General features: G+C 35.7%; 1 protein-coding gene across 1 annotated transcript; it reads left to right on the top strand.

Moving 5' to 3' along the window:
* Nucleotides 1–54,130: 54,130 nt before the first annotated feature.
* Nucleotides 54,131–113,625, top strand: LOC149546898 (putative glutathione S-transferase parA). Its single transcript, XM_089794066.1, has 3 exons — nt 54,131–54,442; nt 54,688–54,978; nt 113,428–113,625. Exons 1-3 carry the CDS (start codon nt 54,131–54,133, stop codon nt 113,623–113,625), a joined length of 801 nt encoding a protein of 266 aa, XP_089650192.1.
* Nucleotides 113,626–144,179: the final 30,554 nt, after the last annotated feature.

Genomic DNA, 144,179 nt, shown 5'->3' with positions numbered 1-144,179 from the left:
AAATCTTGGAGGGAAACCAACCACATTGGAAATTTTGGAGGGAAATGACCCATATTAGAGGGAAACGAAAATTTGGAAAGTGTGTGCATTATTATTATATGATTATATATTATTATATATAGTAATATATATGATAATAATAATTATTAAATATTTTTCATAATATTATATGATTATTATTATTATATAATCTAGTAATATATTATTATTATATTAAAATATACAGTATTATATTATTATTAAATATAATATTGTCATGAAATGCATTGAAAGGGATCATAGGTTAACCTATGACCCCTTTCGACACATTTGAACCAACCAAATTCATCCCTAGGGGCCCTAGGGACATATGTTGTCATAAAATGTGTTGAAAGGGGTCATAGGTTAACTTATGACCCCTTTTGATGCATTTGAACCAACCAAAACTGCCCCTAGGAAAATATATTGTCATGAAATGCATTGAAAGAGGTCATAGGTTAACCTATGACCCCTTTCAATGAATTAGAACCAACAAAATTGGTCCCTAAGGGTTGTAGGGCCCATAGGCACATATGTCAAAAGTAGTCATAGCTTAACCTATCACCCTTTTCGAAGCATTGCATGTTGTCATGAAATGCATTGAAGGGGGTCATACATTAACCTCTGACCCCTTGCAATGCACTAGAACCAAAAAAGTTTATCCCTAGGGCCCCAAGGGAAATATTTTGTCATGAAATGCATCAAAAGTGATAATAGTTAAACATATTACCCCTTTTGATGCATTGGAACCAACCAAATCAGTCTATAGGGGTCCTAGGGCTCCTAAGGAAATATGTTTTCATGAAATGTATCAAAAGGGGTCATAGGTTAATCTATGGCCTCTTTTGACACATTGGAACGAACCAAATGGGTCCCTAGGGGTCCTAGGTTCCCTAGGGACATATGTTATCATAAAATGTGTCAAAAGGTGTCATAGGTTAAACTATGACCTCTTTCAACGCATTTGAACCAAGCAAATGGCTCCTTAGGGGCTCTGGGGCACCTAGGAACATGTGATGTCATGAAATGCATTAAAAGGGGTCATTGGTTAACATATGACTCCTTTTGACGTATTGGAACCAACCAAATTGGTCAGTACGGGTCCTAAGGCCCCTAAGAACATATGTTGTCATGAAATGCATCAAAAGGGGTCATAGGTTAACCTATGACCCCTTTCGACACATTTGAAGCAACCAAATTGGTCGCTAGTGTCACTAGGGCCCCTAGGGACATATGTTATCATGAAATGAGTCAAAAGGAGTCATAAGTTATAATATGACCCCTTTTAATACATTATAATGAACCAAACCTATCCCTAGGGCCCCTAGGGACATATGTTCTCATGAAATGCATCAAAATTGGTTATAGGTTAATGTATGACCCCTTTTGATACATTGAAACCAACCAAATCCATTCTTAGGGCCCTTAGGGCCCCTAGCAATATATGTTGTCATGAAATGTGTCGAGAGGAGTCAATGGTTAACCTATGACCATTTTCAATGCATTTAAACCAACCAAATGGGTCCCTAGGGACCCTAGGGCCCCTAGGGACATATGTTGTCATACAATGCATCAAAAGGGGTCATAGGTTAACTCTTTACCCCATTCAACACATTAGAACCAACCAAATTGGTCCCTAGGGGTCCTAGTGCCCCTGGGGACATATGTTGTTATGAAATGCATTGAAAGGGGTCATAGGTTAACCTATGACCCCTTTTGACACATTGGAACCAACCAAACCACTACCTAGGGGTCCTAGCACCCTTAGGGATATATTTTGTCATGAAATGCATCAAGAGGGGTCATAAGTTAAAATATGACACCTTTTGATGCATTCAAACCAACCAAATTGGTCCTTAGGAAATTATTTTGTCATGAAATTCATTGACATGGATCATAGGTTAACCTACAACCTCCTTTCGACAAATTCAAGCCAATCAAGTGGGTCCCTAGGGGTTCTATGGCCCCTAGGGACATATCTTGTCATGAAATGCATCGAAAGGGGTCATAAGTTAACCTATGACGACTTTTGAAGCATTTGTAGTAACCAAATTGGTCCATAGTGGGCCTAGGGCTCCTATGGACATATGTTGTCATGAAATTTGTTAGAAGGAGTCATAATTTGACATAGGACCCGTTGGCTCCTGATTTAATAGAATTTTAACAACCAAGTATGCAAGGCAAGAATGCATCTATGGGCAACTACCTTCAATAATGGACACAGTTTACCAAGAACCTAGGCCAACTATAAGGCTACACTTCTTCTACACTCTAGGCTCTGCAAAACCTAGGCAGGTGAATCTCTTAGGATCCAATTATGTGACCAGTGCAATAAGCATAATTAGAATCCAAAAAAGCAGATGAAAACCCCTAAATCTTCTATACTTAACCAGTACTTCATAAGCATGAAATAGCTAATGACCTGACTCATGAAACCAATAAGCTAAGTGAGGGTTAAGCTTTGAATAACTTTCAACATGAAAGGGAAAATGTTTGATTAATGATGTTGATTCAACACAACCTCAAATATGGAGTAGTATAACAAGTGATCCTATAACTGATCGGTGCCTAATCCATTTGGCAATTTCATGAATTCAAAACATACATCTGTGACATCAAGACATATTTTGTATACCCAGATATCAGATCTATCTAATCACCTTGTGATTCAGACATCAGTGTTCATTCAGATCTCATTCTCACAAAATATCATTCTCAAGTAACGAGTAACCTTGTTAAACATATCAAGCATTTACTTGGCCCTTTGGTCCAACAGAAAAATATATCAAACATACAACCTGAAGGGGATGCAAATGGATCTTAGATCTTTGTTCCAAGACCACATAAGACTTATAGATTGCTGAGACAGGAGACAAGAACCATAATGAAACTAGTGAAATTATTGCTCATATGTATTGATTTCCTTGAAACTATACATTCAGATGCACAAAATTAAAACATGAAAACACCTAACACATCAAAACTTGCTGTATTATCTATAGTACTACTGTTCACATGAAAGAATTATGCTGAAGAATGGTGTCTCAGTATTTGGAATCCATCAAAACTGGAACCAAAATATGGTCTCTCAGAAGTGAGTGGTTTTTCTTCCCAGAAATTGGAACCTTGCCATGCCCGTAAGGGGCATGCATCCCCAAATAGGGCCACTGTTGGCGCTCAAAAGTGTAGCCTTGATTTTGAGCACCGTTGCGAAATTTAAACTCCATATATGTACATGTACCTGGCTATCAAGTTGAGGCCTAAGAGGTGTTCAATGCTTCTAGCACCTTCCATTCAGCTTCTCTAAGTGTTCCATGAAGTTAAATTATCATTTTGAGTCATTCAGTGAAGTCTCGTTTTGAGGAAGTGTCAATTCTGCATTTTCACTTTAGTGTCAGACAGCGATAGCAGGCTATGTTTGCCATTGAATATCTTGCACCCAAAAATGTTTCATGACTTACTACTTTGAGAATGTCTAGTGTCCATACCTGAGAGCCTATGTTTCAAATTTTGATCTGTTTTGAGTTTGTTTGACTAGGTTTTGAACCCTCAAAGTTGGTAGTTTACTGTTTTCACACATTTGCAAATTGCACACATTTATGGGAAGCGCTATTTGACGTATTATAACTTTTGATCAGTTGACCTGAATGCTAAAATTCCTTTTTTGTTGCATTGTATATGTTAGATACTTGTTATGTTTCAAGTTTCAGCTTATGAAAAATCCATTTGATCAATTTCTAAAGGCAATTCCAAATCCAATTTCTATCTTTTCATTGGTGTCAGCATTTGCAGATTTTTTCAGGACCCTTGTTCAAGAAGTTATAACTTGAGATCCGTGATTGTCTAGATCCAATGGATTGTACCTTTGTGTTTTCCTCCAAAAATACTTTAAGTGTGCCAAGTTTCAAGTCTTGATGAATCTGTTTGCATACTTTGTCAAATCAATTCCATTTGCAAAATTCACTTTTCTGCCATTGTTTCCAGTCTGCAAATTTAAGTATCCCACTTTGACCACTTTTCATTTGCATCCAATTATTAATCATGAGTCCAAATTGTAGATCCATAATTTCCTCATAACAGAGAACTAGTTCCTCAATTTTTTTTCTCTCAAGTGTCCGCTTACCTAGTTTTCATGGCTAAATCCAAACCTAGTTTGTTGTTTTTTGACGTGTTTTCTTCCAGGCAGTTTTGAGAGGTCAACTTTGATAGAAAATATATTTTGACCCCAAATTTTTCATGAGATGATATTTGATAGGGTGAGAGTATGTGGAACAAAGATTTAGTGGGCCAGTTCTTAGAGCTTGGTCAGATGTTCAAGTCAGCTTTTAATGGTAGTTGACAGACCCTGTTAGCTGAAAATCACAAGTTTGCAGATTAATGATAAAATCAATTTTAATGGCATAACACTAATCGAATTTGAATCCAATCAATGTGGGATGTTCAGTAGGGCATTTTAAGAAGTTAGTTGTTTGAAATGCAAATGTTTTTTTAGCCAGACCCATTTTTGGGCCCGACTAATTTTGCCAGAGATATAAGGTGAAAAGTAAATTGATAAATAATGGATCCTAAAAAAGAGGAAGCTTCTTTCAAAAGAATTCTAAATGAACTTGATAATAGAGTAGATGTAAACTGATTCTCTATGAAACACAACTTCTATGCCACATGGATCAGTTGAACATCTCAGAAGAAATTTTAATGAGGGTTATGCTATATATGGACTCATGGATACCATTTTCTACCAACTAATATGTTCCCATTAACTCTTGACAAAGGATTATTAGCAATGTTTTCTTGCATCAATTATTGAGAGGGCTCAAATTTGGTATTGTTTCCATGATGAAATTTGACTGTGTTTTGAAGCAAGATGATATGTGCCAAGGTGAATTGTTTAGTTATGGTAAATTATTAGTTGTTAAAAAAACTTTAGGTATTGTTGATGTTGTCACATCTATGTCAGGAAGTGGGTATGGGCCATATCTTAGCAGTGGTGAAATAGATAGCATATGGCATGTTCTAGGGGTAAGTAGATTCTATTGATTTGACCAGTAAGCAGCCAAATGAACATTTTCTTGACAAGAAATGGATGAGAAACTAATGGGAAATTGCAAGATGAGAAGCTACTTCATGGGTATGTGATAAAGTGGACACGAAATGCATGTCCTCATGGGTTGCTTATGTACACCAGATGTTAGAATGTAGAAAGTGGACACAGTGTTCAACAAACATCCAAACCAAACTCATGTTAAGCATATATAGGAAACCACATAGGAGACCAAGATGCCAAGTCAAGAAAGAAGCTGTATATTAACACGTTGCCAAAATGAGAGGAAACTAGTATTTTTAGGAGGAAGCTAGTTGAAACAACCAAGAACAAAGCAATGCTAAGCAAAACAAGGGGACCATATGCATTATAAAGGAGAGCCATAGTTTTTAGAAGGAGAAGTCCATGCCTTAGAGAAGGATTTCATAGGCAAGTTAAATAGAGAAAAGACCACACTCGCAGAAAAAATAAGCATCCACACAGTCAACACTTGCATAATAGAAAGAGTAGCTAGGGCCAATATAAAAGGAACCCCATGCCAAAGAAGAAACTTGCATGTTTAAATGAAGAAGACCACCACCAAAAGTAGGAAATCCACACATGCAAAGAAAAGAAGAGAAGGGGTAATTCACACAAGAGGATCTTTTATGAGATTTTTGCAAATTTGTGACAATTAGTCCAATTAGGTGAGTTTAAATATGTTTTCCACCTATTTGGTGTTTAATAGCAACGAATGAAGGTAGCTGTAGTTCAGTCAAAGTAACTAAAATGGTAAAGAAAACAATGGAAACGTCATAGTGATTAGCAAGAGTTTCTTACCTGAGACAGATGGAGTCTATGATCACATAAGCAGAGAAAAAGAAAGCCACAAGCTGATAAGAACAACCATTTTTAAAGATGCTAAGAGGGTTGAATCTTCCACGCAGCTGATGAACACTTGAACCGCCAGTCTAAGGAAATACACCCAAGTTTTTTAAAAGGGAAAGGCACCCATGCTAAGAAGGTCAAAGCCATTTTAGGAGCAATCCTAGTGACACATAAGGAGAAATGATGCAGAGAAATTATCCCACATTGAGTGGGCGGGGATCTTCATAAGTGTTTTTATATGTTTCAACTTAGCAGTTATAATGTCTTAAGAGGTAGCACTCCTTTGGAAGGGCAGCGGTCATGTGCTATGGGCCCCTATAGCCAACCTACTTGACTATGATATCTAAAAGCAACTTGTAAACAATTTTGAACATGCATACAAATTGAGGAGGTGATGTCAGCAGATAGAGGGCAACTAGAAAACACAAAAATCTAGTGCTTCACTACTTCGCTAGCTAGAAAATGCAAGGTTTTTCAGCTAGGGAGGTAGTGAGTTGTCGAAAAGCCTCCAAAATTTGGTGAAAGTCAAATAAGCTTGTGGGTCCCACATGTAGTTGCAGTCAAAAAATCATTGAATGACAAGTGGCAGTAGGATAGTGTATAGTGCCTAAGATGCTGACATGGATTCTGGGGTATGAGATGGTGCCACACGGACGATTTGATGGTCATTGCTATCTCACTAAGTGAAGATGCTCACCAATTAACCATAGTGAGGTAGCAATGTTGATCTGGTGGGGATGATGTGGTAGAGATATGGAGTTCCTAACCAAACACAAGGTGCCACATGGAATGAATTTCAAGGTAGGATGATGTGGTGATTAGTTTCCAATGATGCACCAGATCATGCCATGTGGCAGATCCAACAGATGTTGCTACATCATCAAAGGAAAGCTGCAAGGAAGATAACATGGTGAAATAGTGAGAAGATGACATGTGTCACTGACATGGTGGCAAGGTAGATGAATCAAAGGATGCCATGTGACACTCGTTGTACAAGATTGAACCAATTAGAATGTGCCATGTGTCACCAGTGGTCAAACCAATTTTGTCCTAAATGAAAGATTGAAGGGAATTTCAAGGTTATAAAAATATTTTTTCTTTTTTCTTTTGTGCACTTACTTGCCTTTTTAAATAAATTTTGAACTTATATCATAGTTTAGACTTTATATTATGTCAAATAATCAAAAAAGTTGTAAAATGCTATGGAAGCTAAGAATGGAGACCTAATTTTTAGAAGGCCATAACCTGGGCAATTTTTGTCAAAAAATGGTAGTTCAATATACCACCAAAACCAAGAGAGTCCAAATTTTCCATTTTTAAGGTCAATTTTTGCATAGGTGTTCACCAATTCCTGTTATAGGTCAGTTTATGATTTTTAAGGCATTGGCAATAGAACAGACAAATTTGATGATCAAGCATTAGAGTTTGTTAGAGGGCAGATTAGAAAACCTTTTGAAGCCTTGAATGTGGAGAAAAACAATCTAAAAAGGTTGTATTGGCTTCTTGAAGTCACTTTGTAACTAGTTTTTCACCTTTTATTGTGAACTCATCTTTAACATCATAAATTATTTACAATGATGAATAAAATATCTTAGATATTTTTGCCTTGTAGAGGCCAAATGATGGGATTTGATTTTTAGTTACAAAGAGAAGGTAGAGAGAGGTTTTTTCTACTTCTTGGGAAGGAATTTCAAGTGGACACATGTTAGTTACAGAGAAGATCTAGGAATTCTCTTTTCCTATAGCTTTCTCATTCTTTCTCATTATACAGGTTCCAATTTCTGGGAAGAAAAAACCACTCATTGCCGAGAGACCAAATTTTGGTTCTAGTTTTGATGGATTCCAAATACCGAGACACCATTCTTCAACATAATTCTTTCATGTGAACAACAATACTATAGATAATATAGCAAGTTCTGATGTGTTAGGTGTTTTTTGTGCATCTGAATGTATAGTTTCAAGGAAAACATTCAGGTTCTTGTCTCATGTCTCAACAATTTGTAAGTCTTATGTGGTCTTGGAAAAAAGATCCAAGATCCATTTGCATCCCCTTCAGGTTGTATGTTTGATGTATTTTGCTATTGGACCAAAGGGCCAAGTAAATGCTTGATATGTTTAACAAGGTTACTTGTTACTTGAGAAGGATATTTTGTGAGAATGAGATTTGAATGAACATTGATGTCTAAATCACAAGGTGATTAGATAGATCTGATGTCTGGGTATACGAAATATGTCGTAATGTCACAGATGTATGTTTTGAACTCATGAAATTGCCCAATGGATTAGGTACTGATCAGTTATAGGATCACTTGTTATGCTGCTGCATATTTGAGGTTGTGTTGAATTAACATCATTAATCAAACATTTTCCCTTTCATGTTGAAAGTTATTCAAAGCTTAACCCTCACTTAGCTTACCAGTTTCATGAGTCAGGTCATTAGCTATTTCATGCTTATGAAGTACTAGTTAAGTATAAAAGATTTAGGGGTTTTCATCTACTTTTCTAGATTCTCATTATGCTTATTGCATTGGTCACATAATTGGATCCTAAGAGGTTCACCCACCTAGGTTTTGAAGAGCCTGAAGTGTAGAAGGAGTGTAGCCTTATAGTTTTCCCAAGTTCTTGGTAAACTGTGTCCATTATTGGAGGTAGCTACCCATAGACGCATTCTTGCCTTACATACTTGGTTGTTCAAATTCTGTTAAATCAAGAGCCAACATGACCCCTTTTGATGCATTGTAACCAACCAAATTGGTCCCTAGGGGCTATAGAACCCCTAGGGACATATGTTGTCATGAAATTTAGCAAGAGGGGTCATAGGTTCACCTATGACCTGTTTTGATGAATTTGAAACAACCAAATGGGTCACTAGGAGTCCTAGGGTCCCTTGGGAAATATGTTGTCATGAAATGCATCAAAAGGGGTATTAGGTTAACCTATGACCCCTTTCAATGCATTGAAACCAACCAAATTGGTCGACATATGTTGTCATGAAATACATCGAAAGGGGTCATAGGTTATCATATGACCCCTTTTGACACATTGGAACCATCCAAATGGGTCTCTAGGGTTCCTAAGGCCCCTAGGGACATATGTTATCTTGAAATTCATTAAAAGGGATCATAGGTTAACTTATGACCCCTTTTGTTGCATTAGAACCAACTAAATTATTCCCTAGGCATCCTAGGGCCCCTAGCGACAAATGTTGTTCTAAAATGCATGAAAAGGGGTCATAGGTTAATCTATGACACCTTTCTACACATTGTAACCAACCAAATCCGTCCCTAGTTGCCCTACGGCCACTAGGGACATATGTTGCCATGAAATATGTCGAGAGGATTCATAGGTTGACCTATGACACCTTTTGACACATTCAAACTAACCAAATGGCTCCCTAGGGGTCTTAGGGCCCCTAGGGACATATATTATCATGAAATACATCAAAAGGGGTCATAGGTTAACCTATAACTCATTTTGATGCATTTGAACCAACCAAATGGGTCCCTAGGGGGTCTAAGGCTGCTAAGAACATATATTGTCATGAAATGTGTCGAAAGGGGTCATAGGTTAACCTATGACCCCTTTTGACACATTCAAACTAACCAAATTCGTCCCTAGGTGTGCTAGGACCCCTAGGGACCTATATTGTAATGAAATGCATCAAAAGGGGTGTTAGATTAATGTATGAGCCCTTTCTATGCATTAGAACCAACCAAATCCATCCTTGGGGGCCCTAGGGCCCTGACGGACATACGAATTCATGAAATGTGTCAAAAGCGGTCATAGGTTTGTTACAAATTCTTTTAGAATAATTGAGAGTGGGGGTGAATCAGTTATTCAAGGTCCAAATGTCCTAATAAAATTTTTTCACCAAGTAAAGTGAGCACATTAAACTATTCATCCATCTAAGCTTAAATTTTCCTAATTTAGCAAGTTATTGTAAAATCATCGTGCAAGCATAACACATGAATAATCAACATGTGACATAGTAATTTACGTGGAAACCCAATTTGGGAAAAATGACCAGTAACATGCTAATCAATTCTCACTCTTCTGAAGTGATGCCCTATGAAAGGTCTACCCTATTAAAGGCTACAACAAACTATTAGATGTGACTTGGTTAAAGGATTTAACCACCCTATTAGAAGTGGGCCTAGTTAGAAGACTTTAGAACATTCACTTGGAATGCCACCCTGTTAAATGATTTACAAATGGTTGTTCAACCAACTTAAGTTCATAGGATTTTACCGTAATTGATACTATTTTTATAGAGTAAAAACAAGGGCATCTTGACCTGATACAACTCACAACTTAACTTGCAGATTTTAGATCTATGTTCAACTCACAACATTGCTTGGTTTTCAATCACTACATCTCTGGTAGCTTATCCTCCATTCAAGCTTTATCTTCTTGAGTCCCCATGCTCAATGTACTAGTGTAATTTCCTATATGGCCACTTATCGAGGCAGAGCCTCTATGCTCTATTCTTCCTTCTTCTCTATGCCTTCTTCTTAACACCCTTCAACTACTTCAACCCAACAACTCTAGCTTATTGGCCTATGACTACTTAAATAGAAGTCTTAATCCTTTTCCCACTTGAATCTTCCCACTTTTAATTTAAAATTGAATGAAATAGGTAGGATTTAACAAACTTAACCCATATGTTTTTCCTTCTAGAGACATCATGAAGAATCCTTTTGAGTTCGCCTAAAAATGGTTTACCTAAAATTCTATGCCTCTAGCTCATCATCTGTATCCTTCATCTAGTTAACAAAATTCAAGATAAAAAACTTGTTGGCTCAGGTTTGGCGAGTCTTTGACTTTTCAAATAATGCAGCAACTTAGCACTATTGAAATTTTGGTGCTTGGCACATACTATGCTACTTGGCACCAAGTACATTTTACTAATGCTCGGCACCTACTATGGATTCACTCAACATCTACTAAGTTTTTTGATGCACGACACCTATTACTTTGCTCGGCTCCTAAACTCACTTGGCTCCTTCTATTTCACTTGGCCCCACTTCTAATGTATCTAAGTGTGGCCAACCTCTATATCTACAATTATATTATTAGTACATCATTTTACCATTGTCTTAAATGATCCTTGTACTCCATTACAAAACCATAACTCAAACTTTTCCTTAGGTGCTTTTGTAATATCTTGTTGATTAAATTCTCTTCATCAATCAACTATTTGATAGTACTTGGATCTTATAAGAAATTGTCATTCTAGAAAATAATAGGTTTGACATCAATGATAAAACAATTATTGAAAAAATTCTTTTATCAACAATATCCCTCTTTGCAAACAATATGATCTTTTCAATCAGATTTCCAACAATCTCCCTATTTGGCATTGATGGAAAACTAAACTGATCAACCAAGTTATCAAAATGCTAATATTTTAAAATAGTAAATTGAAAGCCAAAAATAAATTTTGTTACCATCATTTTTCTCATTTCTCTCTCTAATTTGCTATCCTAATTTCTTTACTTCTATTTCTCTCTCTTGGTTGTTGTTTCCTTTCTCTTTCCTTTCTGTAATTTCTTCTCCCTCTACTTGTCTGATCAGTTCATGTATGACCCCCTCTTTTCTATAGTTTACCACTTTGATCAATTCTACTCTAATTATTTTTCCTTTTGTAAGCATTGATTAGTTTCTACTATTATGGTATTAGCTACTTCTCCCCTTTTTCATTTGATTCTGTAGATTTGATCAGTTTCATCTATTTCTCCCTCTTTGACAATAATGCCAAAGACATATTATTTGACAATCTTACTATGTAGGTGTAACATTTGTAGGAACTCCAATTTCTCCCTCTGTCACCTTGCTTGTGACTTGTTTGGAGTTTCAACACTTTAATTACTTTAGGCAAAATCCTAAAGTAAGTATCCTCTACATTAATTTGTATCATTTCATCATTCAATTCATTTGATGTAGGGCAATCTTGTTGTTGCTCACACAACCTTGGATAGGAGTATCACCCATACCTTACCTCTAAGATACTCAAATGCATCTTTAGGTAGAGCATCTTGTAGTACATCTTTTACTATTTTAGGTTCAATCTTTCTAAGAAAACATGATTCATTCCTTAGTATGTTCCTTATCATTTTTCTAGCTTCCTTGTCACCAAATTTTTTCTGTAGGGTGATATCTTCTTACATAGTTGGATAGTCTTGGTTTTTTCCTTCTTTCCATGTTTGATCTTTCACCTTTAGAGTCACTATGCACATCTCTTTCTAGTATTTCATCATCTCTCCCATGTGTACTAATTTCAGAGTCAGAATGTGCATTGTCTTCATGTTGTAACTTGGCTTCTAAATGCAGCTCAATATTCACTAGTTGTGACTCGGCTCATACTGAAACTTTTTGTTGATTCACAACTTGATTGGCAACTTCTTCTTCAATAGGCATTCCTTCATAGAGATATATAAAGGATCTATACTCTTCTAGTTTCTTGGTTTCATCATCCTAAACTTCTACATGCTCATCAAAATTTACATTTGCACTTTCCACTATCTTGTTTGTGTTAGTATTCAAACACTTATATGTCTTGCTTCTAGTAGAGTAACCAAGGAATATGCCTTCACCACTCTTTGAATCAAACTTGTCATTCCTAGAATTTTTAAGAATATAGCATTTACAACTAAATACTTTGAAATGTTTTACATTGGGTAAGTGACCATACCATAATTTAGAAGGTGTTTCATGTGTACCTTTCTTGACCTGAACTTGATTCAGAGTGTAAACAATAGTGTTAACAGCTTCTCTCCAGTACTTTAGTGAAATATTATTTTCTATCATTAATGTTGTAGCACAGTCTATCATTGATCTATTCCTTCTCTCTACAATACCATTCTAAGGTGGAGTTCTTGGTGCTGATGTTTATCTTTTAATTCCTTTGTCATTGCAAAATGTCTCAAATTATTTTGATGTGAAATCACCTCCTCTATCTGATCTTAGCCACTTCAGACTCTTTCTTGTTTCTTTCTCAACCTTAGCCAAATACCACTTAAACATTTGAAATGTATCAAATTTTTTCTTTAAGAATGTGGTAGTCATCATCGTAGAGAAATCATCAACAAACAACATTATGTATATGTCTTCATTGTAGCTTTGTACTTATATTGGGCCACATAAATATATATGGACCAGCTCTAATACTTCTTTGGAGGTGTAGGTTTTTCTTTTGAAACTTGACTTGGTCATCTTTCCTAGTTGACATTGTTTGCATATTATATTTTCAAGCTTCTTCAATTTTGGCAAACCTCTGACTTTCTTCAACTTACTGATACTAATTATATTATCAAAGCTAACATGATATAGCCTTTTATGCCATAGCCACACATCATCAATTTTTACAATAAGATAGGTTGCATCTTCCATATCTAGGTAAAATAAATTACTCCTAGTTTGGTCTCCTTTTTCTATCGGATTTCCATCAATGTCATAGATTTTGGTAGTTTTGTTCTCAAATTCTACTTTGCAACCTATATTGCCTAATTGTGACATACTCAATAGATTGTAGTTTAATGGTTCAACATAATATGCATTATCACATGAAATTTTCTCTGTAAGTTTAATAGAACCTTTTCCTTTGATTTGACATGGAGCATCATTTCCAAATCTAACACTATTTCCATCATATTTAATAAAGGTAATAAACTTACTTTCGTCTCTTGTCATATGATGCGAGCATCCACTATCTATGACCCACCTATCATTTTTGTTCACACATGTTACCAATTTTATTGCCTCATCTTCATCTACTTCATAGCTACATAGACTAGCTCATAATCATTTTTATCAGAATCCTCTTCTTTAGCAATATAGCACTTTTTACCTTTGTCTTTGTAATCTCTACTATCATCCTCTCTTTTGTTCTTGTTCTTTTTTCCTTCTTTGTAATTCTTTTTATGTGTGCATCTTGTAGCAATATGTCCTACTTCATTGTAATTAAAACTTATGATAGGCAACTTACCTTTGAATTTACCTTTTCGTTTGTGAAATATTTTGGTCAGTAGTGCTTCCAATTGTTTCACATCTTCTTCATCTGTATTATTGTCACTGGTTGCATATCTCATCTTTTTCTTCTTCTTTGGTTTCATTTCCTCAATGTCTTTTAATGATAGCTTGGCCTTGAAAGTAGATTCAAGATTCTTAGGTCTGTAGTTATCAAAGTTGGACAACTCAAATGCAATATGTCTTCCTACTATTCCTTCAAAAGTTAGTGTGTTTCCTCGTAGACATCTTAACTCTTGTATGGCTGAAACTCTAATAGCATATATGGGGAGAAATGTTCTTAAAAATTTGCTATTAATAGTGTCATCCTCTAAATTACCACCCCAAATTCTTATTGCACTTACTACTTCTTTCATTCTAGAGGCATATTGAGTAGCATTATCACCTTCCTCCATTTTCATGTCATCAAACTTTCCTTTGAGGCTTTCTCTTTTTACTCTCTAAACATTCTGATCCCCTCCATAGGTATCAGTCACGGATTTTTGCATTTTGAATGTAGAGTCACATCCCTTGATGTCATCAAATTCAGTATAGTCTATGGCAGAGGCAATCTCCAGCATTTCCTAACTATGCTCCTTCTTTTCTTCATATTTTATGTAGTGGGTACAATTGGATCAACATGTTCAAATTCAATTGAAGTTTGTGCATGATCACTAATTGATCCAAGGTGCATCTTTATTAGAATTTTCCATGTAGTAAAGCTATCTTTGTTAAGCTTGTGAACTTCTCTGTTGCACATCTTGATCTTCCAACTTCTAGTAGTTTTAAACTAAAATAGCAAATGGCTCTAATACCAATGGTTAGAAATGTTTTTAGAATATCTAAGAGGGGGGGTGAATAAGTTACTCAAGGTCCAAATGTCCTAATAAAACTTTTTCACCAAGTACACTAATCACATTAAACTATTCATCCATCCAAGCTTAAATTTTCTAATTTAGCAAATTACTGTAAAATTAGCATGCAAGCATAACACATGAAGAATCAACACATGACACAGTGATTTGTGTGGAAACCCAATTTGGGAAAAACCACCAATAAGATGTTATTCAAATCTCACTCTTCTAAAGTGACGCCCTATGCTAAAGGCTACAACACATTGTTAGATGTGACCTAGTTAAAGGATTTAACCACCCTATTAGAGTGGGCCTAGTTAGAGGAATTTAAAACATTCACTTGGAATTCCACCCTATTAAAGGATTTTAAAATGGTTGTTAAACCAAACTAAGTCTATAGGATTTTACCCTAACTACTATAATTGTTAGAGAGTAACAACAAGGGATTTTTGACTTGATACAACTCACAAATTAACTTGTAGATTTTAGATCACTGTTCAAATCACAAGATTTCCTAGCTTTTAGTCTTTGCAGCTCTAACAGTTTGTCCTCCTTTCAATCTTTTTCTTCTTGAGTATCCATACTCAATGTACCAGTACAATTTCCTATATGGCCACTTATCGAAGCAGATTCTTTGTGCTTTGTTCTTCCTTCTTCTCTATGCCTTCTCCTTGACACCCTTCAACTACTTCAACCCAACAACTCTATCTTCTTAGCCTATGTTTCATTAAATAGAAGTATGTAATCCTTTCTCTACTCAAATATTCCTACTTTTAATTTAAATTCAAATGAATTAGGTAGGATTCAATGAATCTAACCTATATCTTGTTCCTTCTAGAAACATCATGAAGAATCCTTCTAAATTCACCTAAAAGCGGGTTACATAAAATTATGCACCTCTAGCTCATCATCCTTATCCTCATATGGTTCACAAAATTCAAGATAAAAAACTTCTTAGCTAAGATTTGGTGAATCTTTGACTTTTCAAATAATGCAGTAGCTCGGCACTATTGAAAGTTTGGTGCTCGACACATATTGTGTTACTTGGCACCAACTGCATTTTACTAATTCTCGGCACCTACTATGGATTCACTTAGCATCCACTAAGTTTTCTAATTCTTGGCACCTATTACTTATCTTGTCTCCTAAACTTGCTTTTCTCCTTATATTTCACTCGGCACACACTAAAATTTTTATTTGCTTGACACTAACAGAAAATTTGCTCGGCATGGACTAACTTTCTTGGCACTCACTAATGAACTTAGTCAAGCTTTGCAAACAACCTTATTACAACCTATACTTCTAATATATATAAGTGTGGCCAAACTTTGTATCTTCAATTATATTATCAATACATCATTTTTCCATTGTCCTAGTTGATCCTTGCACTCCATTACAAAACCATAACTCAACCTCTCCCTTAGGTGCTTTTGTTTTATCTTGTTGAATAAATCATCTTCATTAATAAACTAATTGATATTACTTGGATCTTATAAGCAATTATCATTTCAGCAAATAGCAAGTTTGAAATCAGTGACAAAACAATGATTGAAAATATTCTTTTATCAACAATCTTCCTCTTTGCAAACAATATGATCTTTTCAATCAGATTTCCAACAAGGTTAACATATGACAACTTTCGATGCATTTGAACCAACCAAATTGGTCCCTAGGGGCACTTGGACCCCAAGGGACGTATGTTGTTATGAAATATTGGAGCCCACATAATCCACCCCTAGCTGTGCTAGGGTTGTAAGGACACATGTTGTTATAAAATATGTCGAAAGGGGTCATAAGTTAACCTATGACCCCTTTTGATGTATTGGGATCAACCAAATTGGTCCCTATGGGTCCTAGGGACACTAGGGACAAATGTTGTCATGAAATGCATCAAGAGGGGTCACAAGTTAACCTATGAACAATTTCAATACATTTAAACCAACCAAATCATGTCCCTAGTGATAGATGTTGTCATGAAATGCATCGAGAGGGGTCTAAGGTTAACCTATGATCCCTTTCGATGTATTTGAACCAACCAAATCAGTTCCTAGGGCTCGTAGGGCCCCTAGGGACATCTTTTTTCATGAAATGCATTGAAAGGTGTCATAGGTTAACCTATGACCCCTTTCAATGAATTTGAAGCAACCAAATTGGTCCCTAGGTGCGCTAACACCCCTAAGGACATGAGATATCATGAAATGCATAAAAAAGGGTCATAATTTAATTTAGGACCACTTTTGATGCACTAGAACACACCAAATTGGTCCCTAGGGCCCCTAGGGCCCCTAGGGACATATGTTTTCATGAAATTCATGCATTTAAACCAACCAAATGGCCCTTGTGGACATATGTTGTCATGAAATACATTGAAAGGGATCATAGGTTAACCAATGACCATGTTCAATGTATTAGAACCAACCAAATTGGTCCCTAGGTGTCCTAGGGCCCCTAGGGACATATGATGTCATGAAATGCATTGAAAAGGGTCATAGGTTATCGATAAATTAGAACCAACTAAATGGGTCCCTAGGGGTCTTAAGGCCCTAAGGGATATATGTTTTCATGAAATGCATTGGGAGGGGTCATAGGTTAACCAATGACCTCTTTTGATGCATTTTATAATGGATTGAATGCATCAAAAGGGTCATACGTTAACCTATGACCCCTTTCAACACATTGGAACCAACCAAATTGGTCCCTAGGGGTCCTAAGGCCCCCGGGGACATATATTGTCACCAAATGCATCAAATGGGGTCATAGGTTAACCTATGACCTCTTTTGACACATTCGAACTAAACAAATTGGTCCCTAGTTGCCCTAGGGTCCCTAGGGATATATGTTGTCATGAAATGCATTGAAAGGAGTCATAGATTAATGTATGACCCCTTTTTATGCATTGGAACCAATTAAATCCATCCCCAAGATATATTTTATCATGAAATGTGTTGAAAGGGGTCATGAGTTAATCTATGACCCCTTTCAACGTATTGAAACTAACCAAATTGGTCCCTACTGAGGGACATATGTTGTTATGAAGTGCATTGAGTGAGGTCATAAGTTATCCTATGACCGCTTTCAACACATTCAAACCAATCAAATTGGTTCCCAGGAGCCCTAGGGCCCTTAGGGACATATGATAGCATGAAATACATTGAGAGGGGTCTTAGGTTATCCTATGAACCCTTTCAACACATTCGAATGAACCAAATCAATCCCTAGGGGTCCTAGGGCCCCTAGGGAGAGATTTTTTAATGGAATAAATTGAAAGGTGTCATAGGTTAATCTATGACCCCCTTTCGATGCATTCAAAGCAATCAAATTGGTTCTTAGGGGCCTTAGTGCATCTAAGGACATGCATTATAATGAAATGCATCGAAAGGTGTCATAAGTTAACCTATGACCCCTTTTAACACATTCAAACTAACCAAATGGCTCCTTAGGGGTCTTAGGGCCCCTATAGACATATGTTGTCATGAAATGCATTAGGAGGGGTCGTAGGTTAACCTATAACCCATTTTGATGCATTTGAATCAACCAAATGAGTCCCTAGGGGATCTAGGGCCCCTAGGCACATATTTTTTCATGAAATGCATCGAAAGGTGTCATAAGTTAACCTGTGATGCCTTTTAACCCATTCAAACCAACCAAATTGGTCCCTAGGGCACTTGGGCCCATAGGGACATATGTTGTCATGAAATGCATCGAAATGAGTGTTAGACTAACCTATGGCCCCTTCTATGCATCGCAACCAACCAAATATATCCCTAGGGCCCCTAGTGCCCCTAGGGACATATGTTCTCATGAAATGCATAAAAAGGGGTCATAGCTTAACCTATGACCACTTTTGATGTATTTGAACCACAAAATCAGTCATATGTTGTCATAAAATATTGGAGGCAACCAAATTAGTCCCTAGGGGTGTTAGAATTGTAGGCATGTATGTTGTTATGAAATATGTCCAAAGTGGTCATAAGTTAACCTATGACACCTTTCCACGCATTGGAACCAACCAAATCAGTCCCTATGTGTCCTAGGGATGCTAGGGACATATGTGTAGACACCTAAAAACCTTTAGAAAATAAAGTATTTTTATTTTCTGAAAAAGTCCTGATGACATCATCATTAATTAATTAATTAATTAATTAATTAATTAATTAATTAATTAATTAATTAATTAATTAATTAATTAATTAATTATTTATTTAATTAATTAATTAATTTTTATGCCATTAAATCCCTTTATCTTAATTAAAAAATATTTAATTAAGGAATCCCTCCCAAAAATGTTTAAATCTTATTTAAACATTATTTCCTTATTTATTAATTATTTAATTAATAAATTGACCAAAAATCCTAAAATAAATAAAAAATTTATTTTTTGCCCAAAACTTGGCCAATTTCCTTATGACCAATAACCTCTTCCAAAATCTTCTAATCCTTCTTTAATTTCGATTAAAGGCTAATCTCATCATTTCCTACCCCTAACCCCAACTCAAAATATTTAATTATGATTAAATATTAATCCTCATGTTTATTATAAAAGTTTTAATAAATATCTCCTCAACCCAAACCCTTGAAATAAATAAATCTTTATTTATTTCCTAAAAAGCTAATTTATCCTCATCCTAAGAAGTTCTAGACTCTTCTAGAAAGTCTTCATCCTCATGCTAGGAAATTCTAGACTATTCTAGAAAGTCTTTATCCTCATCCAAAATCTAGACTCCTCTAGAAGATGTCTTTAAACCTAATCCTAATCCCCTCCTAACCTTGTCACATTCCATAAATATGGGTTAAAACTTACTAACCCAAGCCAAAGTTAACAAATATCTCCTCCTTCACCCACCCTCATTAAATGCCATCCACTTGCCTATCCCTAAGCTAATCCTAAACCATCCTAATCCATCCTCTAATCATTTGCACAAGCCTAAAAAAGCTTAAAACCTTCCTAATCAAGTCCAAGTCGAAATTGCTCTCATCACCCTCAAAATATCTCAACCATAAAACTTTATGAAGTCCACTAGGTCATAAATGACTCTTACAAGCCCTTTTTATTGCTCTTACAAGTCATTATGAGGGTCTTTATGAAGATTTTATCCCTTGAGCCTCCTTTGTTGACTCATCCTTCCCCTTTCCTCCATCCTCTCACCATGTGACATGTGTCACTCCTTGATTGGCTATAAGGAAGCACAATCCATGTGCTCTCCTCTCATGCAATCTGAGCCCTCCATAAGCTTTTTCCCATCCTTGCATCTTAGCCCTCAAACCCTCAAGCCTCTTGCCTATAAATTGGATCCTTCCCCTTTGCAAAATAACACAATCCATGAAGTAAAGTTATAATGCTATTTTGAGAGCCAAATCCATACTAAAGCCATCTATCCACACCAAAAAATCCACAATCATCCATTGAAGCCTTTGGAAGCATATTGAACATACATCCTATCCATTTAGATAAAGCTACTCAACAAGAGAGCTTCTTATTGAGAGAGTCCATTAATGGCTCATATTCTCAATTGAGAGCTCATCTTAGTCTATCTTGAAGTTTATGAATTTTGTTTAGTTTTTAGAAGCTTTATTTAAATTTGGTTTCTATTACCATACTAACATTGCTCATATACATTTTGGCACGCCCGGTGGGACCCCGCATGGGTCATCTTCATTAGCTTTTTTAGTCAAATTTTGTATGTTATTTGCTGATTTTGGCTAATTTTTCTTGTTTTTGTGATTGGTAGGATTGTATAAATTGGTTTTGTAGGTCCACATGAGCATGAAGAAGACAAAGGAACTCATAATCTATCTTATAGTGTTTGCAGATTTTTCAAGCTTATAGGTGGACAAAGAACTTGAAATTCTTCTTCCTCTTCTTGTCTATATTCTTCTTATTCCATCTACTTCTTCTTCTTCTTCTTGTGGGAGATCTTGGCCATTTTTTTTTAAGGAAGCCAAATCATACACACTTCTTTTTAGTGCTTAAAATGAACCCCCAAATCATACTTAAATCCATTGAAAAATCAAAAATTTGCAAGAAAGAAAAAATCTTTTAACAAGTGAAACTAAACCAATCTAATCATTTTCATCCTTGCAACATCAAGGTTTTAGATGAATTCATGCAAAATTAGGAACACTTCATTTTTGAGAATTTAAAAAGAACTTCAAGTTTCCATTTCAAAAGGTTCAAAATCAACACTAAGTGCACACTAAAGTTCTTTTAAAAAATCTCATGAAAACTAAAAGTCCTAAATGGTTGCCAAAAATTTTCCTAAAAGCTTTGTTATTTGTTCCAAACAAATGTCTTATTGCAAAATCTTGAATGTTTCTTAGGATTTTCATGCATCAAAACAATCTAGGAATATCATTTTTGGGCTTAAAATATGCAAACTAGAACACAAAATCTTGAATGAAAACCAAAGTCCAAAGAGTCATTTTCACTTTTGAGTCCAAAAAAATCCTTAATGATCTAAGGTTAAAACAAAGCACTTCAAAGTTCTTAAAACAACACACAAAATCTCAATCTTGAATACTCAAAAGAAAACACTTGAATGTTTAACCACTTTTCTTTGAATGCATGTTGCTAAAATCACTCTTGAATGCCATGGATTAAAATCAAATTTTCCTTGAATGCATGATTAAAACAAAAAATCCAATCTTGAATTCTAAGGATCAATTAACCATTGCAATATCAAACACTTCATTTGGAGCTTCTAAAAATTGAACAAAACAAATCTCTTTTCCACATGCAATCTAGGTAAAGTTTGATTTTTGGACATTTAAGAAACCTTGTTAAGTTAAAATACAAATTTGCAAAAATCAATTTGATTAGTTCCTTGGACTCACCTCTTTTCTAATCACCCATCAAATATTAACCATTGGTTGAAATCTCAACGCCATTTATGGGGATGGGTCTACTTGAAAAAGGTGTTAAATATTTCACAATCTAACTCACTCACTTGGTCTTTGAATGTTTGCTTTAACTTTATCAAAATTCTTAAATGATCAAAAATCTAGATTAAATCGATCACACTTCAAGTTTGGGCACTAAAATTGAACAACAACTGGCGTGGAGAGCCTCCGGGCGCGCGCTTGAAATCGAATCTCACACACTTTTGTTTTGGGCTTAAAACAAACTCACACTCAATCTTGAATGCCTTAAAGAAAATTAATCGATACTTGACGTGGAGGGCCTCTGGGCGCGCGAGTTTTCTTTTGTTGACCCTAACTCTTCTTATTGTTTGCATTCTTCGATTGATTTACTTTTGTTGGTGCTTCAAGTTGGAATTGAACATTGTCTCTTAAACATGAGTGCTTGCAAAGTCTAGATTAGCACACATAAGAGTCAGTTTGTAAAAGAACAAGCGTGTTTTTTAGCCCAAGGTCATCCAAGTCTTCTCTGCCCTTGTCGTCTTTCGAGGCCATCTTGGGTGCATAAGATTAGGATCCAAAAACTTGTTTCCTTTTAGGAGGCCTGCTTGGGGATTTCATCACCCCTTGGACGACCTCAACTCCAGTGTTCTGGCGGAGTATAAGAATTGGGAGGTGAATCGAAAGACACCTCTCTTGGGATCAAGATTTTGTCACTCGGGCTAAGCATCAAGGAACTTTATACCCTTGAGAAGTGAAAGAGGAGAAGTGGGTTATGGCTCCTCTCGGCTGTGGGACATCTTTTTGGTCTCATCTACGGATTTGGGCCTCACGTACCTTGGGTATATCGAGGACTCCTTAGCTAAACCAACTATCAACCTTGTAGACAACCATCTAGGATGTTAATGTGTTTGAGGTGACTGATCCAAACATTTGTAGAACATACACACTCCTTGGCATAAGTATCACTTTCTGAGAATCAAAAACTTCTATCTGGTTGTTTCTATCTATTGCTTGATCTTTTATTTGTTGAATGAATGTTTGCCAAACTTGGTCAATCCTAGCTTAGGGCATACTTAGCGTAGTCACTGCCTATTCCAGAAGTTGAACGAGTTGAAGCAAAACAACCAAGATCTCTCAAAGCCAAGCAGATTCAGGAATTGATGTCAGAGCAACCCAAACCCAAACAGAAGTTCCACAAAGTTAAACTCAAACCATCTCTAGCATACCAAGAACTTTCAGCCAAGAGAAAAGAAATAACACCAAGCCCACGAATTGCCAAACTCCACAAAGCAGAGGACAAAGCTATCGATGAAGCACTTCAAGAGGCCTGGTTAGAGCGCACCATCAAATTTAGCCAACATCCAGGAGTTAATCCTACTTATGCCTTACCAACTAGGCATGATTTCTATGATTAGACACCCTTGTTTCTCCACATCTTCTTGGATTAGTTTCACTTTAGAGTCATCTTTGTAGAAAAGCCAGCCATCTTAGGGTATCCCCTTAAGCATTATTAGCTCATCCATCTCATTTAGAATCAAACTATCTAGCCAGCAATCAAAACCTCGCATCCAAGCCTTCAAAATTGTTGTCACTTTTGCCAAAAGTTTGCCACTCCTAAAATCTTCCAAATCCATCAATCTCACCAAGGTTATCCCTTTGACAGAGCTTTGTCTAGGGTAATCCAGCTTTGTCACTTGTTATCCCTCATCACCTTGAGCTAAAGGTTGGGATCCACAAGTGGTCAATCTCATGTTCTTCCTAAAGAATCATCAATCTATCCTTAAGTTGACACAATCACCACCAAGCTTGCACATAGGAAAGCAGACCTTTCGTGCTTTGGCAACATATCTTTGAAGTTAGAATCTCCAACCCAATCCTCCTTAGGTTTTGTCATATAGCTTTGCCTTAACCTTGGAAATCATTTGCATAGAGAAGCCTTCCCCCTTTTGCATCCATCAGCATTATTGCATCTCATCCCTAGGAGCATTTTTTATTCCACCCGTCACTCGCTTAGCCAAGAAGAAAGAAACAATGGAGCCCTATCATTTGGATCGAACAACCTCACCCCCCTTGAGCACTCAGCCATCCTTCAGCCCAGAGAAAGCTATGCCATCATGTATAGACATTGAAGCTTTCATGAACCAACCAGGAAATGCAGTATTGGTAAATGCCATTATAGACAAGAACAAAGAGACAATCATGGCTAATTTTCGAAGGGAAAATGTAGGAACCTTTGACTTTGGAAGACCCCCTCCATTATCAGATCCATCTCACCCATTGTTTGGGTAGCTACCACCACCCATAGGCTCTTATGATCCAAATTATCGTCAATATATGCCAAAAGAAGAGCCTCCAGCCAATCCATATGATCCAACAGACCCAAACATACCATCATCCACCCAAGTTGAAATCTCCATGCCGCAAGCCAACCCATCCACCACCACTCCATCCTTGGTTCATACCTCTCCGCTCCAAACCCCCTTTACCCAAAACAACTCACCGTTCAGCCCCTTCACTATTGCTGCTGCTGCTCCCCAACCCAGCCTTCCAAATCCACCCATCTCCCAAATCAGTGCTAGCATCTTTGGCCAACCTCAACAATATACAACGGGGATGCCACCCATGGGGCCAAGTAATCAACCTTTCATCACCCCCAGCTTGTTCACTGCAGCCCAAAGCACAATCCCATCATTTCCATTAGGTCTTGGGAGCTCAATACCATTAGCCACAAATCTACAAGCTACTACCCTCACTCCACAAAGCTATCAAATCCCACAAGCTACTACCAATTTTCTACCAAACTCCCAAGTGACCCCAGCCCCTGCCACCACTCTACCAAGCTTCCAAATCCAACCACAAAGCTATCAAACCCCATCAGTTCCATTCCCAAGCTTTCAATTCCCACCACCTCCACCACCAACTAATCCATTACCTCCAATTACCAACTACTTTTCAATGTCACTTCTAGGAGGTAATCCACCACCCCAGCCAACCACCAATTATTTGCAAATACCATACCAAATGGGGGCACAACCCACATATATTGGTCAAACCCCACAAGCCCCCCGATCCTTTCCCCAAGCCTCTCAACCATGTTATACCTTACCTCCACAAAGAAATCCATTTATCCCACAGCCAGCTTATGTTCCTCAATCCCAACCTCAAATCCCATATCAACAGCAAGCCTTGCAGCACATGCAACAATATGCGCCACCTCCCCCTCAGCAACCTGTCATCCACCATGCAGCTGCCCAAACAATGTACAATCTCTATCAGAAAATCCCTCATAGCCATCCATATTCAGTGGCCCCATCCAGCACATACCTACCTCAAGGCACTCCTACATTGGGGGCACCCCAGCCATCACCTATCAATTCAAAATGGGAGCAAATGAAGATAGCTCTGAAAGCCATCCAGGAAGGGAATGATCCGAAGACATTCAAGTTTGAGAATGTGTGTCCTTACCCATTTGATAGAGCCATTACCATGACACCATTTCTCAAACACTTTGAGGTACCCAAATTTGACAAATTCAGCGAAAAAGGAGACCCTGTCACACATATCAAAGAATTTTACATGCACTGCCAGGACGTAGCATACAATGATGTCTTCCTCCTGCACCTTTTTCCCAAAAGCTTAGTTAGACCAGCTCTTGAATGGTTTTATAGAATCCCCTATGGCACAATTAAAAACTTTGCTGAATTATCTGAGGCATTTGTAGCCCAATATGCCCATCTTGTTGAAACAGAGCTATCAATAGTTGATCTTGTCCACACCAAGCAAAAAGGTGGAGAAAGCCTTGACGAATACCTGCAAAGATGGCAAACCCTTACCACCCGCATATCTTGCACCTTGCCAGAATGCCATGTGGTGAAAATTTTTATTGATAACGCCCATCCTAGCTTGGCTCACCACATGACCATGAACTGTTTGCAAACCTACAAAGATATCAAAGAGAAAGGAATGATCCTTGAGCAAGGACTCATTAAAGATGGTGTGCTCAAGCTTTACAAGGAAGCCAACCAAAAACAATCACATTCCAATGACAAGTCTAGGTATTGGAACAAAAACAAGCACGTTGCAACAGATGGCGTCACTGACACCAGACATGTGAATATTGTTGGTCCTTCTCACAACTAGTCCAACCCACCATATCAACCAAAAAATAAACAAGCTATCAACTACCAACAAAAAAATAACCAAAGCTATCAAAACCACAATCCAAGACCCAACTTTCAAGGGTCTAGCAATCAAGCTAATGCCATCAATGTAGCTGCAGGACAAAAGCCTAGATTCCAACCTACACCTAGAAACTATACACCCCTTGGTGAGCCATTGGATGTCATTTTTGAGAAATTAGTCAAGGAAAACCTCATCAAATTTCCTCCTACCCAGCAAATTGACCCAAGCCAATCCAAAGCTACATGGTACAAAGATAATGAGTACTGCAAATTTCATAGGGTAAAAGGTCACACTATCCTCAGATGCATGAAACTGAAAGACTATGTGCAGGACCTCATTGATCGAAAGGAAATCACTGTTGGTACCCAAACCTCTCCCAATGCAGGCTTACAGATCTATCAAAATGCTTTTCCTCCACACCATAACCAAAATCCTAGAAAAGAACCTATCCAAACCAACAACAACAACACTAACAACTGTCAGCCAAACCAACAGCATGGGAAGAACAATGACCACACTTCATCCTATATAGACTATGGTAGCCTTATAGGTTGTATATCCGAGAAAGAGCCTTCCGTCAATGTTATCAATATCCAAGGACCAAACAATGAGTGTGCAGTAACCACTCAAAGAGCACGATTTAACATCGCAGGCCCACCTATTACACCAACACCATCAGCTCCATCAAAAAGCCAGTACAATATCTTGGAACACCTTGGGAACATGCTAGCCCAAATCTCCATTTTAGACCTTCTTCGCACTAGCCCTGTGTATAAGAACATCCTTGATAGTGCTCTCATAGAATCTCATGTCCCTTCTGATATCAATGCTACTGATTTTCATAATCTTGTTGGACACCTCTCATCCTCATGTGCCCTATCGTTCAAACCCACCGACATACCTGTGGTCGAGCCAGATCACACCCTTCCGCTTCGCATAGCCATCATGGTATCCAACTTTGCTGTAAAAAGAGTAATGATAGATAATGGATCAGCCTTTAATATTTGCACCCTAAAATTCATAAAACAAGCTGGGTATACTGAGGCAGATATCATCAGTGAGGTTATCACCATCAAAGCTTATGACAACTTGGAAAGAACCACAGAAGGAACTATTTTGCTGCCAATCAAGGTTGGGCCAGTCATCCAAGAGACACTCTTCCATGTTATTGATCTAAACCTACCATTTAACATCCTCCTCGGTCACCCATGGATTCATGCCATGAAAGCCGTTCCATCCACTTACCATCAGTGCATCAAATTTCTGCATCAAGGCACTGAGGTATCCACCCATGCCGATCCAGAACCCTTTTCTTACTACAATGTGGTTGAAGCTTCATATACAAACCATTGCCTTGGAATTGATATCGGCACATCCATCGCCAGCTCATCCCACACTTATAATGACCCAGAAACCATCCTCGCCTCTACCCTGTCTACCGTGAAGATCAATAACAAAGGTTGTGGAGAGTATAGTCTGTCAGATGCATTTGCTATCGAGGTACTCCCACTTGATCCACATGCCCATGGACGACCAACATATCACAAAGCTAAGGAGGTTCCACCTCCTCGATACAAACAGTTTGGCCCAACAACCTTTGTATCCTAAAAAATCCCTCTTCATGAGGAGCTCACTCCAGATATCAACAAATGGTTACATAAGGATGCACCTCAAAGAAATCAAGCACACCTTGATCACTTCAGCCAAAAGTATCCCCAAGAACATAAGCTCATCACTGACAAATGGAACTATCAAGGTGGTGGTCTAGGACCAGAAGAAAGAGGCATGCAGTGCCCCATCGACGCACACAAGTGGGAATCGAAGTCAGGTCTTGGCTTTGGCATACCCACAATTGGGGGCACCAATGAGAACGGTCACGCTTTTTTAAACATTCACTACAACCTTGTCGAAATCGAAGACATTCCTGAGGAAGTTGAAAAGAGAGCCTACGATGATATCCTAGACCAAATCTCCCTCGGAGACTCTGTTCTCCAAGAACTATCCATCCACCTCATTGACCTACCACTCGCCCATCCACAACTCATAGATTGGGACCAACCAAGTGTCATACACATCGATGAGTTCACATCAGAGGAGGCACTTCTAAGATTCATGGGAGCTGAAACTCCTCACAAGAAAACAAAGCCAGATTCTGCCTATATCTACAAGCTAGATCCCAAGGGGTATTTTGGAGAAAATCCCCAACCTAGTTCCGATACACCCAAAACTGGAACTAAGGTGAATCTAAGACTAGCTAAGGCAACGAAGAGAACCCCTCAGCAAGAAAATCTAGAAGAACATGAGGATTTAGCATTGCCTCCTCAAGATAATCGACCAGAGGTGTCTTCTATTCTAATTGAGGATACTCAAGAAGTCAACATTGGTTCATCAGAGATCCCTAGACTTGTTCACATTGCTGCATCCCTATCACAAGACCAAGCTGACCTCCTCTTTGAGGTCTTAAGAGAGAACATTGGCCGATTTGCATGGTCATATCAGGACATGCCAGGACTTGATCCAAAGCTTGTAGTTCATCATCTTGTAGTTGATCCAAAGATCAAGCCCGTCAGACAAAAGCTTAGAAAAATGCACCCCAAGGTGGCATTATTGGTCAAAGCTGAATTAGAAAGAATGTTAGCTGCTAAGGTTATCTGACCTATCGACTACTCAGAGTGGATATCCAACATGGTCCCTGTCACTAAACCTTCTGGTGACATCAGAATCTGCACTGATTTTAGAGATCTTAACAAAGCTTGTCCAAAAGATGATTTTCCCTTGCCCAACATAGATATGATTGTAGATCTTACAGCTGGACATGAAATTTTGTCCCTCATGGATGGATTTTCTGGGTATAATCAAATCAAGATTGCAGAAGAGGATCAACATAAGACAACATTCACTACCCCTTGGGGAACCTTTTGCTACAACATGATGCCTTTTGGCCTAAAGAATGCTGGGGCTACCTATCAAAGAGCTATGACAGCCATTTTTCATGATCTCATCCATAGCATTTTGGAGGATTATGTGGATGATATCTTGGTCAAGTCTCATACCTTCATGGATCATCTTGCTGACTTGGAGAAAGTCTTTGATAGGTTAGCCAAATATCATCTCATACTGAATCCCAAGAAATGTGTCTTTGGGGTCACATCTGGCAAGCTTCTAGGTTTCATAGTTTCTAAATGAGGTATAGAGATCGACCCCAAGAAGGTCAAGGCTATCTTAGACATGCCTCCTCCCCAGACACTGCGACAGCTTCACTCTCTTCAAGGAAAGCTCCAATCTGTTTGGTGCTTCATCTCCCAGCTTGCAGATAAGTGTACACCATTTTCACATTTATTGAAGAAGGATGAGAACTTCAAGTGGGATCCTTTATGTCAGCGCAGCTTCGACCATCTCAAGCAGTATCTCATCAATCCCCCTATCTTGGTTCCACTAGTTCCTGGTGTAGACACCTAAATTTGATTACACTATTTTAGTAATCCTATTTAGTTATCTAAAAAGGCATTATTAATTAAATTTCTATTTAATTAATCCTTTGTCATCCCCTAGTTGATTAATTTAATTAATCATCTATAGTCCTAATTGATAAATCAAATAATCTATTATTTATCAATTAAATCCTATTCTTCTATCTAATTCCAAAAATCCCCATTTATTAAATAAATCTATTTGATAAATGAAATCCTCAAATTCAAAAACCCCTAACCTATCTCTAATCCTCCATTTAGCCTAATCCACCCCATCCACCCATACTAACCAAGCTTAGCCACTAACTCACCCACCCTCATTAATGCCATCCACTTGCACATCTCTAACATCCCTAATCTAATCCTAAACCCAAGCCTAATCCACCCCCTAATGTTGTCACATTACTTAAACAAGTTTAAGACTTTCCTAATCCAAACCAAAGTCTCCCCTCAAAAAAACCCAACCACTAAGTCATGAGTGCTCTTACAAAACATAAAGACTCTTACAAGCCCACTCATGACTCTTACACCCATCTTCCACACTCTTCCCTCTTCCACACTCATTCCTCTTACATCCCTCTTACATACTCAACCCCACTCATCATGACTTTAACCAACCCTTAAACCTACCCTCTCACACTCATCCTCCTTCTGACAAGTGTCACCTTCCCATTGGTGCTAAACAAGCACAATCCATGTGCTCCCCTTTGAGTGCATCTTAGCCCTCCTTAAGCCTTCATCCATCCTTGCATCTAAGCCCTCCATCCCTCTACCCCTTAGCCTATAAATTGAATCCCATCCCAAGCCATTTCATCAACAATCTTTGAGCTAAAGTTACCATGCTATTTTGAGAACCAAATCCATCAACCATACCCTTATAATGCCAAATTGAGAGCTCACAAAGCTACCAATTTGCCATTACCCATCTCCATTGAAGCAGCTTTTGAGCATCTTGAGCATACATCCACAACAAAAGGACACATCTACAGAATCAAGAAAGCATGGAGTCTTTTTTCTTGTGAGGTTTGCACTTCTTGTTTTCTTCCTTTGTCTAAGCATATATGTGAATTTAGTTTTTGGTTTGTGAATGTTTACTTTATTTGTTAATGTTCTTTGCATTATTGATTCTAGTTCTACACCTGGTCGTCCCTTGATTTTGTACATATCAGCAACACCTACTGCTCTAGGGGCACTTCTAGCACAGCTTCATGACTACAACAGAGAAAGAGCCATCTACTACATTAGTAGAACCCTAGTTGGTTATGAACTCAATTACACTCCTATGGAAAAATCTTGTTTGGCAGTTGTTTTCTCAACCCAAAAGCTTCGCCATTACATGCTAAGTCATACCATCCAACTAGTCTCCAAGATTGACCCTCTCAAGTATATGCTCTCTAGAACAGCACTTACACGCCATTTGGCCAAATGGGTTATGCTCCTTAGTGAATTTGACATCCAGTATGTGGATAGAAAGGCAATCAAAGGGCAAGCTATAGCAGATCACCTAGCTGATGCACCTCTAATAGATGCTTATCCATTGATCACAGAATTTCCAGATGAGCATATCTGTCTAATTGAAGAACAACCCCCATGGAAACTTTATTTTGATGGCTCATACACATCTCATGGATCAGGGGCAGGAATATTGTTGGTCACACCTCAAGGAGATTACATTCCAAAAGCCTTCAAGCTACAATTCCCTAGCACCAACAATATAGCTGAATATGAGGCCCTCATAGCAGGATTAAAGATAGCTATAGAATGGAACATTGTTGAGCTACAAATCTTTGGCGATTCTCAGCTCATCATCAAGCAAGCCCTAAATGAATATCAAACCAAAGATGAAAAGCTATTACCCTACAAAGAGCTGGTTGATCAGCTAACCCAACATTTTACAAAGCTTCAGTTTACACAAGTGCCTCGAATACAGAACAAAGCAACAGATGCTATGGCTATTATAGGCTCGCTCTTGGAAATTCCCCAAGCAGCTACACAGTATGAGTTTTTAGTGGAGCAGCTCCTCACACCCGCCTATGCGAATGAGGATTCAAACCGTGTTTGTATCTTGGTTGGTCCCCAATCCCCTTGGTACCATGAGATTCATGCTTACCTTAACGATGGTATCATATCCCCTCACCTCACACGTACCCAATGCCAGAACCTCATCCAAAAATCATCCTGCTATGTTATCATAGCCAATACCCTATATCGTCAGGGTTATCACGATACTCTCTCTCAATGTTTAGACCAAAATGAGGCCGCGATTGTGTTAAAGGAAGTACACTCTGGACTTTGCGGTGCCCACACGAGTGGTATTGTCCTAGCGCGACAAATCCTTAGAGCAGGCTACTATTGGCCTACCATTGAAGAAGACTCCTGTGACTTTGTCAGAAAGTGTCTCCCATGTTAGTAGCATGCAAATCTTGTGCACGCTCCGGCACAGGATCTACAGCCTATTGCACCACCTTAGCCTTTCACTTGTTGGGGCCTTGATCTAGTTGGAACTATCACACCCCTCTCATCTGATGGACATAAATGGATAATAACAGCTATAGACTATTTCACTAAATGGGTGGAAGCAGTCCCCCTAGTCTCAGCTACAGGAGTTCAGGTCTCCAAGTTCATCTTGTACCACATTATTTGCCACTTCGGCATCCCATCCACCATCTTCACCGACCACAGAGGTAACTTTGAAAATCTCAACATGGAAGAATTATGCACTTCCCTCCGCATCCATCACTGCTTTTCTAGCCCATATTTCCCACAAGGTAATTGCCAGGCAGAGGCAACTAACAAAACCCTCCTCAAAATTCTAAAGAAAGTTGTCAATGATTCCGGCCGTGATTGGCACCTACAAATAAATCCAGCCCTATGGGCCTATCGAACTTCCTTCCGTACATCCACAGGCACAACTCCATACTCCCTAGTCTATGGTGCCGAAGCGGTACTACCTATAGAGGTTGAACTTCCCTCCTTGCGCATATCTTTGCAAGGGAAAATATCAGATGAAGAATATAGAGTAGCTCGACTCACCCAGCTAGATCTCTTAGACGAGAAGTGGCAACAAGCCTATGATCATCTCACAGTCTATCAAACCCGTCTCAAAAGAAATTTCAACAAGAAGGTGCTTCCACGACACTTTCAGCCAGGTGACATGGTCCTCAAAGAAAACATGAAAGTCCAAGTAGATCGAGAAAAGAAAGGCAAGTTTTAACCTACATGGCTTGGTCCTTATGTTGTCACTACCTCCTTTGGCTCTGGAGCTTATCAGCTATCTACACCAGAAGGAGAACTCTTGAATGATCCTACTAACATCATTCATCTCAAGAAGTTCTATGCTTGAAGATCCTTGGTATACCAGGCTTTTGAAAAATACAAAAGAAAAAAATAGTAAAGAGAAATAAGCGTCCAATGGTGAAAACTTGGCAATTCGAGCACCTTGGATAGGTACCTTGGTGAAAACCTGGTAATTCAAGTGCCTTGTGTACTAAAGACTAATCCATTATCTATCACTATCCTATCCCTCATCCATTTACCCACCATCCCATAAGACACACTTGCTTGTTCCCTTGGTGTTCCAACCAAATATCCAAAATCTGATGAAGCTTGTAAATACCTCCTATACAGCTTGTAAATCTTGTACCATACCTTGTCTATCCGAATCTTGTCCAAGGTTTGTACCATATTCCAGCCTATAAATAATCTTGTATCCTAGCTTGTATACTATCACGTGCACACACAAAACCCCATTTTCACTTAATCTTTTCACAAACCATCTACCTATCCACCTATCACCTATTATAGACATCCCATCCTTCACAAAAATTTCCATCTCACAAAAACCAAAACATGAAAAAACTTGTACATTTGTAACATATCTTGGTCCATCAGCTTGTACATCCTCTTTAGCTTAGTACCATTCTATCTATCCAGCGTTCGTGTCAGTTCATCCTTGGTCAACATCTTGCACACATCGCACACTTTGGTTAGATATTCCAATGCATCCTTTAGCTAGATTTCCTATCACCAAAGTGTTATCTTTCTTAGTTCAGCTTGCCAAACGCATCACTCATCCAAATCCACTAGCTTAGGTGCTCTCTGATAGGTCCTTGCAGGATATAGCTTTCCTCATGTCTGATCTTGGTCCGTTAGTACCTCGTCCTACCCATCTCGTTGGCAAATGGTTCTCTTTTGGATTTTCACTTTCTTTTGATTTGGCATCTTCCCTTTTGGGTCTTGAAGTATCTTTTCCAAGCAATCTCCTTGTTCCCTCCTCAAGGTTGCCACGATCTTCCATATCATGGTATGCTGCAAATGGGGCAATTAGAGTGTAAGGTCTTGATTAGGTCTTTCGTTTGTTTTTATTTTCTACTTGTGGGTTCTCCAATGTCGTTTCCATGCTGCTTCCTCTAAGATTCATGTGTGATGTTGGACAATCCTTGCGTGTTTGTTTTGAGTTAGTTTGTCAATCCTTTGGACAGTTGGTGAAAAGGCCTTGATGTTCTTGGTAACCTTGGCAATTAACCAACATTCCTATAGCAAATCTAGTGCTCAACTACATGGTGGTACTTCTCTTTGAAGTATCCCCCCGCTCAAAAGCTTCAATGGTTTTCCTTCATCTCCATTATCCCCCATGCATATCCAGCATCCATCTCTCCTACCCCAGCTTATGCATCAGTATCTCTTTTAATCACTCATCACTCTTAGCTTTAGGGATCCACAATCCTAGTCTTAGGGATCCACCAATCCAAATCAATCCACCAAGCCTCATCTTTTGAGATCCACAATCCTAGTCCTAGGGATCTCCGAAACCCATCTTCCGCCAATCTGACCCTTTGAAACCCTATTGCATCAGCTTTATAATCCCCTCATCCATCTCCCTATCCTAGATTCCTTTTTATAGCACTCTGCTCCTTCATCCTCCACCTTCCCTAAGGTCCTAAGCTTGCTTCCTCTTGTGCATCTGATTCTCCTTTATCATTCTCCCATAGTGAGAGTTTGAGCTAATTCAGCCCCTTCTCTTTGCCAATCTGAGTCTCCTTGCTCATCTCGAATTCTTGTACTTTTCAAGAAGCCATTGAGCCTCGCTTTCTCTCCTCGCTACCTTCTTGAGGGGGCATCTCATAGTCCATTCTCTCCTCTTCTGCTCTAGCCTTGGGCATCTTATTTTCTTATCTTTGATGCCATGCCACTTGCGGCATCACATCAAAGAGGGGCAAAATGTAGACACCTAAAAACCTTTAGAAAATAAAGTATTTTTATTTTCTGAAAAAGTCCTAATGACATCATCATTTATTAATTAATTAATTAATTTTTATGCCATTAAATCTCTTTATCTTAATTTAAAATATTTAATTAAGGAATCCCTCCCAAAAATGTTTAAATCTTATTTAAACATTATTTCCTTATTTATTAATTATTTAATTAATAAATTGACCAAAAATCTTAAAATAAATAAAAAATTTATTTTTTGCCCAAAACTTGGCCAATTTCCTTATGACCAATAACCTCTTCCAAAATCTTCTAATCCTTCTTTAATTTTGATTAAAGGCTAATCTCATCATTTCCTACCCCTAACCCCAACTCAAAATATTTAATTAAGATTAAATATTAATCCTCATGTTTATTAAAAAAGTTTTAATAAATATCTCCTCAACCCAAACCCTTGAAATAAATAAATCTTTATTTATTTCCTAAAAAATTAATTTATCCTCATCCTAAGAAGTTCTAGACTCTTCTAGAAAGTCTTCATCCTCATGCTAGGAAATTCTAGACTATTCTAGAAAGTCTTTATCCTCATCCAAAATCTAGACTCTTCTAGAAGATGTCTTTAAACCTAATCCTAATCCCTTCCTAACCTTGTCACATTCCCTAAACATGGGTTAAAACTTACTAACTCAAGCCAAAGTTAACAAATATCTCCTCCTTCACCCACCCTCATTAAATGCCATCCACTTGCCTATCCCTAAGCTAATCCTAAACCATCCTAATCCATCCTCTAATCATTTGCACAAGCCTAAACAAGCTTAAAACCTTCCTAATCAAGTCCAAGTCAAAATTTCTCTCATCACCCTCAAAATATCTCAACCATAAAACTTTATGAAGTCCACTAGGTCATAAATGACTCTTACAAGCCCTTTTTATTGCTCTTACAAGTCATTATGAGGGTCTTTATGAAGATTTTATCCCTTGAGCCTCCTTTGTTGACTCATCCTTCCCCTTTCCTCCATCCTCTCACCATGTGACATGTGTCACTCCTTGATTGGCTATAAGGAAGCACAATCCATGTGCTCTCCTCTCATGCAATCTGAGCCCTCCATAAGCTTTTTCCCATCCTTGCATCTTAGCCCTCAAACCCTCAAGCCTCTTGCCTATAAATTGGATCCTTCCCCTTTGCAAAATAACACAATCCATGAAGTAAAGTTATAATGCTATTTTGAGAGCCAAATCCATACTAAAGCCATATATCCACACCAAAAAATCCACAATCATCCATTAAAGCCTTTGGAAGCATATTGAGCATACATCCTATCCATTTAGATAAAGCTACTCAACAAGAGAGCTTCTTATTGAGAAAGTCCATTAATGGCTCATATTCTCAATTGAGAGCTCATCGTAGTCTATCTTGAAGTTTATGAATTTTTTTTAGTTTGTAGAAGCTTTATTTAAATTTGGTTTCTATTAGCATACTAACATTGCTCATATACAATATGTTGTCATGAAATATGTTGAGAAGGGTCATAAGTTAACCTATGACCCCTTTCAACACATTTGAACTAACCAAATTAGTCCTTATGGGCCCTAAGGCCCCTAGTGATAGATGTTCTCATCAAATCCATCAAGAGGGGTCTTAGGTTAACCCCTTTTGATCCATTCGAACCAACCAAATCGGTCCCTAGGGGCCCTAGGTCCCCTAGGGACATATGTTGCCATGAAATGCATTGGAAAGTGCCATAGGTTAATCTATGACCCCTTTTGATACATTTAAAGCAACCAAATCGGTCCCTAGGGGCCCTAGCACCCCTATGGATATACATTATGCTAAAATCCATCAAAAAGGGTCATAAGTTAACCTAGGACCCTTTCAACACATTGAAACCAACCAAATCAGTCCTTAGGGGCACTAGGGCCCCTAAGGACATAAGTTGTCATGAAATGCATCAAAAGGGGTCATAGGTTAACCTATGAAAACTTTCGATGCATTTGAACCAACCAGATTAGTCCCTATGGGCCTTAGGGCCCCAAGGGAAATATGTTGTCATGAAATACGCTGAAAGTGGTCATAGGTTGACCCCTTTTGACATATTGGAGACAACCAAATCAGTCCTTAGGGGTCTTATGGTTGTAGGGACATATATTGTTATGAAATGTGTTGAAATGGGCCATAAGGTAACCTATGACCCCTTTCGACACGTTAGAACAAACCAAATTGGTCCTTACTAGTCCTACAGACCCTACGGACATATATTGTCATGAAATGCATCGAGAGGGGCCATAAGTTAACCTATGACCCCTTTCAACATATTTGAACCAACCAAATCAGTCTCTAGGGGCCCTAGAGCTCCTAGGGATAGAAGTTGTCATGAAATACATTAAGAGGGATCTTAGGTTAACCTATGACCCATTTCAACACATTGGAACCAAGCAAATGGGTCCCTAAGGGTCCAAAGGCTCCAAGGGACATATGTTATAATGAAATCTATCAAAAGGGGTCATAGGTTAACCTATGAACTTTTAAAACATTACAACCAACCAAATTGGTCCCTAGGGGTCTTAGGGTTCCTAGGGACATATGTTGTCATGAAATGCATTATAAGGGGTTCATAGGTTCGACACATTAGAACCAACAAAATCTATCTTTAGTGGCCGTTGGGACGCTAGAGACATATGTTGTCGTGAAATACATTGAAAAGGTTCATAGGTTAACCAAATCAGTCCCTAGGTGTCCTAGGGCACTTATGTACATATGTTGTCATCAAATGCATCTAAATAGGTCATAAGTTAAATTATTACCACTTTTGATAAATTAGAACCAACCAAATCAGTCCCTATGAGTCCAAGGGCCCCTAGGGACATATGTTGGTATGAAATGCATCATAATGGGTCATAGGTTAACCTATGACCCCTTTCGATGCATTCAAACCAACCAAGTTTATCCCTAGGGACCCTAGAGCCCCTAGGGACATATGTTGCATGAAATTCTTTGAAAGGAGTCATAGGTTAACATATGACCCCTTCTAATGCATTAGAACCAACAAAATCTGTCCCTAGGGGTCCTTGGGCCCCTAGGGATATATGTTGTCATGAAATGCGCCAAAAGGGGTCATAGGTTAACCTAAGACCTCTATTGACACATTTGAACCAACCAAATAGATCTCTAGGATCTTAGGGGCCCTAGGGGCATATGTTGTCACAAAATTCATAGAAAGGGGTCATAGGTTAACCTATGACCCCTTTTGCTGCATTGGAACCAACTAAATCGATCCCTAGGGGTCCTAGGGGCCCTAGGGACATATGTTGTCATGCAATGCATCAAAAGTGGTCATAGGTTAACCTGTCACCGCTTTCGACACATTCAAATCAACCAAATTAGTCCCTAGGGTTCTTATGGCATGTAGTTATATATGTTGCAATCAAATGCATAGAAAGGTGTCATAGGTTAACCTATGATCCCTTTCAGCACATTAGAACCAACAAAATTGATCCCTAGGGGCCCTAGGGCCAATAGCGAATTATCTTGTTGTGAAATGCCGCAAAAGAGGACATAGGATAACCTATGACCCCTTTCAACGCATTGGAGCCAACCAAATCTGTCCCTAAGACCTCTAAGGACATATGTTGTCATGAAATGCATTAAAATAGATCAGAGGTTAACCTAGGGGCCCTTTCGATTCATTGGAACTAACTGAATCGATCCCTAGAGACCCTAGTGTCCCTAGGGGCATATGTTGTCATTAAATACATTGAGCATGGTCATAGGTTAATCTATGACCCCTTTTGATGCATTCGAACAAACAAAATGGGTCATAGGGCCCTTAGGGACATATGTTATCATGAAATACATCAAAAATAGTTATAGGTTAACCTGTGACACATTTCGATGCATTGGAACCAACCAAATGGGTGCCTAGGTGTCTTCAGGCCCTTAGGGACATATGTTATCATGAAATGCTTCAAAAGGCGTCATAGGTCCCTTTCAACACATTAGAACCAACCAAATGGGTCCTTAGGGGTCCTAAGGACCCTCGGGACATGTGTTCTCATGAAATGCATCAAACTTATGACACCTTTCGATGCATTAGAACCAATGAAATTAGTTTGTAGGGGTCCTAGGGTCCATAGGGACATATATTGTCATGAAATGTTTTGAAAGGGGTCATGGGTTAATCTATTACCCCTTTCGACACATTGGAATTAACCAAATCCATCCCTAAGGACCCTAGGGTCCCTAAGGACATATGTTTTCATGAAATACATCGGAAGGTGTCATTGGTTAACTTATGACCCCTTTTAATGCATTTCATGACAACATATGTCGCTAGGCCTTTAAGACCCCTCGAGACCAATTTGGTTGGTACCAAAGGCATCAAAAGAGGTCATAGGTTAACTTATGACCCCTTTTGATGCATTTGAACCAAACTAATCAGTCCTTATGGATATATGTTGTCATGAAATGTGTCAAAAGGGGTCATAGGTTAACCTATGACGCCTTTCAATGCATTGGAACCAACCAAATCGATTTTGGATATATGTTGACATGAAATATGTTGAAAGGTGTCATAGGTTAACAGTTGACCTCTTTTGATGCATTCGAACCAACCCAATGGGTCCCTAGGGGACTTAGGGGACTATTATTGTCATGAAATGCATCAAATGGTTTCATAGGTTAAGCCATGAACTGTTTCAATGCATTGGAACCAAGTAAATCGGTCGCTAAGGGTCCTAGGGCTCTTAGGGACATATGTTGTCATGAAATGCGTTGATGCACTCAAACCAAGAAAATTGGTCCCTAAGGATCCTAGGGCCCTTAGGGACATATGTTGTCATGAAATAAATAAAAAAGGAGTCATAGGTTAACCTATGACCCCTTTCAATGCATTAAAACCAACCAAATTGGTCCCTAGGGGCCCTAGGGGCCCTACAGACATATGTTGTCATGAAATGCATTCAAAGAGGTCATAGGTTAACCTATGACTACTTTCAAATAATTGGAACCAACCAAATCGATTCTTAGGGACCTGGATATATGTTCTCATGAAAATTATTGAAAGGGGTTGTAGGTTAACCTAGGACACTTTTCGATGCATTCAAACCAACCAAATGGGTTCGTAGGGTTCCTAGGGCCCCTAGCGGCATATGTTGTCATAAAATGCATCAAAAGGTGTCATAGGTTAACCTATGACCCCTTTTGACACATTGGAACCAACTAAATCTATCCTTGGTGGTCATAGGGCCCCTACAGACATATGTTGTCATTAACTATGTTGAGAAGGATCATATGTTAACCTATGACCCCTTTCAACACATTCAAACCAACCAAATTAGTCTCTAGGGGTCTTAGGGCCCCTAGGGACATATATTGTCATGAAATGCATCAAAAGGTGTCATAGGTTAACCTATGACCCCTTTCGATGCATTGGAACCACCCAAATCCATCCAGTCATGAAATGCATCAAAAGGAGTCAGAGGTTAACCTGTGACCCTTTCAACGCATTTGAACCAACCACATCCATCCCTACGGCCCCTAGGGACATATGTTGTCATGAAATGCATTGAAAGGTGTCATAAGTGAACCTATGACCCCTTTCAATACATTGGAACCAACCAAATCAATCCCTAGGGGTCCTATGGCCCCTAGGGACATATGTTGTGATAAAATGTGTCGCAAGATGTTATAAGTTAGCATGTGATCCCTTTCGATGTACTTGAACCAACCAAATGGGTCCCTAGAGGTATTAGGGTCCCTAGGGACATATGTTTTCATGAAATGCATTGAAAGGAGTTATAGGTTAACCTATGACCCCTTTCGACGCAACTGAACCAACTAAATTAGTCCCTTGGGGTCCTAGGTCCCCTAGGGACATACGTTGTCATGAAAGTGGTGAGAGGGGTTATAGGTTAACCTATGACTCCTTTTGATGCAAATTGAACCAACCAAATGGGTCCCTATCATTCATATGGCCCCTAGGGACATATGTTTTTATGAAATGTGTTGAGAGGGGTCATGGGTTTACCTATGACCTCTTTTGACACATTAGAACCAACCAAATGGGTCTATAGGGTTCCTAGGTAGCTAGGGACATATGTTGTCATGAAATGTATCAAGAGGGGTCATAGGTTAATCTATGAACCCTCTCGACGCATTGGAAAAAACCAAATGGGTCTGTAGGGTTCCTAGGGCCCCTAGGGACACATGTTGTCATAAAATCACTATATTATGTTTAATAATAATTGTAAAACAATAATAATATAATATAATAATCATATATATATTAATATATTATATTTATAGGTCATATTAACAATAATAATAATAGCAATAATAATATATATTATTATATTATAATTAATAATTATAGTATAAATCACAATAATATAATATGATATTCATATATCTAAACATATTAACATATGATATTTATAGGTCATAGTAATAATGACAATAATAATATATATTACTATATCATTATTAATAATTTAATAGTAAAAAATCATAATAATATAATATAATAACCAAATTTGTTCACATTGCCCACAAAATTTGTTAACTTCCCTCCAAAATTTGGGCATTTGACATGCTTTTCCCAACATATTCCCTTCCACTGCAGACCTGACAATCACGTTTTTTGTGGGCCATTTTCACAGATTTGGAGAAAATTGATTTTTTCGGGCCCATACGATCGAAAAAAGTTCTATAATATATGATTAGGTGTTTGACATTTTTTCTGAATGGGGAGCAATAGTTTTCAAAATGCTAAATGCAAAAGGAAGGTATCGAATGAAGACATTACAACATATAGGAAAAGGGACAAGCTAAATCACCAAAGGAAGAGACAAGGTATCTTAAATGTGAGTCAGGTTGATGATGTACTGATCAAAGGTGAAATCATAGAGTCAGATGATGAAAATGCGCAGTTGGGGAATGAAAATGTATCAACTGATAATGATAATTTCGGGATTGAAAATTTAGAGAATGAGAATTTAAAGAATGAAATGCTACCGGGTCATAATGTAAATTGCATGAATGACCATGTCCAAAATGACAATGCACAACAACGTTACATATCTCCTAATTATAATCGACATGTAGGTTCTAGAACACCAAAATAGATAATTGAAATTGATGAAATGATTATTACCAATTTGGAAGGGGAAAAATTAGAAAGAACCATTCAGTTATGGGCTACAAGACTATATAAGATGTTTTTCGACAACAAGACAATGGTGGAGAAATGTCAACTTTTTATGCACTTATTAAAGATGCAAAAGATGAGACCTATGCTTTCCAAATTGAAAATTCATGTTAACATAAAATTGGAAAGAAGTGTTATTATTGTGAAGAACCTTTTTAGTGCTCTCAATAGCATTGAGAAAAATAACAAGGAGAAGCATAAGAGAGTTGCTCGAAGGGTTATAACAACCTCTTTGGTAAGTCATCATTTGAGAAAGGGTAGATATATGAGACAAACTTGTATTGACTTGAATGTAAATCATACTACTTTGAGAAGAGCACTTAGTAGACAAGAGAGAAGTAATGATCTTCCACAAAATGAAACATGAACTTTTGGTGGGAGACTTCCACATTTTGATAAGAAGCTATCTGATGATGTGAAGGAACAAATTACACAATTTTGGCACTCTAGCTCAAGAGTATCACCCAATGCTAGAGACATGTTTAAGTTGAGAATTGGCATTAGAGACCGCACACCACATCCTAAACATTATCTGGAGGTAAGTTAAACTATGTTGTTCAAATAATTTAGAGATAGTCATCCAATATTTCATATATTAAAAAGTGACCGCACACCGCACACCACACCACTCTATCTGATGATGTGAAGGAACAAATTACACAATTTTGGCACTCTAGCTCAAGAGTATCACCCAATGCTAGAGACATGTTTAAGTTGAGAATTGGCATTAGAGACCGCACACCACATCCTAAACATTATCTGGAGGTAAGTCAAACTATGTTGTTCAAATAATTTAGAGATAGTCATCCAATATTTCATATATTAAAAAGTGAGTTTGAATCTTTGAAGAAATTTTATTGTTTGCCACTTAAAATTTGAGATACATGTTGTTCCAAATATCATGTTGAGTTTTCTATGCACCATGAACTATTACACTCTATTTGTTCTACTTTGCATAGTAAAGAAATGTTGGAGAATTGTGGTGTTACTGGCCTTCCAAAATCATCAAGAGACTTACTAGATTAATTTTTATGTCGTAGAGTTGATGGTTTTTTTTTTTATAGAAATGCTTGCTTAAATGAGAAGTGTTCAGAATGTGGCGGCTTATCCAAGTTTAACACATATTTCCATAAGGGGTGCAAACAAGATCTTGGGAAGACAATAGTAAAAAAAAATGGTATATGAAATAGTGAAATACACATTGAAGAGTGGGGGTGAGGGCTCTAGATGTGAATTGGTTGCAAAAGAAATCAGTGTGAGTAGTTTTATTTTAGATTTCAAGACAAATCTTTTCTACAAGTATGCAAGACATAGTCACAGGTCTTAGTGGTTGGTTCAACAATTTAGAATCTGTAAGGAGACTTTTTACATTGGTACTATTATATCAATTATTGATTTTTCTAAGAACTACACATTGCAACCTCAAAATGAGACACAATCTTAGTATTACAACTCTTCTTAGATTGCTATTTTTGTCCATATAACATATAGACATGCTCTTGATAGTGTAGAATATAATCAAAAGATTATTAGAGAGTACCATTTTTATATGAGTGATGATAGATCTCACTCTCATGAGTTTGTGCAACATTGTTTCGAGAATTATTTTGATTTCTTATAGGAGCATGCAATTGCTATAGATAGATATATCATTTGGTCAGATAATTGTACAGGTCAACTCAAGAATGCTCCCATGTTTTATTGGTTGTGTAAGATGCACATAGAGAGGGAGGTGCCTAATATTTAGAGTTTTTTGAGTTTGGCCATGGGAAAGGGGAACATGATGGAGCAGGGGCATGTGTGAAAGAGAGCTCTCATTAAGGAGCAATTGAAGATTTCAAGCGTAGAGCTTCTTGTTGCTTGTAGCATTGTTGATTGGTGTAGCTTAGCATTATCACAGGGGGGGGGGGGGGGGGGGGGTCACTTGATTAAATAATATGCAGGTTATTTTGGTTGGTTGAGGAAGGATCCATAGGTGATAGATCTGATTGTGCTACAATGAGAGACTCATCAAAAATGCATTCATTCTGGAGTTCTGATTCTAGTACATAGACCATTTGGACACGACAACTAGCTTGCTTTTGTCCTAGTTGTTTTTAGTGTGATTGGGATCACTGTGAGTCGGGTGAGTGGGTGGACACATGGGTTGTACATTATCTTACTCCATTGTCTATCATACCTTCTATGAGAAATGATGATATGGAAAGTTCACTTAAGCATAACCATCTATTAGATCTTCTTCAGCTAGGACATGTCTTTGCATTCGTTGCACCATAGGGAAATAATGAGAAATTAGATTACTGGTTAGCATATTTTGTAAGAGATAAAAAAGCGCTTTCACAACCAATCACAGATGATGATAGATTCACATATCCTACTAGTTCAGTACTTGTTGCTAGAACATCGCTCTAGACATACATGTTTAAAAGGAATAAAATTCCTGCATTCAAAGACTATTAGAAGCACAAAACAATTCTCATATATTCATATCTTATTATAGCAACAAATGTAAAATTGTTGAAGCATCAAGGAAGACCAAAAGTAAAAGAACTTTTTACTATTACTAATGTTGATCATGAAGCCTTATTGGAGACCATAAAACAAAGAGAGGACCCTGCTAGAACAATCAACTAGGTATATTTACTTTCGATGTTATTTTTTTCATAATGATTTGGTCAACCAATGATTATCTTGTTTAATAAAATAAGTTAGTAATATTTTTTATGAAATTGGAATGTAGGTACATCATGAAGAGTAACCATGCATGAAGATAAAAAACTAAATAAGAAGCAAAATGAAGAAAAATCTCTACTATTTTTGACACTATGATTTTTAACACTACAATTTTTGACACTACTATTTTTGACACTACGATTTTTGGTAGTTGTGTATTTATGTAATAATGATGGAACAATTGAGATATTGTAAATGTATACTTTTTGGTTTAATGTAAGAAACAAAGATGATTTTACTTTATGCAATTTATGTGGAGGGACATAAAAAATGATGATTTAATACATACAAAAAACAAACTTGCACTGTGCCCAATGCCAAAAACTTGTGAGAGGTAGATTTTTATTTTTTTTTACTTAATATTAACCCTAGTGACACCCTTGTTCCAACCATGGAGGGCCTCCATCATCTACAGCCACCTCATACGGAAGAGTTTGCAAGGTGCTCTAAGTGTGTGTCGAGATTGATCTTCTGAGGGTCTTAGCTCAAAGCTCATGCAGATTATCAATGAAATGTTGAATGCTATAGGATAGTCATGCCAAGGACTAAAATAACCAATCTCATTTTTAAGAGATCACATTCTTTTTGGTTTGGCACAACATTCTTGCTCGATGCCAAAACTCGTAGTGTGCCTTAGTTGATAGGAGCATCACAACGTAACTTTGAAACCATTGATCTTGTAATCAAATGATTAGTGCCATTAGCTCTGAATGGGCTAGTTAACCCTAGTGACACCCTTATTCTAGGTGTGGAGTGCCTCTAGCATCCATGGCCACCTCGTACTAAAGAGTCTCCAAGGTGTTTTAAGTGCATATCGAGATTGATGTTCCAAGGGTCTTAACTTAGAGCTCATGGGGGCTATCAATGAAACATTGAATGCTACAAGATGGTCAAGTCGAGGCCTAAAATAACCTATCTCATTTTTGAGAGATCACATTCCATTTGGATTAGATGCAGCAATCTTGCTCAATGCCAAAACTCGTAGTGTGCCTCAGTTCATAGGTGCATCACAACATAATTTTGAAACCGCTGATCTTGTCATCAAAGTGTCAATGCCATTAGCTTTGGATGGAAGGGTGAACCCTAGTGATACCCTTTTTTTGACCGCAGAGAACTTCCATCATCCACAGCCGCCCCATACCTAAGAGTCTCTAAGGTACTGTAAGAGCATGTCAAGGTTAATCTTCCGAGGGTCTTAACTCAAAGCTCATGGGGGCTATTGATGAAACATTAAATGCTACAAGATGGTCATGTCAAGGCCTAAAATAACCTATCTCATTTTTGAGAGATCACAATCTATTTGGATTCGGCACAACAATTTCGCTCGATGCCAAAACTCACAGTGTGCCTTAGTTCATAGGTGTATTACAGTGTAGCTTTGAGGCACCTAATCTTGGCATCAAATTGTCAATTCCATTAGCTTTGAATGGGTAGGTGAATGCTAGTGACACCCTTGTTCTAGCTCCAGAGAGCCTCAATCATCTGCGACCACCCCGTACCAAAGAGTCTCCAAGGTGCTCTAAGTGCATGTCAAGTTTGACCTTTTAAGAGTCTTAACTTAGAGCTCACGAGGCCTATTGATGAAACATCAAATTCTATAGGAAGGTTATCCTAAGGCCTAAAATAATCTATCTCATTTTTGAGACATCACAATACATTTGGATTTGGCATAGTGATCTCACTCGATGCCAAAACTTGCAGTGTGCCTTAGTTCATAGGTGCATCAGAGTGTAACTTTGAAACCACTGATCTTGGCATCAAATCGTCAGTTCCATTAGCTTTGGATGGGTAGGTGAACCCTAGTGACACCTTGTTTCAGCCACAAAGAGCATCCATTGTCTGTAACCACCCCATACTAAAGAGTCTCCAAGGTGCTCTAAGTGCATGTTGAGGTCAATCTTTCGAGTGTCTTAACATAGAGCTCGTGGGGGCTACCAATGAAAATTTGAATGCTATAAGACAGTCATGCTGAGGACTAAAATAACCCATCTCTTTTTTTAGAGATCACATTCTATTTGGATTCGGCACAACAATCTTGCTCGATGCAAAAACTCGTAGTGTGGCTCAGTTCATAGGTGCATCATATCGTAACTTTGAAATCGCTGATCTTGGCATCAAATAATCAGTGCCATTAGCTTTGGATGGTTGGGTGAACCCTAGTGACACGCTTGTTCTTGCTGCAGAGAACCTCCATTGTCCATGACCACCCCATATTGAAGAGTCTCTAAGGTGCTCTAAGTGTGTGTTGAGGTCAATCTTTTGAGGGTTTTTCAAAGCTCATGAGGGCTATCAATGAAATTTTGAATGCTATATGATGGCCATGATGAGCCCTTAAATAACCTATCTCATTTTTGAGAGATCATATTCCATTTGGATTTGGCATAGTGATCTCACACAATGCCAAAACTTGCAGTGTGCCTTAGTTCATAGGTGCATCATAGCGTAAATTTGAAACCACTAATCTTGGCATCGAATCATTAATGCCATTAGCTATAGATGGGTGAGTGAACCCTAGTGAAACCCTTTTTCTAGTCATAGAGAGCCTCAATCATTCGTGGCTACCCTATATTGAAGAGTCTCCAAGGTACTCTAAGTGTGTGTCAAGTTCAATCTTTTGAGGGTCGGAACTCAGAGCTCGTGGGGGCTATCAATGAAATGTTGAATGTTATAGGATAGTCATGTCAAGGCCTAAAATAACCTATCTCATTTTCTAGAGATCACATTTCATTTGGATTCAGCACATTGATCTCGCTTGATGCCAAAACTCGCAGTGTGTCTCAGTTTATAGGTGCATCACAATGTAACTTTGAAACCACTAATCTTGGCATCGAATAGTCAATGTTGTTAACTCCAGATGAGTGAGTGAACCCTAGTGACACCCTTTTTTTGGTTGCAAAGAGCTTCCATCATTCGTGACCACCCTATACAAAAGAGTCTCCAAGGTGCTCTAGGTGCATTTCAAGGTTGATCTTCCAAGGGTTGTAACTCAAAGCTTATGGGGGCTATTGATGAAATGTTGAATGCTACAAGACGGTCATGCTAAGGCTGAAAATAACCTATCTCATTTTTGATAGATTGTATTCTATTTGGATTTGACACAATGGTCTCGCTTTGATGCCAAAATTTTTAGTGTGCCTTGGTTCATAGATAAATCAAACCATAACTCTGAAACCTCTAATCTTGGCATCAAATTGTCAACACCATTATCTCTAGATGGGTAGGTGAACCCTACTAACACCTTTATTTTGGCTGCGGAGAGCCTCCATCATCCGTGACCACCCTAGTGCAGGAGCACCTAAGTAGTCTAGTATGCACCTAGTGCTTCTTTCTTATCATTTTGGCTTTTAGTTATGCTAGCCACTTTACTAGTAGTTTAATAAGATTTATTAGGTCCTTGGGTAAGGTTAACTTAGTTGCTAAGTGGGTTTTTGCTCCTAGATTACTATTATGCATATAAGTTGCTCATTAGGGGTTAGGTTGACCAAAGTAAAAGTTGACCAAGGGTCAAAAACCATCTTGGAATGTCTAAATAAAGCTAATAGGACCCCTTACCAAGTTTGGTGAACTCATCTAATTAAGAATTTTAAGTTATAGCAAAAAATGCTCAAATTTGCAACTTTTGCAACTTTTTCTTGCAAAGTTGAAAATGAGTAGAAAGAGTTAGTTAGGGGCTTGAGCATGACCATACAAGGTTGGAAACACCTATATAAGGTGTGAAATGACCTTGCTATGACTATGATTTTAATTTTCTAACAAAAACATCTAGTTGAAATTTGTTTGAGATATTGATTTATAGTTATTGTAGAGTTGTTGGTTGATCAAAACTCATACATGTCAATGCCATGATGCTAATGGAAGCCTTCAATCTTTCTTGCATTGCCAAAATGTCATGTGAGCTTGGTAAGCAAAATGTGTAGTAAAGTCACATAATAGCACGCGTTCTCATTTTTCTTTGTAAAGTTGATGTACCAAGATGAAGGAGGTGGATTGTAGAGATTATTTACATTGCATAAAAAATTGATAATAAAGGTTTTTAAAATGTTATTCACAAATTATTGCATTTGAATCAAGTATAGCAAACATGATCAAAATGAATAATATTCTGTAAACATGTACAATACACATGATCCATGATAAAGTGAACAATAATATACTAAATTAGTATGTATATCATTGTGGACATAAATGAAAAAAATCAAAATCAAAATACATATATCCATCGACAAATTACACAAATATATATCAAAATACATAGATTCATGTACAAAATGTGGCTGATCATGCCATTAGAATGTGTATAATATCAATATTTCTATAAACAATGTGGCATATGCCATCTAAAAATGTGTCATGATGCATCCTATGACAACTATACTATCCTAGGTTACTGGTGGATGATCAAAATGTAGCCTCTTCACTGTACTAGGTGGATTAGATGCCTCCCACATAAACAAAAAAGGAAAACCCAAAGTTAGACTACTAAATTTATATGATTCTATGTATCTAACATTGAATTACTCAAACACATATTGATGTTTTTTTTAATGAAGATTTATAGTATTAAACTTTCATCATAAATACCTCTCTCATCGACCTCCTACATTGGTCAAGAGTCCCCTCATATGTCCTCGATAATGCTTGAACCTCGTTGATTGTGGCCTATGTACATGTTCAAGAATATTTGTTAGACATGAATCTAAAACATAAACTATAACATTATAATTCATAGCATGCTAAATTTATAACATATAATCAAGAATTCAAACTACAACTTACTTGTGTTGACCCCTCCTCTGGATATAATGGTTGCGTCAACAAAGATACAAAACTCTACCATCCAACCTCTTATGCACTAGGTGTTTCCTATGAGATACAAAATATTAATTGTTAATATCATGGAATTTAGCTGTGAATTTATTTATGAAAATAAGGAAAATAAAAAATAAATGATACTTATACATACGATGGGGCTCTTAGTGTGAATGGAAATGCCAAAGCGTCTGTGACGTGGAACCTGCCTAAACCCATCACCAATAGCCACACCCTATACAATAAAGAATTTAATTAAATTTCATTACCACAAAAATTTTACAAGAATGCATCAATATTTAATCAAATAGAAAGCACCTAATTACCTTTCCCTTGTCAATGAGTCCTACCTTATCCCCCGCACTATTTCCCCCACTAATAGGTGATACCTGCAAGAAAAAAGAAAGATTAGAAACCATATATGCTACAATATCAAATAGGAAAAATAATGAGAACACAACATAATGTATTGTAGATGTCTCAAGGCCAAATGAAATAGCGGAGAGTGTGACATTATCAACCTGTCTGAGCTTTCCTTAGTCATCAACTAAACATTAATGAAGATCACATACATGTATAAGTCAGTATGGGTTAAAAATTAAAATTATTCTATTATAAAAATTAACTTTAAATCGCATATGTTGTAACAGAAAAATGTATACACATACTAACACAGAAGGATTCCATGCCTTTGCATGCCCCTCCTCTCTCATGTCAAGGTATTTAGCTTCTGTATGTGCATCTGGTGCATCCTTGTCAAATACAAACTGATACTTAGAAAGATCACCTATGGGACCTAGAAAAATATTCTTGCATGTTATGCAAGTATGGGGCACACAAACATGTGATGAGCTCGTCAATGATGTACTCGTGCCAGTATCATCAACATGGGGAGGCAACACTAACCTAGCCTGGGATATCAATAGGCTACTCAATCTATGGATGGGTTTAATAGTCTAAGAGCTAGTCTCTACTATGATATCAGGATGCTACACTCGAGGAGGGGGGGGAGACATCAGTAGGGGGGAGAAAAGTGTCAACATTCTTCCACTAGGAAAAGGGTCTATCTTGAGGAGCTCCTACTCCTACACCCATGTTGGGCTTCATGCTCCAATAGTTCACCTTGAGGCCCAACACAAAGTCTACATACAATTTTCTAAGGAAATAAAATGGCACCTCTAAATTGTTGTGTGGAGGGATGTCAAAAACCATCCACCAATAAACCAAAAATTTCACACACATAGCCTCATTTGTGCACCATTTAATTGATAGTTTGGGCTTTGTGCATTCAACTTGTTTACTAGTTTTTGGGTCTGCAAAAAGGCTAGCCAAATCATCTTTAGTTATATTTCGGACCGCAACCTCATCATAGTCCAACCCATCATCAAACATGGCATGCATTTGGTCACGCCAACGAAGAGTAGCATTTTGTTCATTCGTAAGTGTTTCAATATAATCCACTATGGTGTTTAACATGGATAAAATAGGAGCCAATGTAGGTATAGTATTATATGTGGTTCACAAAACCCTCAATTCTGCAAGATTTTCAAATGTCAAATCTTTGATTCAAGGAGGGTTTTGAGGGGGTAGGGGATCGTTTGGTGGACGATTTTGAGGGGGCACTGGATCATTTGGTGGAGGGTTATGAGGAACATTATTTCTTGCCTCAACATCATCATTTTGGTCAGCTATACCTATTAATTTGCAAAACATAATTTCTAATAAAAACATCCTAAATTTCAACAATTTTTATTTAAAAATGTAATTTTTAAAAAATTCAATTAAAAATAACTAATTTATAATAAGATTCATTCAAAGCATTAAAAAAAAAAAAAAAAAACTTACTAATATCATATACCCATCCTGAGATCCGATATCAGAATAGAGGGAACTCTCAAACACAATAAAAATGCAATGTGAAAAGAGCCCTCAAGTTTTAAAAAAAAAATCAATGTTACAAGTATCAAGTATTTGATTTCATATTGGATACCCGATATTATTAGGTATCTAATTTCATATCGAATACCCAATAAGGCTTGGTCCTAACTTTTTAGGTTTGGTATCAGGCTGGGTGGAAAAAAGTTAGAGTGGGTTTTAAAATGCTTTTAGACATTTTCAAACTCTATTTTTTTCACACTGCCACTTTTTGGCACACTGTGATCCTGCACATACGCAACACCAAGTGGATATTATTTTGTAGATCTTTTTTTTTTGTATGGGGTTTTGGGTCCCTTCAAAACGTATTTTTACTATAGTCCACAAAAAATGTTGGCAGAAATATTTCCCTTTTATTAAAGATAGCCATAGTTTTATATTGAGACTCTGGGATGTGTCTATTTAACATATTTAATAGGAAGGCAATGAAGTGGTAGATGCACTAGCTATGATTGGGCATGCTACCCTTGACATGCATAGCTAGGGGAGTATGAATGAGCTTCCAGCTCATATTCAAGAATTAATTGTTAAAGATACCAAATGATGACAAAATCGTATATAAGGGGTTTTTTTTAGTCTTTTGGTGTGCAATTATTAATGTGAAGGATTCATCAAAGAGTGATTGTATAAGTATTAGTTATGAGAACATTATGATTGGTTGGCGAAAGGGTGAAAATGATGATGAAACTTGCCAAAGTTGGTGCATTGATTTTTGGGAGATTTGGTGGGATCATGTTAGAAGCAAAAGGATGAAGTTAAAAAGAATTAAAAATAGTCATTTTAGAAATAGCACAAGTGGAGTTTTAAATGAGGTCGAGAGTATCATGGGTAATAATGAGATTTCATGGATCGAGCCTTTGGAGTTGTATTATTCCCTTATGCCTTTACATTTGGGTATTCTTCATTTCATTTGCTTAATCCAAAAAAAATTGGTGATTCTCTCTGGGTTTTTTAGTCCCTATCTAGCTTGGGATGTGGTTATGTTAGATACTTCTGAAGAGTTCATTGAGGATTTGGGCGAGAGTGGAGAGATGGGTGGAAACCCTATCTATATTGAGCCAACACCTATCAATAATTACAAGGAGGCGGCATGGACATATTTGAGAGAAGGTGGGTTAGTGTGGTTTACATATTGCATTAAAGGATATGATGAGGTTGTTTCTATGTAGTTCATGAGCTTTTGGAATAAAAGGAGGGTGGCCATGAATAGGATCTCATTTGAGATCGACATAGAGGTCATAGATAAAGTTGGTGAGCTGTCTTTGGAAGGAAGAAAATGGAGAAAAAAACTTGTGTTGTTGATGAAGTTTGTATATTGTTCGTAGTTTGCTTTATCATAGTTGGGACAGTTAATATGGGGTTTTTTGAAATTGAAAAGAAAGGTTGGTTAATTATGGACATCCCTGTTAATTAGTTATATTTCAATACTTCGGGCCAACCCCCATTATGGTTGCTTTCAATTTCAAAAACAAAATGTATTTTAAATTTTAAATTGAATTATATCTATATTGACAAATGAATTATTTTTTTAAAAAAACCACACAAAATGATAGAAGTTTAATTCTCAGAATAAAGTTGAATATGATGCTAAAATTATTTTCTTAAAAACTGTTTTAATTCTTTTAAATAAATTAATTAATCAATATGTACTAGCATTCTCAGCAATCATATTTAATCAATTGAACACCTTGATATTTATATAAGTAAAATATTTTTAATTTAATTTAAGTTTTAATTTTAATTTTTAAAAATTTAAAAATAGTAATATTAGATTTACAAATATAAATAAATCTATTATTAAACGGAGAAAATTTTGCCGGTTACCGTTTTTAGATTATTGAAAGCTCAACTGAAATTCAAAATAGACAATTGCAAGTAAGACGAGCAAGATAACATATTATAACTTAAATATATCAAGATAACCAATCATTTTAGATGTCAAGGCCAGTAAGGAAACGGACAAAGTACTTCAATTGGCATCTGGCTACTTTAATCACCAGATACTCTAATTGCCACAAAAAAGATTGAAGAGCTAAAATAACTTCTAGAAGATCCGGTGTCAACCTATCCGACTAAAGTAACGGTGGACAAATTTACGTTTATCCATTCTATGAAGAGAAAACAGTATAAATTTGTCACTGCATGTCCTTATTTTAACCTTGAGTTCACTTAATACCTTTACAGCTGCTCTTGCAAAGTATCCTACGAACACATTGACTAATTTTGATTCTGTATTGTTTTTACAGTAATATAGAAATAGTCAATCCGTAGTTATTTCAAGAATTACAATCGGGGATAAAATATGCCAGAATATAATTACATGCACATATTTAAGTCATACGCACCTACCCTGGAAAGGCCATATTGCTTGTCAGAATATTTTGTAGAAGAGCCCTGGAAGACGATGTAAAATACCAGATTATAAAAAGTTATCACCTGTTATATAGCTGCACTTATATATTATTTAAGAGATATAAACAAAACAAACATAAAAATAAATTAATAAAAATATGGAAAGGAATCTAGTCATTTTTAAGAAGTCGAGTCTTACGAGGAAGTGGACAAAATAATCTAATTGGCATCAATATAACAAAACTAATCACTTGATCCTCCTGTTTAAAACAGAAACTAAGGATTGGAAAAAGCTCTACAAATATTTGAGAGGGCCCACCTATGAACATGTTTACATGGGCGTCTATCAGAACATGAAATGCAACAATTAATTGATTATTTTCAATTGGATTCAATCAATGCAATTAAATACTTCGTTGCCAATTAGCCTACGAATCTGTTGACTTGCCCTCTTGATCTAATTTATGATGAGACAGCCAAGAGAAAATATTTAATTCATGGTCCCTAATCCCCAAAGGCTATATTACTTGCCAATTGCCATGAACATAAGCATTACTAAGAAGAAGGTAGATAGATAAGTTGAGAAAGAGTGCAATGGAGGAAGTGAAGGTATTGAGCTACAGAGAGAAAGGATTTGTAATGAGAATAGAATTGGCTCTCCAAGCGAAAGGGATTGAGTACACAGTTATAGTGGAAGACTTAACAAATAAGAGTGAGCTATTACTTAGCAGCAATCCCTTGTACCAGACGGTCCCTGTTCTAATTCATAATGGCAAATCCATTTGTGAATCTCACATGATCATGGAATACATAGACGAAATTTGGACTGCACCGACTCGCCTTCTTCCTAGCGACCCCTATGAACGTTATCTTGTACGCTTCTGGGCAGACTTCATTGATAAAAAGGTATAAAAGCTAACAGAGTTTCGTTTAATTGAATTCGTTGCTTTGAATATTAATAGAACGATGCCTGGTTATCGAAGATAAAAGGCATATTAGATCTTTTCTAAAGCTTATCTTATACATCTTTACTTCTGTTTATTCAAGCTCACGTGAAGTGAAAGCCTTTCCAATGGCTTTGCCCTGATAGAAGAAACCGCAGGTCTAAAACATAAAGAAAATCGATTCTAATTTATTCTATGAATTTGCAGTTGTTTGAGATTCTGGGGGGACTTTTTGGCCTTGGCAAGAAAAGCCCAGAGGAGAGGATTATGTTTTTGGATGAAATACGTAAGAAATATAGAGAACTGGGAATAACTATTGAAGGAGGACTGATAGAGCTTAAGGAAAGAGGATGCCTCTATGATGGGAAAAGTCTGAAATACATGGACATCATTATCGCCCCTACCGTGTCCTGGTCTGGTCCGATGGATAAGCTGCTAGATTTAAGGTTGGGTGACAAAGAAAAATGCCCAGTCTTGAACATCTGGCTGGAGAGTCTGGTTACTAATGAGATGTTGACCTCAACTCTAACAGAGAGTACCATAATAGAGGAATATTGCAAACAATTATGGTTCTAGAAAACCCTGCATTCCTGAAATGTCCTCGAATGAAATAGAGGAGAGTAATGAAATGGTCTGAAGTCTACATTAATTAATTATTGTCTATTAATTGCTGTAGTTAATTATTATTGTGTGTTAAATTTGAGTAGATTCAATTCAAGATTTCTTATGTTGAAGGTTCATTAATTATCATTGTATTACAGATTTTTGTTGATGGTATATTATTATTATTATTGTTAATTTTAATGTTTGAAAAAAATAGTTATGATATATTTTGAAAATGTCATTTCTACATTCAAAGATAGACTTTTTATATTTTAAAAGGTTTTATTTATTTTATGTTTAGAGAGCAATAATATGGATATACTTTTAGTTAGATATTAATATTTAAAGATTTTTTAAAAATATATTTGAATTGATTTTAAATTAATTAATATACAGACATAACTATACTTGGTATGTAATAGATGTACTGAAAGTATTGTCTACTTGTTGGTTTGAAGTGTTATCACCAATGTCAACTGTATTGTGATAGGCATATGTGCAAATAATGGTTGATGCAATTAGAATCAAAGGGTTTGACAATAAAAGATTTATACCATTTTACCATGGAAGATAATATTGTACAACTATAAAAATGACTGAAATATATTACCATTGACTATAAAGATGATCATCATGATAGCAAGTACACAATTAAAAGATTTTTCATATCTATGATAGAAATAGATTTACCTTGAAAAGATAATGAAATTAAAGTCAAAAACTATGACAACATATTGACCAATTTTTGAGGATTGAACAATTTATTTTTTAAAGAAATGGCTAACCACATGATTGGCTAGTTATATAAATTGATGTATTTTGTCATCAAAAAACATATGATTTGACTAATCATGGAATTAAGTTGACAACACCTACAAATGGAGAAATGTCTAATAAATAATAAGAAATAAATATTTCGACTTTATTAAAGGAAATGAGATACATCTTAACAAAAACATTATGAGATTTAAGAGGGAGAAATATAGTATTTCACTATAATAGGTCATTTAGAGGGAGAATAGAAAAAACTTCAATAAATAATAGACCAAAAAGCTCCAATTAGTAATGAAATGTAAAAGGGAGATCGCAATCAATGTCTTCAAATCAAATTTGTCTAAGAGGCCAAAGCTTTAATATATTTGGACATTATTTACCTAAGTATAACATTGTTTTAACAAAAAGAAAGTTTGATCTCTTTGACCTAGTTCAACCTTAAGCTTCTCTTATGGTTATTTATTTATTTAAATCTTTAACAATAGAGATAAAAAAGTTACCTTTTGTTCAGATTTAATATCTTTTGGGGGATTTGAGTGTATCTTATGCTCTTATAAAATAAATTCAGCTTTTGTGTTTTGGAAAGATTAGCTATGCACACCTTTGACACTTCTAAATTAAATATTATTTTGAAAGATGAGATTAAGGCATACTAAGGAATTTAATATTATGAGCACTCAAGAAGAAAATATCCAAATAATAATTTATTAATGTACATCATCTGTGCCATAAATATTAGTAACTTGTGCCTTTTCATAATAACATTTGATATAATTGTAGTGTTTGGTGCTACATTAATGGATTTTTTAAAAAGTTTAAAATATTTAAAGAAATGTCTATATATGTCAATAAGATAAATTTTTAATTAAATTATAAGATTTAAAAATAAAATAAACTGGATTAGAAATTTTAGTTAAATTACTTAATTTCAAAAACTATGTTATCAATATTCTTTTGATGTCTTTGTAGATGCTTCCTATTTTTTGCACTAGTATCAAACATTATTAGTTTTCTATTTTCATACATGATGATTTAATATCATTAAACCTTGGCTAAATGATGTTACATGTATTACTAAACAATACACATTACATAATTTTTCTTTAATGATGAAACACTTCAGATCAACTATGATATTTATTTTGTATGTCTTAGTTCATGGTATTTAATGATTAATTTATTGATGACCAAATTAACATCTACTTGAATTTTTCTCAACAAAAATACCTATTTCAATATGGTTTTTATTGTAATAGTGAAGTATGTATATGTATATATAGATACATACATACATACATACATACATACATACATACATATACAACTAAAAAAACTAAGAAAATGTATCAAAGCTCCAACTCTAGGGCATAAGAATCTAGAGAATAAAAAAACCCTTAGCCTCAAAATTGATAAAAAATAGTAACTATTTTCAGAACTTTATTTCTGGAATTTGATTGTGTTTAAATTTTTTTTATTCTCTTGCTCTTCATCGTACGGATCATTGTGTGTGATCCAAAACGTTAATGCTAAAAATTTAGACACAATCAAATTCCAGAAATAAAATTATGATATTACTAATGGATTGTGGAAATCAGATAACTATAATAGTAACTATTATTTTCAAATAGAAACCTACCACTATATATACTAACAATATTTTAATAGCATAGTTATTCATCAAAATGTACCTTAAAGAGTTTTTTTTAGAGTAATAAGAATAGAAACACATTTATTTCTCAGGAACTTCCAATAGTTCAAAAAATGGCAACTATGGTGTAATAAAAAAAAAATCAAATTTTTAAACTATCATACAAACAACCAAAAAATTATCACAATGTAAAATGAAAGTAACTAACTTAGCTATCATTAGACTTAAAATACATGTTATCTTAGTTTCTAGAAAGGTTATTGAAATTGCTTTCTTAGTCTCTAGTATCTTCTTCTTGTTCTTGTTCTTTGCTTTTCTACTCCTTCCTTTTCATTGCTCCTTTCTAAATCCTAATTTTCTAAGAGAGTGCTCCAAATAGAGATTTTTCATAAAACCATAAAATAATATACATAAAGAATAAATAACATTGGTTAATTTGTTTTGGCAATCATAGACATTATAGTAAAACACTTTAAATTAATTATTCTCTTCTACAAATCAATATTCTCGTTTTCAAGATTAGAGGTACCAAGATTCTCATTAGGGATAGGAGAAGGTGGTATATTATGCATAGAGTCATTAGCAACATGATAAATGGAGTTAGACACCATGTTGAATGGATCTTCAAATTTATTAAGACTCACTATGATTTTTATAGATTTTTTCTTCTCTACTTCCTCAATCTCTTCAACCTGGTTAGCAACGTACTCTCTATGAATCCATTATCTTCTTCTAATTCATACTCAAAATCCATCTCAATGACCAATTCGTCTATAATATACATATTCTTTATTTTCTTATTGACAATATGAATTGACTATATCTCCCTCGTGATGCTTTCATGTTTAGATTCCCTAGAGTACAAAAATTATTTTATTCACATAGTCCTCATTATTACTATCAATAAAATAGATCATTTAGTCAAAATTTTTTGCTAGTATGTGTATCTTTTGCAATACTAGGTTTTCTAATATGGTAATTTTCTTTTTTTGGGGGTGGTGTTAAGAAATGTATGTCTCTACAAGGTGAATACATTCAATAGTGGTTTCAAGAGTTGTTGGCCATTTTCTTTGCATAAGGTTTGTGATTCTTTTCCTATTAGGATTGGGTTTTTGAGGATGTGGATGGTTTCAATTATTTCAACTTTGATAGAGATTTTTGATGTTTGACATTTTGGCTTTCTTCATAATCAGAATATGCAAGAAATTATAAATATGTGTTGAAGATGCTTTAATTTTTTAGTGATACACAATGTACACTAGACCTTGGTAAAGTGGAGTCAACAACCCCTTAGCTCTACCACTATTAATGAAGGAGATTAACAACAAAAAAACATATTTATACTATAGTTGTTTCTTATAGGATTCAAGATAGGAAAAATGTATGATGGAAGGTGATATATCAAATTTCTATGGTAAGATACTTTATTAAATTATAGTAAACAAGATCATAAGGAGGGTTTAAAGGAAACCTATGACACTCATTCTCATTGGTAGCCACAAGAATTTTTAGCCCTTTCTTAAAAACCTTCTCTATGTAAAAGTTGTAATATCTTGAGTTTTCCTTCTAAAATATTTCATCTTGACATTTTAAGCTTACAATTTTTGCAATCAATTCTAGTATAAAAAAGAATTACATATACTTCTATTAATGACATAACCATGGTGCCAGTAGGTGTAAAAATTGATGGAAAAGGTTAGGGTATAACACCTCATCTATTGTAAGTATGTTATAAGAACATCGGTGCTAAGAATATCCCAAATATTGTTGTTGTGTAAGAGTCATTTGTACTATTTAGGTTTCAACCACTTAAGAGTATCTCACATTATTCATAGCCTCTAATAGATTTAATTACTCACCCAAATTAGACTTTAGAGGATTAAAATTATTATAATTTATAGAAAATAAAATGTCATTTTAATTCTTCTTGCCATACAAAAAGTGCAATTTTTTAAACATTGTGCACATTTTCCTTTAGAAAAAAATGAAAAGGCTTGACATCATAACTTGTAATAATGAAATGGGATTTTTTTCTATGAAACTGTACCATGGCATGATAGTTATTACCCATTGATTATGAAGAAAACAAAGTTCTTAGTCCCCATTTTAGTGAGATCCTAGAACATTAATGTGTTTATGAGCAATTGGTTGCATTTTTATTAACTATAGCCCAATAATAAGTGTTTCCTTTCTAGTCTCAAGAATTCAAAGATTATTTCGATGAAAAGTATCTACAAGGTAGGTTGAGGGAAACCTATAAATAATATTGGTTTAAGTCAACCTAATAAAAGATAGGTTTTTTTGTAGGGTTTGAAGCCCATTTTTACGGATTTTTATTTTATTTTTGTGTAGTGTATTAGATTTTTTTAATTTTTCCTTACAATAAGTATAAAAGTAGTCTTAATAAATTCACTTTATTATCCATCTATCTTGTAATAAATCCATATTTAATTCCATCAATTTACATTTTAATGAGAAATCACACATTCCAATCAATTGTGCACAATTTTAGAAAGGCAAAGTGGAGGAGTTCAAGACAAATAAGAAAGGATTCATTGAATTTCACTATTCCATTCAATGAACCATGAATCTTCTTCATAGATCTACCTTAATTAATCATTAGAAATAGTAGAATTGTTTATCAAAAAAGGACATATATATATATATATTTAGAAATGTTGCACAAGCACACAAGCATTCAATAATTAAAGTATTTGAAGATACTTACATCAATGCATCTATGCTTTGGAACATACATATCAATTGAATTCATTAAGGTATCATACATGATAGATACATATATAGACATGTATTCATAAATATTTTTGGATAGAGAATTCAAATGATTCCTAGGAATTTTGACTACTGAGGTTGAATATTTATATTGGTGTTGCTTTTTCATACTTTTTCATGTTATGATTAATTCCTAAATTAGGTATTGACCAAGGAAAACCCCTTCTTCCCATCCCATAAACAATTTCCATCTTTCTCATGCATAAGAGTAGATCTTCAAACTTTTGAATCTACAATATAAGGAATTGAGGATTTATGGGGTTTAATCTTTGTCATAACTTTAGATTCTCACACTTTTGAATCTATAAAATAAATAATTGAAGATAAGGGGTTTATTATTTGTCAAAATTTTAGATTAATAAACTTTTTTAAAGTACAAGTGTAGCTAACTTCAACATGTATTTGGGCTGATCTACATAATAGAAATAATATATTTCCTAGGACTTAAAGACTTTCATAGTTAGTAAACTCCATCTTGCAAATTCCAAATACTACCAAGGTTCTATTTTTAAAATAATTTTTAACTTTTTCTTTAGATTTGATCTTATTTCCTCTACCATATCTTATGTGGACATTTATTTCATTTTTCTAGTTTCATCAGATTTATTTTTTCTTATAAAATTAGATGTACTTAATTATCTTGTGTAGTTATTTTTTACTATATTATATTTAATCAATCAACCTACATTAGTTAATTATATTCAATTAATCAATATCATTAAGATGAATGAACAACTATTGAAAGATATCCTTTAGTATTCATATTTTAAACAAATTGGGTTTAGCATTTTTCCCCATACATAATTTTTTGCTTTTGCATGTCTAATTTAGGTTCTATTAAAGGATATGTTTGACTCCCACAATTTTTCTTTCCAAAATTTGCATAAAAGGGAAGATTACACCCCAAATATTTATGATGCTAGAATATTTTGCGATATATACTTTTTAACCTAATCTATTATATTTTCTCTTTTTATGTGGTTATTATACATGCATTTTAGTTCTATCACACCTTACATATTTTGTATCTCGCTTATGTAGTATTTATTTGAATATTCACAATGTATGCATTATTCACACATTTTTTAAATTTAGATACCTTTCATATTTAATTCTTCACATTCATTGTGATGTACTTTGATTTTATGTTACTCTATCACTACATTGTTAGCTTCTTTTAGATCACATATTTCATTATTTTATATATTTATACTTGGGGTTTTTCACTTAGAGTCCAACATATATAATTTTTGTAAAAATTCATAGACTCAAGTGTTCTTTAAGTCTCATGCTCTCCTTTCCTATGAATATTTCTAAGAAAAAAATGCTCCCTTATGAACTTAATCTTATCACAGGGAACATATTTTCTATTTTTTCCCATTATCAAGATGAATAATTAAAATTTCATCCTTCAAAGATTCAAAAGATCATTTACATATTTAATAAATGAAAATATTTGTTAGCTCCAAAATATTATAATCTCAATATTGTCTCCATTGTAGAAGGGTTAAGATAACTCCTTCATAATGATGAAATGATAGTGTTTTATTGTATACCAATTTTTCTATTGATTATCACTTATAAAAAGTGAGTTACAATTGAGTTTCACTATAAAAAAAAAAAAAGCAAGTCCTAACATTACATCTAAGTGTTTCAACAAAATATAATAATAGATAGGGTTTTGTAATTATTACTACCTCTCTTACATTTAACTAGATAGAATTCAACTCATGGACTCCACATCCCCATTTACGAGGACTAACCAACTAGAAGTTAATGTCATCCTTCTAGAATTTGATAAAAACAAACCAAATAATTTATTTGGGTTTAGACAATTGAAGAAGTAACTTTCAAGTTCAAGAATCTATTATCCCTATGTTGGTGTTTTAAAATGCACAAAAAACTACTAAGCGACAAAATGCTTAATACCAAGATAACAGTACATACACAATCTAAAGACTAGCCAATTCTTATTAACAATTTCATATGCAAAGTACTTGGAACCAACTTCAACAAAACCACAGATGGTTTTCTGCTCTTTTGGCTCTACAAAACCAGGGCGGGTATACCTAGGGATGATTCAAAACTGGAATAACTGTATGAGGTTTATTCTTAGTTTCATTCTGATTCTCATTTCAAAATCCTCAAAACATAGACATAATTCCTACTAACTTGATAAAAACATCCCATAAAACAGACATGGCCAAGAAATCTTCTATAGATCTGTAGATGTTCTTAACAATAGCGACTAATTGAAGCTAAAACATTCCATGCAGACAAGTGCTGGCCAAATTTGAAGATCTATAGGAAATAAAAGTAAAATTTGATTTGATTATGCATTTGAATAACCATTTATGATATATTTCTCCTTCACCTGAATCAATTTGATCAGTGCCTAATCCATTGGGGTTGAGAGTCTATAGTAATTTCCTAGATCTAATTTGTTGCCTTACAAAAAATTATATCAGCAAGTCTTATCAAAATTTATCATTCAAAATCCTTTTTAATACGAAAAAAAATCTCATCACATTCATCAAAGCTTTTATTTAATCCATTGAATTAACAGCAATGATAAATGGATATACAACCTAACTAGATTGCATTCAATTGCACAAGCCTTTACTCATACAATATCAAGGTAGCCAAGTACTTAAAAGGAGACAAAATTTAGAAAGAACTGATATGGGGATAGTTTACAATTGTATTTATTTTCTTTGAAAATTTCATACCATTTACAATAGACTCAGAATGACCTTCAAAAAAGAGACACAGTTCATTCTATATTCATGTATTCTAAGAGAATTGATAGAGAAAATACATCATGGATTTGCTTTCAAAATTTTGGACCAAACACAAACTAAGAAAAACTACTTAGAAGAATAGAATTTAGACCATTCTTTAGCCTTGGAATCTCACTTAAATAGTGTGAGATGCAACAAGCTTCAGCCTAAAGAAAATGACATGTGTCTTCTGAAAGATACTTGACAAATGTCTATCATAAAAGAAAAAAGCAAATAACAAAAAAGCTATTATATAGAAAATTCCTTGGTGGGTCCCTTTCTGTTATGCTTCTCAGTTGTTGAAACAAGAAGATATGATCTGATTCATCAATTATTCTTCATCCTTGGAGTAAATAGCCATGAGGTTTGAAAGTGATGTATCATCTTCAGTTACCTGCAAACTTATTTTAACCTGGGGATTTTCCATGTCCTCATTACTAACTACGAGGGTAACTTTTACTTTTACATCTTCCTCCTCATCATCTTCTGACATTTGTTCTATAAACTAATTTTTCCATTTATTATAAGCATCATCATCTGGCCAATCAAAACTTGGAGCTTATCTTTGTATCATCATTAAAGAATTTGCACTTTCTTCTAAATCATCAAGTTCTTTTCTCATGGCAGTATAAAATATATGTATCTTTACTAACTCTTCATTTGTCTTTGTAGTATAAGGCTGCTTAGGGATTAAAAGGATTATCAAATGAATTCCTAAATCTTAGCCAATAATTCATGTCTGCTACAGGATCTAGCCTTGATGAAGCAACTCCTACAATGGACACATCCTTATCCTGGAAAAATATCTCATCAGGTAACGGGGTACTGAAAATTCCTCCTAAGAGTCTTGTGGTTTTGGATTCAGAACCAAGTGAAGAAGACTCCCTTCCTACTACTGGTTGATAATGGGAATTGACGGATGCATTACCTCTAGGTTTCCAAGTGGGGTTCAGATCTATCTTTTTCTTATTTTGGTTTTTTCTACCACCTTGGAGTAGATCAGTATACATTGATACATTAGGATTGGTTCTCATGTAAGCTCTTGTGTTCTTTCTCTTGTCAGCCATATTCACCTTCTGTTACAACAAGCACTAGATTCAAAACCTTGACTGAGTCGCCACCCTATCTCAAGAAAAATATGTAATGACACTTTTTGCTAACTCAAAGAAAACAATACACAAGTAGAAACAAAAGTATCTGGCATAGACAGACCAATCACCGATGTCATAAGACTGCAACTCTTGCTTTTTAATTAAGACACTTGGACAAGCTGGATACGTCAGTGTGTAGCTATGGTACTTGGGCTTTATCTTCTTTAAATTCTCAAGGTTTTTCACTAAAAAGTTCCCTTATAACCACGGGTAAAACTTAGATAACATGACACACACGTACACAGCAGGACCAAAGAAACTGCACTACTTTCTCATAGATGTGTTGGACAACTCCCCAACAGAGTCACCATTTTGTTGGTGTTTTAAAATGCACAAAAAACTACTAAGCGAAAAAATGCTTAATACCAAGATAACAGTACATACACAATCTAAAGACAATCCAATTCTTATTAACAATTGCATATGCAAAGTACTTGGACCCAACTTCAACAAAACCACAAATGGTTTGCTGCTCTTTTGGCTCTGCAAAACCAGGGCAGGTATACCCAAGGATGATTCAAAACTGGAATAACTATATGAGGTTTATTCTTAGTTTCATTTTGATTCTCATTTCAAAATCCACAAAGCATATACATAATTCCTACTAACTTGATAAACACATCCCATAAAATAGATATGGCCAAGAAATCTTCTATAGATCTGCAGATGTTCTTAACAATAGTGGCTAATTGAAGCTGAAATATTCCATGCAGACAAGTGCTAGCGAACTTTGAAGATCTATAGGAAATAAAAGTAAAATTTGATTTGATGATGCATTTGAATAACCATTTATGATATATTTCTCCTCCACCTAAATCAATTTGATCAGTGCCTAATCCATTGGGGTTCAGAGTCTATAGAAATTTCTTAGATCTAATTTGTTGCCTTACAACAAATTCTATCAACAAATCTTATCAGAATTTATCATTCAAAATCCTTTTTAATACTAAAGAAATCTCATCACATTCATCAAAGCTTTTATTTAATCCATTGAATTAACAACAATGATAAATGGATATACAACCTAACTAGATTGCATTCAATTGCACAAGCCTTTACTCATACAATATCAAGGTAGCCAAGTACTTAAAAGGAGAAAAAATTCAAAAAGAACTAATATGGGGACAGTTCACAATTGTATTTATTTTCTTTGAAAATTTCATACCATTTACAATAGACTTAGAATGACCTTCAGAAAAGAGACACAGTTCATTCTATATTCATGTATTCTAAGAGAATTGATAGAGAAAATACATCATGGATTTGCTTTCAAAATTTTGGACCAATGACAAACTAAGCAAAACTACTTAGAAGAATAGAATTCGGACCATTCTTTAGCCTTGGAATCTCACTTAAATAGTGTGAGATGCAACAAGCTTCAGGCTAAAGAAAATGACATGTGTCTTCTAAAAGATACTTGAAAAATGTCTGTCATAAAAGAGAAAAGAAAATAACAGAAAGCTATTATATCGAATATTCCTTGGTGGGTCCCTTTCTGTTATGCTTCTCAGTTGTTGAAACAAGAAGATATGATCTAATTCATCAATTATTCTTCATCCTTGGAGTAAATAGCCATGAGGTTTGAAAGTGATGTATCATCTTCAGTTACCTGCAAACTTATTTTAACCTAGGGATTTTCCATGTCCTAATTACTAACTAAGAGGGTAACTTTTACTTTTACATCTTCCTCCTCATCATCTTCTGACATTTGTTCTATAAACTGATTTTTCCATTTATTATAAGCATCATCATCTGGCCAATCAAAACTTAGAGCTTCTCTTTGTATGATCATTAAAGAATTTGCACTTTCTTCTAAATCATCAAATTCTTTTCTCATGATAGTATAAAATAATTGTATATTTACTAAATCTTCATTTGTCTTTGCCCAGAACCAGTGGCTAGTTTCACTCATGATGTTTTCTATTCTTTCATAAAATAACTCATCCAACTCCCTTTTCCACTTTTGCTTTTCCTTTATTGTATCAACAGATTCTAAAGCACAAGGAAATAAAGTGAATTTTTTAGCAATATATCGGGAAAAATAGAGTGTTAATATTTTCTGTAAAGAATCCCTTTTATCATCAAAATTTTCTAGTTTATTTAAAAAATCAAAAATTTTCTCAACTTGATGATAAGGCATTTGGATTGCAGATGTGCATATGATTGTAATATCATTATTCCTCTCCCTCCACTTCTGTGCCAGAGGAGTCGATTTATCCTTATCTCTATTAAACTCATCCATGAGCGTTGCAATTCTTGTCAACTGATCAAAGAAGGTTGACCATTGTATTTTATCCCTCAAATACATCACACCCTACTTTAATTTTCCTTCATATTGATTTCTTAATTCTATCTGTAACTCATATAATTTGGTTTTTTCTTCTTCAAAGTCCTTTACATTATAGAATTGGGGCGTTTTAGGGGTGTTAGGTATTTCAATAATAGGGGTTGCTCCAACCAATGACTGTGAAGGGTATTCAATTCTAGGTGCACTGGATTCTCCCACCTTTCTTTTTCCAAGTATCCTCTCCATTTGAGACACTTTGTTTTCTAGTGACTGTATCTGTATACCCCTTTCCTCATATGATTTTAAAACTTCTTCAAACCTAGCATTGAGTTGGGTAAACTTATCTTCTTCCTAGCCAGATACAACACCACCTAGTTTCAGCACTTCTGAGGCCATTCCCATTATTTGTTTACTACTTACCTCACCAGCCCTATATACTATCAATGTACCAGTATGTTCTATAGTGGCAAACTCATGCATCCTGGTATCTTCTCTCTTATTTATGGATCATATAACAAGGGCTTGGTGGTCATCACTAAATTTGACTCTTCTATGAGCTTGTAGTACTTCTTCAACAGTTGTTAGTTGAAAATCCTTCTGCTTCCTTACTAAATCAAAAACAATAGCATTTGCTATATCCCATTTTGGCAGAAGGAGGACTCCTGATTGTCTAACTATTTGCCTCCCAACTTCAGGAGTAAACTGGGAAAAATCACTCAAAAACTTTGATTTTACCTCTCCCTTAATAACCAGGTCAGGTTTATCTGGTTGCTCAACCTTGGTCTTCTCACAGGCTTTCTCAAAATTCTTTATATTTAATCTCCACAAAAACTGAGCAAAGGCCTTAGACCTTACAAAATTTTCATCATTAATAAATCTTTTAGAAGCCTGGGCAACAATTGGGTCAATTTCCTTACCTTGGTAATCAGCAATGGTCAGGTCCAAGGAAGGTGTAGGAGGTTCTTGTGGCTCTCCAACATCCAGGCCTGTAGAAGTGACAATCACATCCCCTTCTCCACCCATTTTTCTAAGCTATTCCCTTAGAGATGCCTCATCATCTATTTGGATTGGAGACTGGCTTGGGGAGTATTGTTCCTTTTGAGAAGAAGAAGACCCTTGCTCTAATTTTTGTCTTTTTGGAGAGCTGGCTACAGATGGACTTCTAGACCTTGATTTCTTATGAGGGGGTGCCTGTTGCACATTTTGAATCATTACATAACCTACCCTTTTGTGCAACATGTATTGGCCAGGAGCTACCACACTTCTACTACTTATTCTTCTTTGTATTTCTGCTACCTTGTCTGGGTGTGCCTCAACAAACATAGCTTTCTTTTCATTCATGGTTTGAATTATTATGGAAAAATTATTCATTAATGCCTGTATTTTAGCTCCCCAATATTTCTTATCTTTCAATGGGTCATATTGGGGGTCAAAAGCATTAATGAATTCCAAGTTTTTATTGAAAACTATCCATTTCTCTTTCCTTAATTCTTGCTCCTGCAATGTGAAGATATTTCTTATTATATCTTCTAGATAGTAAAACTAATGTACCACATGGGAAGCTCTCACCCTTTCTTTTAATAGGTCGTAGAATCCTTCAGGGTCAATGAATCTGGCGTGAGATTCTGCCATGTTATATCTATTCAAAAAAAAATTTAAGTGTTTCCACCCCTTTTTAACAAAGACAAAATCATGCACTACAGTAACCATTGGAAAGAAAGTACCCTTCTTGACCAATTCCCTCTCATCTATAGTGCCTATCTTCCATAAGAGCTCATCAATCCCTATCTTGAAAGGCACATGAAATGGTAGCACATGAGGTTTTCCTAAGAAACCATAAACTCTTATCACTATTGAAACATTGTAGGGAATTATATCCCCCTAATTATGACTGACAAGTAGCCCTTTAGCATGGTCCTTGGGTCTGACCAATTCTAATAATGCTTGTGGGATTCTAGGGCTATCTCCTCTTAAAAGCAGTCTAAGCTTTGATGCAAAATACCTATCAAATCTTACATAACTAGCATCTGTGACTTCTGAAGTCATATCCACACTCCACAACTGCACTGGATTCCTCTCTCCATCCTTTTTTGTTTCCAACTCCATACCCTTGGAGAAGAAAGTATATCCTTTGTATAAGCATACATGCATCATCAATGAATACCAACTGAATGGTTTGTTTACTTTTCCCTTTGCTATTCCAACTAGACCATTGTGAATCTCTTTTGCTAGAAAAGTGGCAAAATCCAGAATGGTACTCATTCCAAATTGAAGGGTTTGAGCAATTATAAGGACCATAGAACCTAGAATTTGATCACCTTCGTCTATCCCTAAGATCTTGCAAAGAGGAAAATACAGTGCTTGAGCTCTCAAATTGAAATGTCTTCTCAAAAATGGCTCTGGGGTACTGGCTGTGATCACAAGGAAATTACCAACCTTGGCAGCCTGCTCCTGTAGTGGCCTTGTTCTTAAGTACATTTGTTGTGCATCATATCTAGCTTGCAAATCATCCATATCAATAATTTCATGAACATCGTGGTTAGGGTTTAGGTTGAAAACCTCACTGAACAGCTCATGGCAAACCCTAAAAAGGTTGACCCCAGAATGATTTTTTACCCATCCCGTGATAGGATCATACTTCTTTGCCAGGTCCATCAATAAATCACTATCAAAGAAAATAGTGGGGACTATTAATTTTCCAATATCAAATTCCCAAACATTGCTCATAGGAGTGTCCAGTTTTCACTCTGAAAACCATTTCTTAAACAACTCCAGACCTCCAATGGAAACTTGGGCATCTCTTATCCAATTAGCTTTGTCATAAAAGCCTTCTGCCACAACTAATCTAGGGTTTTTCAGAATGAGCTCCCTCCCCTTAGTTATTTCATGCACTGATAAGGGGAATTGTTCAAGAAAATCATCATGCACAGAATGTTTTAAATAATCCTTTTGTCTAGTAAACTCTTTTCGGGGAAGCATTTTGAATGAACTTTAAGAAATTCACAACAGCAGATGTTTCCAATTTACTCAAAAAGTCACAGAGCACTTACCCTCTAGAATTTGCACTTCTGCACTATATGATGTCTTCTACAATTTTACTGGAGTATTAACCAAGAATTTTTGTGCCCTAGCTCTGAAATCTTGAATTCCCTGATGTTCTTTCTGCGCTTCGGTGATTCATTAATGGTGAAATCGTGGGTTCTTTTCATAAATTAAAACTGCATGCATAAGGTCTGAATCACATTTACTCTCAGTAACTGTTGCCTACAATTTGTACTGAAATTTGAATCCCATCTGTAGATTCTATCAGATCAGATGTTTCTGATTTAAAAATAACAAGCTTTACGACCTTTTAGAAAAAAGCTATGTGTCACCAATGTGCTTCCCCGCATTACTTAAAAACCTACAACTTCATAATGCGGGGATGCAGAAACTGTTGATCAAGACAAGATCAACGATCAGACTAATCCACTTTTTATTAACAACTATCTAGTTGAACTGACCAATAAGAAACCACCATATGAGCTCATACTGTCTGATAACATTCCACACTAGCAGATCCCGTATCTTCTTCTAAGCAAGCAAGTATTTGACGTCATCTGGTCCCACTATGACATGCGTCACAAATGCGCTTCCCCGCATTAGTTAAATTCCTTCATCTTTATAATGCGGAGATGCGCCAATCGTTGATTTACAAAAGATCAACGATGATGTTGATTCTACCCTACCGGGCATCTAAGCAAAAATTGGACGTCACCATGGACACGTGTTTGCAGGGCGCATCCCCACTTTGTTTAAACTTCACTCAAATGCAAAATGCGGGGATGCGTCGTTCATTGATCAAAGCAAGATCGATGATGGGTATGTCCAGGATCATGGTGTGCCAAAAAGTGGTGTTGTGAAAAAAAAAGAGTTTGAAGACGCCTAAAAGCGCTTCAAAATTCGCTCTAAACTTTTTTTTACCTATCCAGGAACCAAACCTGGAAGGTTAAGCCGAGCCTTATTGGATATTCGATATCATATCGGATATCCGATATCATATCAGATATCCGATTTGATATCGGATATCAGATTTTAAATCCAATATCCGACTAATAATTAAAATCATATAATAGTATGATATATTATTTAATATTATTATTATTGATATAAAATAATAATAATAATATTAAATAATATATCATACTATTATATTATAATAATATTATTATTATTTAATATTATTATTATAATAATTATTATACTATAATATAATAATAATAATATTATTATATTATAATCGTATAATATTATACTATAATAATAATATTATAATAACATATTATATTATAATAATATAATATAATATTTCATATATTATAATATATAGTAACGTAATATAATATATATATAATATAATATAATAATAAAAAGTAATATCTTATAATATAATATATAATAAAAAAGTATAATATATTATAAATTATAATAATATACTATAATAATAATATTTTATATTATAATATATAGTAAATTAATATAATAAATATAAAATATAATATAAAAATATATAAAATGTAATATATATGTTATATTATATATATTATAATATCGGATATCCGATACCTGTGCATGGATTAAACACAAAATCACAGACCTACGACCCTTATTTTCACGCGAATTTGGCCAGTCAGATCGGATATTAGATAATAAATCGGATATCAGATAGCAAATCGGATATCATATATCATGTATGTTTCCCCCCCCCCCGACTCATTTTTAACCTAAATTTAATAGATTTTAACAAGATTTTGTTTGTTTTAGTTGAATCTAGGGTTTTTTTGACAAAAATGGTTAAAATTTAGATTTTTTTTTTAATATATATTACGTTTTGCAATTCAATAGGAATGGCTGATCAAAATGATGACACTGAGGCAGGGAATAATATTCCTCACAACCCACCACCAAACGATCCAATATCCCCACAAAACCGTCCACCAAATGATCCTCTACCTCCTCAAAACCCTCCTCAAATTGAGGATTTGATAAATGAAAATCTCACTGAGTTGAGAGGTTTGCATAGAACACACAATAATGTACCTACACTGGCTCCTATGTTATCCACGTTAAACACCATAGTGGATAACATTAAAACTCTTACAAACCAACAAAATGCCGCTCTTCGTTGGCATGATGAAATGCACCAGATGTTTGATGATGGTTTGGATTATGATGAGGTTGCGGGCCTCAACATAACCAAAGATTATTTGGCAAGCCTTTTTGCTAACCCAAAAATGGGTATACCAGTTGACCCAAAAAAAACCAAACTATCGATTAAATGGTGTAAAAATGATGCCATACGTGCAAATTTTTGGGACCGTTGGTGGATGGTCTTTGATATCCCTCCACATGGAAATTTAGACATACCATTTTATTTCCTTAAAAAATTATATGTAGAATTTGTGTTGAAACTTAAAGTGAACTATTGGAGCATGAAGCCCAACATGGGCTTAGGACTAGGAGCTCCTCAGGATAGACCCTCTTCCTAGCAGAAGAAACTTGGCACTTTTGTCCCCCCCCCTCCTCGAGTGCAGCATCCAGATATTATGGCAGAGGCTAGCTCTCAGATCATCAGAGCCATTCATAGGCTGAGTAGCCTAATGATATCTTAGGCTAGGTCAGTCTTGCCTCCTCGTTTTGATGATGTTGGTGCCAGTTCATCATCGGCTAGCTCATCACACGTTTGTGTGCCTCACACTTGCATTACATGCAAGAATATTTTCCTACATCCCATAGGTGATCTTCCTGAGTATCATTTTGTATTAGACGAGGATACACCAGACGCACGTGCAGAGGCTACAGACCCTGATGCGAGAGAGGAGGGGAATGTAGAGGCATGGACTCCTTCGGTGTTGGTACGTGTATACATTTTTTTTTTATGACATATGTGATTTAAAGTTAATTTTTATAATAGAGTAATTTTAATTTTTAAGCCATACTGACTTTTACATGTATGTGATCTTCATTCATGTTTAGTTGATGACCGAGGAGGAGCTCAGACAGATAGATGATGCTACACTCTCGGCCATTTCATTTGTCCTTGATACATCTACGGTACATTATGTTGTGTTCGCATTTCTTTTTTCTATTTGATATTGTAGAATATATGGTTGCTAATCTTTCTTTTATCTTGCAGATACCACCTGCCCCGGGGGGACAAAGTGCGGGGGGTGAGCCAGTATGCATTGACAAAGGAAAGATAATTAGATTTTTTCTAATTGATTAAATATTGATGCATTCTTGTAAAATGTTTGTGGTAATCTCATTTAATTACATTATTTAACATGCATATACAACCTTATCAATATTTTCTTCTACACGTACATTAGGTAACAATGATACAATCTCCTTCCATCACAATGGGGCAACATAAGGGACTTTTCAAAATCATAAGGAACATGGACACTAAAAGATATGGACAATGAGTAGCATGAACATTGTCCAACATGATCGTTGAGAACATGAACAAGCTGGTGAATCCTCCTTCACAAATGAGGGCACAATGTCAAGTTTTCTCATCCAACATCAATCTGCAAGATGATCATTCCAAGCCATTTCCATTGCTCCCTTGGACACAAATTTGCATATGAAACACAACAAAATAACAAGGACCATGGGTGCTTTCCACCCAACCATAGGCCTCAAAGAGACCACCCCCGCGCTAGGGAACAAGGCTCAAACTGGGATACACATACAATCTTTCAATGCATAAACATTACAATTCAAACTTGAAAAATTCCCCCCCAAGACTATTTCACAATGGCTTCACAGATGGAACCATAAACATAGGGTGAAGGTGTGTTCTAAAATGGATACTTGCCATACCAAACCATATTTGCAATAAACAATTGTCATGCCCTCTCGGGGCTATCATAATTCACCAAATTTCATGCCCTCTCGGGGCTATCATAAATGAACCATTTAATGCCCTCTCGGGGCCTCCACATTTCCTCCTCCAAATCCACTACCATCAGCTGTAACTCCTCAAACTTCCTTTCTACACCATACTTTCCTCATCACCCCCAGCAAGATATGAAATGTTATGGCATACAATGGAGCCCATACTCCAAGGTTCTCAATACATTTTTTGAACCCAACTTAAGCCTTTCACCCTAGACTTCTCTTCCCTTCCCACAAGGGTGAGTGTAAGTCCCAATCCCATAACAATACTCAAGCACAAAACAAGAAAACAAAACCAAGTAGAAATAAAACAAGAAATTTTGGCAAACACCCGACTAGTTTGGCCAAGACCCTCTAATAAAGCCTTCCCACTAACTTATTTTAGCAAAAACACTAAGCCAATCCATCCTTACGAACTTGTCTCCTCTAACGGTTCATCGATAGAGGAGACAAGTTATGACCCTCGAAGGATCGACCTCAAAATGTATCCTTGTGTAAGAAATAAAAAAAAATCTCGAAACAATGTTGCACAAACTCATGAGAGTGAGATCTATCATCACTCATATAAAAATGATACTCTCTAATAATCTTTCGATTATCTTCCGCACTATCAGGGGCATGTCTATATGTTATGTGAACAAAAATTGCAATCTGAATAGAGTTGTAATACTGAGATTGTGTCTCATTTTGAGGTTGCAATGTGTAGTTCTCAGCAAAATCAACAACTGATATAATAGTGCCAATGGAAAAAGTCTCCTTACACGTTCTAAATTGTTGATCCAACCACTGAAACCTGTGACTATGTCTTGCATAATTGTAAAAAAGATTTGCCTTGAAATCTGAAATAAAATTAGCCACATTGATATCTTTTCCAACCAATTCACATCTAGAGCTCTCACTCCCACTCTTCAATGTGTATTTCACCATTTCATAGACTTTTTTTTTCACTATTGTCTTTCCAAGATCTTGTTCACACCCCTCATGGAAACATGTGTCAAACTTGGATAAGCCACCACATTCTGAACACTTCTCATTTAAGCAAGCATTTTTATAAAAGGAACAACCATCAACTCTACGACATAAGAGTTGATCTAACAAGTCTCTTGATGATTTTGGAAGCCCACTAGCCCCACAATCCTCCAACATTTCTTTACTATGCAAAGTAGAACGGATGGAGCATAATAGTTCATGGTGCATAGAAAACTCAACATGATATTTGCAACAACATGTATTTCGAATTTTGAGTGGCACACAATAAAATGGCTTCAAAGATTCAAAAGCCCTTTGTGATATATGAACACTTGGATGACTCTCTCTAAATTGTTTGAACAACATAGTTTGACTTACCTCCAAATAGTGTTTAGGATGTGGCGTGCGGTCTCTGATGCCAATTCTCAACTTTAAGACATCTTTAGCATTGGGTGATACTCGTGAGTTAGAGTGCCAAAATTGTATAATTTCTTCCTTCACATCGTCAAATAGCTTCTTATCAAAATGTGGAAGTCTCCCACCAAATGCCCATGTTTCATTTTGAAGAGGATCATCAATTTTCTCTCGTCAACTAAGTGCTCTTCTCAAAGTAGTATGATTTAGATTCAAATCAATAGAAGTTTGTCTCATATATCTACCCTTTCTCAAATGATGACTTATCAAAAGAGGTTGTAATAACCCTTTGAGCAGCTCTATTATCCTTCTCTCTGCTATTTTTCCCAACGCTATTGAGAGCACTGAAAATATTCTTCACAATAATGGCATTTCTTTCCAACTTTTTATTGACACGAATTTTCAAATTGGAAAGCATAGGTCTCATCTTTTGCATCTTTAATAAGTGCATGAAAAGCTGACATTGCTCTACCACTATCTTGTTGCCGAAAAACATCTGATATAGTCTTGAAGCCCATAACTGAATGGTTCTTTCTAATTTTTTTCCTTCCAAACTAGTCATAATCCTTTCATCAATTTCAATTATCCATTTTGGTGTTTTAGAACCTTCATGTCGATTATAATTAGGAGATATGTAAGGGTCTTGTGCATTAAGTTCTTGTGCATTGTCATCTTCGACATGGTCAATTATGCAATTTGGATTATGACTTGGTGGCATTTCTTCTTCAAAATTTTCAATCTCTACATTTTCAATTTCCGCATTATCATTTTCAATAGGTACATTTTCATTCCCCAACTATACATTTTCATTATCTGACTCTATGATTTCACCTTCTATTAATTCATCGTCAACTTGATTGATATTTAGCATACCTTGTCTTTTTTTTCGGTGTTTCATTTTGTCCTTTTCCCTATATGTTGCAATGTCTTCATTAGATATCTTCCTTTTGCGTTTATTCTTTCGACGACTGCTGCTCCCCATTCAGATGACAAATTCAAACACCTAAGGTTATATTTTTGAATTTTTTTTGATTGGTTGGGCCCCAAAACACGACTTTTTACAAATCCTGTGAAAAAAGAGGTAAAAAAGTAATGTTGTCGGGTCTGTAGGGACAGTCAAATATTTGAAATTGATGCCAGTATAATCGAATATCCGATAATAGATCGGATATCCAATCCAGGATTGGATATCCGATATAGGAAAATGACTTTTGGGGGGAAAACTTGCTAAGGTTTCCCTCCTTTGCCACAATAATATTAATATTATCAAAATATTTGGAAGAAAACAACTTTAATTTATAACTAAGTTAATAGTATATTTGTATTAGTATAAAATATCAATAATATTAATATAAAATAGTATTAATATACCTATAGTATCAATATTATTATTATACCTATAATAGTATTAATATTATTAATATAGATATAATAGTGCAAATATATTGTGTTTATTTATATTAAGCTACAATATATAGTATTAATATATATTATTATTATAGCTATAATAGTATTATTATTATTACTATACATATAATAATATTAATATTTAGTGTTTATTTATATTATAATTATTATCCTAAAATAGTATAAATAGTATATCCTAAAATATTACGTTATTATATAGATATATTAATATAATAATATTTATAATATATATTATATTTAATAAAAATATTATGTTGTTATATATATATTATATTATTATACATATTAATATAATAATATATAATACAAAGAGGGTTGTCATTTAATGGGTCAAAGGGGGTCATAGGTCACCCTATGACCCCCTTTGACCCATATGAATGACTCGACTATGTCCCTAGGGGTCCTAGGACCCCTAGGGACATACGTCGTCGTTTAATGGATCAAAGGGGGTCATAGGGTGCCCTATGACCCCCTTTGACTCATATGAATGATTCAAATATGTCCCTAGGCGTCCTAGGACCCCTAGGGACATATGTCGTCATTTAATGGGTCAAAGAGGGTCATAGGTCACCCTATGACCCCCTTTGACCCATATTACCCATTCGAATATGTCCCTTGGGGTCCAAGGACCCCTAGGGACATATGTTGTCGTTTAATAGATCAAAGAGCGTCATAGGTCACCCTATGACCCCCTTTGACCCATATTACCCATTCGAATATGTCCCTAGGGGTCCTAGGACCCCTAGAGACATATATCGTTGTTTAATGACCTATGACCCCCTTTGACCCATATGTACGATTCGAATATGTCACTAGTGGTCCTAGGACCCCTAGAGACATATGTCGTCATTTAAAGGGTCAAAGAGGGTCATAAGTTACCGAATGACACCATTTGACCCATATTACCTATTCGAATATGTCCCTAGGGGTCCTAGGACCCCTAGGAACATATGTCATCGTTTAATGCATCAAAGGGGGTCATACGTCACCCTATGACCCCCTTTGACTCATATGAACAATTCAAATATGTCCCTAGGGGTCCTACGACCCCTAGGGACATATGTTGTCATTTAATGGGTCAAAGGGAGTCATAGGTCACCCTATGACCCCCTTTGACCCATATGAACGATAGCAATATGTCCCTAGGGTCCTAGGATCCCTAGGGACATATGTCGTCATTTAATGGGTCAAAGAGGGTCATAGGTCACCCTATGATCTCATTTGACCCATTTTACCCATTCGAATATGTCCCTTGTGGTCCGAGGACCCATAGAGACATATGTTATCGTTTAATGGGTCAAAGAGGGTCATAGGTCACCCTATGACCCCCTTTGACCCATAATACCCATTCAAATATATCCCTAGGGGTCCTAGGACCCCTAGAGACATATGTCGTCATTTAATGGGTCAAAGGGGATCTTAAGTCACCCTATGACCCCCTTTGACCCATATTACCCATTCGAATATGTCCCTAGGGGTCCTAGGACCCCTAGTGACATATCTCGTCGTTTAATGGGTCAGAGAGGGTCATAGGTCACTCTATGACCCCGTTTGATCCATAATACCCATTCGAATATGTCCCTAGGGGTCCTAGGACTCCTACAGACATATATCATCGTTTAATAGGTCAAAGAGGCTCATAGGTCACCCTACGACCACTTTTGACTCATATAAATGATTCAAATATGTCCCTAGGGGTCCTAGGACCGCTAGGGACATATGTCGTCGTTTAATGAGTCAAAGGGGGTCATAGGTCACCCTATGACCCCATTTGACCCATATGAACAATTCGAATATGTCCCTAGGGTCCTAGGACCCATAGGGACATATGTCATCATTTAATGGGTCAAAGAGGACCTATGACTCCATTTGACCCATATTACCCATTAGAATATTACCCTTAGGGTCCGAGGACCCCTAGGGACATATGTCGTCGTTTAATGGGTCAAAGAGTGTCACAGGTCACCCTATGACCCCCTTTGACCCATATTACCCATTCGAATATGTCCCTAGGGGTCCTAGGACCCCTAGAGACATATATCGACGTTTAATAGGTCAAGAGGGTCATAGGTCACAGTATGACCCCCTTTGACCCATATGAACGATTCGAATATGTCCCTTGGGGTCCTAGGACCTCTAGAGACAAATGTCATCGTTTAATGGGTCAAAGAGAGTCATAGGTTATCCTATGACCCTATTTGACCCATATTACCCATTCGAATATGTCCCTAGGGGTCCCAGGACCCCTAGGGCCATATGTCGTCATTTAAAGGGTCAAGTGACCTATGACCCCCTTTGACCCATATGAACAATTCGAATATGTCCCTAGGGTCCTACGACCCCTAGGGACATATGTCGTTATTTAGTGGGTCAGAGAGGGTCATAGGTCACCCTATGACCGCCTTTGACCCATATTACCCATTCGAATATGTCTCTTGGGGTCCAAAGACCCCTAGGGACATATGTCATCGTTTAATGGGTCAAAGAGGGTCATAGGTCACCCTATGACACCCTTTGACCCATATTACCCATTCGAATATGTTCCTAGGGGTCCTAAGACCCCTAGAAATATATATCGTCATTTAATGGGTCAAGAGGGTCATAGGTCACCCTATGACCCCCTTTGACCCATATAAATAATTCAAATATGTCCCTAGGGTCCTAGGACCACTAGGGACATATGTCATCGTTTAATGGGTCAAAGAGGGTCATAGGTCACCCTATGAACTCCTTTGACCCATATTACCCATTCGAATATGTCTCTTGGGGTCCAAGGACCCCTAGGGACATATGTCATCATTTAATAGGACAAAGAGGGTCATAGGTCACCTTATGACCTCCTTTGACCGATATTACCCATTCGAATATGTCCCTAGGGGTCCTAGCACCCCTAGAGACATATATCGTCGTTTAATGGGTCAAGAGGGTCATAGGTCACCCGATGACTCTCTTTTACCCATATGTACGACTCGAATATGTCCCTAGGGGTCCTAGGACCCCTAGGGACATATGTCATCATTTAATGGGTCAAAGAGGGTCATAGGTCACCCTATGACCCCATTTGGCTCATATTACCCATTCGAATATGTCCCTTGGGTTCCGAGGACCCTTAGGGACATATGTCGTAGTTTAATGGGTCAATGAGGGTCATAGGTCACCCTATGACCCCCTTTGACCCATATTAGCCATTCGAATATGTCCTTAGGGGTACTAGGACCTTTAGAGACATATATTGTTGGTTAAAGCGTCAAGAGGGTCATAGGTCACCATATGACCCCCTTTGACCCATATGAACGATTCAAATATGTCCCTAGGGGTTCTAGGACCCCTAGAGACATATCTCATCGTTTAATGAGTCAAAGAGGGTCATAGGTTATTTTATGACCCCATTTGACCCATATTACCCATTCGAATATGTCCCTAGGGGTCCTAGGACCCTTAGGGACATAAGTCATCGTTTAATGGGTCAAAGAGGGTCATAGGTCACCCTATGACCCCCTTTGACCCATATTACCCATTTGAATATGTTCCTATGGGTCCGAGGACCCCTAGAGACATATATCATTGTTTAATGGATCAAGAGTGTCATAGGTCACCCTATGACCCCCTTCAACCCATATGAATGATTCGAATATGTCCCTAGGGGTCCTAGGAACCCCAGAGACATATGTCGTCGTTTAATGGGTCAAAGAGGGTCATAGGTTACCCTATGACCCCATTTGACCCATATTACCCATTCGAATATGTCCCTAGGTGTCCTAGGAACCTTAGGGACATATGTCGTCATTTAATGGGTCAAAGGGGGTCATAGGTCACCCTATGACCCCCTTTGACCCATATGAACCATTCGAATATGTCCCTAGGGACCTAGGACCCCTAGGGACATATGTCTTCGTTTAATGGGTCAAAGAGGGTCATAGGTCACCCTATGACCTCCTTTGACCCATATTACCCATTCGAATATGTCCCTAGGGGTCCTAGGACCCCTAGGGAAATATGTCATCATTTAATGGGTCAAAGAGGGTTATAGGTTACCCTATGACTCCCTTTGACCCATATTACCCATTCGAATATGTTCCAAGGGGTCCTAGGACCCCTAAAGACATATATCATCGTTTAATGGGTCAAGAGGGTCATAGGTCACCCTATGACCCCCTTTGACCCATATGAATGATTTGAATATGTCCCTAGGGGTCCTAGGACCTCTAGAGACATATGTCATCATTTAAAGAGTCAAAGAGGGTGATAGGTTACCCTATGACCCCATTTGACCCATATTACCCATTCGAATATGTCCCTAGGGGTCGTAGGACCCCTAGGGACATATGTCATCGTTTAATGGGTCAAAGGGGGTCTTAGGTCACCCTACAGCCCCCTTTGACTGATATGAACGATTCAAATATGTCCCTAGGGGTCCTAGGACCCCTAGGGACATATGTTGTCATTTAATGAGTCAAAGGGGGTCATAGGTCACCCTATGACCCCCTTTGACCCATATGAACGATTCGAATGTCCCTAGGGTCCTAGGACCCCTAGGGACATATGTCATCATTTAATGGGTCAAAGAGGGTCATAGGTCACCCTATGACCCCCTTTTACCCATATTACCCATTCAAAAATGTCGCTTGGGGTCCGAGGACCCCTAGGGACATATGTCATTGTTTAGTGGGTCAAAGAGGGTCATAGGTCACTCTATGACCCCCTTTGACCCATATTACCCATTTGAATATGTCCCTAGGGGTCCTAGGACCCCTAGAGACATATATCGTCGTTTAATGGGTTAAGACCTATGACCCCCTTTGACCCATATGAACAATTCAAATATTTCCCTAGGTGTCCTAGGACCTCTAAAGACATATGTCATCATTTAATGGGTTAAAGAGGGTCATAGGTTACCCTATGACCCCATTTGACCCATATTATCCTTTCGAATATGTCCCAAGGGGTCCTAGGACCCCTAGGGACATATGTCATCATTTAATGGGTCAAACGGGGTCATAGGTCACCCTATGGCCCCCTTTGACCCATATGAGCAATTCGAATATGTCCCTAGGGTCCTAGGACCCCTAGGGACATATGTCGTCATTTAATGGGTCAAAGAGGGTCATAGGTCACCCTATGACCCCCATTGACGCATATTGCCCATTGCAATGTCTCTTGGGCTCCAAGGACCCCTAAGGACATATGTCATCGTTTAATGGGTCACAGAGGGTCATAGGTCACCCTATGACCCTCTTTGACCCATATTACCCATTCGAATATGTCCCTAGGGGTCCTAGGACCCCTAGGGACTTATGTCATCATTTAATCAGTCAAAGAGGGTCATAGGGTGACCTATGACCCCATTTGACCCATATTACCCATTCGAATATGTCTCTAAGGGTTCTAGGACCCCTAGAGACATATATCGTCGTTTAATGGGTCAAGAGGGTCATAGGTTGACCTATGACCCCCTTTGACCCATATGAACGATTCGAATATGTCCCTAGGGGTCCTAGGACCCCTAGCGACATATGTCATCATTTAATGGGTCAAAAAGGGTCATAGGTGACCCTATGACCCCATTTGACCCATATTACCCATTCGAATATGTCCCGAGGGGTCCTAGGACCCCCAGGGACATATGTTGTCGTTTAATGGGTTAAAGGGGGTCATAGGTCACCCTATGACCACCTTTGATCCATATGAACAATTCGAATATGTCCCTTAGGTCTTAGGACCCCTAGGGACATATGTCATCGTTTAATAGATCAAAGAGGGTCATAGGGTGACCTATGACCCCCTTTGAACCATATTACCCATTCGAATATGTCTCTTAGAGTCCGAGGACCCTTAGGGACATATGTCATCGTTTAATGGGTCAAAGAGGGTCATAGTTTACCCTATGACCCCCTTTGACCCATATTACACATTCGAATATGTCCCTTGGTGTCCTAGGACCCCTAGAGACCTATATCGTCGTTTAATGGGTCAAGAGGGTCATAGGTCACCCTATGACCCCCTTTGACCCATATGTACGATTCGAATATGTCCCTAGGGGTCCTAGGACCCCTAGGGACATATGTCATCATTTAATGGGTCAAAGAGGTTCATAGGTCAGCCTAAGACCTCCTTTGACCCATATGAACGATTCGAATATGTCCCTAGGGGTCCTTGGACCCCTAGGGACATATGTCGTCGTTTAATGGGTCAAAAAGGATCATAGGTCACCCTATGACCCTCTTTGACCCATATTAATGATTCGAATATGTCCCTAGGGGTCTGTGGACCCCTAGGGACATATGTCATCGTTTAATGTGTCAAAGAGGGTCATAGGGTATTTGACCCATATTACCCATTAGAATATGTCCCTAGAGGTCCTAGGACCCCTAGGGACATATGTCGTCATTTAATGGGTCAAATGGGGTCATAGGTCACCCTATGACCCCCTTTGACCCATATGAACAATTCGAATATGTCCCTAGGGGTCCAAGGACCCCTAGAAAAATATGTCATCGTGTAATGAGTCAGAGAGGGTCATAGGTCACCCTATGACCCCCTTTGACCCATATTACCCATTCGAATATATCCCTAGGGGTCGTAGGACCCCTAGAGACATATATCATCGTTTAATGGGTCAAAGAGGGTCATAGGTCACCCTATGACCCCCTTTGACCCATATGAACGATTGGAATATGTCGCTAGGGGTCCTAGGACCCCTAGCGACATATGTCATCATTTAATGGGTCAAAGAGTGTCATAGGTCACCCTATGACTCCCTTTGACCCATATTACCCATTCGAATATGTCCGTAGAGGTGCTAAGACCCCTAGAGACATATGTCGTCATTTAATGGGTCAAAGGGGGTCATAGGTCACCCTATGACCCCCTTTGACCCATATGAATGATTCGACTATGTCCCTAGGGGTCCTAGGACCCCTAGGGACATATGTCATCATTTAATGGGTCAAAGGGGGTCATAGGTCACCCTATGAGCCCCTTTAACCCATATGAACGATTCGACTATGTCCCTAGGGGTCCTAGGACCCCTAGGGACATATGTCATTGTTTAATGGGTCAAAGAGGGTCATAGGTCACCCTATGACCCCCTTTGACCCATAATACCCATTCGAATATGTCCCTAGGGGTCTTAGGACCCCTAGAGACATATGTCATCGTTTAATGGGTCAAAGGGGGTCACAGGTCACCCTATGACCCCCTTTGACCAATATGAACGATTCGGCTATGTTCCTGAGGGTCCTAGGGACATATGTCGTCATTTAATGGGTCAAAGGGACCCCCTTTGACCCATTGAAGGACGACATATGTCCCTAGGGGTCCTAGGACCCCTAGAGACATATATCGTCATTTAATGCATCAAAGAGGGTTATAGGTCACCCTATGACCCCCTTTGACTCTTATATATTAATAATATACATATATATTAATAATATACATATCAATATAATAATATATATATATATATATACATATACATATTACATTATTATATTTAATTAAAATATTACGTTATTATATAAATATCTTAATAACATACATATTAATATAATAATATTTATAATATATATTATATTTAATAAAAATATTACGTTGTTATATAAATATTATATTATTATACATATTAATATAATAATATATAATACGTATTTTATATATATATAAATTACGTTATTATATTTAGTAAAAATAATAATAATATATATTATATTTATAGGTTGTAATAAGATTAACATAAGATATTATTATGTATTACTAGATTATATCTTGTATGTTTACATTACATTATTATATATATATAGTATACTAAAATATGCCTTTACATATTAATATAAGAGAAATAATTTAAAAAGAAAAAACTAGAACATTTAAATCGAATTTCCCTCCAAAATTTGAAGATTTTTGGAATTTGACTACCGAGCCATATCGGATATCCGATGTCAAATCGGATATCCGATTTTGAATCGGATATCTGATCAGGCTTGGTATTTACCAAGCCTGCCCGATCAAACCCAAAGACGTGTTTATAGAGAGTTTTAGTGATACTCAGACTTCGGGTAGCCGTCTGACAATGTTATTTTGATCGAAATTGAATGAAACGAAATGAATTTTTTAATATCGCTCTCTAGATTCCATCAATATAATTTCTATCAAATTCTGAGTTCGATAAGTATTTATTAGTTAATTATCAATGAAGATTATTGTAAAGTGTTGATTGACATATTGAATGAAAAATAGCTATAACTTTCAAACGGTATAACATTTTTAAATCTAAAAGTTGCGTCACATTCTATACTTCGCCTAGTATAAGAAAAAAATAAAAAAATAAAAATTTGATCGAATTTTCTATTAGTTAGGGTGGTCAGACAGGGGACTTTTTTTAATCCAAAAAAGTTTTGGTAGAAAATTCATATTTAATTATTTATTTAGAATAAAAATATCAAAAAATATGCATCACATCCGGGCATGAGTCTAGTTTTCATATCTATAATTATATTAAAAAAATATTATGATTTGATTTTGATTAAGGTGGTTAGACATACACCTACTTTTTATTTTTGCCCTGAAATTTTCTTAGTACTGCATTAAAATTCAAACTTTTGACCAATCAATTATTTTTTTTCTCCTGATAAGGCCTAGTAGTTTAGAAACTAAATTCAATTTTCTACAAATTATTTTCTTACAACTTTTTGATATAAAGTCCATAACCACTTCAAAATTATGTGTCAAGTTGACATAAACCTGATTTGCTGATTTTTCACTGCCACTTAAGGCCATAGTTTGGTACACCATGATCTTGCACATACCCTGATCAAAAATAGCTTTTTATTTCACGCTTGCATTATATCTACTTGGGCCAATTATATGGCTGCTATTAACCCATGTGTTTTAATTGTTGCATTTATTTCTGACATCTTTCTAGCCCACATGGATGAGTAGTTCCAGCTAAGCACAATTTTCAGATCCTATGGCGTGACTTCTGCGTTCTTCATAGTCTGGTCCCACTATGACATGCATCACAAATGCGCTTCTGCACTTTACTTAAAGACCTACAACTCCAAAATGCAGGGATGCGCTGGCCCTTGATCTCTGATAGATCAACGGTGTTTGAGAAACACTTTAACTTGGCGTCCTTTCAGAAAGAATATTGCAATTAAAGGCACATGAAAGGCTTATCAAAGGCATTCTAATGTAAACAAAGCATTATGATAAAATGCCCCGCCAAAATACTTGAAGAAAATACCTTTTTTGAAAATTTGAAAACTAGGGCAACATAAAAAAAAATGTATAATGGTTTTTCACTCACTTAGGGCCTTTTCATTGATAATTTGAGAGCCAAACTCTAAGAAATTAAAAGGAAGACACAACCCATAGAACAGGGCACAACTAGGGTAATCAAACAATTTTCAGGACTTTAGAAAATAAAACCCTAATCTGCAAGAAACAAAGACTTAACTGATTTTTCACCCAAATATCAAAAATTTTCTATACAATGAAAAATCACACCAACAGTAGCTCTGTCTGGGGACAATAGACTACTTGAGTCTATGCAAGAATTCAGAATCTTCGGGAGAGCAGACCACATATTTGGTAAGATGACAACTTCTTCAAAGAGCACTGAGAAACACACAAAAACAAGGAACCAGACTGCACAAGGATAATAACAAAGATTTATAGAATATACAGAATGTAGAAAACACCAAGAAACCCTAAAAATACTGTTCATGGAGAAAATAAGTATTTTTCAAGAAAAATACCTCTTCAAGAACTGTCCATGAACTGGCAATTCAAGAATACTGTCAAATATATCTTTGAGTATATAAGAATCTTCGCCCCAAGTATTTTCAATTAGATATGGGCCTAACCAAATAGGATCAAATTTGCAATGTTTTCCTTTATCTTCAATTTTGGCATTCCACATTAAGACTAAATCTCCATGTTCAAAATTTCTGCTTATAGTTCTTCTATCATAGAGTGTCTTAACTTGCAGTTGCAACTTTTGATTCTTTAGAGATGCTTCTCTTCTGGTTTCTGCTAATCCTACCAATTCATCCATTCTTTCTTGCATTTCATCTGTAGTATCTTCATCATACAATTGAATGTAATTGTAGAGTCCCATCAAGTTGTTCTGAGGCATTCTAGCTTGAATTCCATACACTAAATCAAATGGAGCTATACCAATGGCTTTCTTTACTATTACTCTGTCAGCCCATATTGCCAACTGTAACTTGGAATCCCATGCCTTTTTATTATCATTCAAGGTTCTCTTAATGACCTTCAATAGACTCTTATTTTTGGACTCAGCTTGTCCATTCCCTTGTGGATGATATGGAGAAGATGAAGACCTTGTTATTCCATATTTATCACAAAATTTAATGAATTCCTCAGACCTAAAGCACATAGCATTGTTTGTTACAATTTTCTGTGGACAACCAAATCTAGAAATAATATTATTGAGTAGGAAATTATTGACAACTTTACTTGTTGCATTCCTTGTGGGAATAGCCTCTACCCACTTTGTAAAGTAATCAGTAGCCACCAGGATCCAAGAACAGCCAGTGCTAGACTTGGGAAAAATCTCTCCTATGAAATCCAAACCCCATTGTTGGAAAGGTGCTTAAATCTCCACTGGCTTCAATGGAGTATTTCCTAAGAATTTCAGTTTTCCAACAAATCTCCGACAAGGGTCAGACTTCCTAATCATAACTTGGGCATCCTTAAAAAGGGAAGGCCACCAAAACTCAGCTCTCATTATCTTATGTGCAGTAGTTTTGGCCATATAGTGTCCCCCACATAATCCAGCATGCATTTCTTTCAAAACCTCTTTTGCCTTTTCTTTATCAACACATTTCAACAAAATTCTCTCAAAATTTCTCCACCATAGGTTATTTTGGACAATTATATACCTGATAGCTTGCAATTTAGTATTCCTCTTTTCATTTTCAGGAAAATGGGGAGGAGCTTCCATATGTTGCAAGTAATATATAACATTGGTGTACCAATCACATTGGTCCATATCATATAAGTTAGCTCTGAGATCATCATTTACCAGATTTATCTGATTAGCATCTAGATTAGTTTTAGCCATGAGTTTGGCCAATTCCTGACCTCTTACTAACTTTGTTATTTGTATATCAATGTTAAATTCTTGGATTCTATTGATCCATCTACACCTCCTGCCTGATACTTCCTGTTGAGAAAATATATCCTTGACTGCAGCACTAGGTACAAAAGCGATAATAGTAGCACCTACCAAATAACATCTGAATGCTTTTACAGCCTTTACTAAAGCATATGCTTTCTTTTCATTTATTTCATACTCCAGTTCAGTAGGCTGCAATGACTTACTGAAAAAGGCAATAGGCTGCTCATATCCTTCTTGATTCTTCTACAATAAGACTATAGCTACAGTATGGAAGGATACAAAAGAAAAAATATGCATGGATTTTGCATAATCTGGGGTCCTCAGCACTGGAGCATTTTTTATTGCAATTTTTATATCCTGGAATGCTTGTAAAGGCTCACCATTCCAATCTATAATGGCTCCCTTCTTGAGCATCTTTGAGATTGGTCTACTGATTTCAACAAAATTGGTAACAAATCTCCTAAGAAAATTGACTTAGCCAAAGAAGGATTGAATTCCTTTCACATTTTTTGGCTTGGGGAATTTATCAATAGCTGCTACTCTTTCAAGACCTATTTTTACCCCTTCCTTAGATACTATGTGTCTTAATAAATTTCCTTCTATGACCCTAAATGTGCATTTATTTTGGTTTAAAGATACTCCATATTCTAGAGCTTTGATAAAGATTTTTTCCAAATGTTTGCAGTGATCTTTAGCCTTATTAGAATACATTGTAAGATCATCCTAGTACACAACCATATATTTATCAATATAATCATGAAATGCTACATCAATGGCTCTTTGGAAGGTAGCTCCTGCATTAATCAGACCAAAAGGCATCCTCACATATACATATGTTCCCCATGGGGTTGTGAAGGTTGTCTTGAACTGTTCACTTTCCTTTACTAGGACTTGATTATATCCAAAGAAACCATCCATCATTGACATTAATTCAGAACTAGCCACTTGCTACAACATGGCTTCCATATTAGGTAAGCCATAATTGTCTTTCAGAGATGCAATGTTTAAGTTTCTAAAATTCACACATAGCCTAATATCTCCATTCTTCTTCCTAATAGGAACCAAGTTTGAAACGCAGGTGGAATGCCTAATTGGTTTGATTATCCTGCCATCCCTTAGTTTCATCAGCTCTTCTTGCATTTTTGGGGTGAGGGTAGGATTGACTGGTCTCTGTTTTTGCCTGAAAGGTTTTACATTATCCTTCAATGGTATGACATGCTGAAACAGATCCTCCCTATAAGCCTTAAGGTCATCATATGACCAAGCAAAAACATGTCTATATTTTCTAAGTAGGTCAATCAATGTTTTCCTAATTTTAACAGGCAAATTTTGGCCAACATAAACCTTTTTAGGAACTTCATCAGTACCCAAGTTTATTTCTTCTTACTCCTAAGGTTTGGGGTCATTAACTCATGATTTTACTCTATCTTGGTTATCAAAAATATTTTCCAAGACCACTAACCCCTTCGACATCTTATTTGTTTTCAATTGCATAATCTCTTGACCAAAAATGGTTTCCTTCCCATTTATGGTTTCAATCAATCCACTGCAATCCATTTCTTGACCGTGATACTTGTCTTCATTTAACAAAAAAATTGTAATATCTTGGTCATCTTCAAAGACCTACCAATTTTCAATGTTGTCAGGTATGGAAGGTCTATTTTGCACCTCAATCTGAGAGATTCCTGCAAATGATATTTCTTTTGGCTTGATTGCTACATTTGCTAACAGATCAGCCATCTTATTCTGAGTCCTATCTCTCCAAGAAATCCCAAATGCATCAAAGAATTCTATCTGATCCCAGACTACATTTCTATATTGCTTCAATCTCTTATTCTTGGATGAGTAAGTTCCTTTGATCTGAGAGATAATTAGTTTAGAATCCCCTATGACACATAATTTCTTAATTTTGTGATGTATGACAACTTTTAGTCCTAGCAGCAAAGCTTCATATTCTGCAATATTATTAGTGCAAGAAAACTTCTAAGTGAATGAATACCTAAAAGTGTTATTTTCAGGGGAGACAAAAACTACACCTGCCCCTGCACCCTCTTTAGAACTAGCCCCATCAAAGAACATTGTCCATAATTTTGGTGAGTTCATGCAACATTCAACTTCATGTTCAATGATAGCAGGTAAGTTTTCAACTTCCTACATAATTAATTCAGCCTTGAAAGCATTAATCTCAGTATCTAGGAAACAAGTGGTATCTTTGTCAATTTCTTCTCCGAGAATGTGGTTAATCCTTGGCTCTCTATTTACCCTAAAAACTTTTTCCCCTATATGAAAAGTGGCATAAGTGAGATCACACTGCATGCTTCCCCCCATGGTAGCACTCCATTTCCTGGAGAGTATCATTCCATAGTGTGGGGGTATATCTACCACAAGGATAGACATGGTTAACTCTACTTCAGGATATGCAGCCAATTTAAAGGGTAAGGCATTTATAGTACCTATGACTAGGACCTCCCTAGCATCCATTCCTTTGCATCTACCTTGCTTGGTATCGAACTTCAAACCTAAGGCTTCCATTACTTTGAAAGGCATTATAGTGTTGGAAGCTCCTGAGTCTATCATGCAATTTTTTAAGGTCTTCCCCTTTATGATCAGGCTGAGGAAAAAGGGGTCAATATCTTCTATAAATGCCACTAAGGAATCATCTAAAGACATCTGGGGAATCTGGGATATGATACCACTTTCCTCCACTACCAATGGGGTTTGTTGGGCAACTGTTTGATCTACAACAGTATTATGGTTTCCTATTCCACCCAACCATGATAAAGCCTTGTTCTTATGCTCTTCAATTCTAAGTTTAGACAAGGGCACTTTTACAATAATTTGAGATAGCATAGATATCATATCAACAGGTTCAACAACAGTGGGTTTTACAAAAGTACCTGGAGTTGGAATCTTTTGAGCAGCAGGCACCACTATTTGCTTGATAATATCAGGTTCTGACTTCTTTGGTTGCATAGCTAGTTTTGTTGCTTTGCTGATCTAAAATTGAACCTTCTTCTTTGGTTCCCATTTCTTACCCTTATTTTCCTTGATCTTAGGCACATCTACTTTGATTTTCTTGTTTTGATCATTCATCTTATGGGTGATATCCTTGATAAATACACTAGATAGCTTTCCTGCATCATTATTTATTGCTCTATTTCTTAAATCATAGTTACTATGGACTTGTGAAATCATCTCTGCTATAATTCTATCAATTTCCTCTTTGGAGGGCATCCTTAAGCTTGTGAGATCTACATCAGCGGATATAACACATACCTTATCTGTATCATAACTTTCGTCATCTGAAAGCACCTATTGATGATGTAGATGATAAGCAATTTTTTGACTAGTAATATCATTCTCAGACTCTTCTGTATCAGAATCTATCAAATCATCACACATGCTCACCATGTTGCAACTTATATCATCATGGCTCTTATCTTCACTTCCTTCTTCAGGCTGTGGGCCTTGATCTTGGGAAAATGACTGAACAACATCACAATAATCAGCATAATGAGGTGATTGACATACAATGCACCATGGTACATCATCATTCATATTCACAGTGTTCCTTTGAAGGGGATCCGGAGTACCCTTATCCTTCACATTTTGAGTCTGATTGGGAACTGGCTTACCATCTGTCCACTGAGTGGTGTAAGGGTAATTTTGCATTATAGGCTACCTATTGAAATTGTTCTTATTCACAGAGGGTCTTTCAGCAACATTTGGCTTATTAAAATTAGTGGGATTCATCTTCTTAAGCAATTCCAAAACCTGGCTTATAGTGGGTTCTTCTGGCTTCTTTCCTATAGGAGTTTTATCATTCTCCCTTTTATTATTGTTTTTAGGGTTAAAAATCTTTGGATCATCCCTCCTATCTAGTTTACCAGATGCCTTCCTATTATTCTCTATATTTACTGCAATTTTATAGGCATCCCTTAAAGTCTTAGGATCCTTATCCCTCAATTGATAAGCCATTTTACTATTAAAAGCATTGAAATATGTTGTGAGACAGACATCTTCATTCAGGCTCATAACTTGAAATAATCTGTACATACCTTTCTGGAATATTACATTGAAATCAAATGTGGACTCATTTGGATTCTTCTTGATGTTGTTGAACTCATTCAACATGAATCCTACATTAGTGTTGTCTCCATATTTCTCTTTGAACAATTTCTCCAAATCAATCCATGAGGTAATACTGTCATCAGGAAACCTCCTAAACCAATCCCTTGCATCCTCTGTTAGTGAATGCACAAACAATTTCATTACCATATCTTCATGTTCAACTTCATAATCATTCAACATATTAATAAAAATTCTCAAATGTTCTTCGCCTGTAACAACATTATTCCTAAAGAACTTAACCACTTTATCTCTTAAATCAAATGATATGGGATGTGGGGCACTAGGAATACCAGAAAATGATATTTGTCTATACTTTTTTAGGTATACAAGTTTCTTCTAGAAACCAAGAACATTTGAGGTACTAGCTATATTAGCTTGGTTCAGAGGAGCAGCTTGGGATTGTTGAGGTGGGACAAATGGGACTTGGGTGCCAATAGTGGAAGATGAGGTAGGAGCAGATTGGGGTATTCGCTGAGTTGAGATTATTGGACCACTAGATAGTTTAGAAATTGCAGGTGGGATAGACAAATTGGGCCATGAAGCCAATGTAGAATTAGATTTTTCTCCTAGTTTTTGCATCTCGAGCTTCATTCTCAACCTTCTCAAGTTCTTTTGCAAGATCTTCCCTCTCTTTTCAAGCCCTCTCTAGATCTAAATCTAATTTTTACATAGAGAGTTGTATGGATTTGTTTGATTTACCTTGAGGCTCATTTATTTGGATTCCTATAGCCTTGCCTTTCCCCTTATCTCGAGCTTTTGCAGTGGGCTCTACAGGGTCCACTTGAACAGGTTTATAGGCTTGGACTTGAGCAATAACTGGCTCTTGCCTTTGATTTAGGCATTTCTCTTGTTCCTGAACTTTAGCTCTCAGCTTATCAACATCTCCAAAAACATCCTTATGGAGAGTTGTGGTATTTTCTTCTAACTTTTTATTCTGCTCCTTCAAAGCAACCATCCTTCTTAGCAATGCATCTCTTTCTATTATGGCATCCAAAGTGGCTTGCTCCTTTTCCTTTTCAAGATGAATGTGTTTAGCTTCTTCCTCTACAATCCATTTCTTCAAAAAATCTATCTCAGAGTGTACTTCTTTAGGATCTATAGAAGTAGCTTCTGAATCAGTAGGGTTGTCTAGATCTATGAGGTTTGGTTCCACGTATAAGGCTGCTCAGGGATTAAAAGGATTATCAAATGAATTCCTAAATCTTAGCCTATAATTCATGTCTGCTATAGGATCTAGCCTTAATGAAGAAACTCCTACAATGGACACATCCTTATCCTGGAAAACTCTCTCATCAGGTAACAGGGTACTGAAAATGCCTCCTAAGAGTCTTGTGGTTTCGGATTCAGAACTAAGTGAAGAAGACTGCCTTCCTACTACTGGTTGATAATGGGAATTGACAGATGCATTACCTCTAGGTTTCCAAGTGGGATTCAGATCTATCTTTTTCTTATTTTGGTTTTTTCTACCACCTTGGAGTAGATCAGTATACATTGATACATTAGGATTGGTTCTCATGTAAGCTCTTGTGTTCTTTCTCTTGTCAGCCATATTCACCTTCTGTTACAACAAGCACTAGCTTCAAAACCTTGACTAAGTCGCCACCCTATTTCGAGACAAATATGTAATGAAACTTTTTGCTAACTCAAAGAAAATAATACACAAGTAGAAACAAAAGTATTTGGCACAGACAGACCAATCACTGATGTCGTAAGACTGCATCTCTTGCTTGTTAGATAAGACACTTGGACAAGCTGGATGCGTTAGTGTGTAGCTATGGTACTTGGGCTTTATCTTCTTTAAATTCTCAAGGTTTTTCACTAAAAAGTTCCCTTATAACCATGAGTAAAACTTAGATAACATGACACACACGTACATAGCAGGACCAAAGAAACTGCACTACTTTCTCATAGATGTGTTGGACAACTCCCCAGTAGAGTCGCCATTTTGTTGGTATTTTAAAATGCACAAAAAACTACTAAGAGACAAAATGCTTAATACCAAGATAACAGTACATACACAATCTAAAGACTAGCCAATTCTTATTAACAATTGCATATGCAAAGTACTTGGACCCAACTTCAACAAAATCACAGATGGTTTGATGCTCTGTTGGCTCTGCAAAACTAGGGCAGGTATACCCAGGGATGATTCAAAACTGGAATAACTATATGAGGTTTATTCTTAGTTTCATTCTGATTCTCATTTCAAAATCCTCAAAGCATATACATAATTCCTACTAACTTGATAAACACATCCCATAAAATAGATATGGCAAAGAAATCTTCTATAGATCTGCAGATGTTCTTAACAATAGTGGCTAATTGAAGCTAAAATATTCCATGCAGACAAGTGCTAGCAAACTTTGAAGATCTATAAGAAATAAAAGTAAAATTTGATTTGATGATGCATTTGAATAACCATTTATGATATATTTCTCCTCCACCTGAATCAATTTGATCAGTGCCTAATACATTGGGGTTCAGAGTCTATAGAAATTTCTTAGATCTAATTTGTTGCCTTACAACAAATTCTATCAATAATTCTTATCAGAATCTATCATTCAAAATCCTTTTTAATACTAAAGAAATCTCATCACATTCATCAAAGCTTTTATTTAATCCATTGAATTAACAACAATGATAAATGGATATACAACCTAACTAGATTGCATTCAATTGCACAAGCCTTTACTCATACAATATCAAGGTAGCCAAGTACTTAAAAGAAGAAAAAATTCAAAAAGAACTAATATGGGGACAGTTCACAATTGTATTTATTTTCTTTGAAAATTTCATACCATTTACAATAGACTTAGAATGACCTTCAAAAAAGAGACACAGTTCATTCTATATTCATATATTCTAAGAGAATTGATAGAGAAAATACATCATGGATTTGCTTTCAAAATTTTGGACCAAAGACAAACTAAGCAAAACTACTTAGAAGAATAGAATTCAGAATAGAATTCAGACCATTCTTTAGCCTTGGAATCTCACTTAAATAGTGTGAGATGCAACAAGCTTCAGGCTAAAGAAAATGACATGTGTCTTTTAAAAGATACTTGACAAATGTCTATCATAAAAGAGAAAAGAAAATAATAGAAAGCTATTATATCGAACATTCCTTGGTGGGTCCCTTTCTGTTATGCTTCTCAGTTGTTGAAACAAGAAGATATGATCTAATTCATCAATTATTCTTCATCCTTGGAGTAAATAGCCATGAGGTTTGAAAGTGATGTATAATCTTCAGTTACCTGCAAACTTATTTTAACCTAGGGATTTTCCATGTCCTAATTACTAACTAAGAGGGTAACTTTTACTTTTACATCTTCCTCCTCATCATCTTCTGACATTTGTTCTATAAACTAATTTTTCCATTTATTATAAGCATCATCATCTGGCCAATCAAAACTTAGAGCTTCTCTTTGTATGATCATTAAAGAATTTGCACTTTCTTCTAAATCATCAAATTCTTTTCTCATGGTAGTATGAAATAATTGTATCTTTACTAAATCTTCATTTATCTTTTCCCAGAACCAGTGGCTAGTTTCACTCATGATGTTTTTTATTCTTTCATAAAATAACTCATCCAACTCCCTTTTCCACTTTTCCTTTTCCTTTATTGTATCGACAGATTCTAAATCACAAGGAAATAAAGTGAATTTTTCAGCAATATATCGGGAAAAATAGAGTGTTAATCTTCTCTGTAAAGAATCCCTTTTATCATCAAAATTTTCTAGTTTATTTAAAAAATCAAAAATTTTCTCAACTTGATGATAAGGCATTTGGACTGCAGATATATATATGATTGTAATATCATTATTCCTCTCCCTCCACTTCTATGCCAAAGGAGTCAATTTATCCTTATCTCTGTTCAACTCATCCATGAGGGTTGCAATTCTTGTCAACTGATCAAAGAAGGTTGACCATTGTATTTTATCCCTCAAATACATCACACCCTACTTTAATTTTCCTTCATATTGATTTCTTAATTCTATCTGCAACTCATATAATTTGGTTTTTTCTTCTTCAAAGTCCTCTGCAGTATAGAATTGGGGCGTTTTAGGAGTGTTAGGTATTTCAATAATAGGGGTTGCTCCAACCAATGACTGTGAAGGGTATGCAATTCTAGATGCACTGGATTCTCCCACCTTTCTTTTTCCAAGTATCCTCTCCATTTGAGACACTTTATTTTCTAGTGACTGTATCTATACACCCCTTTCCTCATATGCTTTTAAAACTTCTTCAAACCTAGCATTGAGTTGGGTAAACTTATCTTCTTCCTGGCTAGATACAACACCACCCAGTTTCAGCACTTTTGAGGCCATTCCCATTACTTGTTTACTACTTACCTCACCAGCCCTGTATACTGTCAATGTACTAGTATGTTCTGCAGCAAGAAGCTCATGCATCCTAGTATCTTCTCTCTTATCTATGGACCATATAACAAGGGCTTGGTGGTCATCACTAAATTTGACTCCTCTATGAGCCAGTAGTACTTCTTCAGCAGTTGTTAGTTGAACATCGTTCTGCTTCCTTACTAAATAAAAAACAATAGAATTTGCTATATCCCATTTTGGCAGAAGGAGGACTCCTGATTGTCTAACTATTTTCCTCCCAGCTTCAAGAGTAAATTGGATAGAATCACTCAAAAACTTTGATTTTACCTCTCCCTTAATAACCGGGTCCGGTTTATTTGGTTGCTCAGCCTTGATCTTCTCATAGGCTTTCTCAAAATTGTTTGTATTTAATCTCCACAAAAACTAAGCAAAGGCCCTAGGTCTTACAAAATTTTCATCATTAATAAATCTTTTAGAAGGCTGGGCAACAATTGGGTCAATTTTCTTACCTTTGTAATCAGCAATGGTTAGGTCTAAGGAAGGTGTAGGAGGTTCTTGTGGCTCTCCAACATCTAGGTCTGTAGAAGTGACAATCACATCCCCTTCTCCACCCATTTTTCTAAGCTATTCCCTTAGAGATGCATCATCATCTATCTGTATTGGAGACTGGCTTGGGGAGTATTGTTCCTTTTGAGAAGAAGAAGACCCTTGCTCTAATTTTTTCTTTTTGGAGAGCTAGCTGCAGATGGACTTGTAGACCTTGGTTTCTTATGAGGGGGTGCCTATTGCACATTTTGAATCATGACATAACCTGCCCTTTTTTGCAACATTTATTAGCCAGGAGCTACCACATTTCTACAACTTATTCTTCTTTGTATTTCTGCTGCCTTGTCTAGGTGTGCCTCAATAAACATAGCTTTCTTTTCATTCATGGTTTGAATTATTATGGAAAAATTATTCATTAATGCCTATATTTTAGCTCCCCAGTATTTCTTATCTTTCAATGGGTCATACTGGGGGTCAAAAGCATTAATGAATTCCAGATTTTTACTAAAAACTATCCATTTCTCTTTCCTTCATTCTTGCTCCTGCAATGTGAAGATATTTCTGATTATATCTTCTAGATAGTAAACCTAATGTACCATATGGAAAGCTCTCACCCTTTCTTTTAATAGGTCATAGAATCCTTCAGGGTCAATGAATCTGGCGTGAGATTCTGCCATGTTATATCTATTCAAAAATAAATTTAAGTGCTTCCACCCCTTTTTAACAAAGACAAAATCATGCATTACAATATCCATTGGAAAGAAAGTACCCTTCTTGACCAATTCCCTCTCATCTATAGTGCCTATCTGCCATAAGAGCTCAACAATCCCTATCTTCAAAGGCACATGAAATGGTAGCACATGAGGTTTTCCTAAGAAACCATAAACTCTTATCACTGTTGAAACATTGTAGGGAATTATATCCCCCCAGTTATGACTGACAAGTAGCCCTTTAGCATGGTCCTTGGGTCTGACCAATTCTAATAATGCTTGTGGGATTCTAGGGCTATCTCCTCTTAAAAGCAGTCTAAGCTTTGATGTAAAATACCTATCAAATCTTACATAACTAGCATATGTGGCTTCTGAAGTCATATCCACACTCCACAACTACACTAGATTCCTCTCTCCATCCTTTGTTGTTTCCAACTCCATAACCTTGGAGAAGAAAGTATATCCTTTGTATAAGCATACATGCATCATCAATGAATACCAACTGAATGGTTTGTTTACTTTTCCCTTTGCTATTCTAACCAAACCATTGTGAATCTCTTTTGCTGGAAAAGTGGCAAAATCCAGAATGGTACTCATTCCAAATTGAAGGGTTTGAGCAATTATAAGGAGTGCAGAACCTGGAATTTGATCACCTTCATCTATCCCTAAGATCTTGCAAAGAGAAAAATACAGTACTTGAGCTCTCAAATTGAAATTTCTTCTCAACAATGGCTCTGGGGTATTGGCTATGATCACAGGGAAATTACCAACCTTGGTAGCATGCTCTTGTAGTGGCCTTGTTCTTAAGTACATTCGTTGTGCATCATATCTAGCTTGCAAATCATCCATATCAATGATTTCATGCACAGCGTCGTTAGGGTTTAGGTTGAAAACCTCACTGAACTGCTCAGGGAAAACCCTAAAAAGGTTGACCCTAGAATGATTTTTTACCCATCCCATGATAGGATCATACTTCTTTGCTAGGTCCATCAATAAATCACTATCAAAGAAAACAGTGGGGACTATTAATTTTCCAATATCAAATTCCCAAACATTTCTCATAGGAGTGTCCAGTTTTTGCTCTGAAAAGCATTTCTTAAACAACTCTAGACCTCCCATGGAAACCTGGGCATCTCTTATCCAATTAGCTTTGTCATAAAAGCCTTCTGTAACAACTAGTCTAGGATTTTTCGGAATGAGGTCCCTCCCCTTAGTTATTTCATGCACTGATAAGAGGAATTGTTCAAGAAAATCATCATGCATAGAACATTTTAAATAATCCTTTTGTCTAGTAAACTCTTTTTGGGGAGGCATTTTGAATGAAATTTAGGAAATTCACAACAGCATATGTTTCAAATTTACTCAGAAAGTCACAGAGCACTTACCCGCCAGAATTCACACTTCTGCACTCTATGATGTCTTCTGCAATTTTACTAGAGTATTAAACAAAAATTTTTGTGCCCTAGCTCTAAAATCTTGAATGCCCTGATGTTCTTTCTGCGCTTCGATGATTCATTAATGGTGAAATCATGGGTTCTTTTCATAAATTAAAATCGCACACATAAGGTTTGAATCACATTTACTCTCAGTAACCGTTGCCCACAATTTGCACTCAAATTTGAATCCCATCCATAGATTCTATCAAATCAGACAGTTCTGATTTAAAAATAAGAAGCTTTACGGCTATTTAGAAAAAAGCTACATGTCACCAATGTGCTTCCTCGCATTACTTAAAAACCTACAACTTTATAATGCAGGGATGCAGAAACTGTTGATCAAGACAAGATCGACGATCAGACTACTTCACTTTTTATTAACAACCAGCTAGCTGAACTGACTAATAAGAAACCATAATATGAGCTCATACTGTTTGACAACATTCCACACCAGCAGATCCCATATCTTCTTCTGAGCAAGCAAGTATTTGACGTCATCTAGTCCCACTATGACACGCGTCACAAATGTGCTTCCTCGCATTACTTAAATTCCTTTATCTTCATAATGCGAGGATGCGCCAATCGTCGATTTACAAAAGATCATTATGACCACCCCTTTAATGTTTTTCCATACATATATTTGAATAAAAAATCATGATGACCTATAAATTTATAGGGTTTTGTAATTAAAACCACCCCTTTAATGTTTGTCTAGACTAAAGTTCATTAACAATGTGCACATCACCAAGTATGTGGACTAACAACATGGAGCTAATGACATGCCTCTAGAATGGAGTAAATAATTCATTCTCCATACAAGTTTTAAGGATGAACTAGTGCTTAATTACAATGGAGGAGAACAAGAGCTTCAATCAAAGTCATGCTCATTCAAGCCAATAGTGTGGAACCAAAGGCTATTTTTAAAAGGAGTTCTCTTCATCTCAAGATTTTTTCAAGAGTCTTATGTGAGTAAAGGAGATGGAAGTCATATTTCTGTGCTACCCAAACTTGTTATTAAATCTAATATTCCAGTGAAATATGCAATTAAACATGAGAAAGACTCATTTTGGAGTAATATAATTTTATTTTATACTTTATAATTTTCTAATTTTCCACCTTGCAACTACCTAAATGAATATCTCCAAAAAGGTTCGTGGATTAACATGAGATTATATTTTTCCTACTGTATAATGCTCCAAAAGGGGATTTTCTAATTTTTTTTTTGTAAACCCAAATTGTTGTCTATTGTGGAGTCTGATCAATCCCTAAGTGGGAGATAGTTAGTTTGTGGTGACTGATTAGGAAAGTACTATACAATCTTCATAAATTCTTTGGGCCTGACGACATCACCCCAAATTTTTTTTGGGCCCTATTTTATTGAGATTTTGAGACGACATGTAATTATTAATTATAACCCTAAAATGGTAAAATACTTGTATAAATGGGCCTAGGGTTAGGAATTGTTTCATTTTTGTGATGTAAAATTGGTTCTTGCGGTGGTATTGAGCTATAAGGGATTACACATTATAATCGAGTTGTAATCACTAGATCATAATAATATCAGACTTGATGTTTGGTAGATTAGCCCAGGGATTGGGTGAACCATGTTAAATCTTGGTGTCTTGTATTCTTTGTTGTGTGATCTATTATTTTCTGATACTGGTTATATTTGCATGTAATTTTATTTCTGTCTGAGGTTTATTCCTAACACAAATCCCATAAGGCTATAGTTTATACAAAAAAATTAAGGATCAAAAGTTATGAGTTTAAGGTCATTATATAGTGTATGGAGGCCTCTCATACAGAATTTTTGGCACTTTTGAGCCCTATGCTATGTGGCATGTTGTTAAAAAAGTCTTCCTTTTCTTCTTAGCCTGGTCCCCCAAGCCCATAAAATGATAAAAAAAAAATTATGTGTAGACTAATTGAATGTCCTTATTCCAAAAATTAATATTAGAGTGCTCATTTCCATAAATCCTAGTATTGACTTCTTTAAGTTCATTAACTCTAATCTTGGTGACACCTATCTTAATTGACATGTAATATTCCTAGGTAGGGTTAAGAAATGGTACCTCTAAAGAAAGAAAGCACACAAGAAACATGATTGCCTCTATTTTGAAAAAATACCATCTCCTTGGCTTGAAAACTAACCCTAATTTTTCTAATAATCAACATATTACACCTATGATGATAATCAATAGAAAATTAAAAGAAAATAGCAACAACCCCTCTCCAACTTATCAATCCTCCCTTGCATTAAAATATCACCCCTAGTAGAAATGGTTACTAGAATATGTCATCATTGAAGTGTACTTTATTTAGCATATGAGGCATTTTAATAAGACCATTAATCCCTCCCAACCCTCTGTAAAAATCTCTAGTGACAGATTATTATCCTTCCTAAGCTAGTAAGTTAGATTTTGGACTAAGTCAAGGACCCAATAGGAAAATAACCTTACCAAGAATACTCAACAAATTTCTATATAGAGGATTAGAGTAAGACAAGGGAAGAAAAAATCTAAGACCCAACTTCAATGAATGGTCTATATAGTTGTTCCTTTTGAAAAAGTTGACACTTATGCCCAACCTTCAAGTCTGAAAATGTCCTTGGATAGAAAGAGAATTAATTAAATGGTTGTGCCTTCATACTTTTATGTAAGATTTAAAGATGTTGGTCACACTAGGGGTGATGAGGGGATAATCTTTTATCCTTAATGGGAGTGTCTTTAATTGTAGACATAAATAAGTTTATGTGGCTTCTATTCAAACCCTACCCCCTCTTCCCCCTTGACCTTATTAGTGAATCTATTATTAGAAAGTAATGTCCACCAAGATAATTGAGAGGGAAGGTGGGGAGGTCAATTCAATATCCAACTATTAAAAATTTTATGAACTTTGTTAATCCTTAAGAATTTGGACAACATAATCAACAACCTGTAATATCCTCCCCAGATTTGAACTTTGACTTGTAGAAATTTGACTTAAGGAATATTGTCAAACACTTTGTATGAAAACTCATAAAGCTGATTTCCTCAATAAATTGCTTTCCAATGAGTAGATTTATGAACAACTATGAAGTGACATTAAAATGCATAATACACATCATAACATTTTCACAACCACTTGGCACACATTCGACAGTATATGAAAAATCTGGAAACTCTTTCAATCTGCTGATAAAGAGTGATTTTTTAAATGTAGATGTGCACTTATAGCTGCCTTAAAGGCTGCAACAACTATTCAGACTTGTATTCAACAATTATTATGAAAAGTATCAAAATTTGATAGAAGAAACCTAGAATTAGTTGCTGTAGTATTTTGCAGATGTAGTCGGCAGCCTTCCAAACTTCTAATCAGCCAAAAAAACAAGTAAACTTGATACCAACACTGTTCACACCATACTATAGCAAAATACTGTTCATGCCAACTGTAGCAAAATACTCTTCATGTGACACTATAGCAATAACTAACTTCAGATCTGCAACTCAAACCCTTGTAAATTTCTTTATGCGAATGCCCCAAATGAAACCCAGTGTATTTCCTAAAGTGAAAACACCCTTGATCCTCCTGACTGTGTCTTCCAATAGTGAAGAGAATGCTAGCAAAGAGGGATTCCATCCTCCAAGCCCGATAAACGGATATCCAGCAACATAACATTAATCTTCATCCAAGCATACAAAAAAAAGCTCTTCCATTTCTTTTATAGTTTTCTCACAAGAGCTCAATCCTTCATTTTCTCAATGTGGGATAAAACATAACTCCCTTTATGTACCTTATGTCTCCAATGTGTTATAAAAATAAAGGGAACTCTTTTAATTTAAATATTTCCCACAAACTATAGTCTATGCATTAATAAAGTTAAATATTTAAATTTAACTTTATAAAATGGCTTTATCAATGCATAACAAATTTTATCAATGATAAATAAGTTTTCCTGTCGATTTTAAACAATTATCATCGACATACCACTATGACTAAATGTTCGGCCATGTCCAAGATGACTTACTATAAATAGTAAGTATGCCCAAAGTTGCCTCAGAACCCCTCAGAAAGACCTACAACTGAAACTGTCTAGGCCAAATGGCCTCTAAGCCCCTTTAATGTCCTAGTTAGCCTACGAGACTATGGGGAAATAGGCTAACAACAACATCATGCTATGAATGCTAGAAAGGGGACATTACAGTCTGCCCTTCCCAAAATTGCTTGTCCTCAAGCAATTTCAGCTCTGGATGCTACAATATCTTCTCATTTTCCCAAGTAGCATCCTCGACAAGTAGGTTCCTCCACTTCACTAGATACTCCCTGATAGTCCTCCTGCAAAGCACCCTCTCCCTGGAGTCAAGTATGGCCTCGGGAAACAAGATAAGCTTTCCCTCATCATCAAGAGGTGGCAATACTACTGAAGGCACCACATTGTGACCCAATGCCTTCTTAAGGCGTGACACATGGAACATTATGCACTTTACTATCTTCAGGCAACTCCAACTTATAAGCTACTTCGCCCACTCTCTTGATTACTTTGAATGGTCCATAGTAGCGTGGTTTCAATTTCTCTACTCCACTCTTCTTGAGAGAGGAATGTCTATATGGCTGTAACATGAGGTACACCATATCTCCCACCTCAAAAGACCTCTCAACCGTGTGCTGATCAGCATATTGCTTCTGCTAATTTTGTGCTTTTTGCAAATTTTCCTTCAAGGATCGCATAATGTCCTGACACTCCTGTAAAGTATCCTTGGCCTTAGGCACCCTACTGTCCCCAAATAACAAATCTAAAAAATTAGGAGCATCATACCCATACAGTGCCATAAAAGGGGACATTTGAATAGACATATGGAAAGAGGTATTATAGCAGTACTCCCCTAGATGTAGCCACTTCACCCAAGCCTTCTGCTCTCCTGCAATGTAGTTTTGAAGGTACCCCTCAACCCATTTGTTCACTATCTCTGTCTGCCCATCAGTTTGGGGGTGGTAGCTGGTACTCGGAGTGAGCTCTGTTCCACATAACCTGAACAACTCCTGCCAAAAGTGGCTCATAAATCTATTGTCTCTGTCACTGACTATGATCCGTGGTATCCCATGGAGTCTGAATAACTCTCAAAAAAATAGTTCTGTTGTTTGTACTGCTAAATATGTAGACAAAATTGCAAAGAAATGTGAAAATTTTGTCAATCTGTCTACCACAACAAAGATACAATCCCGACCCTGTGTCTTGGGGAGGCCTGTGATAAAATCCATGGAAATGCTATCCCACTTCTTCTTTGGTATGGGGAGGGGCTGTAGTAAACCACCCGAAAAAGAATGTTCCTGTTTGTTCTGCTGACACACAGGGCATTCCCTCACAAACTGAAGCACCTCTGATTTGAGCCCTTTCCAAGTGAAGTGCTCTCTCACTTTCTGATATGTCTTAAGGAATTCGAGATGTCCTACCATTGGTGAATCATGAAATGCCCTCAAAATATTCTACTTCATAGCAGACTCAGGTACTAAATAAATCCTTTCCTTGTAGATAATTAGATCATTTATGACAGTGTATCGACTACCTTGAATAGCTCCCTCAATAATGCTAGATGCCCAACTATCCTTAGCATATTCTGCCAAGATCATCTCTCTCCAATTATCCATGACTATCCCAATAGCAAGCAAATGAGGCCTTCTAGATAAAGCATCTGCAACAATATTTTTCCTCCCTTTGACATAGGCTATGTTGAAATCATAGGCCTGTAATTTACTCAATCATTCTATTGCCTGTCATTAAGGTCCTTCTATCCAAGAAAATGTTTCAAGCCATTATGATCTATTTTTATTGTGAACTGGCTTCCCACTAAGTACTGCTTGAACTTAGCTAGCACGTGCATGATTGCTAGCATCTCTTTGTCGTAGATGCTATAGGTTCTCTCCACACCTCATAATTTTCTACTCTCATATGCGATGGGATGTTCATCTTGCATGAGAACAGCTCCTATGCCCTCTCCCGAGGCATCACACTACAGCTCAAAGGGCCTGGTGAAAGTTGGAATGGCTAAAACAGGACATGTACTCATCAGCTCCTTAAACCTGTCAAAACAATCCTGAGCCCTCTCTGACTACTTGAAACTATCTTTCCATGTCAAATCTGTAAGTGGTGCTACTATCTATGAAAATCCCTTCACAAATTTGTAGTAGAACCCACAAAGCCCAAGAAATCCCTTGAGTTGTGAAGTGTTTCTCGGTGGTGGCCAATCCAGAATGGCCCTGATCTTGTCTGGGTCAACCCGAACACTTCTTGCACTAATAATATGCCCTAGATAGAGCAACTCTATCATCCCAAACTCACATTTACTCATCTTGGCATATAATGACTCCCTCTCTAGAATACTGAGCACTGTATCAATATGCTTCAAATGTTCCTCCCAAGTACGGCTGTATATCAGTATATCATCAAAAAATATCAACACAAACTTCCTCAACTAATCTTTGAACACTCTATTCATACATGACTGGAAAGTGGCAGGGGCATTTGTCAACCCAAAGGGCATGACTAAGAACTCAAAATATCCATAGTGGCATCTAAAAGCTGTCTTCTCCACATCCACCTCTCTAACCCGTATCTGATGGTAGCCAGATCTCAAATCAATCTTGGAGAAGTAGCATGCACCATGCAATTCATCAATAAGCTCATCGATGCGCAGGATAGGGTATCAGTTCTTGATTTTCTTCTTGTTTAACTCCCTATAATTAATGCACATCCTCATTGTACCATCCTTCTTCTTCACCAATACTACTGGAGAAGCGAAAGGACTTTTTCTTGGCCGTATGTGCCCCATGTCAATCAACTCCTTAATTTCCTTTTCTATTTCATCCTTACATCTCTTCGGATGGTGGTAAGGTGTGATGATAACTGGCTTAGCCCCTTCCTCTAATTCAATAACATGCTCAATTCCCCTATCTGGGGGTCTCCCTGGAGGTATCTCACCAAACACCTTAGTATGTTTGGTTATTATTTTTTGTACATTAGGTGGATACTCTTGTTTATGCTGCTCTGTCATCTCAGGCATTACTCTAAACTCTGCTGCCCACTGCACCTGATCATGTCTAAAGAAACTCTGCATCCGCTTGAGTGACACCACTCGAAGTCTCCCATCTGACAAACCTCTAAGCACTATCTTCTTACCATTTTCCTCAAACCTCATTTCCATTTTCTCAAGGTTATATGTAAACTCTACCAGAGACTTCATCCAGTTCATCCCAAGCACCATATCTTGATCACCAATGTTGACCACAAAGAAATCTCCTGTCATGTCATAATCTTCGAAACGAAGCTACAAGTTGGAGATTTTCTTGGTACATTCAATTTTGAAGCCATCGACAACCATCACCTTAAATCCCCTATGCTCCTCTATATGTAGCCCTCTGCGTGTCACAAACTTCTCATCAATGAAGTTATGTGTCGCCCCTATATCAATGAGCGCCACAACTCTCTGTCCATCCAAGGTTCCCCTAACTCTGAAAGTGACGGCCTCCTGTATACTTGAAAACCGAGCTATCGTGCTATCATTGCGTGCTTCCTCCTGTGAAGAACTATCATCATCTCCATCTGATTCAGATGACTGCTCTGAATCTCCATCTACTAACTCTTTGACTGAAAAGTACTCCATCTTCTTAGCTTTTGCTTTCAATGGAAACTTATGTGACAAATCCCAAGGCTCCCTGCAATGAAAAAAAAGCTTCTTCTTCCTAAGATCATTAAGTGTCTCATTGTCCAACCTCTTACTTTCCTCCTTAGCTGGTTGAACCACTTTATGAAAAGGTTTCCTGTCCTTATCTTTCTTTGAAGGAAAACTCTTTGCCTGGAGTTTATTTTTTGAAGATGAAGAGGAATCCATGTCACGAGATTTCTTAATGGCTTCCTGCAAAGTGGGAGGGTTGAGAGCTTTAATCCACCCTCTTAACAAATCAGCTAACCCATCCATAAATAGAACTAGTATCCTCCATTTAGATACATCTGTTACTAACACTGCAAGTTTTTGAAACTCTGAAATGTATGTTTCCAATGATCCCCACTATTTAAGTTGAGCTAACTCCTTGAAATGGAGTTCTAGATCCTTCCTATCAAAACGTTCAATCAGCCTCTCTGTAAACTCCACATGTGAGGTAATGTGTGCATGTCCCATAGTGACCATACCATGATGCCACCACTTGTGTGCTAACCCATCTAGATGAATTGTTGCATACTTAATAGCTTCTTCCTCGGGCATAGGGTTCAATTGAAAGTATGTGTCAAGCTTTTGAACCCAAGCTCTTGCTGTAGACTTTCCTGAGCCATCATAATATGGTAACTCAAGTCTCCCTACTTTCTTCCATAGCTCATAGTTCTGGTTCTTGTCATGTCCACATGGCATATGTTTCATCCGCACATCCATATACTCCCTAAAGGTAATTGCAGCAATAAAATCTGGCCCTCCAACTTTCCAATCTCTCCTCAACTAGTCCTGTATATCAGTAATTTGGGGCTCTAGTATGAGCTTCTCTAGAGCTCTAGGAGGAAATGTAGGAATCATGGGCCTTGAACTCACTATCCTAGCTCGCTAGGGTGCATGACCAAAATTGTTCCCAACTTGTTCATCTCCATTATGTGTCCCATATTGATCATTTCCATTCTGATTGTTACCATTCTGATTATTTCCTCCACCCATGTTAGCATTCAACCCCATTTGACGAGCCATCATCTGCATCATAAGATCCAATCTCTGATTTTGTTCCTGTGCCCTTTGTTCTGCTACTCGCTGACCCTGTACCAAGGTCTCTAATAACTTTAAGAATCTTTCCTCTCCAGGCTCTGGACTGGCATTCCCACCTCCACCTAATCTTGTATTCCTATCATCTCGGTCACCCATATTGCTGTCTTGATCAAAGAATACCTTCGCTGTGTTTGTATGACTGGATTCTATACCCCCCTGTACGGATGAACTAGATTGTTTGCTTTGCAGGTCTGAACTCCTACTTTTTCTTGCTCTCGTATTGTGGAAATTATAAGGCCCCTGTCGCATGCTCAAACATAAATGCTCTGATTTTAGTGTTTTGACATTTCATCAAACACTTTCCCCTCTATCCACCAGTTCCAAATTTCCTATAAGACCTCCACAGGATGGCAGGACTTATAGCTCTAATACCACTGTAATATCCTCCCCTGATTTGAACTTTGACTTGTAGAAATTTAACTTGAGGAATATTGTCAAATACTTTGTATGCAAACTCATAAAACTGATTTCCTCAATAAATTGCTTTCCAATAAGTAGATTTACGAACAACTATGAAGTGACATTAAAATGCATAATACACATCATAACATTTTCACAAACACTTGGCACACATTCAATAGTATATGAAAAGTCTGGAAACTCTTTCAATTTGCTGATAAAGAGTGATTTTTAAAATGTAGATGTGCACTTACAGCTACCTCAAAGGCTGCAACAACTATTCAGACTTGTATTCAACAATTATTATGCAAAGTATCAAAATTTGACAGAAGAAACCTGGAATTAGTTGTCGTAGTATTTTGCAGATGTAGTCAGCAGCCTTCCAAACTTCTAATCAGCCAAAAAAAACAAGTAAACTTGATACCAACAATGTTCATGCCGTACTGTAGCAAAATATTGTTCATGCCAACTATAGCAAAATACTGTTCATGCGGCACTATAGCAATAACTAACTTAAGATCTGCACCTCAAACCCTTGTAAATTTCTTTATGCGAACGCCCCAAATGAAACCCAATGTGTTTCCTGAAGTGAAAACACCCTTGATCCTCCTCACTGTGTCTTCCAATAGCAAAGAGAATGCTAGCAAAGAGGGATTTCATCCTCCAAGCCCGATAAATGGATATCCAACAACATAACATTACTCTTCATCCAAGCATACAAAAAAAAAGCTCTTCCATTTCTTTTATAGTGTTCCCACAAGAGCTCAATCTTTCATTTTCTCCATGTGGGATAAAACATAACTCCCTTTATGTACCTTATGTCTCCAATGTGTTATAAAAATAAAGGGAACTCTTTTAATTTAAATATTACCCACAAACTATAGTCTATGCATTAATAAAGTTAAATATTTAAATTAACTTTATAAAATGGCTTTATCAATGCATAAAAAATCTTATCAATGATAAATAAGTTTTCCTGTCAATTTTAAGCAATTACCATCGACATACCACTATGACTGAATGTTCGGCCATGTGCAAGATGACTTACTATAAATTGTAAGTATGCCCAAAGTTGCCTCAGAACCCCTCAGAAAGACCTGCAACTAAAATTGTCTAGGCCAAATGGCCTCTAAGCCCCTTTAATGTCCTAGTTAGCCTATGGGACTATGGGGAAATAGGCTAACAACAACATCATGCTATGAATGCTAGAAAGGGGACATTACACAACCATAAGAAGACACCCATACATAATAACACTAGATATGTCAATTAAGGATACCCTTGATCAAATAGAAAACCCAAGTGGGGATGGTACCCACAAAATGGTATACTAATATAAAAGTTTCTTGTTCAAGGATGAACTCTTTTAGGAGCCAATAAAATACATTTAGTACATACTAGTCTCTGTTAGGAGACTTTGAATCCCTAGTAGGAGATTCTAACCTTGTTAGGAGTGGTAAAAGGGAGATGGATCTACTATCCAAACAACTTCAAGGGAAAGACCACTAAACTCACTGTCCAAGTGATCTCTGTATTATTCCTTGCAAAATAATTAAAGTGTATAGCCCCTTCTCTTTCCTTTGACCAAACCTACCCTCTTTAGATCTCAATACTAGATCACTAATTTTGGATCCAATAATCCCTTCAATATCTTATTTTCATTTATCAAATACTTCACATATCAAACACTTTAATTCCTCAATTACACTTTACCACAAGGAAAATAACCTTCCTTGATACCATATCATTAACATAATTCCTTAAGTTGGTCTTGAGGCTTTCCCAATTAATCATAATAGGACCATTAAGATATTACTAAATATTACATCTTTTCACAATTACAAATTAATGTCATTTAAAATTCTTTATAACTTCCCCCATGTATGACCTCAAACCTTGTGCACTTGATGATCTCATCATTATGCTTCCTATTTTCATTGTCTAATTGTGCTCATCAGAGTTCTATCTTAGTTAAGAGATACATATCAATCAATAGAAAATACTTATCAGGTACTATGTCCACTTGTTGTGTTCTATAAATCAATCCTATTTTCTTCAATTCATTAACTCTCTATATGCTCACTTTTATATGTGATCAAGATACAATTTAGAACACAAACTTAGCTATGCTTGATATGGTCATCAATACATAGATCATATGACCTTGTTCTCTATCTATTACTCTACTAGTCTCTATAGAAATAGTGCTATGTTGACATCAATGATAAACACAATCATGAATGCAACATGTCAATCATCCTAAAAATATCCCTAAGTATTATAATAATTCTTAGGATACTCCCATAAATAAATACCATCAACACTCATTTTGATAGCCTCCCACTTTGGCATTGATGAAAACATAGATGAAAATATATAAGTTCCATAAATACCAAATCAAGCTCTTTTATTGCTATTGTTGTTCTCTTCATTCTAAATCCTCTTTATCAATCAAATTTGAAATTGATTGGAACACTACTCTATCTATACTTCTCAATTCTTAGGATTGGCATCAATTGTTCACACTCTAGAAACATCTTACATGGATGGAAATTAATTGTTGACAACTTCTCCCCTATAAACATCAATTTTGTTTCTCCACATTGATATCAATCACTTTTTATAGTATTTCTCCCCCATTGTTACAATCTCTCCCACATTATGTTAGAGATATTATATTTTCCATATACAATATTGCCCCCTATACATACATAGAAGATGTTGTTCATCCAATGTTTCCTACATGGACATCAATGAAAAAGTCTTCATTATGTTAATCATCTACTCCAAGTATTCAATTAGATCAAATGTTCAAAGACACTATTCAATGTTAACTAACAAGAGTCCTTGATGACTCTTCTCAACATAGATATGCCCCCATATAGGAAGCTTCAACATTTAATCGAAACAAACAATAGTTCTTTGTACCATTGGACTTATGCACTCTCTATATCTTCTACTTAGAAGTAGGCAAGGGTATAATCCCAAGCATACCTCACAAGTATTCAAATGTATCTTTAGGCAAAGACTTGGTGAAGATATCTACAATTTTATCTTTTATATTTACATATTCTAATCTAATCTCTTTCTCTGCAACTTTCTCCCTTAAAAAATGATACTTAATAGATATAATCTTAGTCTTAGAATGTAACACATGATTCTTAGACATACTCATTGTCCTTGTGTTTTTGATAAGATAAACAGGTTTTAAGGGATCCTAAAACCCAAAAGTTTTACAAAAACAAGGCTGATAATAAGCAAAAGAAGCCCAGCCAAAATAGAGGTCCAACAGTTGAAAATAAGCCTGAAGGCCCAGCGCAAAACAAAGGCCCACAGAAAGGCCAGAAAACAAACAAACTAAAACAAACTACAGAAACCCTATCCAAAAGCCAAAAGCCAAGAAGATGAAAAGACAAAAGACAAGAAAACTAGTCTTTAGTTATCTTCTCCATTTCCTGCATAGTCTGAGCTGCCTCGACTATCTTTTGTTGCTCCTTTGCCATTTGATCCTAGACCTTCTCCATGCTCTAATCCATACTAGTGAACGTACTAATTGTGGCCTTGTCATCATCTGGCCTGGCCTTATCCCTATTCTGTCCTCCCTCCTCCACCAGCATGCCCTTGTCCTTAAGTTTACCAGCAAGGGATTAGATGTTGTTGTTCATCAAACTTAGGAGAGAAATCATATGACTTGCCAGGTTGTGGTTGTAGTTTTCAAGATTTCTTAATCTCCTTTCATTTAAGCTTTCTCTATTATCCTAGTCCTCTTGGCTATCATTGCCTGTCTTATTCTTAATACTTTCCATTTGGAATAACCTTTCTCTAACTTCCTCCAGCTCATGGAAGAGCCATTTGATTGATCTAAAGTTTTCAATCATACTACTGAGGGCATTATTCAGAAGGTTCATTCTAGTCTCCCTTACGTTTTCTGAGATGGCCAAGATAGTTGGGTCTATGAGCTCATTGAGCCTAGGCTACTCCAAGTTGTCCACCAGGATCTGAGGGTTCATAACTTCCCTAAAAATCCCCATAGTAGCAGTCCTCACATTGAAATTTTTCCAGGCCTTTATCCTATTTTTGACTAGCACTTCCCCCTCGTTCTCACCAGTGATGGCATTCACTTTTTCCTCTGAAGGAGGCTGAGATTGGACAGGGGAAAGGGGAAGAGGAATAGCATCTGTCCTCTGATTTCTAGTCTCCTTAGCTCTCACTACCTCCCTCTTCCATTTTTTCCCAAGTTTCTCCTCTTCCAACTCCTCCTCTGACACTTTGTCAGAATCTTCCGTATCCATTTCCTCCTCCTCCTCAGCATAACCCTCTTTTACTTGAGCTTGGCCGTGATCCCTAGGGCTTTTCCTACTGAGAGTTGTAGCTATGGACTATTTCTTGGCTTGACCTTTTTTCTTCATTTCAGAGGAAACATTCTCCTCCTCTTAGCTAATGCTCCCAATGTCATCAGAGTCAGAAGAAAAGATGGAGCTACCTTTGTCAACATCCTCAAATTGAGGAGGGTTTTTGCATATAGACTGAGCTTTGAAATGCTCATGGATGAGGAGCAATAATCCCTCATGCAAAGCAGGGTTAATAGTGGCTTTCTTCTTGAAACTAGAGATTTCCTTGTTCATAGAAGTTAGAAGGTAAAAGGGAATGTAAATTCTTTTCTTATGGCAAAAATGATTTAAAATCACAAAATGGTGAGTTTTGACCCGATCAAACCTAGGGTCTAGGGTAACATAATCAATGAGGGAAAATAAAACATACCTCCAAAACTTCTTTATAGTCTTTGTCACATAGAAAGACTCTTTCTTTTGCAGCTTGTTCATTTCTGCAGAATTTTTCACGAACTCCTTGACAACATTGGACAAAAGTTTCTTGTCCCTCTAGAATTTGAAACCCTCCATAGGGATACCGGTGACCTTCACAACCAACTCCTCTATGATTTGGAAAGAAACCCCATTCACCTTGACCTTGCCATTGTTCTACGAGTTCACCATGCTGTTGGTGACCTCAGGGTCAAAACCATGGAGTTTCTCAAAAAAAATTGCAACCCCACACTTTTCCACTTTTTTCTAGACTTTGCCCATATTCTTCCACTTCTCCACTTCACCTGCCGGCTCCTTTCTATTCCATTCTCTAGGCATGACATCCATTTTTTCTTCAACAATTCTCATGAGCCCAAATCTTTGCAAATTTTTTCCAGCCAAGATTTTGGCTCTATTTCTATTATTGGGTTTGTTATCATTGACCTCTCTAATACAATAGCAAGTGAAAATGATAACGATCCTCCAAACATGTCAACAAGATGAAGAGAATCCATTGAGATTATGAAAACCAAGAAACTTATTATGGCTCATACCAACATCCATTCTTTCTTTATTAAACATGATTACAATTAGATTGACCCATACTTTCGTGGATTTTCTCCAGCTCGATTAGTGACTTAGCCTCCATCAGAATATCTTTTCTAGAATGCCAGGTCATCTCTTTGTCTGCTCCCACCCCTTTGTTAGCAAACCAGTCAGCAACTGGGTTTGCCTCTCTAAACGCATGAGTAACGTGGACCTTCTCAAATTTTGTGAGGGCGGCACATGTCTCATCTGTTATATTTGCAATCAACCACAAGGGAGGGGAGATACCATTAATATTATTAATTATGTTTTTGGAGTCCCCTTCAAGCCAAAGTTTGGAAATGCCAGCTTCAATAGCCAGCTTAACCACACTGCATGTAGCTCTGGCTTCGGCCAAATGGTTGGTTTGGGTTCCAAGCGGGAGAGCAAAGGCCGCAATCCCCTCCCCAAAACTGTTTCTTATAATTCCACCGCTTCTAGTAGGGACAAAGTTGCCCTTATAAGTGCCATCGAAGTTGGCTTTTGACCATCCTTTCAGGGGTAGAATCGATCTAGCATCCTGTCTTTTGGGATCCTTGTCTTTTTCTTTAACCGTCTTCTTGTCCCCTATATCAACTTCCCCCTCCTTCATCACTTGAAGGTTTTCTTTTATGTTTTTCAAAATCTTCCTTCCTAGAATTATTGTCGGCTCCTCTCTGTCCCTGAAAATTCTATTGTTCCTTTCCTTCCAGATGCTCCAGCAGAAGTGAGGCAAAAATCAAGCATAATTGTCCTATCAGCCTGCAATTTTACAAAGGCTTTTCCAATGACTAAAAAAGTTGATAAGGTTATTTGAACAGCACCAAAGAATCTCCATTTCCTGATTAAGAGAATTCCACACCTCCATAGCAAAGTCACATTGGGTGAAGATATGATTTCCCGACTCAGACTAGTTTTTATAGAGCGAGCATCTGCTGGGCATAACATGGCCTCTCTTCATGAGATTATCTTGCATTAGGATTTTGTTCTGAAGGGCCAGCCAATAAAATATGTTGATCTTAGGAGTGAGGCCCATGAGCCAGGCATCCACCCAAGTGGCTTTCTCCTTTAAACCCCAGAGAGAGTTGTAGCCAGAAGCAATAGAATAACTTCCATTAGGATTATCCCTCCAGACTAGCTCATCCTTATTATTACTAGGGATCAAAGCGTTAAGCATAGTCATTATTGGTTTCAAGTCCTCAAAAATGAGGGAAAGGTCTCTCCATTCCTGACCAACCCTATAATTTCTTACTTTGAACCCATATAGCTCCGTGCATTCTTGCACCCATCTCTCAAAAATTGGGTTGTTAGAAAGTGGGCCTTGACATAACCACCTGTCAGACCAAAACTGAATATCCTCCCCATTGCCTAGTTTCCAAGAGACCCTTTCCTTAGACAGGTCCCTAGCCTTCAAGATACCATTCCAAATAGTCAACCCTTTAGGGATGTCGTCATTGAATAAAGTAAAATGAAGAGAGGGTCTTCTGAGGTATTTATTTTCCAGAATGTCTCTCCATTCACCAGTGTTATTGAAGATTCATCAGATTTGTTTTGCAAGAAGTGCCTTATTGAGATGGGTAAGATTTTTGATGCCCAGACCACCATACCTCTTGGGGAGGTAGACCTTCTCCCAGGCAACAAGAGGGTACCTTTTCTTTCCTTCAAGTCTAGTCCATAGAAAGTCTCTTTGGATTTTCTCCATTTTCTCTAGAAATTTCATAGGAATTCCAAAAAGGTTCAGAGCATAAATGGGAAGGTTCTGAAGAGTGGATTTGACCAGTAAACATTTCCTAGCCTGGTTGAGAGAGGCACCTTTCCATCCAACCATCTTCTTGTTGAATCTATCCAGAATACCATTCCAGAAAGAGTCAGGGGGAGAGGAGCCCAAGGGGAGCCCTAGATAGGATGAAGGGAGAGAGCCCACCCCACAACCAAGGATTTTGGCAATTTTCCTTTGTCTAACTTTAGGAGTGTTGACAAAGAAGGTTGAGCTTTTGTTCCAGTTAATCAGCTGTCTAGTCCCTCTGGAGTAAGTATCAAGAACCTCTTTCAAATTCTTAGCTTCTCTCACAGAAGCTTCCCCCCCCCCTCCCCATTATAGTGTCATCCACAAATTGCTGGTGAGTGAAGGGGACATTTCTCAAAGAAGGCTTATTCCCTTTAAGACTTCCATCAAGCTTTTTATGTCCAATAAGCCTCCCAATGCATTCAACTAAAATAATGAAGAGGATAGGTGATAGGGGGTCTCCCTGCCTGAGTCCTCTAGAAGGTTTAAAGAAATCAGAGGGGGCTCCATTAATCAAAACAGCAAGAGAGGAGGTAAACACCAATTGAGAAATGAGTTTACACACTTTATTATCAAAACCGAAGGCCTAAAGGACCTTCCCAAGAAAGGACCAGTCCATTTGATCATAGGCTTTTGAAAGATCTAGTTTAAGCAACATACCTTCTTGCTTGGAAGCTTCTAAAGAATGAATAACCTCACGAACCATCAGCACCGAGTCCAAGATTTGTCTCCCAGGAAAAAAGCCTGATTGTTGCTGCAAAATGATCTGATGTAGGATTTTAAGCATTCTGGAAGTGAGAACTTTAGAGATGATCTTGTAGAAAGCATTGCACAAACTGATGGGCCTAAACTTGTCGAAAGAGTTAGCCCCTAGGGATTTAGGGATGAGAACCAAGAAGGTAGAATTTATCTCCTTAAGAATACTTCTAGCTCCGAAGAACTCCTGAACAGCCTTAACCACATCCCCCATGACCATCGGCCAGTACATTTGGAAGAAAAAGGAAGGGAACCTGTCTGGACTAGGTGATTTGTCACTAGGTAGGGAGAAAAGGGCCTCTCTAACTTCCAAAGCATTAGGAATAGCATAGAGAAGTTTATTATGGTGGGGTTGAATAATCTAAGGAATATAAGAGATGATTTCCTCTTGGTCCACCTTGTAAATCAGGGGGTCCTCGGAGAGAACAAGAGAAGAAGGAGACCGCTTCAACCAAGATATCAGAATCTTCAGACAACAACACCTGCAACTTCTCGATTCTAGAGATCCTGTTGTTAGTCCTATGTTTTAGGGTGGAGATATGAAAGAACTTCATGTTCCAATCTCCATCCTTAAGCCAAGTGATTTGAGATTTTTTCCTCTAAAAATTTTCCTCCATGTTGATGATGTTATGAAGATGAGACAGGATCAACAAATCAGCCTCCCTGTTACTCTCATTATATCCTTCCTTCTATATACTATCTTGGATAACAAATAGATTGTCTAACAACTCCTCCTTGTCATGGAAAATATGGCCAAAATTAGACTTGTTCCAAATTTTAACCATCCTCTTCACATCTCTGAGCTTTCTAGTGACTCTGAACATGGCTGACCCATCAACACCAATCCCCCACCATCTTTTGACATTATCCAATAGGTAAGGTTGAGTTGTCCACATTTTCTCGAACCTAAAAGGGCAATTTCTCCTGGGCTCAAGAGGGGACACTGAAAGAGAAATGGGGGAGTGGTTAGAACCAACTCTAGGAAGCATAGATAATCTATAGCTAAAAGAGTGCAACCAATCTGGGGAGATTAAAGCTCTATCCAATCTAACCTAAATGTAGTCCTAACTAGCTCTATTGTTAGACTAGAGAAAGGTACCCCTTGAGAGCTCCAAATCCATTTGGGCCAGGTCATTGATGAAATTGGAAAGATCCTGCTAACTTTCCCAATCCGGGGGCAATCCCCCCATCTTCTCCTTGTCCTCCAAGGGAGAGTTGAAGTCTCCCAGGATTATGCCTTTCTTAATGTCATTGGCTTGCACCAACTTTCCTACTTTGACCCAGTAATTTTTTCTATCTCTCTTGTTGTTGGGAGCATAAATGTTCACTAAAAACCAGTAATCATTAGTTTGCAAATGTAGAACTCTAAAAAAGAGGATTTTATCCTCATCAAACTCGGGCATAATATTGAAATGTCTATTATTGAATAATAGCAGTAGCCCTCTAGATGCTCCTTCTGAGTTTGAGGTAATTCCATTCATGTTGCTGTTGAATCTAATATTTTCCAAATTTTATTTCTTCATTTTTGTTTCTTGAATAAGAAATATATCAGGCCTTTGATCCCTTATCATATTCCTTACCACTTCTTGCTTGTGGATTCCATTGAGTCCATGAATATTCCATGAGAGGATCTTTATGCTTTAATTGATGAGCGGGCTTCTTGGATGGTGCGCTGCATTCCATCCTTGATGTTTCTTCTTACTTCCTCCTTCCTAATTTCATTCTTGTTTTTCCTTCCCATCGGGTTGGTTTTATGACCAAGATCTGCGTTGGCCTTGCTTCTAGTTGAAGCAGGAGAGATAGGAGAGGGGTCCCGACTATTCTTCTTCTTTCTACTTCTGACTTCTATCCAGGGTGGCTCTTCTTCTTTTTTACATAAATCAAACAAAGCATCTAGCCTAGCCAGTTGTTCTAATGTTGAAGGAGACAACCTTTCTAAGATTCTATTCACTATTACATGGGGTTCCCTACTAACCGGGTTTGTGGAGTTTTGAGACATTGGTTCCCCTTCTTTTTGTTCCTCCATAGAGTCTGAGACAGAGGAACTGTTTAGGTCAACCTCCTCAGAACTCTCAGGGATTTGAGACTCCATAATACTTGCCTTTTCAAGATTATCCTTCATTTCCTTCATTTGGGAAAGGTTGGATTTGTCCTCAGTTGTCTCTTTCCCTTCTCCTTCCAGTGCTTCCACTACAACCTGGAAGTCTTAGGGTTCAGCTTGGAGATCAGAAACATAATCATTAGCTTTTCCTTCAGCCTCTCCATTTTTCTTGACTTGCATTTCTTTCTTCTTCCAAATCTTTTTGGGAACATGAGCAACTTTCTTCCCACCTTGAGGGTGGGCCTTTCCCCCCCTTCCCTTTCCTTTGAATAGTGGGTAGAATCCAGTCTTGTAGTTTGCCTTCTTATAATGGAAGCATGCAAAAGGTACACTTTCATAGTCAATCTTTTAGATTATGCTTCCCAATCGAGATTGAAATTCTATAACTTGAGGCATATCCTATCCTTTGGTCACTCCTACACATATCCTTGCATAGGTAAGTCTCTTCTTAGTTGCCATTACAGGATCAATGGAAAGAAGCTCTCTAAAAGACCTGGTAATGCCATCAAAGACATCCTCGTGCCAGTATTCCATGGGAAATTCTGGGAGTCTAATCCAAACTAGAGCCTGGGATAGGAAATCATTATTCAAGTCCAAATTGGAAGACCATTTCTGCAAGATTAAAGTAGATCTCCCCAGAGACTAGTTCCCTGTGCACAGGATTCTGGAAAAGTCTTCTGAGCAAGAAAACTCAAAAGTCATGAAACCTTTAGCCATTGCTGTCACCTCTACATGCCCCTTTAAATCCCATTTGTTTTTGGTAAAAACCCTCACAACATCAATGTTGGGCCTTGGCCCTATATATTTTCCCACCAGAGTATTCGCCATACTGAGTATATTGTGGTCTATAATTTTTGAAGGAACTTCCAAAGCAAAGAAACCCTTCTCCTTGTCTGATTTGTCAATGACTTTCAAGAATGTCGACTTACTTGATGGTTTGACTCCAAATAGGTTCGACCAGTGCTCCCAGGCCCTAGGTGGCCCACCACCCGAGTGAAGGGGAGGAATCTTCTCACCTGGGTGAGGCAGAAACTTTCGTGGGTCCCCATCCTTTGAGGTGTCCGCATCATTCACCTCTGATTCCTGCCCTGTAGCAGCAGATTTCCCCCCAACACCCATGTTCTCTAGATTCTCGCCTAGCTGCTACTTCGAAAACCCATTCCTGCCTAGCTATTGATTCAAAAACCCATTCCCGCTCACTCCCCACGCTCCCATTGTGCTAGCAAGAATTATCTTGTGTTATCGCAATGTATGATAATAGGTTTTGAAAGAATACCCCAATATCCTTGAGCATTTTTTTCATCCACATGATCTGATTACAATTGTTTGTTGTTGTTACATGCTTCTCTTCTATTGTACTCTAAGAAATATAATCATGTTTCTTGCTTACATGAGAAACAAATCTTAAAAGGAAAATTTGTCCCCCACTAGTCATCTTTCTATCATCCATACTAACTTCCAAATTTGCATTAGTATATGCACTCAAAGTAAAATCACCTGACTTTTTGTACCATAGTAAAAAATTAGGCACACCCTTTAGATATCTAAATATCCTCTTTACTATTCGATTATGTGATTCCTTAGGATTGACTTGAAATCTTGCTACTATCACAACTACTTTTTCTACATCTAGTCTAGTGTGAGTCAAATATTGCAAATGTCCAATCATATATGTATACTTCATCTACTCAAATATAGGTGTCTTATCTTTTCTAGATAACTTGTGACTAGCTATCATAGGTCTACCAATGTGATTACAATTTTCTAAGCCAAATCTTCTCAATAATTCTTTTCAATACTTTTCTTATGATAATAAAATAACACATTACTCTATATAATTTGTAGACCCAAGAAAAATTTCATCTGACCATTCATACTCATCTCAAACTCATTCTTCATCTCATCAACAAATCTATCACTTCATTAATTATTTCCTCCAAAGACTGTATTATAAAAAAATCACAATGATCAATAATCTATTCTCAATTTCTCTCAAATATAAGTTACTATCTATCATGCCTTTAACAAATCCCAATTTTGCTAAATATTTGTCTAGTCATGTATACCAAGTTCTAGGTGCTTGCTTTAGACCATATAATTCTTTCTCTAATCTGTATACCTTATCATTTTCTTCTATCAAAGGAAACCATTTAGGACATTGAATGTAGACTTCTTCTTCAAGTTCTCCATTCATAAATGATAACTTTATATCCACTTGATACACTTTAAACTTTTAATTTTCCTCATAAGCAAAGAACATTCTTACTACTTCCATTCTATTAACCAGGATGAATGTCTCCTCATAATATATTCCTTCTTGTTGTGAATATCCTTTGCATACCAAACTTAATTTATTCCTCAAAACTTCATCTTGTTTATTCATCTTATTTTTGAATGCTCATTTAGTTCCTATAACAATATTTCTCTTTAGGTCTAGGAAGTGATTCCGATGTCTCATTCTTTACAATTTGATCTAGTTCTTCCTTCATTACTTGAATCCAATAAAAATATTTGCATGCCTCATGTACAATCTTTGGGTCAACTTGAGAAATCAAACATAATTCCTCATGTACTATATTTCTTTTCATCATTCCTTTATCTTTATTTCCAATAATCTATTTAGTAGGGTGATTCTTTGTCAACATCTTATTAGGTGTAGGAGTTTCTATTTCAACTTTTACACATTTTCTTAGTTTTGATCTCTATTTATTATCACTTTTAGTCTAACCTCTTTTCTCATATTCATCATCTTTATTTTCATATAAATAATCCCCAGGTTTTATAGACTTGAAATTCTTCTTATAATTTTTTCTCTCTTTTAGGACACTTAGAAGCATAATGACCAAATTCATTGAAAGTCCAAAATTTAAAATTTCTCTTACCATATTTTGCTCTTCTTACAAGTAGGAAAATTCCTCCTTCAATTCTTCTGTCTTCCTTAGATCTTGATCCACTACTACTATGATAGTCTCCTTTTATGCTCACACTCCTCAATAAAGAAGGAAGAACACTCAATGCACTAAAAGTTGTTTCCACTGTGGGAAATTCTCTAGATTTCTTGAAGCTCACTTCTATTACTTCTAATCTTGTAACTAAAGTCTCTCTAGTAAACTTTTTAGTGCAAGGTATTATTTGTTCAATCATTTGAGCTATTTTTCTAGATGGTGGTTTCAATATTTTTAAAATCATCCAAACAATCTCATCTTCATCTTTAGATCCTTGAAAAGCCTTAACTCACGCAACAATCTTCCATACCAATATAGCTTCTCACATATTAATCTTCCATCATTTTAGAATCTTGAAACAAACATATCCAATTTTGAAGTATGATTATTTTAACAAACATATCACATTCAAAAGTAGATTCTAAGGCTATCAAAATCTTATGAGATGTCCTTTAGGGATTTTGCTTGACTATATTCATTTTCAAGAAGAACTCACAATAATTCTTCTCTACCAAGCCTATTGCACATGAACAAAACTCTTGCAGCTTCATTGCATTCATCAAGTTTGTTTTCTTCCACAATCTCATTTTCATTTTGCCATTAGCCAACATGATGGGCTCATACATAGAATATGAGTCTTCATGGTCTCCTTCTAGCTATCATATTTAACTACATCAAATTTAGGACTTTTATTTTTTGAAGTGACCCATCATTGATCTCCCAAAGCTGTTATGATTATTCTTCAAGGATCCGAGGCTTGAATACCATTTGTTAGAAAGTACAATCCACCAAGATAATTCAATAAAAATTCAATACAATGGGTCTACAAAAGACTTTTTGGTCATGATACATGAGGATGTGCTAGCAATGGTTTGCAAGGAAGAATCCACTAGTCCATTTTTCTACTATGTTTTGTTCATGGTCCTCAACCATGAATTATTAAGTAATGAGAAGAGGTATCACATGTCTATGGATATTGCCTCCCCTTTCCTCACATCTCTTCTTAAACTTGATTGTAATCAAGTAGATAGTTTGGTACTTTGGTCTAATGTTTTTAGAAGATTAAATGAAAATCCTTGTATTGGATGAGAATGTATTAGGGTTGGGCATTGGCAACTATTTTGTAGAGGAAGAAAACAAGTGTTGGGAGAAATCCATAGGAAGAATTATACAGAAGTGTCCCTTCCTACTCACCTAGGATGAACACCAATTGATTCTCCATCATAAGTGGGTGTCGCTTAGGAGGGATTTTTTGCAACAGTGTTTATTGTTGGACTACATTATCATCTCTAAGGGATTCCTCATGGAGGAGCATGAAGACCTTTTAGGTTGAAGGCTTTAGAACCCTCAACCTGTTGCCTTGTTCCATGTTCTCCATTCCCTATTTCATGTTTCCTGAATCCTATTCCATGAAACTCTAATCCTTGTCACATGGTCTTATCCCCTTTGGGAAAAAATATTTTTTACGACTTCTTTTTGATAAAAAATGATTATTGCTTACTTCACATTGGTCCTTTCCCTTGAATGTAAATTATGAAATAGTAAAATTAGGCTAATTTAATTAGGTTTTTTGAATATCAATGCTATGGATATGTACAATATACAATATCAAATATAATCAGTGAATCAATAGTTTTTAGCTTCTTAATTTGTTGTTCCTATAAATGTGTGAACTCTTGTTCAATTTTGTTTTTACAATATTATAATTTGTCAAATCTCAATTCTAGATATTTAAATTATTTGGTTTCAATTATAATTGTTATAGAGTGATACTTATGAATCATTATTTTCTTAAATGTATTGTTCAATTGTTAGTCTATGACTCTATTATAAAAATTTACTATTAGAAAGTTAGTAACAAAAAAAAAAGAGTTTCAATAATTCATATATGGTTTCATATTTGATTCATGAATTATACTAAAAATATATTCAATTCAAAATTGTCCATAGAAAATTACTAATACGTATATGTATGGCCACAAATTTTCAAACCCTCTAAATTTAGATAACATAAGAATGTAGAGCCATGTAAAACTATATAATAATAATTATTAATTCTTTGAATTTTTACTTAATAGTTTTGATAGTTTTACCTAATATTTATTTATTTAAAAATATTTTTAAAATAATAAAATTAGTTTGTTAAATATAAACTTATGATACATGTAACATCATGCAATTTAAATCATATATTATATAAATTATATTTCAATTTGATTTGAAAATAAAAAGTTCAAATTATAAGTTATATATAAATGTTCATATAAAATTATTAATTCATTACTTCCTATTTTCAAATTGATATTTATTTGAATATCATGATCATCATAATATTTGTTTCTATAGTTTCAATTAATTGAAAATTTCCATGCTTATTAACATTTAAATTATGTGATCATTATCAAGTAATTATTGATTATAATCTAAATTGTTTTTAATTAACAATTGTACAATTTTAAAATTAAATTATGATTATCAAGCAATTATTGATCGATGTATATTTTATAATTTTATATTTTTGAAATATAGATTTTAATTTTATTCTAAACAAAATAAGGGATTGTTGAATTTGTCAAGAAATTAAAATAATTTGTATGTTGAACTAAATGTGTGCAATTGTACTTTGTGATTTTAATTTTAATTTACAATAATAAGATAATTTAATATTTATTACGTGAAAGCTTCAATGAATTTATGTGGACCATCTAATGAATAATAGATCAATGACTATGACTCTATTTCATGCCTAATTTTAAAAGATCTAAGGAAAATTCTATTTCTATACAAAATTAGGATACGTGTCCTAAAATTACTAAAGAGTCAATGTGATGGTCACAATCTTTCTTATGTCTAATCATTTATTAAAAGATAGATCAATGACCCAAGATGAATTTTTATGGGGAATGCTTTCCCTTATGTCTAGATTCAGTCAAAATTGTGAGACATGTTCGATCATTTCTTGATTAAGTGTTAGTTATTAAGTTAAAATTTAAAATTTGCATGTTTAAGCATTGACAAACTATAAATGACATGATATCATGATATCTATTAGTTATACTCTTTTAATAAGTGTTTCTTTAGTTTTTGTTAATCTCGATCATTAACTAAAAGAAAGAACAATTGCCCCATATGATTTTTGGGTGAATTTTAGAAAGGGTATCGTTGTTGTTAATAGCCATTTGGAATTGTGACATGTGTCAAGAACACATACACATTACATATGACATAATTCAAGATGACTCTTGAAAAAATTGGTAACATACTGCAAATAGAACCAAAAATCATATTAGGTGGGGGCTGTCAATTATTAAGTAAGATCTAAGTTAAATTCTATTTCTACTTAAAATTAGTATATGTGTCCTAAAATTACTGAAGAGTCAATGTGATAGTCATAGTCTTTCTTATGTCTAATTGTTTATTAAAAGAAAAATCAACAACCCAAGATGAATTTCAAATCATTTTGGGGAATGCTTTCCCTTATCTCTAGATTTAGTTGAAATCGTGACACATGTTCAATCATTTCTTCATTAAGTGTTAGTTATTAAGTTAAACTTTAAAAATTGCATGTTTAAGCATTGGCAAACTATAAATGACATGATATCTATTAGTTGTACTCTTTTAACAGTGTCTATTTAGTCTTTGTTAGTCTCAATTGTCAACTAAAAGAAAGAACAATCACCTAATATGATTTTTGGGTGAATTTTAGAAAGGGTATTGTTGTTGTTAATAGCCATTTGGAATTGTGACATGTGTCAAGGACACATGTACATTACACATGACATAATTTGAGATGACTCTTGAAGAAAGTGGTAACATACCACAAATAGACCCAAAAATCATATGAGGTGGGGGTTGTCAATTGTTAAGTTTATTTTTATTATTTAATATATTTAAAATATACAAATATATTATGTAATTAATTATTACTTTTAAATATTATTGATTTATCATTATGTACATTGTTGATGATGAAAACTTACATCTACATTTTATAGAGTACAATACTTTAAAGCATTAATTACTAATGTTTTAATTTTGAACTATTAAAACTTTTCTTTTATGATTTTAGACTGTGAAGTTCTAAAGACTCCAAGAATGTAGGGTTTTCAACCTTTTAAATAAAAGTGAGTGCCATTGAATTCTAATTTTTTTTTTGAAAACTAGAAGTTTGAATCTTGAAGATCACAAGATAGTAATAGTTACCTGAGTGTCTACTAGTACTAATATCATTGAATCTCAATTCTAGGTATCTAAAATTTACATTTTTTTGTAGTCCACTTATAGAAATACAAGTTTTTACTATCTTAGGTTTACACTATACAATTTTTTTTAATAAGATCTTGAAGAAGAATTTTGTGTAATAACTAATATTGGTAGTATTCATGGTCAAAAGAAAGTCAAAAAGCTCTAGTATAGGTGCATTCAAAAAGGAAAAGAAAGACATTATAGAACTTAGGCAAGTGCTAAAAACTACAAGTTTCTCTGATGAATATCATGATTTTTTTAAATCCTATTATCCATGAATATTTGGAAATTATGGAAATTAGACATTCATTGTTGAACAATTGGAAAGATCCACATATGGATAGAAATTATTTCAAATTTAATAAAAGTATTAGCACACATACGAATAAACTGGATACTTTGATTAGTCGATTAACAAACTAGGTTATACCTAAAGTATTTCCTTACCCAAATGTTGTAATGTTATGCACTAAAATTTATGATGAAAATAGAAAGGCAATTGTAAACCGAAACATTGAGGAGGAAATTTTATCCATAACTGAGAATGAATTTTTTATTTTGTTAGACCTAGGGATAAGGTTTAAAGTACGAAGATTTAATGAGTGCAATGAGTTTGATAAACTAGTACACACTTATGAAAACATAGCAAGAGTTTTTCAAGATTCATTTATTAAGAATTTAATAATGTTAGAGTCATCTATTGATCATACTACTGTTATTGTTACAGTAGACATAGATCATAAGCCTCGTTATCAATATGATATTTTTCTACAATGGGTTCAAAATACTATTTCTTTGTTATCATTTTATCTAGGACTGAATAGCAACAAGGAAATGAGGGCCATTATCCTTAAAATAATTTATAATATTCATTATTGAGGTTAGTTAGTTCACGAGGCAGATGTAAGATATTATTATGTTAAGCAAATTAATGAATCTATGCAAGAACAATTACTAATGGTTAAACAAAGTACAAACATAGGCAAGATGAAGAAATTGAGGTTCACAAGTTACTTGTGCTACCTTATTTTATCAAAGCATCTCCAAATATTTGAGACTAAGAACTACAAGGTTGATATTGAGGTCTATAAGTTTGATGAGAAAACCCAAAAGAAATCAAAGACTCCAAGTCCATTATATGAGTGGACACATAAGATGAGGATGACTAGTAGCAATAATAACTACAACCATTTTGTAGGCTTCGTTTTTGAACTCATTTACCAAAAAATTATAGGCAATCTAATGCCTTGATTGCTCATATCTTATAAAGATTGCATTGAACTTAGAAGTCAAATTCAATTGGCTAACTGGTTCTTCATGGAAGACTACACTATGTTAAAGTTTTATGCCTCAACAATTGAATTATGCAAACTTCCAATGCATGTGAAAAAGATGATTCTTGCACTAGAATATGTATGTCATATGGAGAAAACAAATGATCTTTCTAGTGGACAACAAAACAAAATGATATTTCTTTCCTTGCCTTTTGCAATTGGAGGCCTCACATTTGAAAGAAAGCCTTTCAAAGTGGACAATAAATTGGTGATTTTTTTAGCTTGATTTCCTTAGTCACTGAAATTTTGATCCACTGACTATAATAAATGTAAGACTTGTTTACAATTGAAACTCTAGAAGCAATAATAAAATGCAACATAGAATAATATTTCAATGGAAAAAATGTCTTCCCAGATTATCACATTGAACATAACTAAGTCACACAAATCAAACCCTATGACATAGTTCAATTCCTAAAAGAAAGCCTCTAAACCCTCTAAGAGATCTATGCTGAAAGAAATTAAAATGGTATGTAGATCTTAATCATGGTTTCAAAACAAAATGAATGATTTTTGGGAAATTAGGCCGAATTTGGGTGAACCAAAGACCTCAACAACTTTTGAGTAAATTGGGGATGATGAACACCTTATTGATTATTGGAATAAGGAGCATGCATCTATAGTATATCAATTTCACACTTGCAATGATAGTGATAATCAATGAAATAAGAACTTTGACTCTAATGAAGACATTCAAGGTACTCAGGATCCCACATTGACCAAGCCTTGACATGGGTTATGTAGGTATAGGGCCTATTGGTGCAAGTGGTGAAGAAATTTGGAATCTTATTATAGTACCAAACACATTGAAATGTAGAAGTCAACTATTCATTGGATTCTCCAATGAGATCAAATATTATTCATGTAGAGAGGGAAAAAATATTATACTTCTAAAGGTCATCCCAATACAACATTTGTTAAATGTTCAAACGTGGTTGAAGTTTATCACACTAGCCCTAAAGCATGTTAACCTTGTGTAAAAAAGAAAAAGTTATGACAATTACAATGAAAGAAATGTTAGTCATTACTTCACTAATGTCTACACCAATAGCTTCTTGAAAAAATCCTTAAAATAGTCCTAAAACACTAAGATTTGGAACGTGTCATCTTCAAGTTGTTGGTAATACTCAAAATGAAATTGTAGGTAGACTAAGTGTAACTAGAGTTTGAGAAGCATACAACATTATGAGTTATAAGTCATGTTTCAAACACTCACTTGTGTTGACAAGCCCATATTTTAGTTTAAATGACTTTGTAGAGAACTGCACACTTGCACCCCAAGATTAGGTACAAGCATAATATTATAACTTAATTCAAGTAGCAATTTTGTTCATATAGTTTAAAGGCATGAAAGTGATAGTATGAAGGAGGATCATAAAATATTGAGTACCATTTTTATATGAATGATAATAAACTTCATTCATTTAATTTTGTTTAATATTTTTTCATGGTTTTTTTATGATAATTTAAAAAAGAGACAAATTCAAATAATACAATAATTGATATGGTCAGATAATTAAATAGGATAATTCAAGAATGATAAAATGTTCTATTGGTTGAGTAGGACACATAGGAAAACTAATATCCAACATGTGTACAGTTTCTTTGAGGCTAGACATGCTAAAGAAGAACATGATGGTGTTGGTGCATGCATGAAGAGAGCTCTTTGTAGGGAGAAATTAAAACTTGAGGAAAAAGCCAAATTGAAAAATGCACATGAGATTTTCGAATGGTGTAATAAATATTTATACAAAAGACCAAGTCAAAACTCTATAATCAGAAATTTCATCTTTCTAATTGAAAAGAAGAATATCCTTTCAAGATATGAATGTGAGACAATTAGTGTATCAACTAAATGACATTCATTTAGGAGTTTAGATTCTAACACTTGGACTATATGGACTAGGGAGCTTCCTTGTTTTTGTCTATTTTTTCTTGTAGGTGAATATGAAGAATGTGAGAATATAGTGGTGCAAGGACACCTAGGTAGGCTCATGGAAGACCTAGGACTCCTATGTTATTTTGGCTTGTAGTGGTGTTATCCACACCATTAGAAGAATAATAGGGCTAAACTAATCCTAGGTTGAGGTGAGTTAAGGTGTGAAAGCCTAGTGAGGCCTAAATTGCTCATAGTTTCTTAATTAGGTTAAATTGAGAATCTTTATGTTTAGAAGGGTAGAATGGTCAGATAAGTGTTATAAGGTCCTTCTTACATGTTTTACATCCACTTAATGTTTTTGTTAAGGTTTGGCAACCTTGGTAGCAAGTTTAACGGTCAAACACTTAAAGATGTAAAAATTACTCAAAAATTATCAATGTTGTCATTGACAACATTGACAACTTTTTGTTGCATTCAAGGAACTTTGTAGTTTGGAGTTAATAATTACCTAAAATAGTTAGGATAGGAGTTGGGATTTGTTTATAAGGCCATCTGTGACCTTTTGACAGGGTATGAATTTTTAGCAAATTCGGTGTGTATGGACTGAATAGCAAGTTTATTGTTACAGTTTTATTCTTTTAGGGATCCTAGCACTTTAGGGTATGTCAAGGATCATGGTTAACAAAACTATGCTCTTAAGTGGAAATAAAAACTTATCAAATTAGGGTTATGTCAACTTGGCATGCAATTTTCTATTTGTTATAAATTTTATATCAAAAATTTGAGAGAAAAGAATCTCTAGGAAATTGAATTTAGTTTCTAAACTACTAGGCCCTATTTAATAAAAATTGATTGGTCAAAAGCTTAAATTTTAATGCAATAGTACAAAAATAAGACAAAATTAAGAAGTAGGGTTGTGTCTGACATCCTTAGTAAAAATTAAATGATAATTTTTTTAATAATATTCTATATATAAGAAGTAGACTCATGCCTATATTTGACATATATTTTTGGGTATTTTTATTATAAATAATTAATTAATTAATTAATTATTAATTTATTAATTTATTATTTTTGGAATAAAACAACTCTTGTGTCTGACCACCTTAACTAATTCAAAACTCTAAAAAAAATATTTTTTCTTATCTTTTCCTTACAGTAGAAGAAACATAGAATGTGATGCATCTTTTGGATTTCAAAAATGTTGTAACATTTGAAAGTTGTAGTTATTTTTCAAATAATGTGTCAATCAACACTTTATACATAACTCCATTACAAAATAAGTCATAATTACATACTAAAATCATAATTTGACAAAGTTTATACTTATGGGAAGATAATATAATTATTAATAAAGCCTTTTCATTTCATCAAATTTTAGTGAAAAGAAAATTCAGCAATATGTTTGAAGTAAAAAAACATAGAAGGACAGGCCAAAAACACATTTTTAGGATGTTTTTAAAGTTGACCATTTAGGGTTGGTATTGAAAGATATAGTAGGCCTTATAAAGGTATCAATTTTTTTCTTTTAGCATCAAGATGGGTGGGAAAAAGTTCAAATAGATTTTGAAATGCTCTATGGCATTTTAGAACTACATATTTTCCAAATTGCCACTTTTTGGCACACCATGATCCTACACATACCCATTCATGTATTATATTTAGAACTGTTATTTTTGGAAGTATTAAATGAGTTTGATTTGTGGTTCTGTACAATTTTAGTGTGTATTTTTGGAAATTTTTAATTGCTTGAATAAATTATTTTTTATTTTACTTGTCATTATTTTTTATTTTACTTACCTATTATCCCAAATCAAGTGTTTGAGAAAGATGGAATCATAACCCCCTATCCTATCATAGGATATGTAAGAGCTAGATTATGATTAGGGAGATGACTACTTGTACATACTTTATAGTGAAGGAGGGGCCTTGGAAAGGTAAGGAAACACTTATATGGTCATGTCCTAGTCGAGCTAGTGATGCATGGCTAGGGATCATATTATACAATAGATTTGTTTTGAGTGGTTGAATGTTTGAATTCTTGTACAATCCATAATTTCTATATTCCTTCCCTTGGATATACCATAATATAGTGGAGTCTTCCATGCACTCGTTTGTCTCTTGATTCCTTTGTCATTGCAAAATATTTTGAGCATGTATGAAATGAATTCACCACCTCTATTTGATGTGAAATGGTTTAGACAATTTCCTTTTTTTTTTAACTCTAGCCAAGTTCCACTTAAACTTTCAAAATACATCAAATTTTTCCTTAAGAAACATCATATTCACCATTCTAGAAAATTCATCAACAAATAGAATGAAATATTGATCACCATAATAGCTTACACTCCAAAATATCATCAAAAGAATAAGTTTTTCTCTTCAAACTAGACTTTATTATTTTACCCATTTTGTATTGCTTGTACATCAATTTTTAGGTTTTCATAGTCTTGATAATCCTCTGACTCTTTTTATCTTAATAATGCATATCAAATTATCAAATTTCACATGACATATCCTTTAGATGACTATTTTCACATTATGCAAATAGATCTCTACATTCTTGTTTTGGAAATTTAATCTATACCCTAAACTTATCAATTGGACTACACTCAACAATTTATATTTCAACCCATCAACCAAATATACATTATGACACTTGATCATATCATTTAGTTTAATTGATATTTTACCTATTACATAACATGGTGCATCATTACCAAACTTAATAGTACTTCCATTATAGTGATCTAGCTTCTCAAACTTTCTTGTATCACTAGTCATATGATGTGAGAAACTATTATCAATTTTCCATCTATCATTTTTACTCACATGTCTAATCAATGCAACTTTTTCATCATTATTAGAATCATCTTTCATGACAACATAAACAACTTTTTCATCATGATCATCAAGATTACTATTAGAACTATCTTCTTCAACAATGTAGTAAGATTTCTTATCTTTATCCTTGTAGTCTATTTTATCTCTCCTTCCTTGTACATGAAATATTTCCTTTCCCCTTTTTCATCTATGTCAAAATGTCTAGAAGCAATATGACCAACTTTGTTACATGTAAAATAGATTATAGAAAGTTTACATTTGTGTTTATCTTTTCCTGTAGGATTTCTTCTAGGGAATAATGCTTCAAGATCATCAAGGTCATCATCAAATTCAATGTCACTTTCTACATAATATCTCTTCTTCCTTTTATTAGATCTGTCAAGGCTTAGATGTTCTTTTTGAATATATTCAATAAGAGTAAGAGAATAATTATCAAAATTGTGTAATTCAAATACAATAAGTCTACCAATTAGACTATCCAAGGTTAGATTATTACTAGGTGTTCACCTCAGTTCTTGAATTGCAAATAATGTAATTGCATAGATAGGAAGTAAAGTCATCAATACATTACTTATCACAATCTCATCAGTTATTTTTCTAGGTTCAACTCTTTTGATAGAATTTGCTACTTTTTTTTCACCCATCATATTATATGCTAGTTTGTCCTTCTTTTATTCTCATGTCATCAAAATTTCTGTCTTAGCTCTCAACACTTTTTTATTTCCTCCACAAATTTTTGCCAACTTGTCCCATATTTTATTTGTAGTAGTATGTTCGTTTGCATTTTCAAATTATGCATAACTTAGTGTTGTGGAGGTTTAATCACCATCTAGCTATGCTCCTAGTTCTCTTTCATTTTCTCAACTATCATAGGTCTAGGCACCTCAATGTATTCATTGTCTAAATAGTAAGGCATGTCAAATCTCCAATACTAGATAAGTACAATCTCATCAATCTTTTCCATGCTGGGAAGTTCTCCTTTTTTAGCTTAGGTAACTCTCTCTTGCACATAGTGATCTTTGGTTCAAATCCCTTAAAACATGTTCTCTGATACCAATTATTTTTTTTGGGGGGGGGGGGGGATAAAAAGTCAACTTTTATTAACATCAAACAAATTAGTCAATCTCAGGTACCCATTCATTCTATATAACATATCATCACCAATTTAACTTTTCATGCAATTTCTTATCTCTCTATTCTCTATATGTGCTGACTCCCAATAAAGAAAGTAGTTTAAAATACATCATGCATGACAATAACATCCAGACATAAAAATGACATTTGGACATGAGGATTTAACTTGGAAACTAATTTGGGAAAAATAACCAAGTAACATGATACCAATTTTTCATTGATTTGAAGTGAGCTTGGTTTAGAGCAAACCCTATTAAAGGTTATAGAAAAAACTATTAAATGTGATCCTCTTAAAGGATTTAAATTCCTTATTAGGAGTGGCCTTGTTAGAGGACTTTAAAACATTCTATTAGAATGTCATCTTTATTAAAATGGATTTATAAAATGACTATTTAGTCAAAATTGGCAAACACAATAGTTAGAATGTTATAGTAGGTTTGATCTATAAAGTAAAACTCATTTTACAAATTTAGATCTCCATTATATCACTCTCTAGTTCATTGACTAGCCTCCATTCACATCAGCATCACTAATATGCTTGGTATCTCCTCAAGTGATCACTTCTTTAACAAACTCTTGACACTTTATGTCTGTGGTTGTAATTTTCATATCTTCTCCTTAATTTCTTTGATCAATAACTAACCAACTTTAGGAAACATCTTGTGTTCCTCCTTAAATAGACAATTTGGATCCTTTTCCACTAAAACATTACCGTTGATCTATTAGGGTTAGTTCATATTCATCAAATCCTATCATATCTTTATTATCCTTCTTCTTCAAGAAATTAATCAAATCCTTGCCTTTGATCACTTAACTAACTCTCCATGTGCATTAAATATGCCAACTTATCAATACTTATCTTCCATGGAAACACTTTGAATAATTAAAATTCCAATTTTGTCGGCCTAAAAGTTCAATTCTTTCTCAAATTGTAACTTTTTTTGGCACTCAACAATCATTTTTTTCTTTTCTCTATCATCACTATGTAGCTTGATATACACTATACCATCTCACTTGACATTAATAGGATCACTCAACCATAACTATGCCTGGTTGCTACCCAAACTTATTCATATATTTTCTTGGAAATAACTAGCAACCAACTTGAACTATTTTGTTCAGCTTCTATTTAAGTTCCTTAATCTTATTCTTCATCTCTTCTTGTTGATTAACAAGTTAGTTTATTGAGGAAGATGAAAAATTTGAGACAAAGAGACATGAATGTTAAGGAGTATATTCATGAATTCTATACATTGGACATAAGATTTGGACATGTGGATAATGATGTTGAGAAAATTGGAAGGTACATAAATGGATTGAAATCTAGAATTCAAGATGAGATAAGTTTTGTGAAATTGGAAATTGTTGATGAAGCATAGCGATATGTCTTTTAAGCTAATGAGTTCTTGACAAAGAAACATGAATAAAGACAAAGAGGTAGAGGTGGTAGATTATAGAGAGGAAGAGGTTGAACTTATAAAGAAGGTGGAAGATCTAATAGTTATATGCAAGATAACGGAAAATATGAATGGAAAAATGATGATAAAGGTAATACTGAGTGAAAAAGTGGTGATTCTTACTAAGAAGGTAGTAGTTCTTACTAAGGAAGAGATAATTCTTATTCTAGAAGTTTTTTTTGTGTTAATCATTTCAAATGTGGTAAAGAAGGGCATTGATCTTTTGAGTGTAGATCTTCTAAAAGTGGGCAATGTAACAAAAATGTTGTGGTACAAGGAGACACTAAGGATTCACCTAGAGCACTTGATGCTGGAGAAAATCTAATGGCAAGAAGAGCCTTATGTAATAAGGGAAGTGACAATGAATCTATTCTTGGGAGAAGTCTTTTCAAGGCCATATATAAGATGGTTGGAAAATGTCACAAGGTGATCATTGATAGTGGAAGTTCTACAAATGTGGCATTAGAAGAATTGGTTACAAAATTGTAGTTATAGAGTTTGGAGCATCCTAAACCTTATCATGTTTCATGGATCAGATATGAGCATAAGATATTGGTAAGTGAACAATGTATTGTGAAGTTCAAGATTTGACATTACCTTGATGAATTCATGTGTGAAATTATACCTATGGATTGTTGTCATATTTTGTTGGGTAGACCTTAGAAATATGATAGATATGTTATGCATAATAGATATTGAATCAATATACTTTTTACATGAATGGGAAGAAGAAAATATTGCTCAATTTTATTGAAAGTCTAGATGAGGTTAAGTGGACCACTAAACAAATTTGTGTAGTTAATGGAAAGAAATTTGAAAAGGAAATGAAGAAGAATCAAATATTTTTTGCTATAATCCCTAGGAGACTAAGTTATGCCAATAGCAATCAAGCATCAGAAAATAGTGCTAATTGAGTGGCAATTAGTGATAACTGAGTGATAGCAAAATTTCATACTATTGACCAAGTGCCAATAGAAATTATAGAATTACTAAATGAATATAAAAAAAATTTTGTAGAGAATACATGTGATGATTTACTACCAATTAGAAGTATAAGTTATTGTATGAATCGGATTCCTATAGCAAGTTTGCAAAATAAGATTGAGACCTACTAAAAATGAAAAACTTAGTAGACAAGTGCATGAGTTTTTGGAGAAAGGTCTGATCAAGGAAATTTTGAGTTCATATGTTGTACCTACCATATTACCACCTAAGAAGAATGGGAAATGTGTACTAATGTATCATCATAAAATAGAAGAAATTGCATGTTAAGATTAGTTATCCCTCCAAGAAAGTGATTTGGGCTTATGTCAAGTCCCTTCAATGATTTTTCCATGGATCTATTTGTTTTCCTCGTGTTCTATTTCTATCTCTCTCTTATTTCCAACCTTTTTCTGAAAAAATGATGTATGAAACTGAGGACTTTGGCCTTTGGGTCAAGGATGACATTTTGGTCCAAGGTCAACCTTTACCCTAACCTAGATTAAGGATGACCTTGACCCTAACCTATGGTAGGCTCAACCTCATCCCTGACCCTAGGTCCAATTTTTAATTTCGATAGTTTTGGGATCTCAAGCTTTGGAAAGTTTCTTTTCCCTCTTCTAGGTCAGCTATTTCATGTTTTAGAATGTAGACTCTTAAATTACATTTAATATAGGTCTATTCTTATAGGTTAAGATTAAATCAAATTTAATTGTCCTATGTTAGCCTCCTCTAGGAGTTTGTGTACTAGATCTCTATATAAGGAAGCCTTCTCCCTCATTTTGACATCTAAAATCTATGCATGATCCATTCACTAATTATGAAAAATTTTATGATCTACTTTTCATGATAGCATCCACCTATTATGAAGTGAAGATCTATCAAGAATTCAAGAATTCAAGTGTTCAAGCATCTAATTCATCAAGCAGGTCCATTGTTGGTCATTCAAGGATTCAATCACTATGGAGCCCTCTTGATTAATATTTATCCATTCATGTTCAACCTTGTTCTATGCAAAAATAAATTCAAGATTGGTGTTGAAGATGTAATGACATTGATTTAAGTCATCCTACATACATTTTTGCATTCATTTAGAGCATCGGTACCTGTGGATTCAAGGATTCAAATCCACCACAAGGATTTCCACATAAGAAAGGTCAATAGTTCCATTTATTTTAACTATGAATATTAAAATTTTAATTATATTTCAAGGTTAATTCCAAACTAGACATTTACTAAGGCAAACCCCCCATCCAAAAAACAAACCATTTTTCTTGTAGATACAGGTGTGGAACAAAAAATTGAAGAGTAGATTTGGATACCCTTTTGTCAAACTTGCGAGATCCGTGAACAAAAATTTTGTTGGTGAAGTTTAAATAAAGGTTGACATTTCTAGGTACAACTATGCCTAGGGGTAAGATTATGCCCTTCCCAAAGGGTCAAGGTTGACCTCCCTTTAAAAGGACAAAATATTTTTGGATTTTGTCCATCTTGACATTTCTTGGCTGGAGTATGTTGTAGAATTCCATGAAACTATACGTAGGCATAAGAAATTAACACTTTCTAGGTTCAAGGCTAGTATTTTTCTTTAATCTATTTCAGGATTTAAGAACATATATACCCACCAAAATGAAAATTAGAATAGTTGAACCTCACTTGATCCATTTATACATTGGAAACTTTCTTGTGCTTAATCAATTTCAATCATTCCTTTTAGAAATTAGGGTTGAGAAAAGGTTTCCATTTTATTTCTATTCATTTTGGTGAACCTAACATGCTTACCCTCTTTTGTTTTGTGGAATTAGATACCCTATTGTGTTAGTTTTTCTTTTATATTATCTTGCATATTCAACTTCACTATTCATTTTGGTGAACTCAATACAATTACCCTCTTTTATTTTGTGGAATTAGATGCCCTACTTTTCTTTGTGGTGTTATATTTCCTTTCATTTAATTTGGTCATTTCTTACATTAAGATTAGATTTAGTTTATGCTCTTGCATTTTAAATTCAAAAATACAATAAAATTGCAATATTTCTTTCAAAATACAAAATATTATTGTTTTGTGTTTTCTTGGTTTAGTTTATTTTCCTTGCATTAGTTTGTGAGCTTTATGACTTCTAGTCATACTTCTAATCTTAGGGTTGGACACATTTGTATAATTACAGGTACCTTTCATGAGCCTAAGTCTTCTTATCCTTTTCTTAGGATTTCGGATGAGACTTTGATTCTTCTTGATTCCCATCCTTTTATGGAGAAAATATTTTCTCACTCATCTTATGATGAGGATGATGCTTTAAGAGTTCCTCCTAAACAAGTCTAAAAAAGTTCAATTGGACTTGATAAAATGGTCAATTGGCTTCTTCAAGAAAACCATAATCAAGATTCTATTCAAGCTATTGAGGCTCTTAAGATAGTTCTTCATGATAGTGATCAAGGTGTTAATCTTTTGCATGGTATTACTCACCTTGTGCATTCCAATGTTAAACCTTTAGCTCAAGAAGCTCAAGATTTAGGGTTGAGTCCTCTTGTCACTAGTGTAGAACCTTCTTTTGTTCCTCTTCCTATTATTCCTACCCATATTCCTTCTTTGGTGATTACAAAGGTTCCCTCTTTTCCTATGAGTGTTCCTCATGTGCCCCTTCCTACTTTACAACATATGTATCCTACTATTCCATTTACTTATAGTAATCCTCTACCAAAAATAGTTCCTAGTGTTCCTCTAGTTGTGTCCTTGATTGCTATAACTTCATACATTTTACCTAGTGTTTTTAATGTTGCTAGTTCTCCTATTTCTTATCATGATTCCAAAATTATCAGTTTGGTTCAAACTATGTCATTTTAATAACAACTTGCATCCTTAACTCAAAACAAGTTTAATATCCCTACTTATCACATTAGAAGTCATTTTTCTTGAGATAATTTATACTCCCATTACTTAGCAAGTTGATATGCCTCATCTTGAGAATTATAATAGAAAAGGAGACCCTATTCATTTAGTTAAAACATTTAAAATCATTTGTAGTGATTATGCTCATGATCATAGGGATTTAGTGAAGTTTTTTGCTTGACCTTTTCATGAAAAGGCCTTGCAATAGTTTTGTTCTTTGAATCCTTATTCTATTCATTCAATTCATCAACTTTCTAATTCTTTTATTCAACAATTTCAAAACAACATTGGCCCACAAGTGTCTTTGATTGATATGGTGCATTGCAAACAAAATTCTAAGGAAAAAATGACTAAATTTATTAGTAGATTTAAGCATTTGAATGCTTAGATCTCCTATTGTGTTCCTAATATTGATAATCGACATATGTTTATTTAAAATTTGCAAAAGGATATTAAAGACAAGATTTTTCTTATTGAATTTCCATCTTTTCAACAACATTATGCAGGACTTCATCATTATCAATTACAAATGACTTAATTTGAGAGCACCACTCCAATGGATCCTATTCATGTTGATAAAATTTATGATGCTCCTAATCCAAATAACATTAAAAAATTGAACAATATTTCAAGATAAATAAACAAGAAAATGTAGTTGTTGATCAAGGTTCTATTGCATATCACAATGTAACTTCTGCATCTACTACTTTTCAATTGAATCATACATTTATTCATTTTTTTCAATCTTTAAATTATATTATGAACAGGTTGTTAACTACTAATATGATTACTTTACCTCCTTTTCAATCCCCTTTCACCTACTACAATAGTTGATAACTCTTTTGATTCAAAAGCTTTTTTTCAATATCATGGCCACAATTGTTATGATACTAAGAAATGTTATTCTTTAAAACATAAAGTTTAGGACTTAATTGAATGTAATGTTTTATATATTTGATAATTTTGGTTGTAGTGGAAATAAATCTATTTCTCCTCCTAATCAAAATTTTCAAATTTATATGAATCATTTACCTATACATGATACTAATACTATTGCGCAAACATCTTCTATGGATATTGTGTCTAATTTATAGATGGATGATCTTAGTCATGTTGTTAACCAAGTGTAGTATGGGGTTCCATCTATATCACCACCTCAATCTCAACCATCACTTCAATCTCACATTTCAGCTCCACCTAAAATGATACCTAAGCCTAAATTGAAGCCTCAACCTAAACCTTGACAACAACCTAAGAAAAAATGACTTTGGAAAATTTTAATTACCTTTGATGATTCTAAGACTATTAAAGCTCCTGATAGTCCCCTTTATATTTATGCTAAGATTGGTGAAATACCTACTCATAGTTGTCTCATTAATCCTACCTCCTTATTAAATGCTATTATAAAAATTTAAAAAAAAAAATTTAAAGTTTACAATGTGCTTTTTATGATAAATTAGATGTATGGATTCAAACTTGTATGGATTTTCTTTATTTATCATTTAATTCTATGGATTTACTGGTTGAACTTTGTGGAAAGATTGTGAACACTACCTTTATTTTTCTTCCTAATTCTGATTAATTTCAATTTAAGCTTGGTTTAACATGGTTAAATGCCATGCATGCTTTTGCTTCACCTATTCATAAATCTCTTAAGTTTTTTTTTATGATGATGAATTTAAGACAATTAATCATATCTTATACCATACATTTAGGCCGAAGGATGCTACTACCATTGACTTATTTTGGTCTTCAAAACCTAATTTTTGTCCTACTTGATCATCTTTTCCATTCATATCAAGTCTATAAGAAATAAATGATTCTTGAGTTAAGCTTACCTCCTATAGATCTTAACAGTTCTCTTTTACCTACATCTTTCATACCTCCTTTATCTATGACTTCTACATCTATTAATCAAGCTCCTCTTTTTTATAGTTAGTTTCTTGATAATCCTATTAATCCTCATATTGAACCTATAAAGGATTCAATAATTATTCTTTCTAGCTCTCGACACATTTCAGGTAAGACAAAATGTGACCAATTCAAGAATTGTCATGCTCAAGCTAAAGATTGTAAATCTATTATTCAAATTAATTTATCGTCTTTGGATACAAGTATGCATGATGTGTTAGAAAAAGTTCTTACTAATAATGATGTTATGTTACCTGATTCTAATGATTTTGATTGTATCTTAGATTCTATTTTGATTAATCTAGCTAAAAGGGATACTCTTTATGATACTGATGATGTTAATGATGACTATGAAACTATTAAAATTGATATTGATTTACCTAAAATGATTTCCTCATAATTAATGCTTACAACTAGTATTGGACATTGTGATTCTTAAGAAGACCCTTGTTTGGAACTAGCTATCACTCCTACTGTGTTGGATATAGTCCCTCTTGCAAGTTATTAACCTTCACTAAATGATATACAATGAGATGGGGAGAATAGGAAGTACACTTGATTGGCTTGTCTTTCATGGTAGTCTTTGTTGTGTGTTTGTCTGTTGTATTTTGTTTTTGCAATAATGTGTTTAAATATTGCTAGATTATTTTATAAGATCTTTGTTGGTTCATTTGTGCAAGGTGATAAAAGAATCAAACCTATTGTATTATTCTTTTATATGTATCTCTATTCTTCCATATGTTATTTCATGTTATGTTGTACTTGAACTATTGTTCATACATGTTTTCTTGTCTAATTTTCTTGGATTCGTGGCTTGATGGCACTGATTCCTTTTGGTCTCTAGGTCATGGTCTGAAAGTATTCTTCTTTGTATTTCTTATGTAATCTTTCCACCTTTGTGATTGTAGTTCTACTTTCCTTGGGGAATGATGTCTATATATATATGATCATACTGACCCCAAAGTAGGTAGATCCCTTCTATTTTCTATATATATAGATAGATGTTATCTTATGATCATACTTACCCCAGAGTAGGTAGATCCCTTCTGTGTTCTATGTATGTTTATGTGGTATTTACCTTGATTTGTCTTCATCTATGGGCATATAATAGTGGAAATGTAATCATTGGAGTTGTTTATGTTTCCATAAAAGCCATTGCTCCTATTGAAGTGTTAGCAATGATTTGAATGTGGGGGCATATGCTCTTTTCACTTATTTCATACACACAGTTTTCAATACATATATATTTTATATTTTAGTATCTCTTGATCCCTCTAGTTTCAAATAACTCTATAGTATTCAATTCAATGTACAAGTACACTAGGAGTGCCTATATATAAAGGCCTCTGGAATGCTTCTAGAATGCCTAGACGATAGCAACACAATAAGACTTACAACTAGGCACATGTCCACTAGGTGTGGGTTATCCTCCATTGAGTATAGGAGTAGGTGCAATGATGAGAGGATAGGCCTACAAAAGTGTAGCATGAAAAATAATGTTGTAGAGACCATGTGCTTAATTAGGAGTGCAAATAACTATGTTGTCTACATGAAAACTTAGCTAATAATGTAAACTCTAGTATTGTAGACACCATGTGCTGAATTAGTGTTGTGTACTTCTATGTTTTCAACATGACAACTCATAAAGGTATGCAAAATCCTAAGTGTCAACCTAATAAATAATACATTAACCTAAGTAAACTTAAGTAAAGTGTAAATAGTGAATATCTATTTACACTAATACACCCCCTTAAGTGCAACTTAGGGGAATGCACTTAAGCTCACAAATGCATGATGGGTCCTAGCTACAAGTCCATGTTAGGTACCCATGTACAAAAGCAATGCTCTACATAGAATGATGCAATGTAATCTTTGATAAAGTGGAGAAAGAGGGGAAGCCTCATGGGAAAAGCCCTCCTCCAAAAAGAGGATGTACAATAAAGAAGATGAGAGAGAAGAAGACCTCAGATGAGGTAAAGATCCCTTCCAGAAGAAGGAAGAGAGAAGTCAAGGGATTCCCCTTTCTACGACATCCTGCACCCATAAGAGATCTCTCAAATGAATATAATTGACCTCAGTAGAGGGTTTGGTGAAGATATCTATGACCTGCTCTAGTTGTAGGACAATACTATAACACAATGATCTTCTCATGTATCAGCTCTCTAATGTAGTGCATATGAACCTCAATTTGCTTGGTCTACTGATGTTGAACTAGATGCTTAGAGATCTCAATAGCACTCTGATTGTCACAATGAATGATTTTAGGTTTAGGAGATCAAATCCAAACTCCTATAGGATGTGATGTAACCAAAGAGCCTCTATAGCTACATTGACAGCTCCTCGATACTTGGTCTTAGTTGAAGAGAAATCAACATTATTTTTCTTCTTACTCTGCCAACAAATATGGCTGAAACCAAGGCGAAATATGTAACTTGAAGTAGACTTGCTAGAATCTAGGACACCTGCATAGTCTGAGTTTGTATATCCAACTAGTTGAAGTCTTGTACCTATTGCATAATGTATCCCATGTGTATGTGTACCCTTTATGTAGTGCAAGATGCACTTGGTAGCCTTCCAATGAAACTCATGTGGTTCTTGCATGAAGCAAGAAACCAAGCCAATTGCAAAAGCTATATTAGCGCATGTATGTGTCAAGTAGATAAGGCTCCTAACTAATTATCTATACAATGTAGCATCAACATGTGGAATGGTACACTTGGCCTCTAACTTGACATCTAAAATAAAGGGAGTAGGAGTAGGCTTGTAGTCACTCATGTGAAACTAAGAAAGCAAGTCAAGAGCATACTTGGGTTGAGAAAGTGTGATCCTAGCTGAAGACTATGTGATCTCAACACAAAGGAAGTAATGTAGCAAACCCAAGCCTGTCATAGAAAATCTATCCTGTAGAGAGGTCTTAACATTAACAATGATGGATGAAGTGCTTCCTATAATGATCAAGTCATCTACATAAAGCATTGGTATAAAGTGTGACTCATCCTTCTAAATAATGTAGACATTCAAATTAGAATGACACCTAGTGAATCCTGTTGAGAGTAGGAAAGAATCCATCTTGGTATACCAAGCCCAAGGAGCTTGCTTAAGACCATAGATAGACTTCTTCAATTTTCAAACCATAGTAGAATCCTATACAAACCCCTATGGATGCTTGATATAAATCTCCTTGTGAAGTTCACCATTCAAAAAGGTTCTTTTAACATCCATCTAGTGTACAACCCAACCATGAGCTACAACAATAGCTAGTGTCAGGCAAATGGAGTTCAACTTGGCAACAGATGCAAAAGTCACTATATAGTCAATACCTGGAACATGTGAGAAACCTTTGGCAACTAGTTTGGCCTTATGCTTATCCACACTTCCATCCACTAAAGATTTGGTTCAATAGATCCACTTACATTGAACCACCTTTCTTCCCTTAGGAAGGGGAACTAAGTCCCAAGTGTTTTTTTTCATCAAAGAGTTATATTCTTCCTCCATAGCCTTGCCCCATTTTGGAATTCCTGATGCTTCCTTAAATGACTATGGATCTAAAGAAATTGCTATATATGCATGTGGAAATGACTTGTGTTGTGACTTGGTCCTCTAAGTTTTTGAAGGATTTCCCACCAATGAACCTACTGCATCAAGGATTTGCTATTCCCAATGAGGTTTAGTGGAAGAAGAAGGAATGTCCTCAACTATTTTTGGACCCTACAAAGGTGGTTTCCTACAAGTCAAATTTGAAGGAATGTCCTATTCTGAGTCACTATCATCACTATGATCAATTTCCACAAAGGAGGAAGAGGGAGGAGTTGAAGAAGCCAAACTTGGACAAGTTTCTTCGAAGTGAACACTCCTCTCACAAAAGATTTCATGAGTCTCTAGATCCATTAGTTTGTATGCCTTGAGATGGTTAGGATATCCAACAAATATACATGGTTTTCTTTGTGGTTCTAATGCCTTTAACTTTTTTGGAGGTATCCTTTCCCATGATGGACAACCAAAAACTTTGAAGTGCTTTACACTTGGTTTTCTAACATACCAAGCCTCAAAAGGTGTAATTCCATCTAAGGCCTTATGGGGACTTTTGTTTTGGATGTAATTAGCACAACACATGGCTTCTACCAAAAAAACTTGATCAAGAGACTTATGTGGAACCATAAAAATGGTCATTTATTTAAGGGTTCTATTCTTCCTTTCAAAAAAACCATTCTACTATGGTGTGCATGAAACTGAATGTTGAAGATCAATATCCTTATGAATGCAAAAGTCTATAAGCCTAGAGTTGACATATTCCCTACCTTTATTTGTTCATAGAATATTGATGGCTTTCCCTAATTTTTTCTCAACTTGAACTTTGAAGGTGATGAAGTTTTTAAATACTTCACTCGTATGAGCAACAAAAAAGACCCAAGTGTACCATGAAAAATCATCAATAAAGGTTAAAACATAGTGTGCCTTACCAAAGGATGGAACTAGAAATGGGCCAACTACATCACTATGAACTAATTAAAGAACAATAGTTGCCTTCCAAGACTTCCCCTTGTCATATTTCTCTTCAAGATGCTTGATTTCTTCACAACATGTACATACACCCTCTAAATACTTGACTTGAGGTAGACCATTGACCATATCCTTGCTACTGAGTTGTTGAAGGTAGTGATAATTGAAATGTGCAAATCTGTTATACCATAGTTTATTTTGTGTATTTGAATGAGTCAACAAGGAAAGGGGAGTTGACTTAGGCACAAAATGTGAGAAAGAATAATGTCTTGTCTCATGATTAGCCTTTTCAACTACCA

The sequence above is a fragment of the Cupressus sempervirens genome, chromosome 7 (assembly GCF_028749045.1).
Source record: "Cupressus sempervirens isolate cs-2001-9-10 chromosome 7, ASM2874904v1, whole genome shotgun sequence".
NCBI lineage: Eukaryota > Viridiplantae > Streptophyta > Pinopsida > Cupressales > Cupressaceae > Cupressus > Cupressus sempervirens.
This window is presented reverse-complemented; position numbering and strand designations above follow the sequence as displayed.

Excerpts from the sequence above, each read along its gene's own strand:
- LOC149546898 (XM_089794066.1), top strand. The coding sequence starts at position 54,131 with ATGGAGGAAGTGAAGGTATTGAGCTACAGAGAGAAAGGATTTGTAATG. Across the intron at positions 54,443-54,687 it reads CAGACTTCATTGATAAAAAG|TTGTTTGAGATTCTGGGGGG; the intron begins GTATAAAAGCTA and ends ATGAATTTGCAG. Across the intron at positions 54,979-113,427 it reads ACATCTGGCTGGAGAGTCTG|CCAAAGTTTGGAAATGCCAG; the intron begins GTTACTAATGAG and ends GTCCCCTTCAAG.